The sequence below is a fragment of the Aulonocara stuartgranti genome (genome assembly GCF_965226115.1).
Source record: "Aulonocara stuartgranti genome assembly, chromosome: 4".
Lineage (NCBI taxonomy): Eukaryota > Metazoa > Chordata > Actinopteri > Cichliformes > Cichlidae > Aulonocara > Aulonocara stuartgranti.
In genome coordinates this window covers 1,588,776-1,692,500 of record NC_138942.1, presented here as the reverse complement: position 1 = coordinate 1,692,500, position 103,725 = coordinate 1,588,776, and the positions used below count along the sequence as shown (strand labels likewise).

General features: G+C 46.4%; 4 protein-coding genes, 1 long non-coding RNA gene and 1 pseudogene across 14 annotated transcripts in view; all 6 read right to left on the bottom strand.

The window, feature by feature from the left end:
- Positions 1-2,636, bottom strand: part of mvp (major vault protein) — a 13,825-nt gene extending 11,189 nt beyond the window's left edge. For 2 of the 5 annotated variants that reach the window (XM_082529144.1, XM_082529145.1), the window contains exon 1: positions 2,464-2,634. The gene's annotated coding sequence lies outside the window, so the exon portion shown is untranslated. Of the gene's footprint in view, positions 1-375; positions 647-2,463 lie in introns of those variants that run through there. The other 3 variants (XM_082529142.1, XM_082529141.1, XM_082529143.1) reach the window with 3 other exon arrangements.
- Positions 2,637-15,100: 12,464 nt separating this feature from the next.
- Positions 15,101-17,274, bottom strand: LOC309704220 (nuclear factor 7, brain-like). The gene is made up of 2 exons (XM_082529268.1): positions 17,063-17,274; positions 15,101-16,976 (listed from the first exon to the last, which is right to left on the bottom strand). Exon 2 carries the CDS (start codon positions 16,957-16,959, stop codon positions 15,520-15,522), a length of 1,440 nt encoding a protein of 479 aa, XP_082385394.1. The 5' UTR covers positions 16,960-16,976; positions 17,063-17,274; the 3' UTR covers positions 15,101-15,519.
- A 4,225-nt stretch (positions 17,275-21,499) lies between these two features.
- On the bottom strand, positions 21,500-75,989 carry LOC309704144 (CASK interacting protein 2). Of its 5 annotated transcripts, none has more exons than XM_082529136.1 (22): positions 75,672-75,989; positions 72,966-73,364; positions 53,813-53,864; positions 50,396-50,493; positions 50,148-50,293; positions 47,428-47,523; positions 43,267-43,397; positions 41,279-41,387; positions 40,972-41,080; positions 39,495-39,589; positions 38,730-38,847; positions 38,141-38,314; positions 37,433-37,507; positions 36,088-36,218; positions 34,408-34,474; positions 29,195-29,292; positions 28,852-28,962; positions 27,597-27,698; positions 27,368-27,506; positions 25,620-27,287; positions 24,288-24,570; positions 21,500-24,073 (listed from the first exon to the last, which is right to left on the bottom strand). In XM_082529136.1, exons 2-22 carry the CDS (start codon positions 73,057-73,059, stop codon positions 23,977-23,979), a joined length of 3,993 nt encoding a protein of 1,330 aa, XP_082385262.1. In that variant the 5' UTR covers positions 73,060-73,364; positions 75,672-75,989; the 3' UTR covers positions 21,500-23,976. The 5 variants fall into 5 exon arrangements, with proteins under 5 accessions (XP_082385262.1, XP_082385263.1, XP_082385265.1 ...); XM_082529137.1 differs by lacking the exon at positions 75,672-75,989 and adding an exon at positions 74,649-75,632; XM_082529139.1 differs by lacking the exon at positions 38,141-38,314.
- Positions 47,982-50,051, bottom strand: LOC309705580 (annotated as a pseudogene). Its single transcript has 2 exons — positions 49,162-50,051; positions 47,982-48,035 (listed from the first exon to the last, which is right to left on the bottom strand). The product of its transcript is annotated as an uncharacterized misc_RNA (transcript).
- Positions 75,990-78,042: 2,053 nt separating the features above from the next.
- On the bottom strand, positions 78,043-86,086 carry st6galnac2 (ST6 (alpha-N-acetyl-neuraminyl-2,3-beta-galactosyl-1,3)-N-acetylgalactosaminide alpha-2,6-sialyltransferase 2; the record flags this gene model as incomplete). The annotated part of the gene is given in 8 exon segments (XM_082531543.1): positions 78,043-78,143; positions 78,145-78,236; positions 78,238-78,261; positions 78,430-78,437; positions 78,440-78,531; positions 78,622-78,702; positions 85,835-85,960; positions 86,073-86,086. Coding segments are annotated over 8 exon segments (486 nt in total). The 3' UTR covers positions 78,043-78,094.
- Positions 86,087-97,150: 11,064 nt separating this feature from the next.
- On the bottom strand, positions 97,151-103,493 carry LOC309704210. Its single transcript, XR_014276167.1, has 2 exons — positions 100,665-103,493; positions 97,151-98,742 (listed from the first exon to the last, which is right to left on the bottom strand). It is a non-coding gene; the product is annotated as an uncharacterized lncRNA (long non-coding RNA).
- Positions 103,494-103,725: the final 232 nt, after the last annotated feature.

The window sequence follows — 103,725 nt, the reverse complement described above, 5'->3', positions numbered from 1 at the left end:
GTAAAGACTCTGGCGACATGTTTATGAGCCACGACCAGAAACACGAAACCTCGTCCTCTGCTGAATCCACAACCCTGAAGAGCAAACACATCACACAGTGAGTGAGTCTGAGCACACTGGCGTCAGGATATCAGCTCAAACATTCACACGCTGCTGAGATAAGAGCTGAAACGGAGTCTGAGAGGAACTTGTGACTGAATCAGACACAGCAGGCTCCACAAATCCCGCAGGATCGTGCGCCCAATAACATTTGCATGCACTTTGCTCAAAGTCAGAGTGTCATATGACCTGAAAAACAAGCTCGACCTGAAACAGCCGATCATCAATAATCACAAAGAAAACAATAAAGTCAATGTGCAAACACTGATGACACACAGAGGAGGCGTGGATCTGGAGCCGCCGAGCACAGGGCGTGTTTCTGCAAACAGCAGCTCAGGGCCTCGCGTCCTGTGTCTCTGAGTTAAACCACAAAACCTCACATTCCGGTTCCCATGACTGTCACAGGAAGTGACCTCACGAAACTACTTCCTTGACCAACACAGGTAGATGTGTCCAAACTGCGTTGAACTCTGTAGTCTGCAGATTTCTAAACGCTCTGCACGAGGCTGCGTCCTGGTCAGGTACAGCCAATAAAAGAGGAAGCATGAAACCGGCGAGCAGGTAACAGGAAGCGCTGCAGGTGTGACTGTGGTGAAAGCTGCTCCTTCACCCGCAGCTTCATCCAATCAGCTTAAACCAACCCCGACCACGTGACCTCATGTTACAGTATTTGCATCCACCTTTGTTGGTGTAATCCAGGGTATTTCTCCTCCACCTCGCACACGCGGGTGAAGCCGTCTGAACAAGGAGCCGCGCGGGCAGCTTTAATAACGCAGCACGAAGCTTTTTAAATGAGAAATTCTACTGTCAACTTTTTAATGTGATCGAGTTCAAATTGAAATCGTTGTCTTTTGTTTTGGATTCGCACCCATCAATCACACAGATCACAGCGACGCTCGGAGGATGATGAAGCCGCCGGCGGCCCGCTTCATTTGATTTTGTTCGATTATAAATATCAAAGCGGGGTTTGATCAGGGTCAGTTCTTAGTCGAGTCTTAGCTCATGGTCAGAGCTGCCATTCATTTAGCCGAATCCTTCAATCTCTGCTTCCCTCCACCTGTTTTCTCACCACGTTAGTCTCATCTTCCTCGTCTCTTCCTCACGTCTCCACAGCTGGTGCAGCCGCGGCCTGCTGTGAGGTCTGCTTACTACCTGTTACTACGGTTGTCGTTAATTCTGCTGTTATTTTTACTTTCTTCTTGTTTTCTCTCAGATTTTCAGCTCCATCTTCTCCACACTGAACTTTTTCTACAGGCACGGCGAAGATAGGGGAGGGGTGCCAAACCACCAATCCAGCCCTGGGTGGAGGAGGTGGAGCTGAAGAGTAAAGACGCAGACAGTTTCAGCCTGTAGCATCTTTTACGTGTATCAGAGGTGTCAGCAGCTTCCTGCAGCGCTTTTATGGCAGCATTCACCTCATCATCACGGGCTGTCCAATAACATGGGAAATGTGAGGGTGGCTCCCTCTCCTCTGTAACATGATCAGCTCTGACAGAGGAGGCGGCTCTGCAGGATCACAAACAGCTGCTCATGTACGCTTAACAAATGGAATGGTTTACAAACCTGGCAACCCACAAAACTCCGTTAAAACACTCTGAATGAAAGCCCCTGTGTTTGACTGAGGCAGCACTCACCTAGTTCGATGTTCCCTGAGATTTTTTTAGTGATTAAAAGGAGAATAAGCAGAGATGTGATAACAAATGGCCTGTATTTGTACGCTTTACACATCCAGTCATCCACACACTGGTGATGGCAGCTACACTGTAGCCACCCTGGGGCGAGGCTGCCGGACACTGGCACCACCGGGCCCTCTGACCACCATCAGTAGCCCAAGGACGCAACGACCGAGACTGTCCAAGCCGGGGCTCGAACCGGAAACCTTCCGATTACAAGGCGAACAACAAAAGGACAGAAGACTGAAAATGAAACTCAAACACGTGTTCAAGTTCAGATTCTAATCAATTAAAAGCTATTTTTCGGGTGTACTATGAGCCGATTTAAAAGTGGGGTAATGTTTGTTCACGCCCCACCTTCAGTTGTTTCAGCTGTTCAGAAATCTGCTCCGACACTTACGGAAGTTTACCCTTCATTCTAATTTGTGTTGTACAGTTATTTCATTTTTAACCTTAATTTATATTTTATTCCTTCCTAGTTAAATTTACCCTTTTTAATTTTTCATATTTATTTCCTATCTTATTCATAGCCTTTCCTTTTTTGTTCTCTTTAGGTCACGAGCAGTTGTCCAAGCATTTCACTACATATCGTACTGTGTATGACTGTGTACGTGACAAATAAAATTTGAATTTTAAAGTTTGAGATTTCAGAGCAAAGTTCTGCAGCGGTCAGACAGCCTCGGGGTCTTACCTCTTCCCGAAGCAGGCAGCAGGCAGCTCTGTGTTTGCTCTCAGGGTCCCGACTCACACACGGAGGAGAAAACCGACCGAAGTGCAGTCACTGCGGGAAAGACGAGAGAGATCTGCAAACCCGGAAATGATCAGCAGAGGCGAGTCATCTGGTCCGGGAAACACACACGCGCGCGCGCTCTCACTCACTCACACACACACACACACACACACACACACACACACACACACACACACACACACACACACAGTATTTAAAATATTTTTGAACCATAACTATTATTAACAATCCGGTGAATTTGTGAGTCACAGGACAAAAGTCGAAATTCCGATTTCCACATTTCTCATAGATTAACAAGATTTAAAAACATTACATTTCAAGCATAAATGATGAAAAACACAGAAATATGCACCTCAGGTCAGTAACTACGCAGGAGCTCTGGAGAAGGAGGAATTTCCCACATCCCGACAGGGCTGTTGTGTTAGTAGCGCCCTCTGCTGGAAAAACACATGAACTACATGCTATCCTTCATGTTATAAATGGGCCTCTTGTCAGGTTATATACATACACAATGTTCTGATGTCACACATTCAGGTTAAATAAAGTGTGCAGTGATACACACCTCATACTTCAGACGCTCAATCATCAGGTAAGAAATTCTGTTCATCTGGACTTTAGTGGGAGATAATCTGCTGTGACAGAATAACTTTATTTACAGCACCTTTTAAAAACAGACGCACAGAACAAAGCTACAGATCAGGCCAAGAAATGAAACAACATTAAAGAGAAAACTGAAAAATAACCACAAACATACACAAGAAAACAGACGAGAGAAACAGAAAACTGTTCCACAGCACAGTTCTTTATACGATAGTGCACAGCCCCTCAGCAGGCTTCTGGAAGTTAGCCAATCAAGAGAAAGTGGGCTTTAATGAGGCCTTAAAGACAGTCCCAGTTAATTTGATGACAACAATACAGAGACGGAGCTGAAGATTTCCCCCGACTGTTCTCAACAAACTCTCTGTGATGCTTCATTTTTAGAAAGTAAAAAATGTAAAATGTTTTTATCAGACATCAGTTACTGTTTTTATTTCAGATTCACATTTAAAGATGATAATGTACAACAAAAAGAATCGTGTCTTTTGTTGTTGTTACTCAAATGTAGATTTGAAATCACCTCAAAAATCACCGAGCTGTTTGACAACTACTCTTTCAAGGAAATAAAAGTCAACAAAAGGCCAAAAACAATCAAACTAACAAACAACAAAAAGCAGTAGATTCGTCTTTACATCTCAAACTGACCCATTTGAAACAAAAAATCCTTCATATTGAAAGATTTTCAAAAAGGACTCAACCTGATAATCCCGGGAACAGCTGTGATCGATGCAGCTTAGTTGACATCTTGACTCCAGGGCACGAAAGACGTCAACCTGTGGGAAAAACCACAATCGTGGACAAGGACCTGAGTTCCTATTAGAGCTGTAAATAAATCAGCCTGTTGGTGTCTTAGACATACAACTACTCTGACAGATTTTGTGCCCCAGTGAGATTTGAAGGAGCTCATTTTATATCGTGTAGAGTCGACTGAAGGAGGAACCACTGAGGTCTGACGTCTCCAACCAAAACTGAGTGTTTGCTTTTAACTAATCAGAAATCTGCACCATCGCTGTTTTATTGTTGTTTTTATTGTTGATGCTGTTACTAATAGTATTATTTCTGCCTTTGTTTTGTCTTTCTTTTATTTTTGGTTCTTGTTTTTTTCTGCAAAGCACTTTGAATCGTGTGTGAAAGCTGCTGTACGGATAAACCTGCCGTACCTGCACTATGTTCCATCAGGACATTCTCACCTTTAGAAAATGAAAGATGTCCACAGCAGTGTGAGTGTAGTTAGAACTTCCTGCTACTTTTCTTTAGTTTAACAATCTCCTGAAGTCACTTTGGTTTTGGTGAGTTACAGTCTGAGTTTCAGCTCTTGTTATGTTTGTCAAATTCAAGGTATAAGAAATTCTGAGCAGAATGGTGAGATCTGTAAATCAGCTTTAGACCGAAGAAACCCATCGGTACAATGTACATTTCAAATTCTTTTTTAATTTTAAATATGTTCATATTGTCTAATTTAATTCACTTAATGTACAGAATTCTTGCTGCATACATGCTACTACTGCACAGTCACCTAATGTTTGCAGTATATAATGTTCTTCTTCTCTCCCCTTTTGCACAAGTCGAGCAGCGTGTCAGGTTACATTTCACTGCGTGTTCTACTTGTATAACTCTGCATGTGGCGAATAAAGAATCTTGAAACTGAACCTACTATATAAAAGTTCAAGTTCAGCTGTTAAATTATAAACTTGCTTATTTAGAGCTCTTTAGCAGTACTGCAGGAGGTTAACTTAACTCATTATTTCAGAGTGGAGTCCTGCAGTGACCTGCCTCGGGCTCTTACCTCCTCCTATGTGGGCAGCAGGCAGCTCAGTGTGAGCTCATCAGGGTCCAAACTCACAGTCTGAGGAGAGGACATGCCAGGAGTGACTGAAGACTCCTGCAAGTGCTGCTTAAAATCTAGTACAGGAGCCACAGTCACGTGGTTCACCAGCCCATCTGCAAAGTGAGTCAGAGGTTCAAGCACTTTTTGCCCAGATCACTTTTTTAACTGTTACTTGTAATATTTAGTAATCTGAGGAATGTCTAAGGTTTTACACAGTCAGGACATACTGAGAATAAAGCATCAATTCCTTTACTTCTCGTGTTATCTAATTTATTGTTATCCAGATAAAGTCGAATTAACATTACATTGACATTAGGACCCTTTTCCTGCAGAAAACTTGCCTAGACGGCAGGACAAGTTACAACTGTTGGGTCTGTGTTTCCACAGGCCCCGCTAGTTTAGAATCAGAATCAGAATCAGAATCAGAATCAGAAAGGGTTTTATTGCCAAATGTTGAGCAGGTTTACAACATTAGGAAATTGCTGCGGTGCTTCAGTGCAAACATACTGTCATAAATTACGCTTAAATAGACATGAAAATATTAAAATAAGAATAAGAATTAAAAGTGCTAAGTAGATAGATATATACATGATATATACATGATATATACATGATATATACATGATATATACATGATATATACATGATATATACATGCGTGCAGGTGGTGATCAGTGCAAACATGGAATGATGCAGTGACACAGCGTAGGGTCATGTGTTAGTGGCGGGGACAGTCATGTGGTTATTGTTCATGTGTCCAACAGCAGAGGGGAAGAAACTGTTCTTATGGCGAGAGGTTCTGGTGCGAATGGACCGGAGCCTCCTGCCTGAGGGGAGCAGGTCAAACAGACTGTGTCCAGGGTGAGAAGGGTCAGCTGAGATCCGAGCTGCACGCCGCAATGTCCTGGAGGTGTACAGGTCCTGCAGAGATGGGAGTCTGCAGCCAATCACCTTCTCAGCAGAGCGCACAACACGCTGCAGTCTCTGTTTGTCCCTGATAGTGGCTCCAGCGTACCACACGGTGATGGAGGAGGTGAGGATGGACTCGATGATTGCAGTGTAGAATTGCATCATCGTCCGTGTTGGCAGGTTGAATTTCTTCAGCTGCCTCAGGAAGTACATCCTCTGCTGGGCTTTCTTGATGACGGAGGTGATGGTGGGCTCCCACTTCAGGTCCTGGGTGATGGTGGTACCCAGGAAGCGGAATGAGTCCACAGAGGTGATGGGGGTGTCAGTCAGGATGATGGGGGGGAGTGGGGCTGTGTGCTTCCTGAAGTCCACAATAATCTCCACTGTCTTCTGGGCATTCAGCACCAGGTTGTTGTGGCTGCACCAGGACACCAGACGTTCAACCTCCCTCCTGTAGGCAGACTCATCCCCGTCAGAGATGAGCCCAATGACGGTGGTGTCATCTGCAAACTTGATTAGCTTGACAGACTGGTGGGTGGAGGTGCAGCAGTTGGTGTACAGGGAGAAGAGCAGAGGAGAAAGAACACAGCCCTGAGGGGAGCCGGTGCTGATGGTCCGGGAGTCCGAGACATTCTTTCCTAGCCTCACATGCTGCTTCCTGTCCGTCAGGAAGTCAGTGATCCACCGGCAGATGGGATCAGGCACATTCATCTGGGAAAGCTTGTCTCGGAGATGGTCTGGAAGGATGGTGTTGAAGGCAGAGCTGAAGTCCACAAACAGGATCCTGGCGTAGGTTCCTGGGGAGTCCAGATGCTGCAGGATGAAGTGTAGGGCCATGTTGATGGCGTCATCTACAGACCTGTTGGCTCTGTATGCAAACTGCAGGGGGTCCAGGAGGGGGGCCGTGAGGGTCTAGAGACTTATTCATCATGAAGAAAAGAAGACTTAACAGAACATCTTCAACCCGCTAGCGAGGGAAGTCTTTAGTCAAGAACCAGCTCTTGGAGCTCCTCACCTGTGTCCAGCCCAAAGTCCTTCAAAGAGCAGCTCGCTGGCAGCTATTTATTGACAACTGTTACAAAACACAACACAACACAAGCACCTCCCACCGTGAAACCCCCCAATGGTTCTAAGACAAGGCACTATGTGTGTATGTGTAAGCATCTGTATGCATGTGCAAGAATGTGTGTGTGTGTGTGTGTGTGTGTATGTGTAAGCATCTGTATGCATGTGCAAGAACGTGTGTGTGTGTGTGTGTGTGTGTGTGTATGTGTATGTGTAAGCATCTGTATGCATGTGCAAGAATGTGTGTGTGTGTGTGTGTATGTGTAAGCATCTGTATGCATGTGCAAGAATGTGTGTGTGTGTGTGTGTGTGTGTGTGTGTGTGTGTGTGTGTGTGTGTGTGTGTGTGTGTGTGTCTGTGTGCGTGACTTCCAACTGTTTCTAACAACATCCTGGTCATAAAATGGTAATCTCCCCCACACCCAATATATGGTTTAATCCCTGTATTGGTTCACCGTGCACAACACAGTGAAGCCACAAAAGGGCAGGAAGCCGACAACACAAGAAACAGAATCTTCACAAGGGATGTGTTGACAATAATCCTCCCCCAGCACAGAGTGGCTGGAGAGGGGGTCAGGATCACAGGAATGTCTTGATCCTATAGACCGAACTAAGAGTTTACAAATTTAAGAAGCACAATGACAACATTCAACAATTAGACTGAACAACAACAAGTACAATACATTGTATAAGAAGTAAATAAACAAATGCAACTGATCTTCAGTGCAGAAGTCCTGGTTCTAACATACAGTTATAAATAAGTGATTGCAAGATCATTAGAAGCAGTCACACCGATGGAAAGAGCTCCATGACGATAGTCTTAAATGTCTCCATCAGAACCAGTTCTGATCATTTCAGCTTCTTCTGTAGATCCTTACAGGAAACAAGGGCAGAATATTTAAAAGGATTTTTTCCTTTTGCTTTGCTGCTTTGGGGACAAACACATATAGACACTCAGATAAGAAGGAACCAGCCTAAACAGAGATTTATAGATAAAAATAAACCAATGGGAAAGGCTGCAGATATACAGAGACGGATACTTGGCAGCAGCATACAGAGAAGAGCCTTGAATTGATCCAAAATGCTGCAGCAAGAGTCCTGACAGGGACCAGAAAGAGAGAGCAGATTTCTCCTGTACTGGCTTTTCTTAGTTGGCTCAAAAGCGTGTCGGCCTATTTCTAGAACATAACTCCTGTGATAAACGAGGGACCGCTGTATAAAAGAAAAAGAAAGAAGTCCTGCCATTAATTAATTCTTCGATCTTAAATATGATCAACCTATCTCTAATGATCGGCTATGTACCACAGGCCTTCAAGCTGGCTGTAGTTAAACCTTTACTCAAAAAGCATCTCTAGACCCAGCAGTCTTAGCTAATTATAGGCCAATCTCCAACCTTCCTTTATATCAAACATCCTTGAAAGAGTAGTTGTCAAACAGCTAACAGATCATCTGCAGAGGTTTATTTGAAGAGTTTCAGTCAGGTTTCAGAGCTCATCACAGCACAGAAACAGCTTTAGTGAAGGTTACAAATGATCTTCTTATGGCCTCTGACAGTGGACTCATCTCTGTGCTTGTCCTGCTAGACCTCAGTGCAGCGTTCGATACTGTTGACCATAATATCCTATTAGAGCGATTAGAACATGCTGTAGGTATTACAGGTACTGTACTGCAGTGGTTTGTATCATATCTATCTAATAGACTCCAGTTTGTGCATGTAAATGGAGAGTCCTCTTCACACACTGAGGTTAATTATGGAGTTCCACAGGGTTCAGTGCTAGGACCAATTCTGTTTACATTATACATGCTTCCCTTAGGCAGCATCATTAGAAGACATAGTCAAAGGAGCTTGGAAAGAAAAGCGTCTGGACTTCTTTAAGTTGCTTGAAGACGTTTCACCTCTCATCCGAGAAGCTTCTTCAGTTCTAAGGTCAAATGGTGGAGAGTCCCAGATATAAACCTAGTGGGAGTGACCCCCCACAGAGGGACAAAAGGACCCCCTGATGATCCTCTAATCGCCTGAGCCAAGGTGGGAAACTGGGCGTGGGTCCCAATCAGCCAGATTTTCGGGTGTGTTCATTGTGAAACCTGGCCCCACCTTATCATGCGAATTCCTGAGGTCAGATGGCCCAGGATGTGAGTGGGTGTTAAGGCGTCTGGGAAGGATCTCAAAACTGGAATATAGATGGCAGAGAGTTGGTGTCATAAACCCCGCCTCTGTTCAAAGATGGTCACTCACAGTGGACATAGATGCTTCTTTCACTCCTCTTTCAAACCATCTGTCCTCTCTGTCCGAAATGTGAACATTGGCATCCTCGAAAGAGTGACCTTTGACCTACATATATACCTATATATATATATACGTATATATATATATATATATATATATATATATATATATATATATATACATATATATATATATACGTATATATATATATATACGTATATATATATATACGTATATATATATATATATATACGTATATATATATATATATATATATATATATATATATATATACGTATATATATATATATATATATACGTGTATATATATATATATACGTATATATATATATATATACGTATATATATATATATACGTATATATATTATGGCATGCCCTTTAGGAAAATATTATATATATATATTCCAACCAAAGTCTGAATATATAGAATGAAACTTGAATATATAGAATGAAGCTTGAATATATAGAATGAAACTTGAATATATAGGATGAAACTTGAATATATAGAATGATCTTTTGAATATATAGAATGAAACTTGAATATATAGGATGAAACTTGAATATATAGAATGAAGCTTGAATATATAGAATGAAACTTGAATATATAGAATGAAACTTGAATATATAGGATGAAACTTGAATATATAGAATGAAGCTTGAATATATAGAATGAAACTTGAATATATAGGATGAAACTTGAATATATAGAATGATCTTTTGAATATATAGAATGAAGCTTGAATATATAGAATGAAACTTGAATATATAGGATGAAACTTGAATATATAGAATGAAGCTTGAATATATAGAATGAAACTTGAATATATAGGATGAAACTTGAATATATAGGATGAAACTTGAATATATAGAATGATCTTTTGAATATATAGAATGAAGCTTGAATATATAGAATGAAACTTGAATATATAGGATGAAACTTGAATATATATAGAATGATCTTCTGAATATATAGAATGAAACTTGACGTCACGGAGGCGCTTGCGCCATCTAGTGTTTTCCTTGTTTGTACCTGCGAGGAATGGCACTATGAGCCAGTCCGCACGGAATTTTGTGGCTCAAATTCTAAGTAATGAGGAGCTAATTAACACCCTGGCAAATGCATGTTCTGGGCAACCTAATATTTGTACTAGTGTACCGCATCGTACTACTGATGAAGAAATTTATTCACTTTTTCGTCGTGGAAGACCAAATGCAGTGAACCTCTCCGGTCAGATAACCCCTGGTTATCCAGCTAACGTTACTGCGGTCAAGTGAGCCCTCACTTACGAAGTCGCAGTCAAGCTAGCCGCCCCGCCAGCCGCACCTAAAATGTTGTTGCACTACTCTTACGCATATTACGGTATAGGTGCCGACTGGCTTAGAAACGCAGTGTTTTCTGTCCTGACACTATTTTACTTCACAATCCACTCCCAGTTTTGGTTAATCTCCACTTTCACCCCTGTGATCCACAGCCCAAATTACTGTATGATTCAGAGAAAATTAACAATAAAATTTACCCAATTTACTCAACTATACTTTTAATGTCCTCATCTTTGAGCTCAGATTACAGGAAAACTGAAAGAGGTGACGCAGATATCTCACTGGATTATGACTCTGGGTGACCCCCACTCTGCATGCTGTGATCCACAGCCAAAATTACTGTACAGTTTTTGAGAAAATTGATAGTAAAATCTTCCCATTTTGCTTTACTGTACTCTACATATTGACATCTTTGATCTCCGATTACAGGAAAACTGTAAGAGGTGACGCAGATATTTCACTGGATTATGAATCTAGGCTGTCGCCACTCTTCACCCTGTGATCCACAGCCAAAATTACTGTACGGATTTTGAGAAAATTGATAGTAAACTTTGCACAATTTACTCTACTGTACTCTATATATTCTCATCTTTGAGCTTAGATTACAGGAAAACTGTATTACTACTACACAGTTTAGATACACTCAACAAAAATATAAACGCAACACCTTTGTTACTGCTCCCATTCCCCATGGGATGGACGTAGAGACCGAAAATTCATTCCAGATACACAATATAACCATCCCTCCCAAACAGTGGTCACAAATCAGTCCAAATGTGTGGTAGTGGGCACATCTGCCATATTGAGATAATCCATCCCACCTCACAGGTGTGCCACATCAGGATGCTGATCTGACATCATGAGTAGTGCACAGGTGTACCTCAGACTGCCCACAACAAAAGGCCACCCTGGAATGTGCAGTTTTGTCTCACAGCAAAATGCCACAGATGCCACAAGCAATGAGGGAGCGTGCAATTGGCATGCTGACAGCAGGAATGTCAACCAGATCTGTCGCCCGTGCATTGAATGTTCATTTCTCAACCATAAGCCGTCTCCACAGGCGTTTCAGAGAATATGGCAGCATATCCAACCGGCCTCACAACCGCAGACCTCGTGTAACCACACCAGCCCAGGACCTCCACATCCAGCAGGTTCACCTCCAAGATCGTCTGAGACCAGCCACCCAGACAGCTGCTGGAACAACTGGTTTGCACAACCAAACAATTTCTGCACAAACTGTCAGAAACCGTCTCAGGGACGCTCAACTGCATGCCCGTCGTCCTCATCAGGGTCTTGACCTGACTCCAGCTCGTCGCCGTAACAGACTTGTGTGGGAAAATGCTCACATTCGATGGCGTCTGGCACGTTGGAGAGGTGTGCGCTTCACGGATGAATCATGGTTCACATTGTTCAGGGCAGATGGCAGCTGAGAATGTCCCAGTTCTTGCATGGCCAGCATACTCACCGGACATGTCACCCATTGAGCATGTTCGGGATGTGCTTGACCGGCGTATACGACAGCGTGTACCAGTTCCCACGAATATCCAACAACCTCGCACAGCCATTGAAGTGGAGTGGACCAACATTCCACAGGCCACAATTGACAATCTGATAGACTCCATGCGACGATGTGTTGCACTGCATGAGGCAAATGGTGGTCACACCAGATACTGACCGGTTCTGGGTCCCCAGACCCCCAATAGCGCAAAAAACTGCACATTCCAGGGTGGGCTTTTGTTGTGGGCAGTCTGAGGTACACCTGTGCACTACTCATGATGTCAGATCAGCATCCTGATGTGGCACACCTGTGAGGTGGGATGGATTATCTCAATATAGCAGATGTGCCCACTACCACACATTTGGACTGATTTGTGACCACTGTTTGGGAGGGATGGTTATATTGTGTATCTGGAATGAATTTTAGGTCTCTACGTCCATCCCATGGGGAATGAGAGCAGTAACAAAGGTGTTGCATTTATATTTTTGTTGAGTGTATCTAAACTGTGTAGTAGTAATATGAGAAATCAGTAATCTGAGAAATGTAATTTCTCACCCTGACCGGTTGAGGCAGATGGCCCCGCCCCTCCCTGAGCCTGGTTCTGCCGGAGGTTTCTTCCTGTTAAAAGGGAGTTTTTCCTTCCCACTGTTGCTCATAGGGGGTCATATGATTGTTGGGTTTTTCTCTGTATGTATTATTGTAAGGTTTAACTTATTATGTAAGTGCCTTAAGTTGACTATTGTTGTGATTAAGCACTGAATAAATAATGTCTAAAACTGAAGTTGATACTTGAGGTGGTGTGTGAATGACATTTTGAAAAATTTAAATTGTGTGTGGAAAGACATTTCTTGTAGTTAAGCAAATACTTCAATGAACTCATTTTGTTTGGTAATGGAATAGGATTTAATTTTCTCAAAATCCGTACAGTAATTTTGGCTGTGGATCACAGGGTGCAGAGTGGGGGTCACCCAGAGTCATAATCCAGTGAGATATCTGCGTCACCTCTTACAGTTTTCCTGTAATCTGAGGTTAAAGACGAGGATATTAAAAGTACAGTAGAGTAAATTGTGCAAAGTTTACTATCAATTTTCTCAAAAACCGTACAGTAATTTTGGCTGTGGATCACAGGGTGAAGAGTGGCGACAGCCTAGAGTCAGAATACAGTGAGATATCTGCGTCACCTCTTATAGTTTTCCTGTAATCTGAGGCCAAAGATGTCAATATGTAGAGTACAGTAAAGCAAAATGGGAAGATTTTGCTATGAATTTTCTCAAAATCCATACAGTAATTTTTGCTGTGGATCACAGGGTGCAGAGTGGGGGTCACCCAGAGTCATAATCCAGTGAGATATCTGCGTCACCTCTTACAGTTTTCCTGTAATCTGAGCTCAAAGATGTCAATATATAAAGTACAGTAGAGTAAATTGTGCAAAGTTTACTATCAATTTTCTCAAAATCCGTACAGTAATTTTGGCTGTGGATCACAGGGTGAAGAGTGGAGATGGCCTAGATTCATAATCCAGTGAAATATCTGCGTCACCTCTTACAGTTTTCCTGTAATCGGAGATCAAAGATGTCAATATGTAGAGTACAGTAAAGCAAAATGGGAAGATTTTACTATCAATTTTCTCAAAAACTGTACAGTAATTTTGGCTGTGGATCACAGCATGCAGAGTGGGGGTCACCCAGAGTCATAATCCAGTGAGATATCTGCGTCACCTCTTTCAGTTTTCCTGTAATCTGAGCTCAAAGATGAGGACATTAAAAGTATAGTTGAGTAAATTGGGTAAATTTTATTGTTAATTTTCTCTGAATCATACAGTAATTTGGGCTGTGGATCACAGGGGTGAAAGTGGAGATTAACCAAAACTGGGAGTGGATTGTGAAGTAAAATAGTGTCAGGACAGAAAACACTGCGTTTCTAAGCCAGTCGGCACCTATACCGTAATATGCGTAAGAGTAGTGCAACAACATTTTAGGTGCGGCTGGCGGGGCGGCTAGCTTGACTGCGACTTCGTAAGTGAGGGCTCACTTGACCGCAGTAACGTTAGCTGGATAACCAGGGGTTATCTGACCGGAGAGGTTCACTGCATTTGGTCTTCCACGACGAAAAAGTGAATAAATTTCTTCATCAGTAGTACGATGCGGTACACTAGTACAAATATTAGGTTGCCCAGAACATGCATTTGCCAGGGTGTTAATTAGCTCCTCATTACTTAGAATTTGAGCCACAAAATTCCGTGCGGACTGGCTCATAGTGCCATTCCTCGCAGGTACAAACAAGGAAAACACTAGATGGCGCAAGCGCCTCCGTGACGTCAAGTTTCATTCTATATATTCAGAAGATCATTTTATATATTCAAGCTTCATTCTATATATTCAAGCTTCATTCTATATATTCAAGCTTCATTCTATATATTCAAGCTTCATTTTATATATTCAAGTTTCATTCTATATATTCAAAAGATCATTTTATATATTCAAGTTTCATTCTATATATTCAAAAGATCATTTTATATATTCAAGCTTCATTCTATATATTCAAAAGATCATTTTATATATTCAAGCTTCATTCTATATATTCAAAAGATCATTCTATATATTCAAGTTTCATTCTATATATTCAGACTTTGGTTGGAATATATATATAATATTTTCCTAAAGGGCATGCCATAATATATATATATATATATATATATATACGTATATATATATATATATATACGTATATATATATATATATATACGTATATATATATATATATATATATATACGTATATATACGTATATACGTATATATACGTATATATACGTATATATATATACGTATATATATATATATATACGTATATATATATATACGTATATATATATACGTATATATATATACGTATATATACGTATATATATATACGTATATATACGTATATATATATACGTATATATACGTATATATATATACGTATATATACGTATATATATATACGTATATATATATACGTATATATATATACGTATATATACGTATATATATATACGTATATATATATACGTATATATATATATATATACGTATATATATATATATACGTATATATATATATACGTGGGGAACAAACACAGCTGAAACTAATCAAGGGTGATGTGACAAGAAAAGTAATACGGGGAACAAACACAGAAGAAAACAGCTACCAAATTAAAAAAAGCAAACTCAATGATGGTGTTGGAACCATCGGCAGGTCTGCAGTCGTGGGTGAAGATACAAGGGGACATGGGGTTAGGCTCAAGGAACGAAATATAAGACATAACTATAAACCAGAGTACAAAATTTAGTGAACTCAAAAGAAGAAAGTAAAACTAAAAATATTATCATAAAGAACCCGTACAGAGGATCAGAACAATCAACATAAATTAAAAATTACAAACACAATGCAGTTAACAACTCTATAGAGGGGAAGAGGAAACAGAGAACCAGAAGACAACTAAAAAGCCCAAAACCAAACAGATTAAATCCAAATTTATCATCACGTCTTAAATTGGCTGTTTTGAATTCCTCACTTTAGCAGGAAAGTCGGGAGCCTGTTTTGTCACACACACCTTCATCGGTAACACCTGCACTGTGGTGCAATACTTACAGTCACCTTCAACAAGAGGAAACATCCTCTCAGTGAAGGTGTGTGTGAAGGTGTGTACGTGTGTGTCAGTGTCAAGATCAGAGAATGACAGCTTCCCTCCGTCCCAGTCCAGAGTCACTCTGATCCTCTGGAGCTTCCTCCTTACTGGGAGAAAAGACACCGGAGCTGGTGGTGCCCATTCATAATATCGATCATTTTGATGCCCTATTTCCAGAAATCCAGATTGTATGTGTCCCTTTCTCTGACAGGACTCTGCTGACACACCTGTTATCCACAGTTTGCTGTCTCCAACCTGAACGTCCCAGCTGTGAGTCCCTGACTTAAAGCCTTCAGAGCCCAGGACAGCACAGCTGTCTCCATCAAACCTCTCGGGATTATCAGGAAGCTGCTGCCTCTCTCCTGTTCTAAAGCTGCTCAGATCTTCAGAGAGGAGGACTTCAGGGTGAGCGGTGTTAGGGTCCAGGATCGCAGGCGTGTAGGACACCAAGTCCTTCATCTTGTTCCAGATGTTGAAGGTCAGGTTGCCCAGGTGTTTGGCCTGGTCTATCAGAGCTCCTGAGGGCAGCTGTGGATCATCCAGCAGGGGGCAGCGCTGGACTCTTTCCACTGCAGCCTTGTAGTTGTGCAGGAACGAGACGTCTTCAGCTCTCAGCTCCTCCTCTGTGGCTCTGACTGTGTCTGAAAGAGCTGCTATCTCTCTGCTCAGAGCCTCCACCCTCTCCTCCATCCTCCCTCTCCTCTGCTCCTCTTCCTCCCTCAGTGCAGCCAGCTTGGCCTCCTCTTCTCCTTCTAGAAACTGGTGAAGTTTCTTAAACTGCTCCTTAATCTGCCTCCCTGTGCGTCGGACCTGGGCCTTAATGTGTTCTGCTGTTTGGTCAAACTTCACTTTGACTTCTTCACAGACCTTTAACTTCTTCTTTACGGGCTCCAGAGCTTCCCGAAGCTTGTGCTTGTGTTGTCGTGCAGCTTCATCGATGGGTCTGAATCTGTGCTTGTTGTGTTTGTCAGAGTCTCTGCAGACGACACACACTGGCTGCTGATGGTCCAAACAGAAGAGTCTGAGTTTCTCAGAGTGCAGACTGCAGAGACCCTCTGAAGCTCGCTGATCTCTCTGCTGTAGGAAGGACTCACACAGGTTCTTTAAAGCCAGGTTACGAGGTGGATCGTCCCTTGAAGATCTTCTCCTGCAAACTGGACACTTGTGTGTTGAGTCTGCTCTCCACCAGCTCTTCAGACAGTCTGTACAGAAGCTGTGGCCACATGACAGAACAACAGGATCTGAGAAGATGTTCTGACACACCGAGCAGTTAAGATCCTTGTCTGATCCGGAAGCCATCGAGTTTGTGAATGAAGCTGAAAACAGGAAGTACAGTCAGTCCTGGTTCTCCTTCTCCTCTTCACTGAAACGTCCTCTGAGTCGTATGTTTAGACTAACTTACTTTCAGTGTGGCTGTTGTTGTCTTTGTGTCCTGCAGCTGGACTCGCTCAGAGGAAGCTGGTACTTTGGTCTGATGGTGTATGTGTGTCTCTTTAGTCAGGAACAATAGCAAGGTGTTTCCTAGTTTCTTTCAAGTGAGTCAGTGGGGGGCGGGGCTTTGTCAGAACTGCTCAGGTAAGATGTTTTTCCCAGAGTACAAAAGCCGACCTGTCAGCCGTTGGAAACTGTAAAACAGGTTTGTCCAAATTTCATCAGGACAGTCTCAACTTTAGAAGTTTAATCAATGAGGATAACAAAGTTCTGACTGATACTGTGAAGATTTGAAGTTTAGTCCTGTAACATTTGTACGTTGGCTTCACATTCAAAAAAGCAAATTTCTTATCTCAAAACTTCAGAGGTGTTCATCATGTCAACTCATTTATTTCAGGTGTGCAGTAAGTAAAGAAGCTCCACGAAGTTTGAGTTCATAGGAACATGTGTTGGTAATATTTACATTCTGTGTTAAGAGGCAGATGTGACCAGTGCAACATAGAATAGAATAGAATAGAATAGAATAGAATAGAATAGAATAGCCCTTTATTGTCAATGTACAATGAAATTACTCCACAGAATAAGAATAAAGCACAGATTGGAGAGCAAAGAGAAGACTCGGTCAGAGTAGAGTCGGTGTGGGAGTCACCTGAGAGCTGAGGGTTACTCACACCATGGCTCAGATTGGTGAGGTGGGTGGGCAGGATGTGTGTTTGTGTGTCTGTGCCGTGACCAGAGGGCAGTAGGTGAAACAGGTGGTGGGCGGGGTGCGAGGGGTCACCTGTGATGGCCCTGGTTTACCTGAGACAGGAGGATCTGATCATGGCCTCCAGGGCTGGCAGAGGGCAGTCAGTGATGTTTTGGGGTGCTGTTAATGACCCTCTGTGCAGCCTTCCTGTTCTCAGTCGTGGCCCCTGAGTACCAAACTCGCTCTCCACTGAGGAGCTGTAGCAGGTCAGCAGCAGCTTCAGGTCCAGGTTATTCTTCCTCAGGACATGGAGGAACTGCAGCCACTGCTGGGCGTTCTTTACCAGGGTGATGGTGCTGTGGGTCCAGGTGACATCAGCAGACATGTGGATCCTCAGAAACCTGAAGGTGGAGACAGATTCCACCTGTTCTCCATGTATAATGAGAGGGAGTGGACCTGTCTGTGCCTCCTGATGGCAGCTAACTTTCTGCTTCTTAATTCAGATCAAACTGAGGTTATTGTACTCGGCCCTGAAAATCTTAGAAATATGGTATCTAAGCAGATTCTTACTCTGGATGGCATTACCTTGGCCTCCAGTAACACTGTGAGGAACCTTGGAGTCATTTTTGACCAGGACATGTCCTTCAACGCACATATTAAACAAATATGTAAGACTGCTTTCTTCCATTCCCATGATGCACTGGGTGTTTCTTCTTCACTCACTTCACTCCCTGTAACAGACCTCTCTGCATTGAATCATATCTGTTATTAACCTCTGTCTCTCTTCCACAGCATGTCTTTATCCTGTCTTCCTTCTCTCATCCCAACCAATCACAGCAGATGGCCCCGCCCCTCCCTGAGCCTGGTTCTGCCAGAGGTTTCTTCCTGTTAAAAGGGAGTTTTTCCTTCCCACTGTCGCCAAAGTGCTGCTCATAGGGGTCATATGATTGTTGGGTTTTTCTCTGTATCTCTGAAGCGCCTTGAGGCGACTGTTGTTGTAATTTGGCGCTATATAAATACAATTTAATTTAATTGAATCTTCCATGATGTTCTCTCTCCTACAGCGTTGGTTACAATTACACAAGTATGACCAATTATGTAAATTAGGCGATGACATCATTTAGCGACTTCTAGTGACTTTTAGGACAGCCAATAGCGATTTTCCTTACTGAGGAGTTGGTAACTCTGATGGGGTGGTCTGCACTTCCTTGGCCGACTCGCCTGTGGGGTGGGTTGGCCCCCATTGCAATGTCTGGTCTGCACCTGGGAAGGTGGGGCTCTGGGTGTTGTCGTTGTGGGCCCTAAGCCGACTTTTTCCCACCGTCTGGCGGGGTGTTAGGAATAAACAATAGGGGTGACTGCTCAGCCAATCGTTTGCTGGCTCTCTAAGGGTACTCCACTATCTCCTGGTCTTACTATTCCCACCCCCTACATTTGACCTAAACTCCTTCCAAATAACAGGGAGAACAAATTTTAACACAAAAATGCTCCTGACTGCTGCGAGACTGCCGTAGTGTTTAATTTACACAGTGAATGAAACTCTCTAATGTACAAAGATCTGCACAAGCTCTCTTAACAGCAGACACACAAATTTACTCCAATTTCACTTGTTGAGTTAGGATTTTCACACACAAAAAACAAACACTGAAACACCCACTGTTGGGGAGAGGGTCATCTGGTGGTTAGGAGCCTCTCGGCCTGGGGCTCGGTCACTCAGGCACGGCTGGCTGCCGGCGGAGCTCACGGGCGCGTCACTGCAACCCCCCCTGGCTTCTGCTCCGCGGCTGCTGAGTGAGCCCTCATCTGGGACTCTCCTCAGCTCTTCCTGGGACAGTGGCGCGGCTGCCCCTCTGTGGGTCTTCCTTGGTCTCTTGTGTTCTGGGGGCCTCTGGATGTCTGGAGTTTTGATCTCCTCCATACCTGCTTCATGCCCTGGAGGACGGGGCTGTGGCCCCCCCACACCCTCTAGCAGATCATTACATGAAGGAACCTTTTAAAAACAAGCGCGTCCATGCTCACAGGTGTACACACGGGTGATCACACCCACAAACTACACCCTTTTTGGCTCCTACCTCAAAGCACACTGTGTTCTGTTGATCTTATGTGCTGCACAATAATGTTTAACATTTAGTATTTACTGTCATATTCCCATATATCATTGTGATGTTGTTTATTCTATTACTCTTGTTCTCTTCTGCTTGCTTTCTTTTTTCTTTCTCAGCAGGTGATCCAGGTGATTGATATATGCATTTTTATTTCTCTGCCCGTTCTGTTGGTTTTTGTCTTTTGCCCTTCTCCCCCGTCCCTCTTCTCAGCTGTTTCTCTTTCCCTCTTTCTTTCTCCCCTTCTTTCCCCCAGTCAAGTCTGTCCCGTATTCAGTAAGTGAAAATAAAATAAACAATAAAAGGTGAATCAAATGGACCATTACGGCAAGGCTGGGATGGTCAGTTTGGTAAAGTAAATCCGTTGGGCATCTTTCTTTGCCTTTAGACAACAATTCTGATGCAAAAGAGCCAAACGGGACAGGCAAAAAAAAAAAAAAAAAAAAAAAGGAGCTTGCCGTCTATTGAATTAGCCAATCCAGGAACAGGAATAAATGCAACCACACAGCCCTAACCCTGGGAAGGAAGGACGGAGGGAGGAAAAAAAAGAAACCCCCACACTCACTGGTGGGAGGACAGACACACACGGGTCTGTTTATGCTGTCAGTCATCATCCCTGGGAAGGAAACTGGAATGTGTCAAAGAAATTCCAATCAGTGCACGTCTGCTCTTATACAAACATGTTTTTGGATAATATGACGACACAGATCACGTCAACATTGCCTAATTCCAAACTCTGACCCCCCCCAAAAAAAGAAAGATAAAATAATGATTGTTTTAAAGTCCAGTTTTTCTTCTGAGGATTTTTGCTCAGTATGCAGTAAATATACAAGTGTAAGAGGTATCTGTACATCCAGGTATTTCATATTTTCAGGTCCTGATAGAATTAGCAGGTTCGTGTCGCCCTCTGCTGGACACAGCCACAAAATACATGATCTGCTTTCTGGGAGCTCAGGAAAAGTGGCCCCAGAATGTTTTTCTTTATTTGTCAACAATGAAGTGATTCACATATTCACATTTAATCAGGCCAGAGCTTCAATTTTGGGATGAATGTGTGTAAAAACAAACACCTCATCATTCACGGCTTTGGTAAAAGTAGCTCAAAAATTTAAGACTTTTAACTACATTTTTCTGTTTTAATGAAGCCCCCCCCCCCATGGTCATTCATCCGGGGTTTCTCTGTGAATATCACAGTCGTGCTCGCTGCTCGCTCAGAGTTGAAGTTTAATTTTTCGCTGTAGAAAGTTTTCTTCCCACAGAGTGAACAGCGGACGCTAATGTTTTTGTCACTTTTTACGCAATCAAACTCAAAGTAATGTGATTACTTCCACGCTTTAAACGCTGCACGGTCGTACTCTCTCCATCACTCCATATTATCTGATGTTGATCTGCACATCTGTTGCTGCCACGGACGCCACACGCTCGTACGTCATTATCATGAGACACACAAACAAAAGCACGGTTCAGTAACGCAGCGTGCTTACGGGAAAGTAACAGTAATCTAATTTATTTTTTGCAATAGTAATCCCTTACTTTACTTGTTGCGTGAAAAAGTAATCGGCCAATCTGTGGTGAAGCTGTGTGTCAGTGTCACAAGTACGAGTAAAGAAACCCCAAATCAGGACAGTATGTATATTTAATGGTTACACAAACAGCTCAGAGGACAAAAGAACAACCAAACAAAAGCAGCAGCGCACACACACACATCATCCAGCTCAACAACACACTACACTTACATTACATATTCACTGTTTCTGGAGATTACTTTGGAAGATCGTGTTTCAGTGATTCTAACATGTTTTAAGCTGTGAAATAAAACATTGATGGACAATAGCAGGTTGTATGAAAGACTTAAAAATTATTGCTACAATGTTAAAAGGTGACATGTTATAACAGATGCACTATGGTTAATGTGGGGACTCCTCAGGGAAGCCTACTGGGTCCTCTTTATTTGCCCTGTACAGTCAAAAATCTGAAAATACAGCTGCATGACCTTCTGTGCTGATGATATCCAGCTTTATATGTGTGTGTAACACCTGCTGAGGATGTTAGTACTAGTGCTTCATAAATAGCTATGCTAAACTTCAAACACCACCTTAAAACCTGTTTTGTTACTGGCCCCGAATGGAGTATTTGCCAGTAAACCAGCCACAGTGGGAACGTTACTTTGATTTCAAACACGTTTCAGCAAAACTTTTATATCACAGGCGCTAACCTTTTAAGATTGACCAATGAACAAAACAGAAGTGGTACTGCTGCCGTCTGTTTGGCCAGCTGAGATGGAAATCTTAGTCTGGCACATTGGGAACAGGAGGCATGGAGCAGCCATGCATACGGGGATTTTCCTGAGAATCACAAATCCAAAGCAGAGCATCTCATTCACACAGACCACACAACGACAGGACAACAACAGACAGCGCACAAATGCAACAGAGCAAGCATGGCATGCAGTATCCATACCCTGCAGGCTGGACATGAAAATAACATTTCAGAAGCATCTTACAATAACGAGGGTAACAGCTGCAAATTTCACTCATTTTCTTTTAAAGGAAATGTTTATGAAAATCTGTACAGACCTTTGGTTGGATATGCACTCCTGTATATACCTCTACTGGTGTACAATATACATATTTCAATAACTCTAATTTAAATACTAATTTGGCTAAAATGAATATAAAAAATAACATGTGTATATATAAGTGTCTCATGCTGTGGTCAGCTGTCCACACGTGAAATGAGCTTAATATGCTTTTCTTCCCTTTGAACAAACAACACAGTCGAGCACTTTTACAGGTTTTCATAAACACAGAGTAGAAAAGGTTTTTAACCATCGCAGACACTGCGCCACAACTTATTACACAGGGTTAATATCTGTATAAAATAGATTTCTTTAAATATTACAAAGGTTAGATTTGACATGGTTCCACAGTAAAAACAGTCGAAGACCATCCAGGTTTTGTTTCAGCAGCAAGAAAACAAAGTACGATAACTACAGAAACTCAGGTTACAACAGTGACAGGTCTTCAGCACAGTCGAAGGAAAAGAGCAGAAACTTCAGTCTGCTTGCATATAAAGTCATATTTAAACGGTCACTTGAAAATACATTTTAAAAGTTTACACTTACTGATCGGCAACCTCATAGGCGGCACATGTTGACGATACGTGTTGTCCACATCCTCTTTCAGCTCCATGTTTGGTGTTGATGTTGAGCAAGTAATTTAGTGTTTTTCAGAGTTTTCTGTAGTGTTACTGGAAACTCGAAATGTCCCAGAAACCAAAACTAGGAGCTAAAAGAGGCAAAAAGTTCCAGAGATGGTGCCGGCGCTTTCTGACAGAAGCTGCCACAAAAACCGAGGACGTGTTTTATAACGCAGTGCCACTGATGCTGGTTCAAAAAAGGAAAAGGCATCAGCTTCCCTGCAGCAACACAGTCAATAGTCTCTTTTCCCGCATACAGTCGGTGGGTGTGCCATTGCTTAGTTTGGGCCCTCTGATGATTCAAGTGCCTGATTTGGAAATGTTTGCTCTGGTAGTGCGATCCTCGGGTTAATGGAAGGCCACTGAATGAAAGCGTTGGTTTCTGAGCTCACCTCGTCTCTGCCTGCCGAAGTCTCCATCACGTAAGAGTTAAAGTACTGTTTTTACTCCTCGATGAGTTTCCAACATTTATTCAGTATCCAAACAGCAAAAATGGTACCAACCATTATTTCATACATGCAGTCATAGTTCATCATCCTGACTGGTAACCAGTATTATGGTCTGTAGTAGGTCTTTTATCAGGAAGCTGCGGGAAGCTGCGGGAAGCTGGCCAGCGGGCGATGGCGAGACTTTTGTGCCCTTTGATGTCCGAAGCATAAAAACTCATGTTACAGTATTGGTGTTTAACAGTGATATAATATTCAGCTCAGGGTTTCTGCTGAGACACTAAAGAGCCGCGCCGACCTGCAACCAGAGACCAGACACAGCTGAGAAATGTAGACGACTCCGTTTGACTAAGTGCTGGTGTTCAGGCGGAGGCAGTAGCTCCTCCCACTGGGCAGGCCTTCTTAATCCATATGTCACTTCCTGAGGTTTACGTTGGGCTTCCTGTTTATGTCAGTCCAACATGGCGTCCAGCTGGTCGGCCAGGTCATCGAACATGTTGCCGATGTCGTCCAAAATGGTTCCTGCAGACCTCACTTGGTTCGGTCCACTGGTGTTAAAGAATGAGACACAAATGTACATTACTTACGATGCAAACACAGAAGAGAAGAAAGCTTCCATACAGTCTGAAAGCTGCTGTGACACCAGATAACTACCAAAGTAAGGTCCAAACGAAATGCTTCAGTTGCTGTGGGAAGGGCAGCCATGCTGGGGAAAATGAGTCGACTGTGATTTTGACCTGACCCTCAGGTGGGTGATCTTACCTGTCGGAGCTGTTCTCCACGTTCAGTTTTCTCTCGACGTCTTTTAGAGCTGCTGCCAGAGACGTGCTGGTCTGATCCAGTCTCTGCTGAGCCACCTCCACCCCCACGGACGGCTCAGGGGGAAGACCTGGACCCAATGCATATATGTGAGACCTCCCAGCTGCCAGAGACGGGCTCTGGGGGGCCTGAGCGGATGGAGCTGGAGGCCCGCGGGCGGGTGAGGATGGAGAGGCGAAGGCCAGACTTTGAACCACACTGACGGTCACAGTAGGAGACGACAGTCCTGCAGAAGAAGATATCCATACAGTAAAACACCAACAAGTGCCAAGTGAAGGTTGAGACGTGTCAACCTACAAGTCAAGTTACATCCTTTCATCCATCCATGATGCACTGAGCATTTCTTATCTGTTATTAACCTCTGTGTCTCTTCCACAGCATGTCTTTATCCTGTCTTCCTTCTCTCACCCCAACCAATCACAGCAGATGGCCCCGCCCCTCCCTGAGCCTGTCGAGTTTCTTCCTGTTAAAAGGGAGTTTTTCCTTCCCACTGTCGCCAAAGTGCTGCTCATAGGGGGTCATGTGATTGTTGGGTTTTCTCTGTATGTATTATTGTAGGGTCTACTGTACAATATAAAGAGCCGTGAGGCGACTGTTGTTGTGATTTGTTGCTGTATAAATAAAATGTAATTGAATTGAATCATGCATCCATTCTAATCTTCCTTTCCATCTCAAGTTCCACCATCACTGACAAACACGACTGAGATACTTCTATCTAGCAAATCTGCAAATTTGTAATAGTACCAAGTTAGAGAGGCAAGGCTTAGCTGATCTGCATGTGCAGAGGCGAGAGAGTAGATATTTGGTGAAAAGATGATGAAGATGGAGCTGCCAGGTAGGAAAAAAAGACGAAGACGTGCAGAGGGTTAGTATGACAGAAGAGGATGCTGGGATAGAGGCAGATGGTCCACTGTGGAGACCACTAAAGGGAGCACCCAAAAGAAAAAGAACCAAGACCCAGGAAAGCGTCTAAGTTCAACTCAAAAAGTCCAAAGCCCAAAAGTCCCAGTCTCAAGCTCTGTCTACAAGTAAAAGACTCAAAGTAACTACGACATGCCCCTACTCCAAGCCCAGAGCCAAAGTTCCAGTTTCTCTTTCATCCAAGTGAAACCAGAGGGCGTAGTAACAGATCACAAGTCAAAGAAAGTAGGACTCGCATGTTTCATTTACAGTCAAATCAGAATTCAGTCAGTTACTGAGCCCACATTTCCTTAAGAAGCAGAATCTGTGGGTTTTATAATGTCACAGCGTATCAGTGAGGTGTAAGTCTCTTACCCTGTGAAGCCAGCAGACTGTGCCGGACAGGTTTGGGGGCGACAGCAGGTTTAGGGGAGAGAGGAGGTTTAATGGGGGAACCGGTTGCTGGACTGGCTGGCCTCTCCACGCTGGTCTCACTGATTCTCAGGCTGACCTCCGGGTTCAGGGATGGAGGCCTGCTGCTGTCAGACTCGGGCTCGGTGGCCCCTGCTCCCTCTCTGCTGGGGGACCCTCCTCCCTGCTCCTTGTCTTTGGGTTTGTGTCGGCGCTTCACCGTGTCCGACTCTTTCAGATTAAACTCCAGCACCTCCAGATTTTTGGCCGCTGGCTTATCAGGAGGCTCCAGCACGGCCTCAGCCCTGGGCGGACCTGGAGCTTTGGGCCTCTGTTTGATGGTCAGGTTGCCCTCTTCGGCGAAGGGGATGCACTCGCTGGAGCTGTTTTGAGGTGACGAGGAGCGTTCCAGTCCATGACCGTTTGACTCTTCTTCCTCGGAGTCCGATTTGACCCCTCGGTCCTGCTTGGTGCTGCCGTTGTTCTCGGTGGAAACACACTGGCTCTTCACCCTCCTCCTTACTCCTGCAACCTCGGAGCTGAGGGAGGGAGATGGAGCCTCGTGCCGCACAATATCTGGTGTGGAGCTGCTCGTCCCCTCTGCGCCGCTTTCCAGGGACGCTGCGATGCTGCGCACGCTCCCCGGACTGTCAGTCACTACGCCGCCAGTGGACGAAGTCGTGCTGCTGTCGCTCAGCTCGCCACTGGTGTTGCTGCTCACTGAGCTCAGTCTCTTTGGGGGAGGAGGAGGGGGACCTTTTTTCCGGGCACGGACAGCAAACGACTGACTGCGTCCCACGCTGCCATTTTTGTCGGGACTTGGCTGCAGTCGAGCCAGCTGGTGGCGGCCGGGCTTGCGCGTTAAAGTGGCGTAAGATGGCACGTTTCCAGCACGCATCAGCTCCTCATCGTCCTCATCGGGCTCTCCGTCTGACAGAGCGTAGCGGGTGATGCTCTGGGTGCGCTTGTTGGGTGGTGTCAGGGTCATAGCGTGGTTCTGGTGCCTGGGAGACGAGTTCAGGTCTGTGGAACCGCACTGAGAGTGCAGGTAACTGAACCCCTTCAGGGTTGGGGAGCCATGAGGGGAGGAGCCTTGGGATCCAGGCAGTTTGGGCTTTGCGGGGATGGCCGGGTACTTGAACACAGTGGCCGTACCCAGAGGAACCTGTTTTGGCAGAGGCTGCTGCTGTAGGGGCCTCTGGTCCCATCCCTCAGGAAGATTCCTCTCCTTGGCGGGGCTGCCCTCCAGGCTCTCCTGGGACCAGTTCTGGGGGGTGATGGAGGCTGTAGGAGGCTCCTGTGAGCGTCCAGAACCTCTGGACCGGGTGTCAATGCTCTCCTGGCTCTGGGACATCCCCACCGCATTCTTGATGGCCAAACCTTCCTCGCAGTCTCCGTAGTGGCTTGACATTGCTGTCTGAAGCTCGGCGCTCAGCTCGCTGTCCTGGAAGGTCAGCATCTTCGGGGTGTGAGGTGAAGAGCATTCGCTGCCAGCATCGGCCTCAATGGCGACCAGGTGAAGGGCTCCGGGACCTTTGCGTCGCAGCGTGCCTTGGCCTGATTCAGCCTGAAGGATCGCTCTCTGGATGTCACACAGCTTCTTAACTGCCAACATCAGCTTCTTCTGGTGGCCTGGAAGCAAATTGAATTATCAGACTCAAAACACAGACAGAAACACAGTCCACAAACTCAAAGATCCAACGAGTCCTCACCCAGCTTGGTGATGCCGATCTCCTGCAGATCCTCCCAGGTGAGGTCTTTGACGATGCTGATGGAGTCATAGCCATTTTCTGAGAGTTTTTTGTGGTACTGTGGGAGGCCGATGGCACTGAGCCACTCGCAGAGATCAGACTGTGAGAAAAGGCCACGTGAGTTGGATCAGGTGAAAAGTATTGATCTTATTATGCAGCAGTGTGTGCACGAAACAGCGGACAGTCTTACTGGGATGTACTCTGGCAGCCACTCGGGGATGTTCAGGTTGTTGATCTCAATGGAGATTTTCTTGCGGTGTCCTGGTTTGGTCACTCCGATGGCCGTGAGATCCTGCACACATTAAACATCAGTGAGTCACCACACGCCACACGCAGAGCCGCATAGTCCTGAGACTGCATCTGAGACTGAGTTTATATCAGTGGTTTACAGTCAGCGTGACACGGGTCAATACTTCACTGGATTATTCAGTTAATCACAAAGAAGAATCTGTCTATGAAAAAAAGGTTCTGTAATTTGTAAGTTTTTACATTGTGTCAAGAATATTTTCGAATTATGAAATACTCTTTAACTTTCACTGATCTTTAGATCATTTTAAACCGGAATAAATAGTGAATTGAATGTGCGAGTGAATGTGAGTGTGAATGGTTGTCTGTCCTTGTGTGTTGGCCCTGCGACAGACTGGCGACCTGTCCAGGGTGTACCCTGCCTCTCGCCCTATGACAGCTGGGATAGGCTCCAGCGCCCCCCGCGACCCTGAAAAGGATAAGCGGAAGCGAATGGATGGATGGATGAATTTACACATTTACAAACGTTTCGCTTCTAATTTTTCTTTCTAACATTTATAAAAAGTTCTGTCACCACTGTGATGTCACCTGTTGGTTTTTGAAGCTTGTGAGCTTTTTTTCGGAAACAGAAACCTTTGGGCAACAAGCGGCGTGGATCTGGAAAATTATTTTTTCATGACATCTAATAGAATTCTAGAATTTTATTATATTTTATGAAGGAGGAAGTCATCTACATAAATCAAACAGTTTGTGTATCAGGCTGTAAACACGTTTGTTTCAGCTGTAAAGTTTTAACATGGGAGTTTATGGGGACTAACTCACTGCTGCCCCTCCTGGGTGTTGGAGAAACTGCAGCTTTTGGTGGTTCAGCGCTAGCCTCATTTTATCAGCTCCGGAGGTTGTCATTTAAGTGAAATCACAATGCCACAATGAGTGTAAAAAGAAAACGCAGAAGTCATGGGAGAAGAGTACAAGGATCTAAAACCTGCAGGGTGTGTTCAGGTCATTGTGAATCAGGTCCAAGTGTGCTGGGACCTGTTTATGTCAGGGGTGCTCTTAGATGGAGATGCAGTTTGTTTTCCTTTGGGTTGGTTCTGATGCAGTGGGTCTAAATTTGGGTCATCCTATGTTGATACTGAGGGCGGATGACTTCAACAGAAGTTGTGCAGTTCTTTTTTAATAAAGGAGTGAAGGGTCACCTCAGGGGTCATCCTGCTGATGGTCGGTACATCATATCCAGCGTTCAGGAAGTTTCCGGTGTACTGCTCGAGCTGGAACTCACTTAGCCACTGATAGATGGCTTCTGCATCCTAAAACACACACAGACATTAATTCATCAGGTGATACACGCAAGTAAGATCTTACTTCTTTTAGTTACAGCTTTTAAATAGAACCAGAGGCCAGCTCAGAGGAATCAGGTTTATGTAAACTCTCAGTTTGTTAAACCTGCTTTCTGGAACTTTCCCACGCTGATGTGCAAATTATTGTGATGCAAAACAAAAACTAACAGCATGAAGTTGGTTTTAAAGTGCTGCTTTTTACCTTCCCATCCAGCAGCTGCTGAGGACGAACAAACTGCTGGGAGAAGCTCTGCTCTGCAGGTCTCTGCACCGTCACTGTCTGCCTCCGAGGAGTCCCGCCTACACGAAGGAGATGATCAACGCAGATCAAACACACCTTAGATATTATTTACTGCAGCACCTCAAAGTGACAGGAGGTAAAATAAGGCAGGAAATGGAACGGAAGGACCAATGTATGCTGCTGCAGAACATATCTCTGCTTCACAGATGGTGCATTACGACTTTTATCGTAATTTCAGATGTGATTTAAGACCAGTGTTGGGAAGATTACTTTTAAAATGTATTCCACTACAGATTACAGATTACATGGCCCAAAATGTATTTTGTAACATATTCGGTTACATTACTCAATGAGAGTAACATATTCTGAATAATTTGGATTACTTAATATATTATCATGCTTTTTACAACTATATGAAAGTACTATGCCCCTCTGCGAATCGCTACCTTATCGCGGTGGAGGGGTTTGTGTGTCCCAGGGATCCCAGGGGCTATGTTGTCTGGTGGCTAGCCCCTTGGTAGGGTCTTCCATGGCAAACTGGTCCTGGGTGAGGGACCAGACAAAGAGTGATTTAGGAGACCCCTATGAAAATACCACCGAGGGAACAGTTCACCCTGCCCGGGATAGGGTTACTGGGGCCCCACCCTGGAGCCAAGCCCAGGGAGGGTACCCGAGGGCGAGCGTCTGATGGCCAGGCCTTAGTCCATGGGGCCCGGCCGGGCACAGCCCGAAAAAGGGAGATGAGCCCATCTTTCTGCAGGCCCACCACCGCACGACTCACCGTAGGGGTCGGGTGCAATGTGAGTCGGGTGGCAACCAGAAGCGGAGGTCCTGGCGGACCGATTCCCAGCTACAAAGACTGGCAACTGGGACATGGAATGTCATCTCTCTGGTGGGGAAAGAGCCCGAGTTAGTGCGTGAGGTTGAGAGGTACCAGCTAGATACAGTCGGGCTCACCTCAACGCATGGCCTGGGCTCTGGAACCAGTCTCCTGTAGGGGCTGGACTCTGTCTCGGTCTGGAGTTGGCCCTGGTGAGAGGCGTCGGGCTGGGGTGGGTATCTTGTTATCCCCTCGGCTTGCTGCTGGTATGTTGGGGTTTCTCCCAGTGGACGAGAGGGTTTGTTCCCTTCTCCTTCGGGTCAGGGAACGGGTCTGACTGTCATCTGTGCTCATGCGCCGAGTGGCAGTTCAGAGTACCCAGCCTTTTTGGAGTCCCTGGTTGGGGCACTGGAGGTAGCTCCCCCTGGGGACTCTGTTGTCCTACTGGGAGACTTCAGTGCTCACGTGGGCAACGACAGTGAGACCTGGAAGAGTGTGATTGGGAGGAATGGCCTCCCGGATCTGAACCCGAGCAGTGTTTTGTTACTGGACTTCTGTGCAAACCAGTTTGGCCATAACGAACACCATGTTCGAACATAAGAGTGTCCATAAGTGCACGTTGCACCAAGAAACTCTAGTCCACAGGTAGATGATCCATTTTGTAATCCTATCACCAGACCTGAGGCCTTATGTTTTGCACACTCGGGTAAAGAGAGGGGCTGAGCTGTCAACTGATCAACACCTGGTGGTGAGTTGGATCAGGTGGCGAGGGAGGACACTGGACAGACCTGGCGTGCCCAAATGTACAGTAAGGGTGTGCTGGGAACGTCTAGCAGAGGCCCCGGTCCGCGAGATCTTCAACTCACACCTCCGGCAGAGCTTCAACAGCATTCCGAGGGAGACTGGGGACATTGAGTCCGAATGGACCATGTTCAGCACCTCCATTGCTGAAGCCGCTGCACTTAGCTGCGGGCGCAAGGTAGTTGGTGCCTGTCATGGTGGTAATCCCCGAACCAAATGGTGGACACCAGAGGTGAGGGGAGCCACCAAGCTGAAGAAGGAGTCCTATCGGGCTTGGTTAGCCTGTGGGACTCCGGAGGCAGCTGATAGGTACTGACAGGCCAAGCAGAATGCAGCGGGGGGTGGCAGAAGCAAAAACTCGGGTGTGGGAGGAGTTTGGAGAGGCTATGGAAAAAAAGACTTTGGGACTGACTCGAAGAGATTCTGGCAAACTGTCCGGCGACTCAGGAGGGGAAAGTGGTGCTCTACCTGTATTGTGTATAGTGCGTGTGGAGTGCTGCTGACTTCGACTGAGAAAATTGTCAGGCGGTGGAAGGAATACTTCGAGGATCTCCTTAATCCCACTGGCACGTCTTCCGTGGTGGAAGCAGAGTCTGGGGACGAAGGGGATGACCCACCAATCTCTGGGGGCGAGGTCACTGAGGCAGTTACAACTCCTTGGTGGCAGAGCCCCTGGGGAGGACAAGGTCCGCCCCGAGTTCCTGAAGGCTCTGGATGTTGTAGGGCTGTCTTGGTTGACAGGTCTCTGCAATGTTGCGTGGAGATCAGGGGCAGTACCTGTGGACTGGCAGACAAGAGCGGTGGTCCCCATCTTTAAGAAAGGGGACCGGAGGGTGTGTTCCAACTACAGGGGAATCACACTCCTCAGCCTCCCTGGGAAAGTCTATGCCAGGGTGCTGGAAAGGAGAGTTTGTCCGCTAGTCGAACCTCGGATGCAGGAGGAACAATGCGGTTTTCGCCCTGGTTGTGGAACACTGGACCAGCTCTTTATCCTCTCGGCGCATGGGAGTTTGCACAACCAGTCTACATGTGTTTTGTGGACTTGGAGAAGGTTCTGTGGGGAGTGCTCCGGGAGTATGGGGTGTTTGGCCATTCAGTCCTTATACGACCATTGCAAGAGCTTGGTCCCCATAGCCGGCAATAAGTTGGACTTGTTCCTAGTGGGTGATGGGCTCCGCCAGGGCTGCCCTTTGTCACCGATTCTGTTCGTAGTTTTTATGGACAGAATTTCTAGGCGTAGCCAAGTGGCGGAAGGCTTTCACTTGGGTGGTCTCAGGATCTCATCTCTGCTTTTTGCAGATGATGTGGTCCTGTTGGCTTCATCGAGTGATGGCCTCCAGTTTGCCTTGGAATGGTTCGCAGCTGAGTGTGAAGAGGTGGGAATGACAATCAGCACCTCCAAATCTGAGGCCATGGTCCTCAGCCGGAAAAGGGTGGAGTGCCCATTCCGGGTCAGGGATGAGTTCCTGCCCCAAGTGGAGGAGTTTAAGTATCTCGGGGTCTTGATCACGAGTGATGGGAGAAGGGAGCGGGAGATCGACAGACGGATTGGTGTGGCTGCAGTGATGCGGACGCTGTACTGGTCTGTTGTGGTGAAGAGGGAGCTGAGTGTAAAAGCGAAGCTCTCAATTTACCGGTCGACCTACCCTCACCTATGGCCACGAGCTGTGGGTAGTGACTGAAAGAACGAGATCGCGGATACAAGCGGCGGAAATGAGCTTCCTCCGAAGGGTGGCTGGCCTCTCCCTTAGAGATAGGGTGAGAAGTTCGGCCATTCGGAAGGGGCTCAGAGTAGAGCCACTGCTCCTCCACATTGTAAGGAGCCAGCTGAGGTGGTTCAGGCATCTGACAAGGATGCCTCCTGGGCGGCTCCTGGGCGAGGTTTTCCGGGCATGTCCCACTGGGAGGAGGGCCCGGGGCAGACCCAGGACACGCTGGAGAGATTATATCTCTCGGCTGGCCTGGGAACACCACCCCCGGATAAGCTGGAGGAGGTGGCTGGGGAGAGGGAGATCTGGGCTTCTCTGCTTGGGCTGCTGCCCCGCAACCCGGCCCCGGATAAGCGGAAGAAAAGGGATGGATGGATGGATGTACTATTGCTGTGTAATTTATTACTATTGCTGAAGGTTGCTCACCATACCAATATCAACTAGATTTTTTAATCTTAATATAAAATGAGTAACAGTAAGGTGGGCATTAGGTAAGGCTGCACTTTTTGCAGCAATCTCGTATAGAAAAATATTTCTGTATCAGTAATATGTTTTCTTTTTGTCTGTTAATAATCATGTGGAACTGCACATGATTATTTGCAGCTAGCAGGTTGTTAATGCTATCCATCAAGTCTAAAAACAGCATGTTAATACGTGGAGATCCTGAAGGCTGAAAGTGTTCTAACATCTCAGCTGTTTGTTTTCATTCAGGCATACATGTGTACTATGTTTATTAAGAGAGATTAAGCTTGTGTTTCTGTCATGTAGTGATTGTGCTTAACTGTATGAAGCTTATTAGACATTATGAAACAGATGATACATAAAAGCAAATCTTGCCAAAGTGCTTAAAAAACTTTTTGAAATTACCTTTTTTTTCTTAAAGAAATCTACTACATCATTAGTAAGTTTTATGTCATGTGTAATTTCCATTGCAAATATTAATCACAGTTAAATTAAGAGGGGATGGAGCTGTGATGTCATCAAGTACACTGCCGTTCCAATTGTGGAAAGATTGCGCTGTGTTCTCAGGAAATCTTGAGTATTTACAAACAGTCTAACAGTCTATGATCTAACCTCAGCTAACGCCGGCTAATAATGTTAGCTCGGTGGAGAGTAGCCTTCATTAATAGTAATAAAAATCACACAGCAATAGAACATCGAAGATACTGAATCCAATTCTTCTTAAGGAGTGGTGTTGGAAATTCCAAGTAAGAATTCCTGCCCGTGCACTGCTGGCTCTGTTGTGCTGGCTCCGGGTCCATTGCGTAACTGACACTATTAACAGGACGCTTACATTAGAGCCTCTTATTGAGTGTTTTGTTTGGGTTTTCAGCAATGAGAATCAGTGTATTAATCCCAGAAGGAAATTGAGTAAAGTGCCGCGGGTCGTACTTGAACACGGGCCGGCCGCTCTCAGCTATGCACCATATGCTTGCATGCTCATCCAACTGACCTACACCTACTCTCCACTGCATTTAATCACCAAAATTGGAGAAAGCATAGAGAGGGGATAGCCTAACATATGAAACAGGAAATGACCGCCGAGTATTCTATTTATTTCAACAAAGTAACTGTATTCTGATTACCACCTATTTAAACGGTAACTGTAAGGGAATACTCATATTTTGTATTTTAAATATGTAACACCAGTACATGTATTCTGTTAGTCCCCAACACTGTTCAACACACAGACAGTCGCAGCAGATGGCCCCGCCCCTCCCTGAGCCTCAGGTTACTTCCTCTTATAAGGGGGTTTTTCTGCTCATAGGGGGTCATATGATTTTGGGGTTTTTCTCTGTGTGTATTATTGTAATATAATGAATTGAATTGAACTGAATAGGTACCTGCAGGATGATCGGCCGGCCTGCCAAAGTCTGCAGACTGCCCTGGATCAACAGCAGAGGGCGCCACCTGCACATAAAAACATGTAAAACAGCAGCGGCGCAGTCAGCGAGCAGCACAGAGCTTCACATCAACACACAAAATAAAATAATTTAGAAGAAAAACTATAAATGCAAAGGCAAATCTGTGCAAATCGTGACACATGAGAGATTTCAGCAAATCTTTAGGTCAGTTTAGGAGCTTTTACTGAGTCTGACTCTCAGGTATTCAAATCATTAATGTGATAAGCATTTTGGATTAACAGGCTTCTCCCTTATGAGTCCAATTTTCTCTAACCCTTTTTTCAGCCATCATTATCTGATCCTATATTTCGAGATTGGCATGACAGGGGCATTACATGTTTCAATGATCTGTTTTTTGACAATACCTTTACATCTTTTGCTCAGCTTTCTGAAAAGTTTAATCTCCCACGTACACATCTTTGCAGATATGTGTAGATCAGACATTTCCTTCAATCTCAGATTCCAAATTTCCCGGTAGCTCCAGCTGCAAGCCCAGGGGATATGCACCTTACTCTAGTTCCAACACGTAAAGGGTTTATCTCTTATCTATGACAGGCTGGTGAGCATGAACGTTTCCTCGATAGATTGGATTAAAACGGCCTGGGAACAAGATTTAAATCAGTCATTGTCTATGGATACACGAGACTTAATGTGCCGCCACTGTCTTTTACAATTTAAGGTCGTGCATAGGTTCCATCTCTCCAAAGTCAAACTATCTCGTACGTATCCGAATGTTGACCCCTCTTGTGATAAGTGTGGGAGTGCGGAGGCTTCCCTTATCCATATGTTCTGGGCGTGCCCTAGCCTGGAGAGATATATTTCAAACCTTGTCCCTAACTCTTGGACACCATATGGATCCTAATCCATTAGTTGCTCTTTTTGGCACCACCGGGGAGGCTGATGCACGGTTGACCTCGTCACAGCGTTGCACGCTCTCCTTCGCCTCCCTTGTAGCTAGACGTACAATCCTACTAAGATGGAGGGCTGCCCCTTTGCCCAGCCAGGCTCAATGGCTGAGGGACCTTATGTATTATCTGAGCCTTGAAAAGATCCGGTATGCGATTAGTAATAACAGCGGCAAGTTTTACAAGGTGTGGGGGCGATTCCTGAAACACTTTTCCAGCCTTGGAATCCGACTTCCAGCATTACTCAGTAAATCCTCCCCCCTTCTTCTTCTTTTGTAAACTGATAAAAGCAATAATAAGACATGTGAGCGTTCACTCAGTTCAAGTCAAATATGAAATGTTTCCATCCACAGTGCAGTGATAACTTCTCACAGGGCAGAACTGAAAACACAAGCTGTCTGTAGCATCTGCAGCCATCAGATGTACTCGGCGTGTCAGGAGTCACATGTCATTTCCTCATCTAATTCTGTGTTTCACGTGATTCGTGACACCCGAGCTTACCGAGGTCTGTTTATGTAAACTCCTAAATCCTTTTCCAGAAATCAATAAAAGTGTGTTTCAGGGGGTCAAAGGTCACAGTGGGGCTGTGGTAGTGAAACCGACTCAGTCAAAACATTTCTGTATTCAAATCAGAGACTCGCCCAGATTAAAGTTTCCAAATCTGAGAAACGGGCTCAAAAAAAGGTGCTTATGTGTCCACGTGCATCCGCTGTACCTTGTTATCATGGTGACTGGCGTGGTGCTGCAGTCCGTTGGGGGCGTGGCTGCTCTCAGTGCTCTGCCCGCTGCCGGCGCTGCGGGTGCTGCCCACGCTGCCGGTGCTCCCGACGCTGTTTCTGTCTCCAGCTGCAAACCAAAAACACGACAATGAACAAACCCGCCAGCCACCATTAACGCACGTCAGGCTGGAGGAAGCTGGGGGAGATGGGGGGTGGCGGACGGGATGCGTGGAAGCACAGCTGCAGGCACGAGTCTGACCGGGAAGCTGCTCGTGCAACATCTACCTGAGCTGCACGAGCAGCTGGAAAGCTTCTCAATCGACCCGGAATCACGTCAGGATCAAAAGATTCTCCCGCTGATCCGCCGCCGCTGAGAGAAAAGCATCGAATCATGCACAACATTTCCTCAAACACACCTGATCCGTGCTCACAAACGCAGCTCTGCAAACTCCCCTGTGGGAGCCCGGCGCTCAGAGCGCGAGTTCAGGCTGAAGCAGGCAACACAGCGCATCATTCAGAGTGTTTGGACCCGACACACCAGGACGACTCTCCCGCCTTTTCTTTAACGGCTGGTTTCACACAACTGGCGTGACGAGCGGCGAGGGGACTAAATGATGTATCTGCATTTAGTTTTGAGTGCTGTGAGGTAAAGTCTCAGCTGCAGCAGGTCTGAAAGAGAGGACTGACCATCTCATTCAGTCATACATTGGAGCGGTGGAGGTTTCTCTCACTCGTACAGGTTAGGGTCGCCTGAGCCGCTGAAGCTGGACGTAACTGGACTTTGTTTCAGGTTCCTGAAGATGTTTCAGCTGCCATCCGAAGGCGTGAAGTCAGAGGAGAAACGTGTTCAAGAACCTAAAAAGTCCAGCTGCGATCAGCAGACCACCACGTCTCAAACTTCCTAAACTCTTAGATTATTTCAAAGTGTGTTTTGAGCCAGGAACAGCCTTTTAGCTCTCAGCACGCTCACCTCGCTGCTGAAAAGATTGAACTTTCTGCTACTGAGCATTAAAGCTCGACATCTGAAGCCAACTTCCTGTTTGCTTTCTCTGGGAGCTTCCCCTCTCAAACAGACTCGGCGTCATGGTGGAAGTGATAGCACTGGTGACATCAGAGGGCGCGAACAGACGTACAAACGATTATTCGACAACATGAAGCAACTTGAGACATCACGAGGAGGCCCGAGGTAAAGCCAGGCAGCTACAGGAGGCGCCCTGAGACTGAGTGAGGGGCGTTTGGCGGTCTTGGTGTGTGGGGTCCTGATGCAGAGCGTTGAGCGGGCAGCGGAGCAGCTTCAGAGCAGCCGGGGAGGAAGAGCTGACGTTAGTGGGGGGCTCTTACCATGACACGAGTCCCTGAGAACCCAGATGTCCTCAAAGGGACACCCAGACTGAGACAGACGGCTCGGAGACGAACCTATCAGACACAGAGACTCGGATGGACCTGGTTCTGTCAGGGAAGGGGAGGGGGGCTGACTGAGGGGGTGGGCTGAGGTGCAGGACACAGGTCAGGGTTCAAGCTACAGTCACACCTGTGCAGGTGAGTGATGAGTCACCTCAAAGACACGGTGACAGGAAGGACCCCACACGCACGCACGCACACGCACGCACGCACGCACACACACGCACGCACGCACGCACGCGCGTGCACGCACACACACTCACGCACACACACTCACGCACGCACACACACACGCACACACACACACACGCACACACACACGCGTGCACACACACACGCACACACACACCTTTGTGATCTGTGCGTGTGGCTGCAGTGTTAGCCGTGGATCATTAGCATCACGTTCTTTTTCTAAAGTTTTGCCAAAGACGCAGCCTGTGTGGAGGAGGCGGAGCATGTAACACGGCTAACATCAGCACACACGCTCTGCAGTGTGACGTTACTGTGGTGTGTGTGAGAGAAGAAGGCGTGGTTTTAAAATGATCCATGAACATGAGAACAACAGTAACAGATCTGAAACAATGGAGCAACAAACTGACCAATCAGCACAGCGACACCACGACAGTGTGTGTGAGTGTGTGTGTGTACCTGCGCTGGTCGTGAGGCCGTTGGGCAGCGGCAGCACCACGTGGGTGGGGGGTGCATACAGAGCGTAGGAGTCGTCGGTCTGAGGGGCGGAGCTGAGGCTGGAGGAGAGGGGGGCTCTGGACAGCAACTGCTGGCGCTGGGTGGGCAGAGAGGCGTGCCGGGAGAGGGTGCCCCCTACAGGCGAGACGGGGGAGGGAGGGAGGAGGGGGAGGTTATCAAGCTGATGGTTAGAGGTGGAGGTGAGTGATTATGTGGTGTGGATGGAGAGATGGATGCTGGAAGGCGGAGCGAGGAGCATGGGATGGTTTGCAAGCAAGCGGATTAGTTTCTGTCTCAGGTGGAGGGGGGGAGGGGGCGGGGTTTTAAATCGATCGACTCCTACAGGAAGTGAAGACTCGTTCTACTCACACTGAGGGGGGGCTTTGCATGATTCCCAGCTCAAAACAATCCTTATTTATCTGATTCTGGGCCTCTGTGTGTGACAGAGAGACGTATCTGATGCTGCGACTAACAGACAGGTGGGTGCACCTGACCCCTCAGCCGACGCCTGCGAGAACATTTCTAAAGCAGCGACCTCGCACCGACTGACCGTTCCTCCTGCTGATGACCTCCACGATGGTCGGGGGGAAGAAGCCCACTCTGTCCACGCCTCTCTGGCTGTCGTGGATGTGGCCTTTCCAGCGTCCGTCCACGTGCTGCTCCAACACCTGCAAAGGACCTCAGCCTTAACCTCAGATCACAGCATCATTCGAGGATGGTTTCAGTGAGAACGAGCTACACGTCAAATGTTCGGGTTAGCGTTTTGCGGCAGCAGCTCATCAAAGGCTTAATTAAGACGTATTAGTTTGGAATAACTATGAAGTGCGTCACCAGCAGAGCTTTGACTGCAAATGCTGTTTTACTACTTCACACCTCCCGGAGAAGAGTCTGGGTTTTCCTGCTGTTTACACAAGAACGGGAGCGCTGCGCCTCCCCCGCCGGCCTCCGTCAGGTTTAACACTGAACGCAGGTCTCAACACGAGGCCTCGTACCTGCATCACCTCGACACCTTCGGCTTTGCTCACCTGCGTGACTCACTCACAGGAAGTGGCTCAGATCTGTGGTTAGTTCATATGAAATCATCCTGACTGAACTCGGTGTGACACACGCCACCTTCATACAGGAAGTGCGGACTTGTCTCCGCCTGCCTCTGAGGCGCGATTGTGATTTCATGCTGCATTTAAAAAAACTAAACGTGGGCCTAACACTCGTCACATCTCACACACAGATAAATGTGTTTTGTTTAATGAGCTGTAATTTTCCGTGGCTCCATCTGCATCCCCTCAGCTGGCAGGTCAAAGCCCGGGCGCCTCACCGTGATCAGGTCTCCGGCCCGGACGTTGAGGGCGGTGGGATCGTGGAGGTTCCAGTAATCCTTCAGAGCTCTGACCTGCAAAACGCCCGTCGCATCTGAAGAAACACAAACAGGAAGTAGGTGAGAACAAAAACAACAGGTTCATTTTTAGTTTTTAAAGTTACGACTTGTGTCATTTCACAGCTAATAAACAGCATCCAAATATGTATGAGCAGAACTTTAAGGCACTAATTATTAAAAGCTAAAAATCTTATTTACAAAAACAAACGTATGCAAAATGAGCTTATTTTAGCTGAGTTCGTTACGGCTAATGTCAGCGCTAAAACGACTTCAGCTGCGCTGCTAGCTTCAGTCCAGGTGTGCAGTTTGCTGTAAGCATCTTTTTATGAGCTCGATAGTTATCCCGAACACCGTCACACACAAACGCTGATTCATTTTCTCCTGATTACAAACGTGGAAATGACTCATTAGCTTGGCAGAATATGTCAGGATATAACAGTGTAAATATCCACATGTATTATTTATCACTCGCTGTTTCACAGGAAGTGTGAGTGAATAAGCAGCATCGTTCTTTTGTATCTCTGAGCTGTTTTCTGTTCAGTCTCTAGTTTTCGGTGAAATTCATTTTACTTTTGTTTGGCCGTGAAACGCTCAGAGTTTTATTAGGTAGCGTGTGTTTGGACTGTGAGACGCAACAAGAACACGGATGCTTCTGCAGCGACTGTGGCGACAAACACATCTCACGTGATGTTAGCCGACGCCGTACCTTCTTCGGCTAAAATGTCGCCGAGTCTTAGTTTGAGTTCAGTGAAATAAACGGAGTGTCAGGAATAAGCGTCTAATAACAGCAGGCCTGAAATTTTAATGCGGAGGAAACTTCCACGTTGTGACTTTCAGCACTTCCACAAAGACGGAGCGAGACAGCGCACGCAGAGAATAACAAGCAAACGTTTTCTATAGAAGCTGAAACACATTCGACTGTCAGCCCGACTCTGCACCACACACGAGCGGCTGCTGACGCAGGCGCTAACAGCTCACATCAATAATTCATCTGCGGCGCGTGCCGGCCGAGCGCGGACCAATTATTCATCTCCGCTCGGCAGCAGTAAACGAGGCGGGAAAGTCTCCGTCCGAGTTTCAATCACTGCTTCAACACAACCGCTCATTATTCCCTCAGTCTGTTCCCACAGGAGCTTCAAACGCTGCAGGAGTACGGAGCGCGCTCACGCGCCGCATGTGCAGCGCCGCTAACTTTGATGCTGGATCTGCTCTTTGAAGCCATGACAACGACAGATAAGAGTTTAACGTTATGTAACTGCAGATTTATACGCGGCCGCTGTGATCAGGTGGTCAGGTGGAAGCACGGCAGAGCAACGCTTTGTGTCACAGATCTCGTGTTTAAGAAGCGCATTTGGAGCTGAGGCAGAGCAGACGTGGTGGGGGAGCGAGGAGGAAGCCGAGCTGGGTTTGATTGGACCTCGTAGCAGCTGTTTGATGTCCCTGCTGGCGTGCGAGGTGGTGAACTGGTTGACGATGTCCAGCGCCGTCTGGTTGTAGGTGTTTCGGATGTTCACGTCCACTCCGGCCTGCACCGACAACAACACAACACGAAGCTGTTTCAGTGATATCGCTGCAGGACCCGCTCTTCACTCACAGCATCGCATCCATTAATCATCCATCAAATCTCAATCTGAATTTCATTGGACATCAACCGAATGTTTTAAACAGATACTGCAGATGTTTCACACATGCACAAACACACACGATGCAGGAAATAAACTCACGTCCAGCAGCAGTCGGACCACTTCAGTTTTCCCGTACAGCGCCGCTTCGTGCAGAGCTGTTCCAGACTTGGTGGTCTTGTTGATGTCCATGCCGGCCTTCAGCAGCAGCCTGAAAGCAGAGCAACGACTCACAGCCGGGGCTGATTTTACATCCCTGTTTCGGCCGAATGTCTCCTGCTACACACGTCTGCACATTTCACACAGTTACTGTAGCTGCACACACTGAGCCGAGTCCTAATAATGAGCTTTGTTACTAACAGCAGGTGGGATGGACGCACTTCTCTTCACTCTTGTTGCCTTGAACTGTGCAGTATTACAGTGATCAGTGATGATGATGATGATATCAGTGATGATGATTAGGGCAGGGCAATATGGTCAAAAATATTTGTCACGATATACATTTGAAAATGTGCAATAACGATATAACTGACGCAAGACAAAACTCCACAACTTTATTAGTGCAAAACCCATCAATGTATTTTCACTTAAACAAGCAGCTGTTTTTTTTATGTGCATTAAAGTTATATAAATATTTAAAGTGCAAATGCAAACTCCTCGCTGACAGTTTAACCAAAAGGCATTTCCAGTGGAAACTGGCCGACACATCCTCAGCATAACCATGTATAATATCCACAAAACTTAACGAGGTTATACACACAATACGGTAACATTATGCTGAAGCACAGTACGTATCACTCCACGAGGCTCCGCCTACGACAGCCGTAACGCTCCGACAATCCATCAAGCGGTGCGGCTTCATAGCTTAGCAAAGTCGTACTGAAACATCTGACAGATGTTCGAGCGCCGTGCACATAAAATCGTTTCGAGGTCAGTAAACACAACCAGAGTTCAGACATAAGGCACACGGGATTATAAGGGGCTCTGTCGACTTTCAGAAAAATCAAAGGATTGATTTTAAGTGCGCCGTATTTTCCAAACAACACGGTAATAACGACGGCCCGCTAGCATGCGCTACCAAAAATAGTGCTTTGTTGTGTATCTGACAGACGAAAGCTAAACCAGTTCCACACCAGTGAAGCTGCAGCATTTTACAAACCAGTTCTGGTTCATCGTTTCATTCAACGATCCGCTTTCGCCCTCCTCATTCTGCGTCGACACCATCTGCGTATGAAAACACGCATGCGCGTGTTACCCATATTTACGCCATATTTCATTTTCTTATCGTTGCCCAACATTATACCGGTATTACTGTGAACGGTATGATGTGGCCCAGCCCCAGTGATGATGGTGTCAGTGATATTATCAGTTTCACACTGAAACAAACAGCGCAGGAAAGAAGAGCCTTGATTCAGTGAAACAGCTCGGCCTCATTTTCTCTCACTTATTATTCAGCAGGTGAAAATAAACGTCTAAAATACTGCCTGTTAGATTCAGCTGCACACACACACACACACACACACACACACACACACACACAGACACACAGACACACACACACACACACAGACACACACACACACAGACACACACACACACACACACACACACACAGACACACACACACACACACACACACACACACACACACACAGACACACACACACACACACACACACACACACACACACACACACACACACACAGACACAGACACACACACACACACACAGACACACACAGCGGAATACTTGTAAGCGGGATGAAAAGCTGTGAAACTGGGTCACAGACGTTGTAGTGGATTTCATATCTCTGCAGGGAATGCGAGGCATGAAGAAGACTCCCAGAAATAAAAACACACACATACACAGACACAGACACACACACGGAGCCAGCTCCACCATCCCCGTGCGAGTGTGCCGGCTCAGCGGTTACACCACAGACCACAGGAGCTCTGCCCTCTGATTGCAGCATCTCTGCAGCTCACACTCACTTTCACACTCAGCGTATTCACACACACACACACACACACACACACACACACACACACACACACACGCACGCAGAGTTATGAAGCGCTCTCGTCTCACCGTATGACGTCCTTGTGCCCGTTGCGAGCGGCGAGGTGCAGCGGGGTGGTGAAGGCCGAGTCCATCGGCTCCTTCCTCTCGCCCTCCAGCAGCGCCACCACCATGTTACTGCTCAGCAGCAGCTGGGCCACCTGAGGGGAGGAGTCAAAGAGAAGAAGTTTCCCAGAGTCAGAAGCTCCCACGGTGCATCGTGATTCCTGTTTCCACAGCAGAGCCAAAGCTCGGGAAGATTCAGCTCATTAACACAGATCACAAACAAACATCCCATAATTATAAGATCACCAGGTCCCTGTGACTTGGACGTTCTTTCCTCAGAGTTTCAGTGATTTCTATTCAAAATGATCCAGGACACGGTGACGTCAAACCAGGGATCACGTTCACGGCCGATCACACACGAACACGTCAGACTTTGTTTCATGGACGACAGAGCAAAACAATAACAGGTCGTGGATTACTCGTTTCCACTCGTCTGGTTGCAGAAACGTGTGGACAGCAGGGCGATGGACGACCTGTGCTATGTTGATAATTATGAAGGTTTGGGTTGATATCTCCCACACGTGCTCGTGTTTGTCATCCCAGCTGACGTCAGCTCCCTGTCCTCCCCGTTCTAGAAAACAGACTCCTCCTGAGCGCTTTTAAACTTCCCAAATTCCAAATCCTGAAGTTTTGGGCTTCAAGCAGGTTTATGAAGGTTGATCCTGGACAGACATCCTGTGAAACAGGAAGTGGAGAAAGCTGAGACTTAAGATGAGACTGGTAGACACGTAGCACCTCTTTACTCTTTTTGGTAATGACTGGACTGGCTACCATCACCATCATCATCGTCAGCCTGTGCGTGCGGACAGCTGACAGGTCACATAATGAGTGCTAGCTTCGCCGTCGGTCCATCAGTTGTCAAATCTTCCACGTTCAGCATGTTTTCGTTCACTCGCTACACCCACAGCACGGCTCCACCTGCAGACGACCACGCAGGTGAGCGTGAGCTAACACATCAGTGACACAATCCAGATGTTTAGTGTGAGACACAGCTGGACGCTTTAGGCAGCAGTGCGCTCATGTGAACCCGATGACCCCGCCCCCAAACTGACATACAGGATTGCTGCGTTGAACGTGAAAATAAGCACTAACGAAAGTACTGTACCAACTGTATTCTCCCTCTGTTCTCTCAGAGGAGGATTCCTGCAGGTCAGTGATGAGGAGCTGATAAATGACCTCGGAGAGCAGTTATGAAACTCTTGAATGGCCACACGGCCACACTGCAGCTCAGGTGAGTACACCTGGGTGAAGAGAAGTTCAGCTGAACCGAGGAGACAACACGAGTAAAACAAAACTGTGGCAGCAGAAGCTGGTTTGGATCCCTCGTATCATCAGAGGAACATCATCAGGAGGGACGCCGACCCGCGGCGATGAGCGTCGCTCCGTGTGGCTGATCGCTGAGGAGAGGGAGCTGAGCACCAGCTGATCGGGCGGAGCTTAACGGAAACGCAGCACCTGCGGGCGACACGCCCCGACATCGTGAGCGGCAGCTGAGGCCAAAGCTCACCGACGCACGTCTGTGCTCCCGTGTTTGTGGGGACGCCGTCTGTAACCCACAGGGACAGACTCCACCCTCCAGCATCCCCGTGCCCAAAGACGAGCGTCATGAAATCCTGAAAACGTCGAGTGAGAGGATCTGCTGTACGACACGTCGGCTCTGGGCTGCTGTCACAGCTGTCTGTACCACATCTGTGCTCCTCTTCATGGTTCCTCTTCTTTGTGAACTCTCTTTCCTCTTCATCAAATCCCAGCATCAGCACCGGGGCTATCTGCTGCTGCAGACTGGGAATCCTGAGCCACTGGTTTATGGAGGCTTTGAAGCATTTTGGCCGCTGGGCTTTTGTGCAACGGCCAAATTGGAGCGCTACGCTTTCGGCTATGCTAGCTGATAAAAGCACGTAACTGATTACTTCTCAGTAACATCCAATCAGCCTCGTTGGATCGTCTGTTAGCACAAGACCGTTTCAAAAAGCTCCAACAGCACAAACACATGACTCAGAACAAAGATGGCTGACAGGAGGTCGTCTACAAATCCAGCCTGAAAACAGAACGATCCACCTGATGAGCGCGGCTGGAAAAGCAAAAGTGCCACGTATGTCTGCAGTTCATCTTGTCTTTAAGACCCGCTTCCTAAAAGCACTCTACTGTCTTACTGGCCCACTTCTGGAAGCCTACAGAAGGGCAGTACTGTGAACTCCGCCTCTTCCTGCCACCGTGGAGGCTCCTCACACAGACTGTGGGAAAAACTTTAGCTGTGTCCCAAACAGTGCTCGGTAAGTTACATTAAAAAAGTAATTAATTACTAATTACTGTGTCAGAAAAGTAACTTAATTACTAAATAAGTAATTTAACTAAATACTTCTTAAAATCCCTCTAAACCTTGAGCGGGCAAACAATAGAAATTAAACTCTTTGAATAGTAAATACATTTTTAAAGACGGAGACTGCAGCACGCAGCGGCAGCATCTCTTCCACAGTGTCGCCTGCAGTCATTTTTTAAGCACCGTCTGTGCTGCTGAAGTAAAATCAGGTTTTGCTGCTCAGCAGGAGTTGCCGCGCTGTTATCCATGGATGATGAAGGATCGCTCAGAAGTGTTCGTCTATGCTCCGTGTCAGGCGCTTCAGTAGGTTACTCCTGCTATGAACAGCAGCCCATAGTTTTTACATATTACTGTAATGTTCTTGTCTGCTTGTTTCAGAAAAGTGAAGAGACGGGAACATGTCCACGTCATGAAACAGCCACTCGTCCGACAGCTTCAGCTGTAGAAAACGACCGTGCAGCAAACTGGTGTGACATGACGCGCAGCTGCGCTACAGCCATGTTAAAGAGCAGAGTTTACTTTCACATTTAGACGACAAATTATTGAAATTAAATAATGACATTCAGCGAGTTTAATTATTTTACAATGTAACGCAAGCACATTGTAAGTAACTGTAATTAAAATACCTAAAAATGAACAGTAATCAGTTACTCTACTTTTTCAGTGGAAAAGTAATTTAATTACAGTAACGCGTTACTTAGTAACACATTACACCCAACACTGGTCCCAAAACGTCGGCTGCATCCTTCAAAGGACGCATTTGAAGGCCGTCCCAATTCATCGACTCCTTTAAATGCGTCCTTCATTTCCCTGGATTTGAAGGATGGGTCGGGTGTGTCCTTCATGGCCCATCATATCCCAGAATTCATAGCGCGGCCCAGCCAATTCCAGTTTCCAACAATGGCGGCCGCTACTAAGTTTTAAAATTACTCTTATTAATCTTTCTGGGTCACAAAATAAACTTTTAACATATTTTCAGGTGAGAACGTAGCTGTGTAAACTTCAAATATCTGCTCTGTTTATCAAGACATCACATATTTGCAAAAGTGCTGCGACGTTTTCAGAGACGTCTGTGACCCACCAGCTCAAAGCTGACCGGGAGCTCGAGGGTCACTGGAGCCGGGGCGATAACAGCGGACTCCCAGCTTCATCGTTTTCAGACCCCCGCGGTCTGTCGCTACTCAGGTTAAACGTGATATATGAGTCACTCAGACAACCTAAAAATGTTCTTGTTGGGCTTTTTTCAGTGTTTGATTTGTTCCTCAGTAAATCGGTTTGGCTGAGATTAAAGTTATTAGATTAGATAAAATTAAACTTTATTAATCCATCGAGTGGGTTCCTCCTTTTTTTTTTTCACACAGCTGAATAAACGTCAAACAGAAAACTGATAAACAGGAGTGTGAGACGGTCGAGAGTTTACTCTGGTGTCCTGATATATTTTAGACAGCAAGGAGCAGACGGCGAGTTTATTAAACTCCACCCAGACAGCGGTGACGCTGATCTGAAGGTTCGACCGTCCCGTTTCACAGCCGCTCACTTCGCGGCCCACGTAGACCACGAAGGCCACGTCCTCCGAAGGATGTGGGCTGCGTTTTTAGGACACAGCTTTTGTCTTTGGTCCTTTTTATTCTTTTGCTTTTTTGTTACCGATTAATTTGAATCCATCACATATTTATTTTTTTGACCGTTTTTCACTTCAGAGACGTTCAGTCCAAAACTAAGAACTTTCCCAGTATCTGTGTAAAGTGCACAGAGACTGACTGCAGAATAAAAGTCCTTTATATGACCGTCAAACACGCGCTCACCTTATCTCGTCCAAACTCACAGGCCAGATCCAGAGGAGTCTTCTTGGCTTTGTTCACCAGACACGGGTTAGACTGATGCTGCAGCAACATCTCAGACTGCAACACACACACACACACACACACACACACACACACACACACACACACACACACAGTTACAGTCTTATTCAGCTTTGCCTGGTTCACAGTTGAATATAATCCTTCTTTATCTGGTCCTCTGTTCAGAGCCGCTCCTGCGTTCATCAGTCACATGATCTCCACGCACGAGCGCCGGCGTTAAACACAAACCTTACATGGACATTTGTCTGTTTGCTCCCTCTAAGCCTCTGATAATCAGGCAGTGTATGAAAATGGCTGATGCAGCACTTTCAGTACTTTTGTTCAGCTTGTTGACTTGAAGCTGAGAGTGTGCACGTCACTGTTGGGTGTAAGGGAGGCTAAGCTAAGCTAAGCTTCTGTAAACGCCGACACAGAGGCGCTGCGGCGTCTAGCAGCGCTGCATCCTCTGCTACTATCAGTCAGCGATGCTGAGACCTCCACGTGAGCCGTCATTGTTACCACAGCAGCCCTACAAACACGAGGCGCACATTGTCCAGCAGGAAGTAAACCTGGAGGACAGGAAGTCACGGATCAATCATTGCTAGAGGGCGCGATGTGAATCTGACTCCACATCAAACACTCAGCTCTTAGTCTTTCACATCCGTGCTGTCAGGAGGATCTGCTAACAGCTCTGTTCTGACCTGGAAACAAGACTCGAACGTCCAGATTAGCACGCCACCGTCGGGGTCACGGATGTAAACTCACCTACATTCATGCTAATCCTGGCCTCAAAACTGCGAGCGGTGTGTGTGACAGCGGGACGACTCAGCTGACCCGGGATTAACCCGCAAACCTGCTGCATTCATTTCATCAGCCAAACACCCTCCTCCTCCTCAGGCTCACATCTGGGCTGCTGCACCACCAAAACTCACTGCTCCATCTACCCCTCCCTCCTCCATCAGCACCACCTGAATCCCCACCAACCTGGGCTCCTCCCTCCTGTCGGACTTATTTATTACCCAGAGTGTTTAACAGAGTGACCTCGACCTGCCACTGTGAATAACACACACCTGAAGAGGAAACAGCTGAGTGTGTGTGTGTCTGTGTGTGTCTGCGTGTGTGTGTGTGTGTGTGTCTGCACGTGTGTGTGTGTCTGCACGTGTGTGTGTGTCTGTACGTGTGTGTGTGTGTCTGTGTGTGTCTGTACGTGTGTGTGTGTGTCTGTGTGTGTGTGCACGTGTGTGTGTGTGCACGTGTGTGTGTGTGCACGTGTGTGTGTCTGCACGTGTGTGTGTGTGTGTGTGTGTGCACGTGTGTGTGTGTGTGTGCACGTGTGTGTGTGTGTGTGTCTGCACGTGTGTGTCTGCACGTGTGTGTGTGTGTGTGTCTGCACGTGTGTGTGTGTGTGTGTGTGCACGTGTGTGTGTGTGTGTGTGTCTGTGTGTGTGTGTGTGTCTGCACGTGTGTGTCTGCACGTGTGTGTGTGTGTCTGCACGTGTGTGTGTGTCTGCACGTGTGTGTGTGTGCACGTGTGTGTGTGTGTGTGTGTGTGTGCACGTGTGTGTGTGTGTGTGTGTGTGTCTGTGTGTGTGTGTGTGTCTGCACGTGTGTGTCTGCACGTGTGTGTGTGTGTCTGTGTGTGTGTGTGTGTCTGCACGTGTGTGTCTGCACGTGTGTGTGTGTGTGTGTCTGTACGTGTGTGTGTGTGTGTGTGTGTCTGCACGTGTGTGTGTGTGTGTGTCTGCACGTGTGTGTCTGCACGTGTGTGTGTGTGTGTGTCTGTACGTGTGTGTGTGTGTGTGTCTGTACGTGTGTCTGTACGTGTGTGTCTGTCTGTACGTGTGTGTGTGTGTCTGCACGTGTGTGTGTGTCTGCACGTGTGTGTGTGTGTGTGTCTGCACGTGTGTGTGTGTCTGCATGTGTGTGTCTGCACGTGTGTGTGTGTGTGTGTCTGCACGTGTGTGTGTGTCTGCACGTGTGTGTGTGTGTGTGTGTGTCTGTACGTGTGTCTGTACGTGTGTGTGTGTGTGTGTCTGCACGTGTGTGTGTGTCTGCACGTGTGTGTGTGTGTGTCTGCACGTGTGTGTGTGTGTGTGTGTACGTGTGTGTGTGTGTGTCTGCACGTGTGTGTGTGTGTCTGCACGTGTGTGTGTGTGTCTGCACGTGTGTCTGCACGTGTGTGTGTGTGTGTCTGCGTGTGTGTGTGTGTGTCTGTGTGTGTGTCTGTACGTGTGTGTGTGTGTGTGTGTCTGCGTGTGTGTCTGTGTGTGTGTCTGTACGTGTGTGTGTGTCTGTACGTGTGTGTGTGTGTGTGTGTCTGTGTGTGTGTCTGTACGTGTGTGTGTGTGTGTGTGTCTGTGTGTGTGTCTGCACGTGTGTGTGTGTGTGTCTGCGTGTGTGTGTGTGTGTCTGTGTGTGTGTCTGTACGTGTGTGTGTGTGTGTGTGTCTGTGTGTGTGTCTGCGTGTGTGTGTCTGTGTCTGTGTGTGTGTCTGCACGTGTGTGTGTGTGTGTCTGCGTGTGTGTGTGTGTGTGTGTGTCTGTACGTGTGTGTGTGTGTGTGTGTCTGTGTTCATTTTTTGCCATCATATAAACACACATCTATTCCAGGCTGAGTGATGTGACCACAGGTCATGTGACTAGCGGTGACGCGTGTCACCTTCAGACTGCGCTCGCACTCACCACTTCGTAGTGTCCGTACTGAGCAGCCAGGTGCAGCGGGATGTGGCCGTCGAGTGAGGCGCCGTTGACCGAGGCTCCGGAGCGCAGCAGCATCAGGACCGACTCGGCTTTTCCCTGCCAGGCTGCATAATGCAGCGGGCGCATTCCTGCACGACACCAACAACACAAAAACCGTCGGTGTGAGCCGAGTCGCTGTAAAACACGTGGAGGCGGAGCCGATCACAAGGCGGTGTAACCGAGCGCCTCACCGTTACTATCCTTGATGTCCACGGTGGCCTGAGCCTCGAGCAGCGCTGCCAGCAGCTCGCTCGTCCCTGTGAGAGCGGCGTGGTGCAGCGCTGAGAACCTGGCAGGGGTCAAAGGTCACACAGAGAAACAAAGAGCATTAAAGTCAAACAACCCTCGCCTTCTAGTTTTCACTTGTTTCATTTTTCCAACATTAACTGTGATGGAAAATATTCCCAAACTTTGAAATTAAGACAGGAAGTCGACACAGTGACACTCCCAGTGTCTCGCCCTTTGGGGTAACCACACACACACTCACGCTTTATTCATGAACTTCCTGTGCTGTGTCATGTTTGCGTGTGTGTGTGTGACACAAAGGCGTCACTTTAACAGCTCGACAGAGCGGCGTGTGTTTCAGACTGAAAGCAGCTTCAGATCCTGTTTGCAGCGTGAGGCTCAGCTGGATGCCATCAGCCTCACACACACACACACACACACACACACACACACACACACGCACACACACACGCACGCACACACACACACACACACACACGCACGCACACACACACCACATCAGTGTGTGTGCTGCTGGCTTCATTCACACAGAATCAAAGCGCCTTTGAAAGCAGCGCTGCTCTTCTTCCTCACAACGAGATCCTGTGGTGAATTGAAATCCTGCATCCAGACTCCGTTCTGTGATCAGGGTGTGTCTGAGAGCCAAACAAAAGGCTGAACAAACGCTCCGCGGTGCCTGGACTCGCCGCCGCACGCATGGAGAGAAGGGCGGAGGCCGACTATTGTGAGTCAGACAGACCTGTGGGTGCAGGTAACGGCAACACCTGGGAGCACGTCCAGATGTGCCGGGCTCGTCTGACATGGTATTGTGTGTGCAGATGAACCAGCTTGAACGAGGTGGGCGTGTCACAGAGGTGGGCGTGTCCGTATGTTATCGTTCATGCAGAAACTGCTCCATGTTCGCTTCATGAATGAAACCTGTTGCAGGCACAAACGCCTACAATAAACGGAGCTCCGCCTTTCTGGAACGTCACGGCTCCGATCGGCTTCTTTCACATTCCAACTGCGACCAAACGAACACACGCCACGCCCTCGACCTGCGGGCGACTGCAGCGGCGACCCGGTGGGACCCGGCCGGCCCCCCGACCATCGCAGACAGACAGGGCTGATGAGAGCTGCTCGTCTGTGGGACTCCTGCATCATTCTGCTCACATCTGCGAGGTTCGGTCTGAATATCGATGACATGGATCCTACTTCCACAAACAGACTGAGCCTGACTGACCGCAGACGGTCTTGCTGCTGTTTTAACTCTAAAGATGAAAGCTCTCTTTGTGAGAACAGAGCAACTCGCCGCGTTCACATCTGTTTACAACAAACGCCTCTAAAAAGCACAGGCTGAATGTGAACACGAGGAACCTCTGTGACTGCTTTCTGACTTCGTGATGAAGTCACGAGCGGCGCACGTCGAAGCATCCTCCCCCACATGTGAGGCGCTCGGCAGAGGCCGACGCTCGGGGCCACGCGTCCTGTGTAACATTACAGGCGCTCTGCAGCGAGCCGAGAAAGACCCGAAGAAGAGAGGACGCTTTGAGTGCAGCGCTGCTCTCCTTTCTATCTGTTGCGTAATGCGAGCGATGGCATTCATGTGGGTAGGACACGGCGCCGAGGGCAACTCCAAGAGTAATGGATGGATCGCTGAGAGAGGCAGCAGAGAGCAGGAGGAGGAGGAGGAGTCAGGAGCGAGGGTCGAGCGTGTCGGTGTGCCGTGGACATCGCTCGCCTGAACGGGCTGAAGGCTGCTAACGAGCTGCAGACACGTTGTTATTAGCAGAGGATTAAAGGGCGAGCAGGGCGAGGAGGAGGAGGTCACTCCTTTCTTACCAGTGAACATGGAGCTGGGCGCCGCTTTGGGAAACAAATGTTTCACACGCTGGAATGGCTCCTCCTCACTTTACGTCCACAAACATCTGGAACGCCGCCTCCGTGGGCTTCACGTATCCAGACGCGTCGAAGTCCAGACTTTTAATTCGATTCAAACCAAATCTTTATTAAATCACGAAGAACGTTTTTTTAACCAAGTCGCCTCTTTATAGAGGCTCAAACGTACGCGGACGAACCAACATGACGCCAGACTCCAGCATCACATCTGTGAGGCGTAAACGTTCTCTGGACCTCCTCACAATAACATTAATGCAGATAAATGATAACTGAGGTGTTTCAGTAACACCAACCTCAAAGTTCAGATCAGTAACGTTCAATATTTAATGTTTTCAGCATTTTATGAAGCAGATTTGATGCTTTTGTTTTCGATTTTTCCCATAAAAATCTGAACAAAGTAAACAGTTTTTTATTGTGCTCCCTGTGGCAGAGCGAGGGCCTCCCTGACCTCCCCTCTCATCACCGAGCAGGAGGGCCACAGGCACAGAGAGGCCCCGACCTCCCTCTGCTGGTGTCATCCTACAGACTGGAACGCACTGCAGTGGTATTAAATACAACACACACACACACACGCACACACACACACACACACACACACACGCACACACACGCACACGCACACACACACGCACGCACGCACGCACGCACACGCACACGCACACAGACACACACACTATTTCCCAGCGTCCGTCCTTAAGGAGCCCACTTGTCTCCTCTCTTTAACCTTTCCTGACCTCTGCTGTCAGCGCTGTATTAAGTCATCCGGGCTCTTTGTAAACACTCCTATCTTAATGGTCGCTGCTCTCCCCCCTGACCTTTGACCCCGCTTCCACCAGCCCTCCTCCCCCGGCCCTCTGTGGAGCCCACAAAAGGAGCCGGACACTTGAAGGTGGCGCGGTGGTCTGCAGAGGGTCTGTGAGCTTTTGTGTCGACTTAAAGCTGAAAGGAGTCAAACGTGTGTTGTATGAAGCTCGACGCCCAGCTGACACTTCCTGATTCATGGGTCCCACGGCAGACGTCACACCTGATACACCACAGAGACATCTGGTGTTGATATTTGACCTGCACATCGCCGTCTAATTAACTCCATTTCTACAATAAATTAGTCGAACAGCATAATTGAACGTTTTATTTGTTTTTCCTGCTCTATTATTATTTGACCTCCAGGATGCACAGAGAGGATATAAAGACGTGCTCGTCAGATTGAGGAGGGAGGAAACAACCTCGGGGACTCGACGAGGACAGATTAAAGTCTCCTCGTGTCCTTCCAGGCTGCTGTGTTGAAGCGGCCGATGAACGTCACAAACCCACGCGCTAAAGAACCAGAACAAAGAAGCTTTAACAAAGTTTGTGCTCCGTCCACTCAGCAGATTCAGAGTGGAAACTTTTTATAGGAGCTCGGGGAGCAGAGAGTAAAAAAAGCTCCCTCGCTGGGCGGAGCAGCCCAGAAAACGTCTTTTTATAGTGTTGACTTCATCACTCACCCATCTGAGTCCTGGTAGTTCACATTCAGCCTCTTAGTGGAGCCCAGCAGCTCTGAAACACAAGAACACACAGAAGATGAGCGCCCGATCGTGGTCATGTGATCGTGGTCATGTGATCGTCCAGCAGATCGTTCAGGTGAAGCTGGACGGGAGGACGGCTGGAACACGTGGTTAAAAAGTCAAACGTACACGAAGCTCATTGACTTAAAGACTGAAACCGAGAATAACGCTGAGCTAAAGGATCATGGGTAATGTAGGATTTAAACTGACAGCGTGTCTGTTTCTGACAAACAGACCAGCTGTTATAAACCAGCTGCAGGAGAACCACTGCTTCAAGCTAACCTTGTTCTGATTGGCTGCCCTTTGCAGACAGAAGGTTTAAACACACAGATGGGCGGAGCTTCTGTCTGTGATGTTACGAATCTGAAAACGAGAAGTTTTCAGATTCATGAACCAAACGGCCGTTTCACTTCCTCACAAACTCCTCCACCGCTGTCTTTACAGTTTTGAACGCAGTATAATGGCAGATGCATTCTGGGTAACATTGATGTGTTTGTGGCTGTGTGACAGGTTAATTTGACCTTTGACCTTCCTGTGCGTGTCTTACTGCTGTCCTGCTGACAGCCTGCAGGGTCCAAACTAACCACAGTGCGGTCCTGTATGAGCTCACGCGATCCATCGTTAGAACTTTTCTTTCCAGCGGTGGTCAGAGGCGTCTGGACCGCAGGTGGAAGCTCACGAGTCGGTGATAATGTCCACGTCTGACTGCTGCGGGATGACGAGGTGTCAGAGACTCTCTTCCACCGGAGGAAATCCAATCAGAGCCGATGGGAGGAGAAGCTTCCTGCAGCAGACGGGGACACCGGATCGTAAATCGTCCTCCCGAGCACGCTTCATTAGCCTCTGGCCCGGCCCTGACCTCCTCAGCAGGTTTGCTGCTCAGACACTGAGAGATGAAGCTCGGCGCCTCTTTGATCCGCTGCCAGAAAAGTCTCCTCGCCGCCGGGGGCGACACCACAGACTCGTTCCCGTCCTCGTCTCGCAGCCTCGTTTTCACTGCTGCTCGCTGGAATGCCGTCCTTCTTGAAGCGAGGGGGTTCCTCGACGGTCCGGGCTCTGTTTGGTATGATGGCGTCTAATCAGCGCGTCATCGTAACGCCACGGTCAGCAACAGGAAGTCGGAGCGTCTCTCTCCTGCTGAGTTATCAGCAGTCAGAGCTCTGCGCAGGTTCAGGAGCTCATAGAAACCAGTTTAACATCTTCTGACTTCTTATGTCAAAACCTGTAAACACAGCGATCAAAGGAGCTGCAGCGTTTACTGTCAGGGGTCAAAGGTCAGCCTGCAGGGACTTCACAGACACCACCTCCACCGTGAGTCTGCTGCCACCCCCCTCACCCTCTCACCAACAACAACAGCAGCGTTTGAAGTAATGAGGATCTCGGGGCAACACGGCAGGCTCGCCCTCCGGGACCACAGCGCTGCTTTGATAATGACCTGGATTTCAGAATGAACAGGAATAAATCAGCATGAGCGGAGATGCAGGAACGGGCTGAACGCAGGGAGGAAGTCGCCGCCGCTGCGTTTCACCACGTGAAGCGGGACCACTCTACTTCACCCTCTCTCTCAGAGAAAGACTGGACGTCATGGCGGAACGAAACGCCATAATTCTATAATCACATCAATAATGTGATCGCTTCATTTTTACATAAATGAGTTTGTTTGACAGCAGCAGGCCCTGGAGTGCTGAGGATCAGTGGAGTGGTGATCAGTGGTCCTGATGGCTCGGGGAACCAGACCACAGCCCAGGCTGTGGACCAGCCTGCTGCTCCCGAGCTCTGCGCGCACCAACAGTCGGCTTCTAACGCGCGGTGATCAGGCGGGGACCAAAAATCCCTTCTGCAGGAAAATGACTGGAAATGATTCAACGATCAAGACGATTAAAAGTAAAAAGTAAATTTAGGCGGTTTAACCCCCTAAGACCTGAACTCTTCCACTGCAGCATTTTTAATTTCTCTTTGATATTTGGGCTGATTGCGACCTGATGAATGTAAAAACAAAGTAGTACCAGATTTTTTTTTAACCTTATTTTTGTTGTTAAGAAAACTCAGAGCCACATACGAGGATATTCGTTTAAAATTTTGATAGAACAGCAGCAGCATAATGTCCTCGTAGGTGGACATCAGGCCCTTGTAGAGCAAGATTGAGTATTTTGGTCTAAATAACCGAAAATGTGATGTCCACACATGTGGACGCAGGTCCTAGGAGGTTAAAGTGAAAGCACTGAGTCACAGCCACAGCTGTGGCCACCGGCGTGCAACTCTCAACCTTGACCCACCTCGCCAGGTTGGAGGCAACCTAACAACCTCCAAACAGTTGGGTCTGACTGACTCACTGCAGTCACTCTCAGACGGATGGGTAATCAAGTCAGCCTCTGCCCACGAGCAAGGCGTCTCTCCAGCAGAGACTGAGCGGCTGTGCTCGGGTTATACTGTTTAAAGCCTTTGTGTCTTTCTGCAGTAAAACTGCAGCGACTACGTCACTATTGAAGGAGGAGTCTGTTTCACGTCTATCAGCAAACTTCACATAGTTGCCAACTTGACTCCAATCGACTGCAGACTGATAGCAGTCCGACTTACTGCTGCTTCACTGACGTGTTGATGCAGCAACGTAACTCTGAAGACGAGCGGCTGCAGACCTGCTTCCCCTGGTTCTGATTGGCTCCAGTCAGCAGGGAAGCTTCCCGCCAGCATCTCTCCAGGACGCCAAACGATCTGTGCGCAGGATGTTTTACGAGAAGCTCCGGTGGGACACACAGCAGTGTGTTTAATCTCTGGGCTTGAAATAGGAGTGACATTGGTCTTTATTACTGAAACGATTATTTAATGATTGAAAGTTAAAATTAAATTAGAACATCGGTCACAGAAAAACCATTTAAACTCCTCTGTAAACACACACACACACACACACACACACACACACACTCTCTGACAACGTGATCAGACGTTAACGAGGCAGGTTTGACATCCACACCGACCCCCGGCAGCTTCTTCATCATCTGCTGCACATTTGTCCAGAGTTATTTTTAACTTTATGTTTGTGGAGCGAGGCGTGGCCGGGTCCCAGCAAAGGCTGCAGGCTTCTGCTTTTTATAATTTCAGCTGAAACGTCGGCGTCCTGCGGATCAGCCGCCACAAGAATGCACGGCGAGGAGGAGCAGGAGGTTTTCTGCAGGAGTCTGCAGATTTCAGCGGTCTGGTTTGGGATGGTGAAGTGGATCCTGAAAGTAGATCTGTTGTAAAAGAAAAAAACTGAAGCTAAAATTAGCCGCCCGCTGCGAGCGTCTATGATTAGACGTCTGCAGGCTGCGGCTCACATCTTTTTGTTTCCCAGCTGCGTGTAAAACAAAGCCCTAAAGGACGGGGCGCCGCGGAGCCGCGTGGAGGCCGGCAGCGGCGTGCTGGCCCTCCTCCAAACGCAGAGGCACAAAGTGAAACTCCTGCAGATTACAGCGTGCGGTTCAAACACCAGCGCCTTCATGTGGTTCAGCAGGTCACATGACTGCAGATACCAGCCCGCGAGGCCAACAGTGCGCGCTCAGCCTCGTCAGCTGATCGCAGTCGGGTTCTCGGTCAGAGATGTTTCTGTGTGACTTCGTCAGTGTGGGTCGTACGGCCTCACGCTGACTCCAGAACAGTTTGGTGCTCAGAGGAGTCCACGGTCCACTCTGCGACTCCGAGGAGCTCAAACCATCATCAACGATCGACAAACATCACACATTCACTCTGCGTCATCTCCGATTAGCCAACTGTGAAACAGCTGGAGACGCTCATGCTGCAATAAGTAAGGCATTGTAATGCTTCAGTCAGGCAGGGTGAACTTTGACCTCTCCGTGTTCGGGTCCCTTTCGTTTCATGGGAGACAACGTGGCCCTCACTTCCTGTAAGTCTGTCTCGTTTTATGACGTTTTGTGACGTCTGAGTGCGAGTCCTTCACAGAGCCGTTTTGTTTGATGAAGCTCGGCCGGAAACACGAGCACCAACCAGCACCTCTTCCTCACTCCTCCTCCTCCTCCTGGCCTTCAGAGAGCCTGGCACGGGAACACAGGAAGCTCTGCGAGCGTTTGTCCAAAGCAGCAGCGGGACGAGTCTGCCTCTTATCTGCTGACTGAATGAGGACAACGCGGTGAAGATGAAGACGTCCTTACGTCTTATCGGAGGTCTGAAGCGACGAGGACACGGGGGAGGCTCGTGCCCGCGCTCCTCCCTTACGGTTGGACTGGGAGCCCAGCAGGACTGACTAACTGGTTTTATCTGCTGTAGCTTTAGACAAACACGCGAGCATATGTTAGATATTAAACGTAAGAATAACAGTCTAGTGTTTGTCTGCTGGATCTGCTCCAATAAAGCTTCGTGAAGTCCAGAAAAGCATAACGGATGTTTAACGAGTTTACTCTGCTGTGCGTCTGAATTACAGCCTGACTATTTTCAGAAAGATGCATTTACTGCGAGCTTCAGTTCAGTTTCTCCTGCTGTGGTTCAAGCAGTTAATCAGCAAGGACCAAAATCAGAGCAAAATGTCTCTGAAGCCTGGACAAAAGAGACGCACTGGTTGATGTAAGCAGCTTGTTTCAGACACAGCATGAGCTGAGGCCTCATTTAAACAAAGAAGGATTGTTTTCAACTGTGGATCATGCACAGCTGCTCCAAAACACAAAGATGCAAAAATATTATCTTTGATCTAGTGCAGCTCATGAAGCTCAGAAAGGAAGTAATCAGCCCTTCTGTCCTTTCAGAGTAAAACACAGTCTTTAAAGAAGCTAAAAGCCCGGAGCTTAAAAGCAGTGAAGGTACCTGATGGAGGAAATCCAGACTTGTCCATGTTTATCAGATGTTTTTGTTGCTTTCAGCAGGTTGTGCTTCCTCAGACAGCAATAAAGTTTAAACGTATTTGAACAACACACCTGTGGCACTGATCCTGGGTGTGTGTGTGTGTGTGTGTGTGTGAGCGTGTGTGTGTGTGTGTGTGTGTGTGTGTGTGTGTGTGTGCGCTGCGGAGGCATCGGGCTGTAACCTGACCGTGACTCGGTGTGGGAGGAAGAGGAGGGGGTGGTGTTGTGCTGACGGAGGCTCGGCTCTCAGGGACAAAGCCGTGGCCCTTCCTCACTTCCTGTCCCAACACTATTGTTCCACAGGGCGGGGGCGAGCAGCAGACCCCGCCCTGAAGGAAACAACAAAATCACTGAGCGAGGAAACTTCCTCAGACTGACTCTCTTAATTTACAGTCCGGACCCTGCAGTCCACACACGCGCACACACACACACACACACACACGCACACGCACACGCGCACGCACACACACGCACGCACACGCACACACACACGCACGCACACGCACGCACACGCGCACGCACACACACACACACACGCACACACACACGCACACACACACGCACACGCACGCGCACACGCACGCACACACACACGCACGCACACACGCACACGAACACACACACACTTTGAAAGTTTGATGCTGTAAAGGTCGTATGATCGTTGGGTTTTCTCTGAATCTATTCTTGTACAAAAACAAGAGTCTGATGTTTACGTGAGCGTGTGTTTAACCTGCAGTGTGACAACAGTTCAGGACGTCTGTGGATGTGAGGAAACAACAAGAACACAAAGTGAACAAAAACAGTTTTTTTACCCTGACAGGAAACCACAGCGGAGACGCCGTGATGGGAGACGCCGTGACGGGACCTAACTCACAAAGTCACACAGCAAAGACAAACTAACCAATCAACACCGCAGAGTGAAGGTGAATGAAGTCTGGAGGAGAGTGACATCACTTCCTGTCAGCAGGTGAAGCAGTGAAACACGTCGTCCACGTAACTGTGTGTAAAACCTGTTTTAGTAAAAGTGATCGCCTGAGTGTGACACTCCCCATCGAAGGAGCTTCAGCTCCTCGCAGCACAAACTTTTCTCCAACTTCATGACAAAGTTCCGATAAATTCTTCATCACTTTCGGTTCCACGTCTCACCACGAGGCGTTTGCATCTGCGGGCTGGAGCCGCTCTATCGGCCGCCTGATAACAGCGGCGTCACGCTGGCAGCACAGCTGATAAGACCTTCCTCCTTCGCCTCAGCCTGAACCGCCGACGCTCTGCGGGCTCAGTGGGAATGTAAACACACAGGTCTGCCACAGAGGCTCCAAACGCACAACAAAACCGTCACGCACGCTCTTCAGGCAAGCCTGAGCAGACAAACGAAGGGCGCACGAGCCCACGGTCCATCGACGTACCTGTGAGCTTTGGTTCCAGTGAGGAACGCAGCCACGTCCTTTATTTTGAAAGGAAAAGGAAACTCAAATGTCAACCTGAACTTGCATCTGAGGAGAGCAGCCGATACGAGCGGCTTCAGGAAACCTCCCACCATGAAGATTCAGGCGGGAAAGTCGGGCTGGTTTTAGGCTCAGGAGCTCAGGATGACCCGGCCGACGGGAGCTCGATGTCTCTGACATGTTTGCAGGTCTGATCAGAGACAGCAGATCAGATCAAAGCACAGTCTGCTCCTGCGGTCAAACAGCTGGACGCCTCCCACCTCACGGTGACGTCACCAGCAGTTCACACTTTTACTGCTCCGTGCCACTGTGGAGGCTTTCTGCTGCTCCAGTCTTGCTGTTATTTGTCAGTCCTGGCTGCTGATGCTTGACTTTTGTCACTTTGTGTCACTTCCTGTCTGACGGCAGGTGAAACCGACATGACCTACCACCTCAAACATTAAATTTACTCTGTTTTTTTAAACACAAGACGCGAAGATGTTTTCTAATAATTCGATTACTCTTCATCAACCAAAGAGGTGAAAAAGGGCAGACTCCACAGCAGAGGCAGAGGAACCTCAGAGTTATGAGAAGCTCCAGTATCCACACAGAGAAGGCCTCCGTCAGCTGATGTATGCATCCTCTGCATGCACAAACAGGCCCGTCACGCACGCTGACTGATGGAGGAGAAGCAGGGAAGGACTTTGTTCTGAGGCCGGGCTGACAGAAACGAGCGCCTGCAAACTCGGAGACACAGAAACAGAAGCTGCGATCTGTTGTGTCCATCCTGTGGAGAAATTTTACAACCAATCAGCTTAAAAACTGAGGCAGGAACAAGGAGAGCGTCCCTGAACGCGTCCTGGTGCAAACACACCTGTGAGATGGTCACAGTTCGGTCTTAAGGTCGGAGAGGAGACTGAAGCAAAGCCTGAGCCTTGACTGTCGGCGCTCTGCTGGGTCATCATGACACGCAAAAGGTTTCAGCGTTTATCGTCTGAACCGAAATCTGAAAACACAAACGTGCGCAGGTCAGGCCGCTCTGTGGACGGGGCTCGGGTCAGCTGATAGCCAACCACGATGAAGGGTCACAATAATGAGCCTGATTAACAACCACGTGGGCCCCGTGGCACTCAGCTCTGACACAAAGTATGATTTCATGAGAGAAACTCATCCTTGCTGTTTGGAAACAGGCATCTTAGAAACGGTGAGGCTGTAATGTAACTCTGACAGATGCAGCCTGCGCAGAGCAAAACTCTCACTGAGCTTAAAGCTGTTAAAGGCGTTTTAAATGAGCGAGTGAGACATCACGGGCTCTGTGAACCTCAGATCAAACAGGGAGAATCTGCATTTCTGACCGTCTGCAGGTTCCTGAACTTTCGTTTTTTCCACACTGAGGGGTTAGAAGTGTGTTTCGGTTGCTATTTGCCAAGAGGCCAGAGTCAACAGAGCCTAATGAGGACGCTGAGATGGTTTCCTGAGTGCGCTGACAGCCGCCTCTGTCACACTCTGCTGTGGAGACGCTGATCAGGACTCTACAGGCCTGAGCAGCGTCCAGAGCGGCTGGCAGCTGGACCGCACGGAGACAAACTCCTCATGAATATATGGGGCAGCAGGGCCCGGCCTGGTGGAGCTAATGGAGTGGGCCAACAGTAAATATTCACATTATAACAGCAGCTGGTGTTTTTATCCTGTCAGGAAGCTTTTACAACCAGTACTATGATCTGAATGCTTTTGCTTTTCCTAGATCAGCTCTGTATTACATACACTTTCACTTCTTACACGACATGTGGGAAGCAGTATGAAAATGTCTGGAGCCCACCCAGCGTCACAGGGCTCCAGAGCTCCATTGCTCCAGCCCCCCCACAGCCACATAACCTGGGACCTACAAGTAGCCACAGCACAGTGGGGGAGGGGGGGGGGGTAAGACCACCAGAAGGAGAGAGCCAGAAAACAACCAGGTCAGTAGGGACCCCGCCGTGGGTGGTGGTCTGCAATGACAACGTCCTGGAGCAGCACCACCACAGAGACTGGACATGCAGAGCAGTCCTGGGGCTCATCTGCACACTGAGTCAAACACCAGCATCCATTCAATTACAGCAGCGTGTTAATGACACACTCGCCGTCCCAGAGGAGGCACGTTTAGACTCAAACCTCAGAGAGCTGCTGATGAATGAACGGCTCGGACGTGCCGGAGCACAACTCTTTCCTTCAAACTGCTCGTGTAAGAACAGCTTAATTATAGCCAGCCTGCAGGCTTTAAACACACACTGGTGAGTGCCAAACCAACGGGGCCGGGTGGCATTAATCACGAGGCAGCTGAGATTACTCGAGTATGTGCTCACTTTAACAAAAACATCACACTGTGTGCTGACTTAAACTGAGCTCAAGCTAATCGTTTTTATTGCAAGAACAAGATCATGAGGTCAAAGTTCAAATTGAATCCAGCACAGAAGCAGCATTACATCGCTCTCTGCAAACATCTGCACCGACAGCACGCTAACACGAAGCTAACACTGAGCTAGCTGAGAACCAAAGTGACTATCGAGCTGAGCATGCAGACTCCAGCCCAGCAGCCAGAGCCTGAACAGTGACGAGCAGCCTTTACTTTCCTCCGGCTGCTCTTCATCTTTCATTAACACTGAAGCACAGATTGTGCAGCCTCAGGTTTTATAGTTAACTGATAATTATGAGAAACACCTTTCAGCTCATTTTATACACTAACAAGGAAATAATGTAACTAGTTACTCTCACGGCAGTGTAGTGACGTAATGTCCTGCATTACTTTTAAGTAATGTGATGTGTAATAGATTACTTTTTTGCGAAATAATCCCATAAATGATGCAGCCTGGCAGTGCTAAACAGCAGGGTTTTATTAGTATTTACCAGTGAAACATTATCCATGTTTTACTGGTGACAGGACATGCAGGCCTGTTACTGGTTGTCCTGCCTGTTACATCTAATGTAACTGTAAGCCTAACTGGCTTAAAAGCTCCCTTTAAAGCCATTTTATCTCAGAACTGTTTATTTCAGCTAAAAATGCTCTGACAGACAGAAGCCGTCGATCTTCTGTCCGGTCTTTCCAGTACTGTTTTCCCAGTAAAGTGGTTCAGGGTGGAGCGTGGTGTGTGTTCCTCTTCCTATCCCAACCTCAAACAAGAAGGAGGCTCAGGACTCGGCACATATTGTTCGGGGGGGATATGAGCTCAGCTCCACGCCCGTTCCTCTTTTCCTCGCTGACAAAAACCTCCTTCAATCTGGACAGTCGCAGCACCAGGACCTCCTCCCTCGTACACCACCTCCTCCAGCCTGCTACATGTGACCAGGCATTCCTGTGTGGCCGATCAAGCCTCCACTTACATGAACTGACATTCACAGTTTAGGCCACAGAGATCACTTTATTCTTATACTTGTGATTGATCAATGAGGTGACAAAAACAAATATGAGAACACTGAATGAGGGTTTAATGTCTGAATGAAGTCTTGAGGGGTTGGGGGTCGGGTCAGCGGGCGTGGCAGCCTTCCTTTAGTGCTCTAATGTGATTTCCATGAGTTTAGGAGGAATGACCAGTGGATGATTAACAGTGAGGTGAATGAATGTTACATTTTAAGGCTAATGGTAAATGGCCTGTATTTGTACAGCGCTTTACTCGTCCCTAAGCTTTACACAACCTGTTATCCACCCATTCACCCACACATTCACCCACACATTCACACACACATTCACACACACATTCACACACACATTCACACACTGGTGATGGCAGCTACATTGTAGCCACCCTGGGGCGCACTGACAGAGGCGAGGCTGCCGGACACTGGCGCCACCGGGTCCTCTGACCACCACACCAGTAGGCGACGGGTGAAGTGTCTTGCCCAAGGACACAACGACCGAGACTGTCAGAGCCGGGACTCGAGCCGGCAACCTTCCGATTACAAGGCGAACGCCCAACTCTTCAGCCACGATCGCCGATAATGAATTATTTAAAGAAGTTTTGTAAACCTTAGCTCTCTGAGCTTCTGACGTCCTGTATGTGAGGGGAAGTGTATGAGTGTCACAGAGCTGAATTACCAGCCTCTGAAACGATGTGTAACATCTGTACATCCTGTATCATAAGCACCAGCCTGCTGAGATGGCAGATATTTAATGTTCAAAGGATTATTATCCAAACCCTGAAACTGAAAGCTGAAGACAGCTAACGGTCTGATGACCAGCTAATCCAGGAGAAGGAAACAGCTGTGACCTGAGAAGCCTGAACCTGAACCACAGCAGAGGTGAGAAAGCCTAATCAACGTAAAGGTGTGACTGCGCTTCATCCTCTTCTCTCTGCAGGAGCGAGCATCTGCTGGCAGCGCAGCGAGGCCTCGCCGGTCTCCCTCGCCGGTCTCCCTCGCCGGTCTCCCTCGCCTCCCTCTCTTTGGCTGAAGACTTCAGGAAACGCTCCGTGTGCGGCTGGTTTTCACCAGAGTCAAATTCCAGCCTCAGCGAGCAGATCGAAGGTACTGCCGTGGGCTTTGCATACCAGCGCCATGACATCAGCGTCTCTATTCTCCCCTCTGCATTCAAACGCTGCTCTGCTACACGGACAATAGCTGGCACAGATACAACACAGGGGCTGAGGGGGCGGGTGGGAGTGGGTGCTGGAGAAGCAGAAAACTGAGTAAAACTTGGAGCTCGTAATTCGCAGCTGTGAGCGGGACTTCACGCTGGGCCGGCGGCCTCAAACCGCACTCATCTCTGAGCCTTTTATCGCCGTTAAAGTGTCAGAGCGAGCAGATCTGGACAGACGTGCACAGGCCAGGAAAATAAAGCCTCGTTTTTTAGCATCTCACCACAATCCTGACCTAAATTAGAGTGCAGTGAATTCCTCTCGTGCTCAGTGGTGGGAACGGTTCCTCAAACAAAGTCAGAGGCAGATCAGAACTCATAAGTCAGACGCAGGACAGTCTCGCTAACAGCACAGAATGAGAGTCGGACCAACACTGTGAACTTTTCCCTCTGAGAAGGTTTGCTGCCAGAGGCCCGGCTCAAAGCAAGCTACAGATCACAGCTGGCTTCAGGTGGAAGCTCCTCAGCACCGATCTGCCATTTCACCAGGAACGTTGTTAGCACCGGTAGGGTCCTCGGGATCTACTCACTTCAAAATCATCCTTCTTTATTTTATACAATCAGAAAAAAAGCATTCTAGCTCCTCCCCTTTAAGCCAGCTTTCTTCTGATTGGCTGCCCCTTGTACACGGAGGGTTTGAACGTCATATCTCTGCCTGGGCTGATCATATAAGATTCATCTGTCTGACCTCTTAACGTCTAAGAGCAGAAAACAACCTGTGGATCTGTGTATTTATCACCCCTCTGACCTCACCGACACCCTCCACTGTAGCAGCAGCCAGGGGGCGGAGCTAAAGCAGCCAGGCTGTTTATGTTTGTTTTAGAGCGCTGAAAATGATCTTCAGGAAATCCTTCAGGAACAAGGACATGTGGAAACAACGACGCAGACACCAACACTCGTTTCCTGAGCTGGGCTCTTCATCACCCAGGTTACGGTAATCTTAACAGCTGAAGAAGTCCAGCCGACTTTAACTCCAGCACTTGAAACTCACTCCATGGCTGGTTCTTGTCAGCAGGCTTCCAGAAGTCAGCCAATCTTTAAAAAGAGGAAGTCCTTAAAGGGGGAGGAGCCAAAACAGCTCGTGTTTAAACACAGGATGAACTTAAAGGCTGCACAAAGGCCAAGGATAAGATAAAGAAGGATTATTTTGAACTGTGACTCGTGCAAAGCTGCTGCACCACAGCCCCAAAAAAGGCAGTTGTTAATGAGCAGACTGGAGCCACAGATGCACAAAAGATTTAGTAAGATAATAATAAAAGAAGACACTAAATACCATTTCATGACTCCTGATGGAGGCGGAGCAGCGGGACTGAGGAGGCCACCTTCAAAAATGTAGGTGTTTATCCCACTCACTCGCTTTAAAATTGCAAAATAAGGCACTGACCCTCAGAAGATGTGCCCTTCTGAGTGGCCTAGTTTTACGCTTTTAATTAGGAGGAAATTCATACGCTTGCTGTGTTTTCAGACATCTCACAGGGCTGCTGTGGAAACCTGCACGCAAACCAGTCTAAAAACAAAAGCTGTGACATCATGCAAAGGATCCACCACGGTGTTTCACGTCACGTGATGCAGACACACGATGTTGGCTGATTCACAAAGTGCATTCTGGGTAAACTTTAAGGCTTATGGGACAGGTGGCCGCTCAGAACAGGTGAGAGCAGTTTTTGTGTTGTTGTGCTTTGCCCCTCACACCCTGCAGAAACACAGCGACCTCGAAGAGCCTCCGTGACGTCTTTACAGCACTGAAGCTGAGAGGACAAGGAACACTTGGAAACGTGCGTGCCATCCTTCAGCGACCCCTGAGCTGCACGGACATAAAGAAAAGAATCGAGCTTGAAACTCACAAAAGAGGAAAGCGGCCGAGCAGAGAGCGCAGTGCAGAACATCTGTTACGTAACAGCAAATAAAGAAAAGCTCCAGCAGCCTGCAGCCCGCTGCGCAGGACGTAGCCTCAGACCAAATTCATTATGGTCTCGTTTCCATTTCAAAGCCTCTATAAAAAGTGAAGACAGAACCATTACAGCTTCCTGCCCCGCTGCTGTGAGCGCGCTCAGAGGCGGGTTATTTTGGAAGACACCGGTCTCATTACTGTGGAGAAGGTGTTTATGCAAAAAGCAAGGAGCCGAGTTACAGCCTTTCACTCAGGAAACGAGTCGCGGCTGCTCTGGTGGGCCGACGGAGGAGACACCCGCTGATTAAAAGATGCTCTCTGGACTGAGTGGCGAATATCTGTAACTGACCAACCACAAGGCAGCAAAGAAACTCACTTATAGGCCTTAGATATCAATCACATCAGTGTTTACTGATATGATCACGTCTTTATCTTTACATGGGACGCAGCACATGTATGAACAGCTGTGGTGTTCCGCAGGGCTCCGTTTCAGGTCCTCTAATATTCTGTATTTACATTCTTCCAGACAAATGATTCAGCATCACAATATCTGTTTTCATCAGCACACGGACGACTCACCGATCAGCTGACTGTTGATTCTGTTTAATCAGCTTTTAATTCAGTTATTACATTTTTTAAATTTACTTTGCAACAGTTACAGCTTTTAATAAGCAGGAGATACAGAGCGAAGCCAGATATTCAAATTATTATCTTTAAGTATGCAGATCTATTTCATGTCCGACCTAAAGCACTGTGAGACAGGCTGGCAGGGTTCAGCTCCTGGTTCTGGACTGGATTCAGGTGTGGATCAGCCATTTCATCAGGTGACGCGTTTCCAGGTTTTGGACTCTGTCCTTTGGTGAAGCACGTCTATGTTGCCCAAGTGCTCTGAGTGCAATGCAGATTTGTGGATTCTGAAACGGCCGCCACAAAATCGCTGGTCAAGTTGACGATTTCCAGCAGAAATGACCAGCAGGCTCCGGGAAACGTCCCGGTGGGCAGGATTTCCCCACCCCACCAGCTGCCTCCTGTTTCTCAGTTATGTTGACTTCTACTCTGAGCAAGGCCTTCAGTTTAAAGAAAAATAAAACCTTAGTAAGGCTTCTCCATGTTTCTTCCCATTAGGACTAAAACCCCTGACAGCCAGGGGTCCTGAGGGGCCCCTCGGCCCCAAACACAGGAGCTTTGTTCCTGCGCTTCTTTTCAGAGGTACGATCGGCAAACAACAGCAGCTCAAACACAGAGCAAGAATTTCACGCACTGTCTGAAAGCTTTTAACACTTCCCCTCAAATCGCTGTGGAGCAGAGTGAAAAATTCCCGCTCATTAACCCTTCACTTTAAAAGTCTGGTGTTCGTTCGAGCGCCTGGCTGCACAAACAGCCCGCTGTATGTGCCAACCTCCGCCTCAGAGCAGCGAGCAAAGGAAAGCTGGATCAGCGCGACCGTGTGAAGCCCTGAAATGCTTCCCGCTTCAAACGACCCGCAACTCATTTATTCCCACCCGTCAGCAGGAAAAGCGAGGATCATCGTGACTGCGAGACCCGGGTGTCTCTGAGGTTTACAGGCGTTAACGGCAGTGAGAATCCGGTCCGACCTGACGCTTCCTGCTCAGGCTCGACGCCTTTGGGTCAATTTTTGCCAAATTTATAGAAACAAACAACAAACGTGCGTCTGTGAGGTTAGGAGACGACATAAAGGCTTCATGGCTCAGAGACACCGTAATGAGATGTGATGGACATCGTCTGAACTCGACGTTGGTGCAGCTCCAGCTGAGCTGTGCACCAGAGAGAGAAAGGGATTTTTGGAGAGAGCTCTTTCCTGTTTAGATCCTTCCTCCTCTCTCATTCAAGTTTTCGTCGTCTTCCATCAGTCTGTTCCTGCCTCCAGCTCCTCCACACATCAGCGCAGACGGGAGAAAGTTGATGAGGTGCTTTTAAAAAGCTCTGAAACTCCCGATAAAGACCAGAACCGGCGCGAGAAAGCAGAAGGAGACGTCTTTAAAGGAGGAAACTGAAGGAGCAGCAGCGTGAAAGTAGTCCAGAAGAGGACGGGAGACCTGCCAGCAGCGATCAGCGTGATTGGCTGAGCTGAGTTTGAACCCAAACCCCTGAATAAAACACGAAACAGGCAGCATGTGGGCGCTGACGAGCCCCCGCGCTCCCTGTCCCAGCAGAGCCTCCGACACGCCGCTCGCCATTGTGTTTCCGACGGCTTTACGCGACATCAGGTTCAGTCAGAAGAACACTGATGCTGTGAGACGAGGTCTTCCTGTGTTCAAAGGTCTAAAATCCTCTCAGACTCAGGACGAAGAATTGAAACATCAGATTTCATCAGCAGCACAAAATGAGAAAGTGAAAGTTCTTTAAGATGAGAGCTGTGATCTCTGTGGGGGAAAGTTACAGGCGCTCAGCAGGAAATGTAGAAGAAGATAAAAAGTCTGCGTGGAGCACGAGTGCAGGGAAGATAAGATGAAAAAATCCACCTGCTGCACCGATGTGACCTCACAGCAGCGAGCTGCTCAGTCTTTCTGCACGCACACCTGACCACGTGAACACCACAGCCCGGCACGCTACACGCTTCTGTACGAAACACGCTTTACCCGGACCCGACACCCGAGAGCGCTCCGCTCTAACCCGGCCTTCTTCTGGAGCCAAACGCTCTCTGGGCCGTTCACAGGTCTCAGGACCTGTATCAGGGGAACCGGGATTTTCCCAGAAGGAAAAGCTCCACTGCAGCGTTGCATTGTATGCTTCCCGATGACTAATTTCACATTATTTACAAAGAGCCATTAAGCTGCCACACAGCCTCGCAGAGACCATGACTCACGTCTGCTTTTATAACTGAGACGAAACCCCCTGAGTCACTGAGAGGGACTCTGGCTTTTCCTCTGCTCCGTCACAAAGCACAGACGGGGCGATGCTCCCGATCGTTTACTGGGTCGACTCCAAACATAAGAAACGGTGAACGCTGCCGCTCTGCAGCAGCTTCAGATCAGCTTTCTTTCCATTTTTACAGTTAATACAAAGGGAACTTTCCCCACAGTGAATAACGCTGTGAAATGATCCAACAGCTGCTGCGTCCAAAACCTGCAGAAACACCAAACTAACGATGGACCTGCGACGCACAAAGCCTGAGCTGAGTTTATGGGATTAGTCTTGGTCTAATCTGAGCAACAGAGCAGTGCAGAGTCAGCGTGCTGACTGTAAACATCAGAGCTCTGAGAAGCAGGTTCTTCAGCATCAGATAAACAGAGCCCCCCCCCCCCAACCAGCAGTATAAATCCTCTTAATCCTGGCCGGCCACCATCTGGGAGCTCCTTGTGATTTGGGTGATAACGGTCGGGGGCGACATCAGAGCGCCAGATGTCAGGAGGACGAGTCCGGGTCACTTGAAAATCAGACGAATGCGAAAAACGGAGGCGAGTGGACATCTGACCTCTGTGAGACAGCAGTTTAAGGAGCGGTGGCGTGATGTGCTCAGGTGATGGATCGGGCGCGCCGAGGTGAGAACAATTGGTGGGGGTCATGTGACAGAGCGCGGGAATTCCCTGAGGGAGCTGGGGAACCGCCCCTCAGAGACGCTACATGATTACCTGTTACTGTGAAATGACGCGACACTGTGATTGTGGCGGCAAACAACACCAAACACACACAGCTGACACGAACACAGCACTGGTTTGATCCACGCGCCTCCTTTAACTCACACACTAAACAAATGTTTGACTTCTTTGGAACATCCTGTCTTATGGCGATGCTCATCCACCCCTGCACTCTTATTCTGAAAGTTCACTTGCTGCTAACCAGTTACCCTTCCTGTCTCCTGTCTCTCGACCACTAGGCTCATCACGCACACACACACTTGTGATTACAGTCTGAGTTCTTCTGAGAGTAAGAACACGAAGTGAAAGCTTCAGGTTTTTATCTGAAACACGGCTGAAATATTCACAAAGGTTTTTGATATAAGAGGCCAAACTTAGCAGCAGATTACGTCTCGCATATTCAAGTTGTGCTCCATAAAGTTTTGTCTGTGTGGATTTGAGTAACCCGTCTCCATCGAAGCTCAGCGCTGTGCTCTGCAGGGCTGACATCATGGACCAGATCCAAATCAACGTGTTTACAAACAAACATTTCTGTTGTATCCAAGATTTGCGACGCCGTTCTCTCTCGTGCTCCCAACATCAATTTCGGGGACAGACGTGTGCAAAAGCCTGCAGATGCTCCACACTGTGAAGGCAGCACAGTTTACACGTTTGTAGAGAATAAGTGAACGTGTGCTACGGCCCACAGCGCACACGTTTGTGCGATGCACTGCGGATCCTTAGGTCAAGTCATTTCGTTCAGTTTGTCAGCGAAGCCAGTGTTGAGGAGCGTCTGATGAGAGAAAGCCGAACCCACGGCAGGTATCTGGGTCAGCTCTGGTTTCACACTTTCCACTGACATGAAAACACTTAAACCCCAAAAACCCGACGCAAGAGAACAGACGCAAAAGTGCTTCCTCCACATCTGAGCTGCTGTTAGAGGAAACGCCGGCATCACCGTCCGGAGACTTTCAGTCTGTGTGACAGCAGCAGGAGCCTCTCCGAGCCCTGTGACGACCCTGCACAGTCGGCAGCTTTATGACACAAGCCGATGCCGTGATTCAGTTTCTTTACGTTTGTTACTGAGAAAGGCCACCAGTAGAGCAGCGCGATATGGGCAAAAATATTTATCACGATATATATTTGAAAATTTGCAAAAACGATATAATTGACGATATAACTGATGCGAGACAAAATACAACTCCACAACTTTACTAGTGCAAAAAAACATCCATTTATTTCACTTAAACAAGCAGCTGTTTTTATGTGCATTAAAGCTATATAAATGTGCTGACATATCCTGAGTTAACCATGTATAATATCCACTGAAGTTAAAAAGAGGAGCTTTGCAACATTAAACTGCAGTGTGCCAAATAAAAAAGTCAAATATGTATTTTTCGGACCATAAGCTGCACGGGATTATAAGGCACGTTAAGCGAAACAAAGCAGTCAGATAAATCAAACTTTATTAAACTCATTCTTCTTGCTTCCTCCACTTCTGTACCATTGATTCATTAATGTTGAATTCTCTGGCAGCTGCTCTGTTCCCATGTTGCTGCAGTATATTAATGACTAACCTCGTATTGTGGATGGATTATCTCAGTTGTTCTCCTGACTGAAGTTTGGTCCGTTTACAGCATCCTGCCATGCGATTGCATTTGTCTCTAACTATCAGGAACTTTAACGTTAACTTTTATAAGTGGAAAAGTGTTAGTGTTCGTCCTCCAGCTTCACTGTTTATGTTACGCTAACATAGCTGTGTCGCTAGCGATCACGTAGCACATCATTATATAGCAGCTAGCCCAACTTCAGTAACCCTACAAACGTCACTGCTGTTTAGTTTCCTGTCTTCATTTATGTTGGAAGTGATAGCAGAGCTGTACGTTTGAATGCTTCAGAAATCTCTCAGTCAGAACATGCTATATCATGTTTGGGTAACAAGCGAAACTAGCGAGCTAACTTCCTGCTAACTTCTAACTCTGTTAAATGTAATGAATTCTGTTTTCATGGTTGCCTGGATGTTAAACTTCATAGTTACACCTGGTAAAGCAGCAACGCTGATCATTTTATTAAAGATGAAAGAATTTAGACAGTTTAACTCTCAGTGATGCTGCAGTGTTCGTTTGACTTTAGGACCCAGATTACTCCCAGATTTACGAGCACCTTAGTCCAACAAATACGGCAATAACGACGGCCGCTTGCATGTTCTACAAAAAAAATCTGCTTTGTTGTGTATCTGACAGACGAAAGCTAAACCTGAAGTTGCAGCATTTTTACAAACCAGTTCTGGTTCATCCGTTTCACTCAACGATCCGCTTTCTCCTTCTCATTCTCCGTCGCCGCCATGCTTTTCGGCCGTTAGTTAGCGTATGAAAACAAAGGCACTGCGCATGCCCATATTCTATCGCCGTATTTCATTTTCTTATCATTGCCTAACACTGTAGCGGTATTACCGTGAACGGTATAATATGGCCGAGCCGTAGCCACGAGTGCAGAGAAAAAAGCATTCCCACGTTCATCTAAAGTGTGTAACAAAATCAGAACGCCATAAACTCTGATTTTAGTCACAGCAGGACAGAAACATGTTTAAACACGTCCCATGTTAACAGAAACAGGAGCTCTTTGACTTTGATGGTGCGACGGGTCGATGTTGGGATGCGTCTGACCTTAGATCAGTTTTACCTCGCCCCACTTACACGAGCAGCTCAGACATTTGATTCGTTTTCTGAGTGTCTGTTTTGAATAATCGGCTCCGGCGTACTTACTGTTCCTGTTGGTCTTCAGCTTGGACAGCAGCTTCTGGGTGGACAACAGGTCTCCACTCTTCACCGCCTGCAGGAGGTCCTGCTCCTTCCCCATGCTCCCTCCTCCTCCTCCTCCTTAAAATCCAACCAGCTTCACAGTAAATCCCGCTGCCTCCTCAGGGCCTCATGCTGAGCACCGGAGACGTGCACCTGCCTCAGGTGAGACCTCCACTTCCTCCCTGTGACGCTCAGCTGACAGCCAGGAAGCAAAGTGAAGATAAAAACTCCTCGGTGAGGTTTCCTCTGAGCACCAGGAGAGATAAAAGGAGAGAAAGATCTCTGCAGCTTAGTTTCCCGCTCTCTTTATTTCAGGCAGTTGTTATTTCCAGGGTCGGCGGGGGGTGGGGGCTGTGTGGAAGCCTGAAACGAGAAAAACAGATCAGTTCATGCCTCAGAGGCGTCGCACAGGAAGCAGTGTGAAAACTCTGACAGCTGCACGACCGATCGATCTGAGCTCAGGCTACAGCGCTGCAGCTCTCAGGCCAAACACAGCACAGGTGCGCTCACGAGGGCGCCAGCATCAGGAGCGAGATGCTGGGAAGACCTGGTGACATCACCACACACTGCAGCGCTGCACCACTAACATGTGAACACACCTATCACTTTTACTGTGAACACACATTACACTGTTTATTAAGTGCACAAGGAAAACTTTGTCCCCGCTGTCCTTGATGTCCCCTCATTGATTGGTCAGACTGAGGGACAGTGCAGTCCATCATTATTGAGCTCGGACCCGGGGACGATGCTGGGGGTTACGGCTGTTTCACTGGTTTTTGTTGGTGGGCGGTCCCTGCGGTGCTCCTGAGCCTGTGCAGTGATTTGCTTTAACGCTGCTGCGGCCTCAGGGCATGAACACCATCAACACTACCCTGGCTGCGCGCGCACGTTCCTCCTCACATCATAAAGCGCACATGATGGAATCACTCACACTTTTGCAAAGAAACAGACCTCAGCCACTCCTGCAAACATCTGTTGTGAAACCAGAGCACGAGGACAACCTGCTTCTTCTTCTTCGCCACATCCAATCAGCTCCTCGTATCGCAGCATCCTCTCCTCTGAGGTCCTCCTTTTCCCTCCTCTGCACACGCTCAGACCGTCTCAGCCTCCCTGACTCTGAGCTGCCCCTCTGATGGCCTCATTTATGACCCTGTCCCTGCTGTCCAACATCTTCAGCTCGGCCTCCTCCGTCTCCAAACCATCTTTAAACCTTCTTTCCCCTCTTGCTCCTCCCCTTCTGTCCCTCCTCTCCACCTGCCTGCACCCTCCTCCGATGGCTGACCCCTGGTGTTTGAGCTCACCCAGGATCTCTGCTCCCTCCGTGTTCACCTTTCACCTGTTTCTCCCTCTCATTTGCACACATGTATTCTGTCATATGTCAGAAATAAACATTTCCTGAATCTTTTGCATCTGCAGCGCCGTGTCGTACAGCGGGACTTACCTGTCCAGGTAAGCTGCGAGCTCGGGCTGAGTGAGAGTTTAACCTGCTGCCACATGAGAGCTCGGTTTAATTACAGCTCAGCAAACACACACACACACACACACACAGACACACACAGACACACACACACACACACACGCACACACACACACTCGCCGGCTGCCTCTGCTGTGTAAACACACCAAACTCATTTTTCACAAAGTCACCTGACTGCGAGTGTGTGACGAGTGGGCCGGCTCGCTGCTCCCCTCTGGGCACTCACTGTGGACGTGACTTCATCTGAGCTCTACTTAAACTCTTCCAGGCCAGTGGCCTCGCAGCCTCAGACACACGGGTGGAGGAGGAGGAGGAGGAGGCTGGCAGAGCGGGTCGGTCCCCGGCTCTGCCTGAAACACCAGCCTGGCCTCACAAACTCTGTTGCCACATAAACAGAAAGAGTGTTTTGGGGAGTGTTTGCAGCCAGTCCCGACACACCACTGAGCTCCCTGCTCCCCTCTTACATAACCAGGCTGCCACAGAGGAGCACAGGGCCTAAGCAGAGCTGTCATTCCCATTTACACCCATCACGTCCCCCCTTTGCGTTTGCTTTCCTCGCTGCACTCATGACAAGAGCAACAACGCACATAAATTTCTCTGAGACACTGCGGGGACTCCACGGTGGAGCTAAATAAATCATTTTATTACCGCAAACACGAATCACTTGACAGTTATTAGTCTGAAGTCAAGCTGCGCTGCTGCAGGATCGACTGCTCGGAGCATTTAACACGCAGACTCCATTTAAAAGTGCTCTTTCTATAAAAGCATCATCATAAAGTACGCGGAACATATTCATGAGACGTCCCCTGATGTTCAACTCAGACACGAACATATTATCAACACTGCTCTGTAAGGTTTCACAAACTCACGATTTAGTAATAAAGCGAGCCCCGTTGTCCACATCTATCACCGACTTTGGAGCATTAAAGAGATCCCTGCTGATGTAAACACGAGCCGAACTGGAGACCAGTGTCCACACATTAGAAAGTTTCTATTAATATAACATTAACTCGGCAGATTAGCAATAAACTCGTGTAAATGTCCACAGCGTGACGGGGACTCGACGTGTGGCGAGGAGCTGGCATGTAAACACACCGCCGACCTTTGTACCCGACTTACCTAACGGGTCACTTTTACCGCATTTACAGCTTTAAAAGAAACATTGTTTCACGATAAGTGGACTCGAGACTTACCGCCTCTTCAGTAAACACGCAGAAACTTTTTAATCCCCGACATTTAACGGACACGGCGTCGGTGTTCAGGAAGATTCCAAAGTAGCGTTTATCCGCGCATTAGTATTCCAGGAAAATCCCGTTTCCACGCGTTTTTATAAACTTCCAAGAGCGTCAGATGAAAGTTTCACCCCCACGCAGGAAAACCCCCCCACAAGACTTTCATCCAGATTTCGGACTTTGGTACTTCACACGGCCCTCCGGCTGCCGTCGCTCATCTTGTCTTCCCTCCTCTCCCTGAATGCCACATTCTCTCCGCTGGATTCTCCCGAATCTCTCGACGGTGTCAAGTTTCCGTAAACGCAGCGCCAAACTTCCGCACAAGATTTTCAAAATAAACCTGAAAATGGTTTTAAATTGTTAAATTATAATTTTAGGGTTTGTTTTTTTTTAGCTTTTTTTTTACATTTTGGATTATTGATGAGGTTTTGTGTATTTTCAGGTAGTTCAGGTAAAAAAAAAAGTTTACCTATCTAAGATCTTTTTTTATATTTATTTCTAGTTTTAGCTGCTTTGAGGTGGTAATTTCCCAATTTTGGGTATTATTATTATTATTATTATTAGTAGTAGTAGTAGAATCATTATTAGTATTATTATACATTTTTAAATAGTTTTACTACTACTACTTTATTTATTGTTATGCAGAGCAAGAGTGATAATAGAAATCTGTAAGACTCATATTCTATTTTATTTCTCAGAGCTGTTCCACTTCATTTAAGCTATTTAACCTGTTTCGGCAGCTGATTCATGAGTTCACTCAGTCAAAGCCTGTATGGAATTTTGTGTATTTTCGGGTTCAGACTAAAAATTATTGAGTAATTAAATGTAGGCGTGTATTTGTCACAATCCCAACATTTCCCAACAGAAACGTTTATAACAGGACAAATTTTAATTTCAATGATCTGATTAAACTGCTGCCAGAACTGTCTTTCCAAGCCAAATGTTCAGCTTCCAGCTGATTCTTTGTGTTATTTCATAGGTATTCAGAGTTCAGACAAAAACAATCAATCTGAATACGTTCAAGAAAGTTATGTGAGGGATTATTCTGTTTTTTATGCTTTCCCATTAAAGATTAGCTAATGATAAAATTCTCAGCAGGTACATTTTTAAGCTTTAATATTCCTTATTGCAGCTGTAATATTAGACTTGGCTGCAGATTCATTATTGTGTTCAAAGTCCTGGACAAACACAGACTGACCCACAGAAAAGAAAAATATTACATATAAAGCTTGACTCTTTTATTTTGAAAACCAAAGTCATCTTTTTCCTGTTGGGTTCTGCCTCTGCTTCGGTACACTGAGGAAAACTTGAGACCCTCCTAGCGTTACTTCTCACTTCACAGAAACAGTGAAGGATTTAAGTCAAAGCCGTGTTTTGTGTTTGATCGTGTTATGAACTTCATCATCACTCCGTTACACAGTCCAGCATTTATTCTTCACTTTCATCTTTCCTTCACCCGCTCCACGTTTATATCTGACACTTAAATAGGAGGAGCTAAACAAGGCTGAAAATATTTATATAACTAATTAGAAAAAAAGTAAAATAGAAAAATGAAGCACCAAAAGCTGCAGTTCCTCTGACGGCCAGCAGAGGCAGCAGTGAGTCAGTTCCCATAGACTCCCATGTCAAAAGTTTACAGCAGAAACAAACACGTTATCCTCTGTAGATAATTAAAAATGATGACGTATTTATAACTCACCTGTTTAAATTGTATCAAAGTTTGTGTTTTTAGGGGCGTGGCCTCTATGACTGGCAGGTGGATGGCGGCACAGGCGGATGTAGCTGCCAGCTGTTTGCTAGCTTTACCTGAACTGGACCACTGGACCAGGAGTAGCAGCCTTTTGGAGCAACTTTAATGATCTGACCAATAATATGGCTCTTTGAGGTTACTATAGTAATGCATAGTGCAGTATGGCAGAAACCAACGTTCGCCTTCTTTATAGTTTTCCTCTGTGTGACAGAAATATTCTGTGTCTGCAGGAACCTGCAGTTCAGATGATTTCTGTAATCTCATAAAGGCATCAGCGTTTTTGTAAAGAGGAAAGATAAGATAAAGTTTTCTTAGTCCCATATGTGGGAAATTATTTTGTCGCAGCAGAAAATGGACAGTACAAGTTAAGTGCATCAAAAATTAAGACAAAAGCAATGGAATAGGATCAGATAAAATAGAATAAAATAGGACAGGTGAGACGAGATGAGAAATCATGGATCCTCCTTAATTTTTCATAATTTTCTTCTCTAAATATATTCTGGAGCAAAACAAAGAAAAACCTGACTGTGAAAGTTTTTGTTTCTCTTTAGGAAACACTAAAGCATAAAACAGTGAGAAGGTTTTAGGTCCCCACAAAAACCAGACCAGGAGCAGAGCCGCTTCTGCACCTCCCTCAGCTGTCTGCGCTCCTCTGGTACAGCATGATGATCCTCTGACGATAGCTCCTCCATCGGCGGGTCGTGGTTGGCGTAGAAGTTCAGAGGCCTCCAGACAGAGTCGTAGTAATGATCGGAGAATGAGGCATAGTTCCTTCCTTGTGAGGAAACCGAAGGCAGAAACCTGCAGGACAAACAGGAAGTCCCCCAGGTTTCAGTCTTTGACACCTGATGTGGGTTTGAACTTTTTAAAATAAGGTGCAGCATTCTTGAGGACGAGGAGGTAATGATCCCTAAACCCACTGAAACGATTTATGGACGTTTATTGAACATCAACGTGAAAGATGATTACATCATCAGAGAGTGGAAGTCCCACATCAGCATCAGAGCACCGGTGCTCAGCATGTACGTCTCACGAACCCTGACATCAGCCAGCCGAGGCGACGACAGGAAACTGAGAAAGAAGCGGAGATGTTATTTTAACCCGAGCGTCCCACCGGCCCGATTTCAGATGATTGATAATTCATCACAGGTGGTGCTTTACTTGTGTGTCACGTAGGAGATGAAGCCTGGGTGGAGGAACCTGAAGTTTTCAGCTGCTTGGTGGCCAAAATGCTCCCAGGGTCTGCAGGAAACAGCAGATCTGGTTTAGTGACAGCAGCACAACAAAAACTCAGTGAGAGCATCAGCTCTGCTCAGCACGGCCAGCATGAGCCAACGTCGCCACCTGCAGGTGACACACCGTCATGACAACTCCTTCACTCCACAGGAATGACATCAGGAACATGTCTGATCACATCGTCACATCATCAGTGTGTCGCTGAGCCATGTGAACGCAAAGAGATGAAACTTTATTTTGAAGAGCCGAGCACAAGCACGACTGAAAAAAGTAATAAAATGACTGTTTCTGTTCCTCTGTCTGTAATCTGGACCGAAAACACCTGAAGCTTCACGGACCTGCAGAAGGACCCAGACCGGTCTTGTTGGTATACATGCATCAGTCTAATAAACTTAAACCTACACCATCCTCCCTGTTCTGCTATTCTAAACAGTACCTGGAAGCAGACTGCTTGGTCGAGTTAACCTCCTGAACTATCTACAACACACGGTGAAAACCTGAAATTAAGACAGAGAAGAGGTGAGACATGGTCATTACAGATTACTGATGACAGATTTAGATATATTTTCATAAACCATTCATTTGCCACATCAAAAATATTTTTTCTGACATGGCAACCTTTAAAAAGTGAAAGGAGACAGAAAGACAGGTGAGAAAGAATAAAACTTAACTGACTTTTTGATGGCATTTTACACACAGCACTGGTGCAGAATCTAGAAAGTGTGGGAAAATACTGGCATCATGTACAGTACTTACTGAAGAAATTATGATGGGACCCTAAAAAAATTACTATGTACAATAATGGATTTCTATGCATTGATGAAAACGTTTGTTGTAAGATTCAGATAATTTATTAAAAGTGAGACATTTTAAATGAGAATAAGAAAGTATTTCTTTGTGCCCCCCTCTCCCTGTTAATGCCCTACATGCCCCCCTGGCAACACTTTGCTAGACCCGCCCCTGCACAGTTACCAGCTGTCAGCTACATAAAAAAGGATCCTGGTGTTATTTGTCTCTCAGAAACAGTTCATAACTTCAACTCATCCATGTCACCTAAAAGGTAAACCTGTTTCTCCATCACAGCTCTGATGATCCAGTAAGGACATCTCCTGGTTTCATCTTCATGTTTCCCTCTCACCACATATCCAAACCGACATCATGACCAGCAGCTTTACAGCTGTGGCTCCAGCAAACATCAGCTGATACTAGAAATTAATATTAAATAAATTCTAACAACAGCTGATCAAGCTTAAACGTGCTGCTGTTGTTTAGCGCGACATCCGCTGGTGTCACAGTCTGGCGAGGGCAGACTGTATGAATTGAGAAAAGGACCCAAAACGCAGACTCCAAGGAACAGGGAACAGAACTTGGAATGTTAACAAAAGGCGAGCCGTTTAATATGGCTGGTAGAAAAGGTACAAACAAAGGGCAAGGCAAACTGAAGCAAAATTAACACAAACCTAAACTGGGGAATCTAAACAAACAATAAGAAAAACCTAGACAAGAAACTTGGAAGCATGGCATCGGAAACATGGCGTGGACAACAGACGACCTGAACAATCACACACTGAAAACAGAGGACTTAAATACACAGGAGGTGATTAGGGGAAGTGGAGACACATGAGGAAACAGCTGACTAGGATAAACATAATGATGCACAGGCAAGAGTAAAACTAACCGCATGAGCACAGAACAGAAGACCCCTTTTCAAAATAAAACAGGAAACATGCAGACTTAGACACGACAACCAGAACTTGACAACGTAAGACACAGACATGAAACGCATGAAGAGCAGGGGAGATTTAACATGGTTGGAAACGGAGGGGGAAATAATAAGAACTAGAAACACTTAGGCATGATAATACAAACTTGATAACATAAGACATGAACATAAGACAGCATGAAACATGAAGGGTGAGGGGAAGCTTAAATACAGGGGAAGAAAACACAAGGAGTCTAATAACCAAATGAACTTAGATAACCTAATGAACAAAATAAACTCAAACTTAAAACGCTGGGTCAAAAGACCCAGGACCATGACAGCTGGTTTCCTCTTTCTGGCGCAAAGTGAGCGATAAACAAACAAGAGAGCCGATCAGCTGATCATTGATCAGTTTCATGATTGAAGTAGAAACAGGAGAGGGAGGGGGGAGGATGAGAGGAGAAGAGGCAGCTGTGCAGCAAAGACAGAATAACTCCAGCTTTGTGTCTTTTTCATTGCAGCTGAAGTCCGGGACAAACTGCTCTTTTTCAGCTCAACATGACACGGGTAATATTTTCTCTGAATGCAGACGATTCAGTTTTTTACAGGACGGTTGGAAACTCTAATAATTAACCTTATGAATAAAATAAGATAAATAAAGTTCACTATCAGTAACATCACAGCACCCGCCCAGCTGTATATAAACTCCGTCATGCTAGCTCACGCAGTACGAGTTATTGTAACTGACTGTAAAAAGTCAGCACAACAAAAATAAACTCCACCTAAACCTGGTTTATATCTGACCAGAGAGACTGCAGGTCATAACTTCTTACCTGAAGTTCAGTTCACCGCCTCGGGTCTCTGCTCCTGCCTTTCCCTCATCCACCTGCCAGCGTGTTGCATCTGCTGCCTCCACCACTTGCTAATGTTACTGAATCTGTGGAAGCTCTGTGTAGAGTACACCCAGCACAGACACACGCACACACAGGCAGGTATAGCCAACTTCCACGTTTATTGATATATTTGTATTTTGACAGCTGACTCAGTCGCACCGTCTGACAGCTCGAGCCCAGCTGATCTCCCTTGGCCGCTCCTCCTCGTCTCACTATAAACACAGCGGAGGAGACCATCATTAGTCCATAAACAATATCAGCTGTTCTTACCAGCCTCGCGGCGCCGCCCCGTTGAGCCTTCCGCTCCACTCCTCCCCTGCAGCTGCGCCCGGGGCCACGCCTCCGCCACACTCTGCCATAGCCACCACCAAACAACTGAGTTATTTTACACACCTCCCTTCATCTGGCCAATCCTCCACCTTTCACTGTTTACACCGTTACGGAAAAAACGGAAAAAAAACCCCCATCGGCCCATAAAAACGAAAAATCACCATCGGCCCACCGGGCCAGTCCAGCTATGCTCATATTTCGTATTTTAAATAGGTAACGGCGGTACATGTACTCCGTTACTCCCCAACACTGTAAGAGACTTTAGAGGAGAGCCTTTGTTTGGTGAAGTCACTCATGTCTTGCCACAGGCTGTTAATGAGTCTGTCTTCATGTTTGTGAGGATTCTGAACGTCAGCTGCTTCGAGGACCATTTTTATGCAGCAGAAAGATCAAACGAATATGAACTGCTTATATGTGCTGAAATTTCTGATTTTCCACTTTATATATATAACGACAAGCTTTGATACAAATAAGCTGTATTTGAACACAACCTGGATGGTATATTCGCCAAAATGTAAAAATGTTTTTCTGTTTGCATGCAACTGCACATTTGTTGAATGTTTACAATTTGTTGAAGATGACAACTGTGACCTTTGAAAGAATTGCATTCATGTATTTTCTGGACATGATTATTTCAGAGCATATTTATGATAACTGCACTATTTTTTGTTTTTCTATTCTATTCGGTAAGAGGAAAGGAGGGGGACTGGCAGTTTTTGTGAACGACAGATGGTGTAACCCTGGGCACATCACTGTAAAAGAGCAACTCTGCAGCAGAGACATTGAGCTGTTAGCCGTTAGCATGCGTCCGTACTACCTGCCCCGGGAGTTCTCGCATGTTATCGCGATAACAGCGTATGTCCCCCCCTCGGCCAACGCGGATGCAGCCTGTGACTCTCTCCACTCTGTGGTCAGCAGACTGCAAACACAATCTCCGAGAGCCCTTCTCATAATATCAGGGGACTTCAATCATGCCTCACTGGACTCCACACTGCCCACCTTCACCCAGTATGTGACCTGCCCAACCAGAGACAATAAAACACTGGACTTACTGTATGCCAATGCAGAAGAGGCATACAGTTCATCACCTCTCCCTCCCCTGGGCAGATCTGATCACAACCTGGTGCACCTTGTCCCTGTGTATGAGCCCTTAGTGCGCAGGGAGCCACCAGCCACCCGCACAGTGCAGAGATGGTCAGAGGAGAGCGAGGAGGCTCTTAAGGATTGTTTTGAGTCGACTGTGTGGGAGGTGATCTGTGACGACCACGGAGAGGACATCGACAGCCTTACTACATGCATTACTGACTATATAAACTTCTGTGTGGATAACACTGTACCTACCAGGACTGTACGGTGTTTCTCCAACAACAAACCTTGGATTACCCCAGAAATTAAAACCGTCCTCAAGCAGAAGAGGAGGGCCTTCAAATCCAGAGACAAAGAGGAGTTGAAAAGGGTGCAGAGAGAGCTGAGGGGACTGATAAGGAATGGGAAGGAGAGCTACAGGCAGAAGATGGAGAACCAGCTTCAACAAAACAACGTTGGTGAAGTCTGGAGAGGCCTCAGAACCATCTCGGGCCACAAACAGCAGAACTCTCTGCCTGGGAGGGATGTGAGGTGGGCAAATGAACTGAATCATTTCTTCAACAGATTTGACTCAGCCATGAGGCAGTCTGCAACATCGGCTGCAGACTCACCCACCCCCACTGCTGCTGTTCCACCTCTGACACTTCACACCTCCTCTATTCACCCTGCTCACTCCCCCCCACCCCCAACAACAGCATCCAATACACACTCAACACAAGGCTCCAGCCTGTCTCTCTCAACCACCCAGGTTAGGAGGGAACTGAGGAGGATTAATGGCAAGAAGGCAGCGGGTCCAGATGGCATCAGCTCGAGGGTCGTCAGGTCCTGCGCGGACCAACTGTGTGGGGTGATGGAGCACCTCTTCAACCTGAGCCTGAGGTTGGGAAGAGTCCCACAGCTCTGGAAAACCTCCTGTGTTGTACCAGTGCCAAAGACTTCACGCCCCAAGGACCTCAACAGCTACAGGTCGGTGGCTCTGACATCCCACCTGATGAAGACCCTGGAGCGGTTGGTCCTGGCTCAGCTTCGGCGCCTAATAAGCTCATCACTGGACCCACTTCAGTTTGCCTACCAGCCTGGCATTGGAGCGGATGATGCCGTCATTCACCTCCTACATCGTTCCCTCTCTCACCTGGAGACCGCTGGAAGCACTGTGAGAATCATGTTCTTTGATTTCTCCAGTGCCTTCAACACTATTCTTCCCTCGGTTCTGAAGGACAAGCTGGAGAACTCTGGAGTGGACCATCACCTCACTACCTGGATCCTGGACTACCTCACCGACCGACCACAGTATGTGAGGACTCAGGGCTGTGTGTCGGACAGGGTCGTCTGCAGTACGGGGGCCCCACAGGGAACGGTTCTGGCTCCGTTCCTCTTCACCATCTACACTGCAGACTTCTCCCACAATTCCACCCAGTGCTTCCTGCAGAAGTTCTCTGATGACTCTGCAATAGTCGGCCTCATCACTGATGGGGACGACAAGGAGTACAGAGGACTGACCCAAGACTTTGTGGACTGGTGCCAGCTGAACTACCTCCAGATCAACGCCAGTAAAACCAAGGAGCTGGTGGTAGACTTCCGCAGGCACAAGCATTCTCCACTGCAACCACTGAACATCCAAGGTATGGACATTGAGGCTGTGGACAGCTACAGGTACCTTGGTGTTCATCTGAACAACAGACTGGACTGGACTCATAACTCAGACGCCCTCTACAGGAAAGGGCAGAGCAGGCTGTACCTGCTGCGGAGACTCAGGTCGTTTGGGGTGGAGGGCCCACTCCTGAAGACCTTCTATGACTCTGTTGTGGCTTCTGCTATCTTTTATGGCGTGGTCTGCTGGGGCGGCAGCATCTCTGCTGGGGACAGGAAGAGACTGAACAGGGTGATCCGAAGGGCCAGCTCTGTTCTAGGATGCCCTCTGGACCCAGTGGAGGTGGTGAGTGACAGGAGAACGGCGGCTAAGCTGTCATCCCTGATGGACAACGTCTCCCACCCCATGCAGCAGACTGTGACAGCACTGAGCAGCTCCTTCAGTGGGAGACTGCGGCACCCACGGTGTGGGACGGAGAGATTTCGCAGGTCTTTCCTCCCCACTGCTGTCAGACTCCATAATAAAGACTTTAACTGAACAAACACACACATCCACACATGTGCAATAACACTAAGTGCAATAATCCTTTCTGTCATCGTTGTATTTTTACTCAGTTGTATATAGTATTTGTATTTGTATTCTATTTTTATCTTATTGTATATTTATTTTATTTTATTCTACTGTATATAGTATTTTATTTTATTCTATTCTGTACAGCTGTGTACTGTATTTATTCTTATTGTATTCTAATTTTTGCCTCATAACTTTTGCACTGTCTATTTCCTGCTGTGACAAAACAAATTTCCCACGTGTGGGACTAATAAAGGTTATCTTATCTTATCTTATCTTATCTTATCTATTCTATTTTTGACATTTAACAATCTAGAGTTAGAAAGTTAGCCAGATATTAATTCTGTTTGATTCTGTCAAATAGAAATTGTTTTGGCATTTAGTAATACAGGGGTCCCTCATTTATCGCGGGAGTTCAATTCAATTCAATTTTATTGATATAGAGCCAAATCACAACAAAAGTCGCTTCATAGGTACAGAGACAAACCCAACAATCATATGACCCCCTGTGAGCAGCACTTTGGTGACAGCGGGAAGGAAAAACTCCCTTTTAACAGGAAGAAGGAAAGAAAAGAAAGAGTTACGTTCTAAAGACAACCCGCGTTATAGCGAGGCACCACTGCACAGCCTTGGTTAACACTGAATTTATTTTAATTTAGAAGATTCTGAAAACTGTTGTTTATTCAGCTTGTAATAAATGATAATATGCCAACTGTACACATCTTTTTCTCCCGTTTAAAAAAAATGAAATGTACATATTTAACACATCATTAAAGAAGCAGACACATTAATTGTGTTCAAATTGACACATCTTGACACATTTTGCTTTTAGCATTTACAAATGGAAGTGAAATAAGTCTCAGCTATGTTGATCACAGAAGCTGATGTGGATCAGCCCTCATCGTGGCTGCAGACACTTCAGGTCACTTCACCCTTTGACCTCAGCCTGTGTCAGACGTTTCAAACCCAGACAGACCAGCAGGTGTAGTTTCTCCTGTGGCCGCCAGAGGGCAGACGTTCAGTAAACAGCTGCACTGCTCCTCAGAGTCCCACATCCTCAAACCAGGAGGCGGGCTCAGTGCTGGGGAGGAGCTGGACCATCAGAGAGGAGGGGGTTATCAGAAGTGAGGAGAGGAGCGCGCTCAGTCAGGACGGCTCACTGCTCCTCTGAGCATCACAGGAGTTCCTGCCTCCCTCCTCCTACCGAGGGTCTTTCATCCTGCAGCTTCAGCAGCTGCAGATAAACAGCTTCCCTGTGGGCATCAATGCAGAGTTTGTGATTCTGGTTTGACACACACAGTTAGGCTCTAAAGCAGCCCTCACTCAGTCTTCTTTGCTCTGCCTCAAACAGTCCGAACACAAAGTGCTGCATGCAGGTCATTTCTGTTCTGCTGCTCATTAAAGACTCAACAAACTGCTTTTTTACATGAAACATGTTTCAAACCAGAGCTTCCGACAGTGAAAGCCTCGTCAGCGTCAACCTGCATGTTCAGTGCGAGCAGCTGGGTGTTCTTAAAAGGAAAGAAAAAGTGTGCAGGAAATATTTGTGTTTGTTCTTGCATGTAGAGTTCGGTATGCTGATACACTTCTCTGAAAGCCCAAAGGCAAGCACAGACACGGCCTAAAAATATTTTTTTCTTGCAACGACTAAAGATTTTATCTGTAGGAGTAAAGAATCCTGCCATGCTCTGTGAACTGAAGAAACTGTTTTTCATCTGAATTTCAAGACAGAACTGAGACGTGTGGTTTGAATCAGCTGACTGTGTAACAGTCTGCAACAACACAGACACAAAATGCTTTTTTAATGTACACACACAAGGACAGTTCATGAAGCACGTATGGAATAATTTGCCTTCATGTACATAAATTGGAGTGCTTTTGATTTGATGGAGGACCAAAGATCACAGAGAATAAGTGGTGCTTTACTTTTACTGCAGGTTTCCAACCGTGTAAACAGAACATTTGCACAAAGACTGAAACCAGCAGCACTGACGGAACAATGTCGGCCTTTTGGGTCTTACATGGATGGTTATTAAAAGTGTTCTGCAGGACATGGTTGTCTTTGTTCTCACAGGTAGGTTTATTCAGTCACATGACTCTGACATGTTAACACACTTCCCTGGAAAAAGGGCAAAGACAAGTACAGACAGAGTAATTAAACTCACTTCAATACCACAGCTAAAGGTCAATTTATCTGCTGCAGCAAAACAAACACTGTGCCGTTTTTCATCTGAATTTCAGGGGAGAACTGAGACGTTCTTCAGAATCATTTCAACACCTTTTTGATGTCTGTGTTCATTCATTTTACAGAACGTGTAAAAAGATAAGCTACATTCAATATTTGCGATATGAATAATCTGAGACTATAGCAAACAAAATAAGCATTTTAATCATTTAATCATCGTACAAAAGTACACGTCTGTTAGCAGAGCTGAGTGTGAAAAGTAATCTGCTGACATTCATGAGCTGTGGGCAGGTTCCTGCTACACACTGACGTGAATGTGATGAAGATATGAATTACAGTCGTCCAGCCTGGAAGTAATAAATGCATGAACTAGTTTTTCAGCGTCACTCTGGCGTCGTTGCCCACCTCTCAATGTTAAATACACTTAGTCATTGAGGGCTAGCAGGAGGGACTATGCGCTTACCTGCTGCTCTCTGGCAGGTAGCTCCATGCCCTCCTGGGTTTTAAATGCACCTTAGAACACACATGCATCAACACTACAATGAGCGGGTGGAGGGAGGTTTGGAGTCTTCTCTCACCCCCGTTCTCTGTGACCTGCTGGAGCGGGGGGGCTAGGTGGAGTTGGCCGTCCGACTGCGGTCTGGAGTGTGGGGCCTCCCTGCTGCTGCGGAGTCGGGGTGGTCTGCCTCTCCCCACCGCAGGGAAAAGGGTAATACCACCTGGGTCTGGGTGCAGTTCCCCCCTCCAGGGGCAAGGGTACCTAGACCCGGTTCGTAGAGTACGCTTGGGGAGTGTGATTGTGTGTACAGCGTCTCTTTATGTCTGTCTCCACGTTGGTTGAGTGTGGAGTGAGTGCATATGAGAGCATGAGGGTGGGAATGGATGTTTGTGTCTGTGTGTGCCTGTATGTTTGTGTCTATATGTCAGGTTGGGTATCAGACGCCACCTCTCTGGGGACATCTCAGGCCCTCCAAGGTTTGGAGGCCTATCTCCACCCACCACCACTTCCCCTGCCGGTGGCGGATTCCCTCAGACATCGGTGCGTTGGTGGTTCTTTGTGTCTGGGGATGGGCGTCCGGGTACACACCGGCTCACTCCTTGGCGGCCGCTTATCGGGGCCTGGAGCCTGGGGCTCGCTCGGGCCCCTTCGGGGGTGGGGTGCCCCCGGCCTCTCGGCCTGGGGCTCGGTCACTCAGGCACAGCTGGCGGCCGGCAGAGCTCACGGGCGCGTCACTGCAACTCCCCCTGGCTTCTGCTCCGCGGCTGCTGAGTGAGCCCTCATCTGGGGCTCTCCTCAGCTCTTACTGGGACAGTGGCGCGGCTGCCCCTCTGTTGGTCTTCCTTGGTCTCTTGTGTTCTGGGGGCCTCTGGATGTCTGGAGTTTTGATCTCCTCCATACCTGCTTCACACCCTGGAGGACGGGGCTGTGGCCCCCCCACACTCCCTAGCAGATCGTTACATGGAGAAACCTTTGGAATACAAGCGCGCTGATCCACACAGGTATGCACACGGGTGTTCACTGCTCGTAGACCCAAATTACACCTTTCTTGGCTGCTACTTCGAAGCACATCTGTCCTGCGTGCTGCACAACAACATTGAATATTTAGTATTTACTGCTGTTTACACTTAGCTAGATTAATGCGATGGTGTTGTGTTTAGTATGTTGCTTTGTTTCTTTTTTGCTTGTTTTCTATTCTTCTCTCAACAGGTGATCCAGGAGATTTTTTTTTCTCCCCCCTTTCTCACTGTCCCTCTCCCCTTCTGTTTTTCCTTTCCTTCCTCTTTCTTTCTCCCTTTCCTATCTCTCACTCATGTCTGTCCCGTCTGTAACATCTGAAAATAAAATATAATAAATAATAAAAACAAAGATCGACCAAATGGACCAATACGGCAATGCCACGATGATCCATTTGGCAAAGTAAATCCATTGGGTCTCCTTGTTGGTCTTCAGACAACAATTCTGATGGCTAAAGAACCAAATGGGACAGGCGAAAAAAAAAAAAAAAAAAAAGTTACAAAATAGAAGAAAAAGCTCTAATATATACAAATAGCTAAATTATAAATATATAGAATTTTGCAGAGATTGACATTTTGCTCTAAACTGTAAAACTTTATTTATAATTTTCACTGTGGAGCCAATCCTCTGCAGATGATCTGTTAGCTGTTTGACAACTCTTTCAAGGTTGTTTGTCATGGGCCAGCAGACCAGTGCGTTATTGGGACTTAAGCAAACTGTTTCTTAACAAGACTTTATCATACAGTGAAAAATATATACATAAGATGGTGAGATAGGTGAAGTCCAGTCTTTGATGGGGAACAGGGCTGAGTATCACTGATTTATACAACTGGGTCGTAGCTGTTTGGTGGTTGTTGAAATAGTTTTAAACTGAGATTCTGACGTTTCTGGCAAAATGGATTTATATTTAAAAATTGATTCAGGATTTAATGAATCGATATCGCATTACTCAAGCTAAAATTGATTGGAATTGGGAAATCAATTTTTTTAAACCAGAACTCGGGCACCACAATAGGCACTAACCACCTTGCAGCCACAACTCAGTGCAGCAGCTTCAGCAAAGGAGGTGCTGAATGGAAGTGGTGAACATGTGTCCCCAGCCTCCCTTGGACTGTTGTCGAAGCTCTGCCAGATGAGGGAGTTGAAGATCTTGTGGATGGTGGTGTCTGCGAGGTGTTCCCAATGCCCGTCTATGTCTAGCCGGTACGCCTTAATCTCACGTACTGGATCAGGCTCCTTTACCACAGAGAGGTAACGTTCCATGTCAAAATCGCTACTCCAGGTAGCCGGGGGTCGGGCCACCAGGGTCTCCACAACTGCCACCCAGCACACATTGTATCCTACACCTACCACACCGCCTGCAGGTGGTGGGCCTAGAGGAGGGTGGGCCCATGTCCCTTTTTCGGGCTGTGCCCAGTCGGGCCCCGTGGACTAAGGCTTGGCCCCTAGGCACTTGCCCTTGGGCACCCTCCCCGGGTCTGGCTGCAGGGCAGAGCCTCAGTAACCCTATCCCGGGCAGGGTGAATTGTTGAAATGTTCTTTGGCTCTTCAGCTCATAGGGTTTGTTAATCGCTCAATGTTTGAGACCCTACCAGGAGGCAAGAGCGAGCCAAGCTAAGCTGAAGATGTTCAGAAGTTCACTGGTGTTAGGATGCTGGTTCTTCGTCACTGCCAGTACAGTCTGGGGCTGGAACACGCGCGGCCTCCCAGAGTGTCCTTGGTTTTAGTGACTTCTCCAACACGCATCTCCTTGTCTCCACTTGTGGAACCGTGGAGGGGAAAGGCTGAGAGAGACAAACTTTCTGATAGTTATTATTCAGTTTTTCTACCAGGTTGTGAACATCAGTGGACAATGCAATATACATCACCTTCTACTAGCGGTGCCCCTCTGGAAGCTGACCATGGTGTTGGAAATAGTCTTATTTCAAATGGAAATAATTTGGTTACTGCAGATGGAGTCATAATGTATGAAGTGGAAAATCTGGTTGTGGTAAATGCTGATGTTTTGCTTTTGATTTTCCTACATTAGTTCGTGCACATGTTAGACAGGTTGCTAATATGCTTTTACTGCATGTGATGTTTTCTCAATTACAAATCTTGATTTTATTGCTCCTATTACCCCTCTTTGTCCGACATGACTCACACAGTGAAAATGTCGGGCAAGGACTGGCATCAGGGAATATGGGAGGGCAATCAAACCCTTAAGATTTTGTATAAGCCATCTCTGTCATCTAAGGTACAGTCATTATTCTCCCAACAGGTGTAATCACATGCAGAGGCTTGCTCTTGTATAAATTTTAAATCAACATTTGTTTCTAAATAGTCTGGGAGTGTAACAAGTGGCAGCTGTAGGGGCACAGATAATACTTCCTGCGGAGGTGGGAGCTGTGATGCAGCTGCAGCTTTGGCTGTCACGTCTGCTAAGGCATTACCTGTTGCTTCGTCTGTGTCAGCTGTACTGTGTCCTTTCGTTTTTACAACTGCAACGGCCGATGGTAGCTGTATAGCCTGAAAAAGTCTTTGCACAAGATCAGAATTAGCAATTTATTTTCCATCAGCAGATCTAAATCCTCTCTGTCTCCACAATGTGCCAAAGTCATGTACGACGCCAAATGCATAGCGGCTGTCTGCGTAAATTGTCACATGCTTATCCAAATGGAGCTCACAGGCGCGTATTAAAGCCATGAGCTCTGCTTTTTGTGCTGAGTGAAATGGTAATGAGTGAGCCTCTAGTATGATGTCAGGCACTGTTACCACTGAATAGCCACAAAGAAATGAGTTGTCACTCGGCCTTGAACAGGACCCGTCCACATAAACCGTGGCTGAGTCTGGGATAGGTGTTTGCTCTAAGTCTGGGCGTGGTGCTGTGGATTCCTGTATACGTGTCATGCAGTCATGATCGTCAGGGTCGTCTGAACCATCCTGTCGGTCAGAGGAACACAGCATACGAATAAGTAAGTGTGCTGGCGAATTGGGTGTGCTGCTTGCTTTTATAGTGAGATTTGCTGTTGAAGTCAGTGTAGCTTCATAACCTGAGCGACGTTGTGCGGTCATGTGTTGTGTAGTTATGTTTGCTAGAATGGTCGTGACCTGGTGATTGGTGTGTAGAATAGTGTCATGTGAGAGTGTGAGCTTCTCGCAGTCCCTTATCATGATAGAGCAAGCTGCTACTGCTCTCAGGCAGGCCGGCATCCCCTGAACTACTGCTGGCAGCACCTTTGAGTAGAAGGCTACTGGACGGTAGCCACAGCCATGCTCTTGGGCCAATACACCTGCACAGGTTGTGCCGTTCTCTGTGACGTACAGGTGGAACGGTAAGTGGTAGTCAGGCAGACCCAAACAAGGGGCGGAGGTCAGCGCTCCCTGTAATGCATTGAAAGAGGCAGTCATTTCTGTGGACCACAGTATTCGAGGAGGCTTGTCTTTTTTGCAGCATTCACGCAGAATGTGGTCATGAAAAGAACAGTCTGGTATCCACTGTCTGCAATAGTTCACCATGCCTAGGAAGGACAGCATTTCTTTCTGTGTAGTGGGCTTAGGGACAGAGGTCACAGCTTTGACCCTGTCTGTAGTCATAGAACGTTGTCCGTGAGACAGTGTAAATCCCAAATATTGAACAGAAGTCTGACAGTACTGCATTTTCTTTGCTGATGCTTTGTGGCCAGTCTGTTGGAGGTGCTGGAGTAGCATGTGTGTGGCAGTTTGACATAGTTTTTCACTTTCAGCACAGAGGAGGAGATCATCTACATACTGGATCAGAGTACAGCCCTCTGGAGGAGTGAAGCCGTCTAGGGTAGCACGTACCACCATTGAGAAAGCCGCAGGGCTGTCTACCATGCCTTGGGGTAAGCGAGTCCATGTGTACTGCTTATCTCTATGTGTAAAAGCAAATATCGGCTGTGTGTCTTCATGCACAGGTACTGAGAAAAAGGCGGAGCACAAATCCACCACAGTAAAATGTGTAGCTGTTGCTGGAATACCTGTCAGTATGCTGGGAACATCTGGGACAATAGGTGGCAGAGGCTTAATGACTGCATTAACTTGCCTTAAGTCTTGTGTGAAACGCCATACGCCAGGTTTGTTAGGCTTTGGCACAGGATTGACAGGAGTGTTATATGGAGATACTGTGGGCTTTATTACTCCAGCTGTCAATAAATCTCCTATGATGATGTCTAAGGCTGCGGCTTTTTCAGCGGAAATGGGATATTGCTTGACATATACCGGCTTGTTGTTTTTCAGCTGAGCATGATAAGGTGTACAGTCAATAAATCCTACATCATTCTCACCTCTTGACCATAATGTCATGTTTTGATATTCAGCTGGCAATGTGACAGCAGAGATAGTACAGTGTATGGGGTAGGTTAGATCTATGTGTTGACATGGTGCAGTGATGTCATAGCCTATGTCTGAGTTATGTGACAAAACCACTGTTTGGCCTTCACTGGTGTGAGCAGTTATCATGTTGTTGAACAGTGTGAGAGAAACAAATATGTGGCTTCCAGGCATGGGGTTACCTGGTAACGGTGTTTGCACATGTTTTTGTCACAGTGAGTGACGTGGGATACCAGTCAGATGGATATTGAGTTCATTCTCCGCTGAGGCGTCCAGCTGACACAGAGGATGTTCCTTCTCCATGGTGTCGGTGCATAGGGCAGAGAAAACATAGCTGTTATCAGTGTCAGCAAACATTTCACCCTTTATGTTAAATGAAATACACAAATTCATTTTTGCTCTGGGTGTCTGCGGCTGCTGGAAAACTGAGCCACAATAAAAACACATATCTCTACTTTTATCCTTCCGTCCTCTGAAACTTCCTTGCTGTGCTGGAGCGGGTAATCCTGCATACATTAGTTTCTCACTTTCCTCTGAGCCTTCTACATCAAAATTCAACTTTATCTTAACACTTTTAGCTTTCGTGGTAGTATCTGCACTGGCCTTCAGTTTTACTGACCTGTTTTCTGGCGATAATCGTTCGGGATAGGGCTCCGGAAATAAATTAGAATGCATTGAACTTACAGTCCGTAAGTTGTAAACAAAGTCAGTCACATAAGCACTTCCACACGTTCTGGATACGTGATCATGGACGTCTTCACCGATTCGCGGACGTAGGTTACACGTAACCGGAAATGGGAGTTGTACTGAGCCGTTATTTGAGACTTTATTTTGTATTTTATTAATTTTTGGTTTTACAGGTACTTTAGATTTTTTATCGGACCTGTCTGTGGTCTTTGAATAATTCTGACCCATGTTCAGTGATTTCCAGAGGGGTTTACACGCTAGGAGGATTTAGGTTAGTATTTATTTTTGCTGTGGCACACCTGAGGTTACTTGATTTTTTGCTAGCAATTTTATCTTTTTAGTGAGCAACTTCTCACTTTTTAACGAGCAACTTCTCGTTTTATGACCCCAGGCAACTTCCTGTGTCCTTTCTGCTGGTGAGCAACTTCTTAGTTTATGACCCCAGGCAACTTCCTGTGTCCTTTCTGCTTTTATTTACAAAACAACAGGCAACTTCCTGTGTTTCTATGTGGGCCACTAAAGAAGGCTCCTCAGTGTATCCCACTTGTTACTATGTGGGCCACTGAAGAAGGCCTCGTCAGCGTATCCCGTTTCTATGTGGATCACTGAGAAAGGCATAACACAGTCTTATAAAATAAAAGACGAGTGCCTACCTTCGTCAGGATCCCACTTCTGACACCAAAATTGAAGGAAACGGTTTCCAAGGCCCACTCCATGGATCGGCTTCCTCCGAGGCGTGGACGTCTATCAGCAGAGAATGTACCTTAGTCTGTAACACAGTCAAATATATTCTCAAGCAATATTCAAGCATGCCATTCAGCGTGTTAGTACGAGCTCGGGAGCAGCTTGGGAGAACAAGAAAACAGAGACTGCTTCAGATTGTCTTCCCAAAGTGACTCAACTTTATTCACAAGTACAACAGTTTATATAGAGGGTAAAATTCACGAGACAGCAGATTATCAGTTTAAACCAGTACAGACCAAGATAAGGCAGCGTCTTCCTGCCCTTGGGTGAAGAAGCATCCTTTGTGTAGTTTATTAGTTCAGCTACAATTGTGATTATCTCAGCGACATATTTTCAAGGCACAAAACGAAGAGTTCTTACATTAGTGAAATCTGAAACAAACCATTTGGCCTCAACAGGCGTCTCCTAAAAGATTAAGAAACTAATGTAGCTGAGGGAGTGATCTCTGTGGTATTTCAACCTTGTACCAGCCTGTGATTCTCACACATCAATTCTTGGGTCAAAGAGAAAAATAACTAAAACAAAGGGGCCTTATTGAATGACAGAGTTTTCCTGCATAATGTCACTATAAAACAATATCCAGTAAATGCTACCATGGTACTAAAATACCTAACACTTCTGAACCTGGAAGCTGACTGTCTCTCTGTATGTGTGTAGATCTTCCCTGGACCCGTTCCCTGAGTAACTGTGACTGAGCGTGGGCAAGAAGAGTGGTGGTGCAGAGAGGAGCTGTTGTTTGTGTATGGAAAGCCTCCACCCTGGACTGCTTCCCCTGTCAGTCCTGGACCCCGGACCCTTTTCCCGAACACCTTTGTATATATATATTGCACTTGTGAGAATCACTGTAAATAAATAAAAATCCGTCTTAATTTTATTTTCTCCCATGTCCCCTGCGGGGCTCCGTACTCTATAGAAAGGAAGAAAGGAGAAGAAAAGTTGAGAGAAAGGGACAAAGTAGGCCACAGCACAAAAAAATCACAGTGATCACCAACACAGCTGAAAGAGAAAACAGACAAACGATCTTGAAAGTAGAGATAGTGTCTGTCTCCTGAATCCAAACTGGAAGCTGGTTCCACAGAAGCTGAAGGCTCCGCCTCCCGTTCTACTTTTAAATATCCTGGGAACAACAACAAAGAGCTGAGAATGAAGAATTATGTTTTAAGATAATAAGATACTTTAAGATATGACGAATATCCAGCAAGCATTTCATCTGAGTCTGTGTAATGTGGGTGATTTTAAGCAGTGACTGAATTATCTATGCCTTCCTTCACGAGGATGCACATGCAGACTCAGGGCAGACAGACACGAACCTTTATTACAGCCAAAAGCAGACTCCAGAATCTCAAAGCCCATAAAATGAATAAGACACCAGGCACAGCAACAGATGCTGGGACAAAGTGGACACAGCTGGTGCAGACAAAATGAAGACAATAAAGACCAGTAACCATCAAAATAAAACAGGAAGTGAGAAATGGGAAAATGCAGACCTGTGCATGAACTTAACATAGGGGAGCTGACAGAACAGGATGCGAACACTGAGGGAACAAGAGAAACTCTAACACTAGATTTAATTATAACAGCAACTATAGACTCCAAAATACTAAATAAAACATAAATATCAATAAATCAAAGTATGAAGACCAAACCAAGAATCCTAAACCCACAACCAGACCCATGACATTCTGTGCCTCACTTCCTGTCCTTCTCAGCTGCGCTGTGCTTCATGTGAAACGCCATCAGGTGTAATCACAGGTGTTCTGAGTGTCTGCGATCAGTTCCAGTAGCTGTTTGAGTGCAATGCAGCTTTTCTGCAGAGAGCCAAGCAAAACACAGTGAGCCCCTCTGGGCGTAGCCTGCATGGGCCACATGGACCGGCACATCCTGGGCTCATCTTGGAGGTGGTGGAGAGGTCGACTGCAGTGCGTTTAGGGGTCGATCGATCTAAATATTTAAAGTATTGATACAACACTGGTACTGATGTCAGATCGTTACTAGGGTGATGGGATCAGTACTTCAGTGATTCGCCTTCTCTAAGGTCAGTACGTGGCTGCTCTTCATCATCTGTGCAACCTCTGCTCCCCTAATGCAGACACACCTTGCTCCGCCCCCCCTCTGTGGTCATGTGACTCAGCAGCACTGAGCACAGCAGCAAACAAGCAGCAAAAGAAAAGAAGAAAAACGATGGAAACTTTTCAGGCGGACGCACACCCTCAGCACAGAGGTCAGAGGTCACTGTCACAGTCCCTCCAGAGAAGCAAAGAATTACCAGGTAGCTTCTACAGTGCTGAAAATAATGTTTCATTCATAACGGATGCCAAGTATTCAGCATGAGTTATGTTTATTGACAGCTGTTACTTCTCAGACTGATTACCTGCAGACTATATCCAGACACTCAGGTAGTAAATTCAGTCCACTGGATTGTGTTAAATAATTTTATTGGAAATGAAAAAACATACCTCGAACATCAAGAATGGATCTGTTACGTCTGAATATTAGAGCCATTTGTGTTTAATGTCTAGTCCATTTTATTTACATAACAAATTTAATGAACAGAAGCTGACCCAAAGTGCTTTAAAGAAAGACACGTTTACACTCAGGTCCCTAAAAACCATCGATCCATCCTCTTCCACTTATCCCCGTCAGGGTCGCGGGGGGCTAACGTAGGGCGAGAGGCGGAGCAGACCCTGGACAGGTGGCCAGCCGGATGCACGGCTAACACAAAGAGACAGACAACCAAAAACTAAAAGACAAAGTTTCAAGTTAATTTCTTCTATGAGTCATTTGTTAATCAGCTGAATGATGACAGGAGAGAAACAGATTTGTCTCAGTCATGTTTGATTTATTGATGTGATTCTGCTGCTATTATCTGACTGAAGCTGCATAAGTTCACACACTGATTCGTACATTAGCATCTTAACTGTGTTACATCATAGAAAGGAATGAAAAAAGAAAACAATCTTTCTTTTTTGAACACGTCCACTGAGTGGAAGCACAAAATCCATCAGGCTTCAACATTTAACATGTTTTTCAGAAAACAAAGGAAAAGAAAAACACAGTCTGTGCTGCAGCTTCTCCAGAAAACATCTGTTGTCAGGTTTCCCTGTAACTGCAGCAGAGGCGCAGAAAGAACTCAGATCTGTATGGAGAGCTAATCTTTACAATTTTACCACACAGAAGACGCAAACGTTACAGCTGCCCCACATACATGCACACGTATATCCTGCTTTTCCTCATTATGCCTTGTTCACCATCAATAAAAGGAAAAAGAAGCAGAGAAGTATTTGCATTAAATCATTTAGAATATAATGTTGCAGCTGGAAAATATGGAGTCCAATTGAACCAGTCCAAATGTCACTTCTGCCAAAATGCAAATGATAATAATGATATAAAAACATGATTATTTGTTGTCTTGATCTCAGTGTGCAGAGGAACCGAGTCTGTCAGATTAATAACTCGCATTAAAAACATCAAATATCTTGTTTGTTTCTCTGACCGAGCTGCAGATTTAATAACAACAGGATTAATGAATCAATCATTTTGGGTTCATGAGTAAAGTCTCATCTTTCCTTCCGTCATTTCATTAACTTGCTCTTAACTCTTTGATTCTTTTGTGAATGGAGGCCAATTTTTATCCTCACTTTTTGTGTTTCTGAGCCAGCTTCTCCGTGTATTTGCTGAACTTGTCTGACACCTCTCTCTGCATTTGAAACAGGAACTTGCTAAAGTCGCCCCCTCCAGTTACCCACTCAATAAATTTGGTCAGTGTGTCATTCACATCATCTTTCCTTCCCTTCTTGTCTAATTCCTGCATTTTCTGGTAGAGGGCTTCCTGTGCCCTCTTGAACATTTCCTCTGTGTAACACTCCCATTGGTTGTTTTCAGCCACCTCTCTCAGCTTGTCCACTAACTTTCTCTTCTGATCTTGGACTTTCTCACTATTACTATCATTACCAACATAAATATCACTCCATTTCTCTTTGTCACACCCAAATTGTGTCTCAATGAAACTCATTATTTTATTTCTATCCTTTGGTTTCAGCTCTTCATCTTCATCTTCATCTTCGTGGGTGATCAAGGGTAAAAAGTAACGCAGCGACTCGTCACCAAAGAACTCCCTAACCAGTTTCATTCGCTCCACGTCATGTATTTTAAAGCCGCTCTCCCACTCTTGCACGTACAGAAACACATGGGGACCAGGAGAAAAGATGGATGCTGTAGCTCCTTTCTGCATTTCCTTTGACACTTCGGTGTTTTCTGTCTCGTCGACTTGACTTGGACTGTCTTGGATCAGAGTCTTCACCAAAACCATTGTAAAGTCTTCCTGCGCAGCCTTTTCTTTCAGGGTGGCTTCAATTTGTGAAGTCAACATTTTAGTCTTTCCAATGAGGACAATCCTCAGCTCCTTTGGCCCTGTTGGAGAATTTATATTGACATAATAATTATTATTATTATTATGTAAGTTCTGTTGCAGTCTTTAGGACTTCTCAACTTATACAGCGAACTGAAAAGTGTTGGCCGCTTTGCTGATTTCCTATTTGTTGTATGTTTTTCACACTTAAATGTTTCAGATCATCAAACAAATTAAAATATTAGACAAAGATAACACAAATAAACACAAAATGCAGTTTCTAAATGAAGGTGTTAATTATTACAGCATTTGCATTAACTGGCAATGAGTGTTTTACAGCTGTGGAGGAATTTTGAGCCACTCATCTTTGCAGACTTGTTGTAATTCAGTCACATTGGAGCCGCCGTTTGACTGTCATGCTACAGCATCTCAATCGGCTTCATCAGATTCGGGTCAGGACTTTGACTAGGCCACACCAAAGTCTTCATTTTCTTTTCTTAAGCAGTTCAGAGGTGGACTTTTTAGTTTTACTCCAAATGTAACCGGAGATGCACCTTCCAAAAAGTCTAGCTTTTGTCTCGTCAGCGTGATACACCACTGTTACTTTATGTTATAACAAGGCAAGGAGGCAGTCAGGTTTGGGTTTCCCCCCAAACACCCAAACAAAATAATAAACACCTTAATTTAAAAGTTACATATTGTGTTTGTCTTTAATTTCATCTCGTTTGATGATCTTTGTACACTGCCTGCATCAGGCAGCAGGGCTCTATGCAAACAGCCCCTGGACTGAATCAGATAGTGAGCGTGTCTTGTTACCTGATTACTTTCACCTGTTTCTACCTTGCTGTGTCGTTTTCCCACATTAGCCTCCCGTGTACTTAAAGCCTGAGTTTGAATGTGCTCATCGTTACTATTTGCTTTCCATTCCTGTCTTTTGTCTTCCTGTGAATTTTTCCCCACTTGATTTGTTGATAATGTTTGCTGCCAGTTGTTTGAATTCATCGTCGCCAAAATAAAGGTTAGTTTTTATTTATTTACTATTCAAATCTACACTTAAGGTCCAAACCTTTCACTACACATGGCAAATGTTTTCGGAGCACTGAAGATTGTCACACTTTAGTTTACTGGCCTGGGAATACGATTCAATTTTAAATGTAAGAGAGTCCCAAAATATTATAATTACATATTTTTCCAATTGATAAACGTCAGAAATTAGATTTAATTTCTCCTTTAATATTGAGTAATCAAGGCTCAGTGAACCATACTTTCATAGTGAATGTAATTTCTTAGTAAAAGCTCAAAAGATTTTGAACCATTAAGTAGAAAATTAATCAATTCAGCAGTGCAAAGAAATCAGTCTACAGCTGAACTCTTTATAATTCAGTAAATCGTCAGTTATGAGCCATTAACAGCTGTTCTATGGAAAAACAAAAAAACATCCAATTAATTAATTTTGTCAAAACAATGTAAAATGTTGCAAATAGCAGCTATTGTTTGATCAAAGCTCTTAAAAATGAACATGTAAGCTGCTGTGATACTCACACTTTTATTTATTAACAGTCACTTTATACTGGACGTTAGACTCTACAATAATATCATTTACATGGTTTTGCTTTATTTTTGCCACACTGGACATTTTTGGTGTCAGTTCACGATAAAGTTATCAGACAGAAATCTCTAGACTTTTATGCACATGCATGAACGAGTAATGTAACAATGTAACATCAGCATAAGCCAGTAATTGTGAGCTGAAGCAGCATGTGTATGTTGCTGGGAAGTTAGGTCCACAAGACTAAAATAACTCAAAGACAGCAAGCTAACGTTTGCAGGTGAAAAAGATTAGCATTAAAATATATCAAAGTGTAGGATGTACTGTGATAAGTGAGAAGTTTCTGGTGGGTAATAAGACCTGAAAACAGTAACAGGAAGAGAAATGGCATTGCTCTGCTGGTTTACAACCTCAATGCAACTAAAATATATTTACCAGAACTGGACATGGTTCCTGGTCCTGGTTGATCTCAGAGGTCTTGGGAGAGTTGATGTGGTGTAGTTGTAGTTTGTACAGTTTGTTTTCAACTGCCTTTAGATCCCTCCCCCTAAAGACAGGGCATCTGTTACCTCACTGGTTTGACAAACAGCCAACCAATCAGAGACCAGAAAACAAAATCTGTGCAAGCAGCTAAGAAAAGTCCACTTTGCTTTAGATGTGAGCACATTTTAGTTGCCTTTAATTTCATATAGACAGTGTTTTATATAGAATTTACAGTATCATATGTTACTGTACCTGTTCCCATGTGGGTGATGTGGCATTCACTTACCTTTACCTGGACTGCAGCTCCCAAAGAAGACAAACCAAGGAAGCTAACAAATGGTCTGCTTTAGAGAAAATTGTCTTTGGATGTAGAGAGGAATGAACTTTCTAATCTGGTATTATCAGTCGTTAACCTCAATGTTCAGCGTCGGATGTAAATTATTGCTGCATGGAGCAGAATTAACAAAGGATGGAACTGTAGGGTGGTGTTTGTTGGTCTTTCTTGCCCGTTGGCGTTTCCATGACAGCGAGAAGATTTTGTAAGAATCATGAGAGATTATCAGCTAAACCTGCAGACAACCCAGTCCTTCTTTACCTGACATAGAAAACAGCGCCATGTACTGAGGTCGCTGTCTCATTTACACAAAAGGTTTTCTTTGACTGGGCTGAGTCACATGTGGCTGTCACATCCAACTTTTCAGCACAAAAGCTCAAACTACGAACTTTATGAACTAGCTCTAACCAGGCTGGCAGTGCCTGGACATAACCAGGTGCTTTGTGAGTGCCTACGTTTAACCAGCTTGTAAGACTGAATAAAAGAAGGCATCTTCTGTGCCACAGCAGCAAAACATTTGGTTGGGTCTTGGGAAGCTTCAGGTAATTAATGCTGAAACTCATCAGAATGTACCATCAAAAAGGTCAAATGAACAGACTACGGATCAAACTACTAACTCCATACATTTGTCTTTATGTTGGAATAGAGAGGGTACTTGTTCATTCGATTCTACTTTGATATAGTACCCAGTGATATAGTGAGGTCTTTGAAATAATATTGGGACTCATTATTCAGGACCTTATATGTGAGGAGAAGAATTTTAAACCCTATTCTGGATTTAACAGGGAGCCAGTGTGGCAGAAATATGCTCTCTCTTTCTAGTCCCTTTCATGCTTTTTCATTTCAATTCAATTAGATTCAATTTTATTTCTCTAAAGCCAAATCACAACAACAGTCACCTCAAGGCACTTAATACGATAGTGTAAAGAGCCAACAATTATACAGAGAAACCCCAACAATCAGACAACTCCCTGTGAGCAACCACTTTAGAAGTCTTTAAGACATTCCTGCAGTTTAACTCATTGGTGTGTGTTATCTGGCTTCATGGACAGATAGAGCTGCGTGTTAGGTTTATATTGTAGATTGTCATATATGCTTAGTTTTATAGTCGATTGCATAATGGTAGGATGTCTGATCCTTGCAGTCTGCAAAGACTCTGTGTGCCTCCCAGAGCACTCTGGCATGCACACACAACTTGGGGTCATGAGAGAGGTCGTACCTTCTCTTACCGATTTATGGTGTAGGAGGACACCTACTCTGTGTCTGGTTAAGTATAGGAGCCGTTTGTTTAAGTGAACTGCTGGACTCCCTGGCGCAAGTAGGTGTGGGGAGTCTTCACAGGGTCACATCTTAAGATCGAAGCATTAATTAATGGCAGGACTTCTTTGAGCAGTTTTGTAGGAATGGGGTCTAAAAGACACGTTGATGGTTTGGAGGAAGTAATTATTGAAGTTAACTCAGAAACATCAATTGGAGAAAAAGAGTCTAACTTAACATCAATGGTACTAAGAGTAACTGTAGATAATATTACATCTGTGGGATGATTACTGGTAATTTTTCTCTAATGGGTAAAATTTATTGTGAAGAAGTTCATGAAGTCATTACTAGTTAACGTTAAAGGGATGGTTGGCTCAACAGAGCTCTGACTGTTTGTCAGCCTGGCTACAGAGCTGAAGAGAAACCTGGGGTTGTAAATAGATAAAATTAGATAAATAAAGTAAAAGTAACCCTAGTACACCAATTTCATATCACTGGCCTAAAACTTAACAGAAATCCCAGTTAATCCCATTGCCTTCTGTTTGGAGCTTAAAGCGGAAACACTTTCATCTGAAAAAGTAATCCTGAAATCTGTCAAACACAAGTTTCATATATTTGCCTGTTTACAATCTAACACACACAATGAGCGTCACACTGATTTTGTGATTTTGGATGGTCTGTTTTTTCGGTGAATTTACTTTTTTGGTGTCCACTTCTGAGGAGATTCTGTAATTCTGAATGAAACTTGTTCTTTTATAGACGTGTTCAGATTTGCAGATGATCAGTGAAGACATGCATGTAATTAGCAGCACTTGGCTGATACTTACCCTTTTAATTCCTGTGGAAGCAGTAAGGGTGGTCTTAGTTTTTTAAATAATTGAAAGTGCCACATGTGGTAAAAAGTACAGAGAATCGTTGTGATGACAGATGTGCTGAAGAATGTTGTCTGTTGCCTCCCAAGGACAATGACAAGCAGTTATAAAGGTGAGAAATAAAAATGAAAGTGAATCTGAGTCAGAATGCTGTGTTAATGCCAGTGAGTATCTGCTCCAGAAGCTCCATCTTCATCATCCTCTGTCCAGTATATCCTCTCTTCCTCCTCTCCACATGAGCAAACCATCTTATCCTCGCTTCTCTGACGCTGAGCTGTCCCGCTGGACTAATTTCTAATCCTGTGCATGCTGCTCACTCCCAGTTGTTAGGTATTTTAGTACCATGGTAGCATTTACTGGATATTGTTTTATAGTGACATTATGCAGGAAAACTCTGTCATTCAATAAGGCCCCTTTGTTTTAGTTATTTTTCTCTTTGACCCAAGAATTGATGTGTGAGAATCACAGGCTGGTACAAGGTTGAAATACCACAGAGATCACTCCCTCAGCTACATTAGTTTCTTAATCTTTTAGACGCCTGTTGAGGCCA

Coding starts and splice junctions, on each gene's coding strand:
- LOC309704144 (XM_082529136.1), bottom strand. CDS start 73,059: ATGGGGAAGGAGCAGGACCTCCTGCAGGCGGTGAAGAGTGGAGACCTG. Junction 50,494..53,812: donor AACTACCAGGACTCAGATGG/GTGAGTGATGAA, acceptor GACCCCTGCCAG/GTTCTCAGCGCTGCACCACG. Junction 28,963..29,194: donor AGCAGCTGCTGGATGGGAAG/GTAAAAAGCAGC, acceptor TGTGTGTTTTAG/GATGCAGAAGCCATCTATCA.
- LOC309704220 (XM_082529268.1), bottom strand. CDS start 16,959: ATGGCTTCCGGATCAGACAAGGATCTTAACTGCTCGGTGTGTCAGAAC.